Genomic DNA, 116,193 nt, shown 5'->3' on the forward strand with positions numbered 1-116,193 from the left:
TCCCACTCCCCACTACCACCCCCCCACTCTCTCCCCCCTCTCACCCCCTACTCCCCACCATCACCCCCCAATTCTCACCCCCTCCCCCCGCTCTCACACCCCCCCCCCCCCACTCCGCACTATCACCCCCCAATTCTCACCGCCCCCTCCCTCCCCACCTCTCACTCCTCCCTCCCTCCCCACCTCTCACCCCCCCCCACTTCCCCCCCCCCCTCCCCCCACTCCCCCCCACCTCCTTCCCACGGGAGGTGTATGTGTCCCCGAATCTTGTATGAGTTTAAAGTGCGCGGCGCGTCGCGAGGGAGGGAGACAAAGGCGGCCGGGTACAAGCACGGGGAGGGGGGGGGATTAGCGGGGGGCAACACGTGAGACAGAGGAACACACACACACGCAACAAAGACAAAGATCCCCCGCGTAGCCTGAATACACTGTTAGGACAAGTGCTGTTACCTATGAAGGCCGGCACGGCACACGAGGGGGTGGGTGGGCCAGCAACCATGCCCGGCCGCCTTTGTCTCCCCAGTGACGATGCTTACACAGAGCAGCAGGTAGTAAATTAAGGCTGAGTCGACCTACAGGAGGGAGGCCCAGTTCCGGTTTAGATGCGAGCCGATTTAGAATCGAACTCGGCTCTTTGACGGGTTCGCGGAGCAATGCGCTAACCGCGGCGCCACCGCTCCCTGCACTGAATACAGTATTTGATAAAAACATAAACACCCACGCGTATGGCACACACACACAAATCATACTACTGCTGCTACTCCTACACACAAACACTCATAAACACCACACACGAACACATAAACACACACAGCAACAGGTGGCCGTGACGTCACCACAGCGCTTGTGCCAGGCTAGGTGCGCAAAGTCACGGGAGAGACCCAGGTGGTACGGGTTGACTGCTGTGCCAGGCTAGGTACACAAAGTCACGGGATAGACCCAGATGGTACGGGTTGACTGCTGTGCCAGGCTAGGTTCAGGAGGTCACGGGAGAGACCCAGGTGGTACGGGTTGACTGCTGTGCCAGGCTAGGTGCAAGAGGTCACGGGATAGACCCAGGTGGTACGGGTTGACTGCTGTGCCAGGCTAAGTGCAGGAGGTCACGGGACAGACCCAGGTGGTACGAGTTGACTGCTGTGCCAGGCTAGGTGCAGGAGATCACGGGACAGACCCAGGTGGTACGAGTTGACTGCTGTGCCAGGCTAGGTGCAGGAGGTCACGGGAGAGACCCAGGTGGTACGGGTTGACTGCTGTGCCAGGCTAGGTGCAGGAGGTCACGGGAGAGACCCAGGTGGTACGGGTTGACTGCTGTGCCAGGCTAGGTGCAGGAGGTCACGGGATAGACCCAGGTGGTACGAGTTGACTGCTGTGCCAGGCTAGGTGCAGGAGGTCACGGGAGAGACCCAGGTGGTACGGGTTGACGGCTGTGCCAGGCTAGGTGCAGGAGGTCACGGGAGAGACCCAGGTGGTACGGGTTGACGGCTGTGCCAGGCTAGGTGCAGGAGGTCACGGGAGAGACCCAGGTGGTACGGGTTGACTGCTGTGCCAGGCTAGGTACACAAAGTCACGGGATAGACCCAGATGGTACGGGTTGACTGCTGTGCCAGGCTAGGTGCACAAAGTCACGGGAGAGACCCAGGTGGTACGGGTTGACTGCTGTGCCAGGCTAGGTGCACAAAGTCACGGGAGAGACCCAGGTGGTACGGGTTGACTGCTGTGCCAGGCTAGGTACACAAAGTCACGGGAGACCCAGGTGGTACGGGTTGACTGGTATGCCAGGCTAGGTACACAAAGTCACGGGAGAGACCCAGGTGGTACGGGTTGACTGCTGTGCCAGGCTAGGTACACAAAGTCCCGGGAGAGACCCAGGTGGTACGGGTTGACTGCTGTGCCAGGCTAGGTGCACAAAGTCCCGGGAGAGACCCAGGTGGTACGGGTTGACTGCTGTGCCAGGCTAGGTGCAGGAGGTCACGGGAGACCCAGGTGGTACTGGTTGACTGCTGTGCCAGGCTAGGTGCAGGAGGTCACGAGAGAGACCCAGGTAGTACGGGTTGACTGCTGTGCCAGGCTAGGTGCAGGAGGTCACGGGAGAGACCCAGGTGGTACGAGTTGACTGCTGTGCCAGGCTAGGTGCAGGAGGTCACGGGAGAGACCCAGGTGGTACGGGTTGACTGCTGTGCCAGGCTAGGTGCACAAAGTCACGGGAGAGACCCAGGTGGTACGGGTTGACTGCTGTGCCAGGCTAGGTACACAAAGTCACGGGATAGACCCAGATGGTACGGGTTGACTGCTGTGCCAGGCTAGGTGCACAAAGTCACGGGAGAGACCCAGGTGGTACGGGTTGACTGCTGTGCCAGGCTAGGTGCACAAAGTCACGGGAGAGACCCAGGTGGTACGGGTTGACTGCTGTGCCAGGCTAGGTACACAAAGTCACGTGAGACCCAGGTGGTACGGGTTGACTGGTATGCCAGGCTAGGTACACAAAGTCACGGGAGAGACCCAGGTGGTACGGGTTGACTGCTGTGCCAGGCTAGGTACACAAAGTCCCGGGAGAGACCCAGGTGGTACGGGTTGACTGCTGTGCCAGGCTAGGTGCAGGAGGTCACGGGAGAGACCCAGGTGGTACGAGTTGACTGCTGTGCCAGGCTAGGTGCAGGAGGTCACGGGAGACCCAGGTGGTACTGGTTGACTGCTGTGCCAGGCTAGGTGCAGGAGGTCACGAGAGAGACCCAGGTAGTACGGGTTGACTGCTGTGCCAGGCTAGGTGCAGGAGGTCACGGGAGAGACCCAGGTGGTACGAGTTGACTGCTGTGCCAGGCTAGGTGCAGGAGGTCACGGGAGAGACCCAGGTGGTACGGGTTGACTGCTGTGCCAGGCTAGGTGCAGGAGGTCACGGGAGAGACCCAGGTGGTACGGGTTGACTGCTGTGCCAGGCTAGGTGCAGGAGGTCACGGGATAGACCCAGGTGGTACGAGTTGACTGCTGTGCCAGGCTAGGTGCAGGAGGTCACGGGAGAGACCCAGGTGGTACGGGTTGACGGCTGTGCCAGGCTAGGTGCAGGAGGTCACGGGAGAGACCCAGGTGGTACGGGTTGACGGCTGTGCCAGGCTAGGTGCAGGAGGTCACGGGAGAGACCCAGGTGGTACGGGTTGACTGCTGTGCCAGGCTAGGTACACAAAGTCACGGGATAGACCCAGATGGTACGGGTTGACTGCTGTGCCAGGCTAGGTGCACAAAGTCACGGGAGAGACCCAGGTGGTACGGGTTGACTGCTGTGCCAGGCTAGGTGCACAAAGTCACGGGAGAGACCCAGGTGGTACGGGTTGACTGATGTGCCAGGCTAGGTACACAAAGTCACGGGAGACCCAGGTGGTACGGGTTGACTGGTGTGCCAGGCTAGGTACACAAAGTCACGGGAGAGACCCAGGTGGTACGGGTTGACTGCTGTGCCAGGCTAGGTACACAAAGTCCCGGGAGAGACCCAGGTGGTACGGGTTGACTGCTGTGCCAGGCTAGGTGCACAAAGTCCCGGGAGAGACCCAGGTGGTACGGGTTGACTGCTGTGCCAGGCTAGGTGCAGGAGGTCACGGGAGACCCAGGTGGTACTGGTTGACTGCTGTGCCAGGCTAGGTGCAGGAGGTCACGAGAGAGACCCAGGTAGTACGGGTTGACTGCTGTGCCAGGCTAGGTGCAGGAGGTCACGGGAGAGACCCAGGTGGTACGAGTTGACTGCTGTGCCAGGCTAGGTGCAGGAGGTCACGGGAGAGACCCAGGTGGTACGGGTTGACTGCTGTGCCAGGCTAAGTGCACAAAGTCACGGGAGAGACCCAGGTGATACGGGTTGACTGCTGTGCCAGGCTAGGTATACAAAGTCACGGGATAGACCCAGATGGTACGCGTTGACTGCTGTGACCGACAGAGGCACTACCTGTGCCGTCTCTCCCGGCGATCCGCTCGTTGTTACACACGGACACGCACGCACACACACACTGACATATACACACACTCACACGTACACACACGTGTACACACACACTAACATGTACACACACTCACACATACACATAAACACACACGTACACACACGTGTACATACACACTAACATGTACACACACTCACACATACACACGTGTACACACACACTGACATGTACACACACTCACAAATACACCTAAACACACGTACACACACACTAACATGTACACACACTCACACGTACACACACGTGTACACACACACACTAACATGTACACACACTCACACATACACATAAACACACACGTACACACACGTGTACATACACACTAACATGTACACACACTCACACATACACACGTGTACACACACACTGACATGTACACACACTCACAAATACACCTAAACACACGTACACACGCACTAACATGTACACACACTCACATACACACTGACATATACACACACACTGACATATACACACACTCACACACACAGACTGGCATATACACACACACTGACATGTACACACACTCACACCTTCACACACACTAACACGTACACACTTACACACATAAACACACACACTAACATGTACACACACTGACACATACACATGAACACACACACTAACATGTACACACATTCACACACACTAGCATATACACACGTACACACACTCACGCATACACATGAACACACACACACTAACACGTACACGCGTACACACCCCACGTGTACACACAAACAGATACGCGCACGCATAAAACTACACACACACAAAGATCCCCCGTATAGTCTCAACAAGTGCTTATAGCGAGCACCTACGAAGGCCGGCACGGCACGCGAGGCGGCACCACGCCCGGCCGCCTTTGTCTCCCCAGTGGCGTCGTTTACACACCGCATCGTCTACTCGTTTGAGGCTGAGTCGACCTAGGGGAGGCCCAGGACCGGATCAGATAATCGTCATTGGTGTTGGTGGCCGTGAATCGAACTCGGTTCTCCGGATTAATAGCGCAGCCGCTCCACCACCGCTCCACATAAAAGAGGCACACACACGTACACACATTGACAGACACACACACATTGACAGACACACACACATTGACAGACACACACATATTGCCAGAGACACACACATGAAGACACACACACACATTGACAGACACACACACATTGACAGAGACACACACATGAAGACACACACACATTGACAGACACACACACACATTGACAGAGACACACACATGAAAACACACACACACATTGACAGACACACACACATCGACAGACACACACAAAGACAGAGACACACACACACATCGACAGACACACACACATTGCCAGAGAGACACGCAATGGAGAGACAAGGAGACGCAACGCGCATAGAGACAGGAGACAGCGGAGACACAGAGACACTCGGGGAGACACGGAGACACTCACAGAGACACGGATACACTCACGTAGACATCCAAGGAGTAACTGAGACAATCGCGGAGACACTCACAGAGTAAGACACTCACGGAGACACTCACAGAGAGACGGAAACACCGAGACAATCACGGAGACACGCACGGAGACACTCACGGAGACACGGAGCCGTAACCCAGCAAGAGAATGAACGAGAGACACCCAGGAGGTCCCCAGAGAAGAAGACGCGACAACACTGATCAACAAAGATCCCCCGTGTAGCCTTCACAGGCTGTCGGGGCAAGTGCTGTTAGCGAGCGGCACCTGTGAAGGCTACCGGCACTGTGGCACACGAGGGGGTGGGTGGCCAGCACCACGCCCGACCGCCTTTGTCTCCCCAGTGGCGATGTTTACACACCGCACCGGGTTACTCATTTAAGACAGAGCCGATCTAGGCGAGACGCTGCGCCACCGCTCCTCACTGACCAACAGGCACACGGAGACAGTGACACGGATGGAATAACAACACGGAGACACAGAGAAAGAGACATCAAGATTGTACGCGGACTCGTGGAGACGCGGAGACACTCACGATCCCACAGAGATGCTCACGAATACACGGAGAGATACACAGGGAGACACAGATACACACAGGGACACATATAAAGACACGGAGACACTGAGAGACACACAGGGAGACACAGTGAGACGTAGGCAGAGGCAGAAACACACAGGGAAACAGGGAGAGACACACGGAGACACAGAGACACAGGGAGACAGGGAGAGAAACACGGAGACACAGAGAGAGACACAGAGATACACACGGAGACAGAGAGACTGAGAGAGACACGGATACACAGGCAGAGACACACGGAGACAGAGAGGGACTCTTAGAGACACAGAAGGACACGCACGAAGACACAGAGCGACACGGAGACACTGAGATACGCTTAGAGACACAGGGAGAGACAGAGACACGCGGGGGAGAAACTGAGAGAGACACACACACACGAAGACATGACGAAACGCACAGAGGCACACTTGTGTGGAGACAGCAACAGGGAAACGTTCACACGAACGCAGAAAGAGCCTCATGAAGACACGGAGACACACAGAGACACGCATGAAGACACGGAGACACGTGAAGACACGGAGACACACAGAGACACGCACGAAGACACGGAGACACACAGAGACACGCATGAAGACACGGAGACACGTGAAGACACGGAGACACACAGAGACACGCACGAAGACACGGAGACACAGAGGCACTCATGAAGAGACGGAGACACGTGAAGACACGGAGACACACAGAGACACGGACGAAGACACGGAGACACAGAGGCACTCATGAAGACACGGAGATACGTGAAGACACGGAGACACACAGAGACACGCACGAAGACACGGAGACACAGAGGCACTCATGAAGACACGGAGACACACAGAGACACGCACGGAGACACCGAGGCACTCATGAAGACAAATACGGAGACATGGAGTAGAATACGGAGCCTCGTGGAGACAGAGAGAGAGAGAGACACAGGACACACGGACACACAAATATATGGACACACAGAGACACGGAGATACACAGACACACGGAGACACAATGATAGACGGACACACGGATACCCACTGCTACACGGAGACACACAGACAAACGGAAACACACAAGGAGACACACAGCCATACACGGAGACACACAGACACACACGGAGACACACAGACACACACGGAGACACACAGACACACACGGAGACATAAAGATACCCAAAGACATATAAAGACGCGCGGAGATGCCCAGACACACGAAGACACACGGCGACCCACGGAGACACACGGAGACCCACGAAGACACACGAAGACACACGGAGACACACGGAGACCCACGAAGACACACGGAGACCCACGGAATCACACGGAGACAGACGGAGACACACGGAGACACACGGAGACCCACGAAGACAGACGGAGACACACGGAGACCCACGGAGACACACGGAGACGACACGGAGACACACGGAGACCCACGGAGACAGACGGAGACCCACGGAGACCCACGAAGACACACGGAGACACACAGAGACACACGAAGACACACGGAGACACACGAAGACACACAAAGACACACGAAGACACACGGAGACCCACGGAGACACACGGAGACACACGGAGACACACAGATACCCACGGAGACACACGAAGACACACGGAGACCCACGGAGACACACGGATACACACTGAGACACACAGATACCCACGGAGACACACGAAGACACACGGAGACAGACGAAGATCCACGGAGACACACGAAGACACACGGAGACACACGGAGACACACGAAGACACACGGAGACACACGGAGACCCACGAAGACACACGGACCCACGGAGACACACGGAGACACACGAAGACACACGGAGACACACGAAGACCCACAGAGACACACGAAGACACACGGAGACCCACGAAGACACACGAAGACACACGGAGACCCACGGACACCCACGGATACACACAAAGACACACAAAGACACACGGAGACACACGGAGACACACGAAGACCCACAGAGACACACAGACACCCACGGAGACACACGGAGACCCATGGACACCCGCGGATACACACAAAGACACACGGAGACCCACGAAGACAGACGGAGACACACGAAGACACACGGATATGAAGACCCACGGAGACGACAGGGACACACTCACCACTCACTCACACAGGTGTACGACGAGTCACAAGCCCGCCCGCCCCCGTCTCTCCGTTCCCCTTAACTCCACCCCCCCCTCTGCATCCCCTTCAGGTGAGCAAACCCCCACGGTGTCAGCTCTACCCCCCCCCCCCCTTCCAAGCGCCCCCTCTCGATCTCCCCCCCCCTTGCCTCGACACCGACCCCCTCTGCCAACGCTGTGGCCCCCCACGATCGGCTCACCTCGCGAGTGCGTCTGTGGCGAGCGGAGGTGTCGACGCAGAGCGACGCGCAGTCCACGCGGTTCGTGGCGACCTCCTCCAAAAGGGGGGGTCCCCGACGCAGCGCGCGCACGCGCCCGCGCGCGTGCAACACAGATCCCGAGCAGAGCAAAGGGGGTGGCAAGGGGTGGAGAGCGGTGGTGGTGGTGGGGGGGGGGGTCCCTGCTTCCTTGAACAAAGCGAGGAAATGGGGGGGTCCGCGGACGATCCAAGAAAGGTTTACGTGGAGAGAAAGGGGGTCGTGGTGGTGGTGCTGGTTGTGGTGGGTAGACGGATTTGAAACGAGCTGCAGAGAAGGAATGAACGAAGGGGATATCGGTCCCCCCCCCTGGGTTTGTCGAAGAGGGGGCTGGTGAAGGGGGTCCCCGAGCTGATGGAGTTGGAATGATGGGGGGGTGGAAGGGGGGTCCTTGTGTATCGGGGGTCCGGAGAGAGAGAGAGAGGGGAGAGAGGGAATCGCTCGCGAGTGCAGGAGTCGCTGCGTGTCTCTCGCCTCTGCCGAGACGGGCGGGGGGAGGGGCGGGGGAAGGGGGGGAGGGTGGGGGGAGAGAGGGGGGAAGGGGGGGGGCTGATGCTGCTGCTGATGATGATGATGATGTTCGATGCTGATGATGGTTGATGATGGAGATGCTGTTAATTATCAACAATCGTGATGATGGTTGATGTCAGTGCTGCTGATGATGAAGATGATGCTGCTACTGATGATGATGGTTGATGATGGAGATGCTGTTAATTATCAACAATCGTGATGATGGTTGATGTCAGTGCTGCTGATGATGAAGATGCTGCTACTGCTGATGATGGTTGATGATGGAGATGCTGTTAATTATCAACAATCGTGATGATGGTTGATGTCAGTGCTGCTGATGATGAAGATGATGCTGCTACTGATGATGATGGTTGATGATGGAGATGCTGTTAATTATCAACAATCGTGATGATGGTTGATGTCAGTGCTGCTGATGATGAAGATGCTGCTACTGCTGATGATGGTTGATGATGGAGATGCTGTTAATTATCAACAATCGTGATGATGGTTGATGTCAGTGCTGCTGATGATGAAGATGATGCTGCTACTGATGATGATGGTTGATGATGGAGATGCTGTTAATTATCAACAATCGTGATGATGGTTGATGTCAGTGCTGCTGATGATGATGATGATGCTACTGATGATGATGGTTGATGATGATGGAGATGCTGTTAATTATAAACAATTGTGATGATGGTTGATGTCAGTGCTGCTGATGATGAAGATGCTGCTACTGATGATGATGGTTGATGATGGAGATGCTGTTAATTATAAACAATTGTGATGATGGTTGATGTCAGTGCTGCTGATGATGAAGATGCTGCTACTGATGATGATGGTTGATGATGGAGATGCTGTTAATTATAAACAATTGTGATGATGGTTGATGTCAGTGCTGCTGATGATGAAGATGCTGCTACTGATGATGATGGTTGATGATGATGGAGATGCTGTTAATTATCAACAATCGTGATGATGGTTGATGTCAGTGCTGCTGATGATGATGCTGCTACTGCTGATGATGGTTGATGATGGAGATGCTGTTAATTATCAACAATCGTGATGATGGTTGATGTCGGTGCTGCTGATGATGATGATGCTGCTACTGCTGGTGAAGCTAGTGATGATTGATGCTGCTGCTGTTCATGATCGATGCTGTTGCTTATGGAGATGATGGTGATGATGGTTGATGATAGAGATGATGTTGATAAAAACAAATGTGATGATGGTTTATGTTACTGCTGATGATGAAGATGATGATCGTGACGGCTGATCCTGCTGTTGGTAATAATCGACGCTTTTCATGATCATGATGCTCGTGGTTGACATGCCTCCTGTTGATGGTATTGATGATGCTGATAACAATGTCTGTTGTTGCTGATGATTAGTATAATTTATGTTGCTGATGATTTATTCTGCTGATGCTGATGATGCTGCTGCTGATGTTGATAATGCTGATGATGATTCTGCTGATGTTGATAATGCTGATGATGATTCTGTTGATGTTGATAATGCTGATGATGCTGGTTGATGCTGCTGCTGATGGTTCCTGCTGATGATGGTGCCTGCTGTTGCTGATAATTGTCGTTGTTGATGTCGCTAATTATCAACGATGTGGCTGATGATGATGATGGATGCTGCTGATGATGTTCACGATGCAGACCGCTGTTGCTGCGATTGTTACTGATGCAAATATTTATTTTCGCTGCTGCTAACTGCTGATAATGCTGCAGCTATTGCTGCCTGCTGCTCCTGCTGCTGCTGCTGATAATACTACTACTAGTGCTGCTGCTGCTGCTCTTACTCCTGCTGCTACAACTGCTCTTGCTGCTACTGATGTTGCTATCACTGCTTCTGCTAATGCTACCGATGTTGTTACTGCTCCTGCTAGTGATGTTCCAGTGACTGCTGCTGCTCAAGCAACTGATGTTGCTACTGTTGCTACTGATGTTGCTATCATTGCCACTGCTAATGCTACTGATGTTGCTACTGCTGCTACTGATGTTGCTATCATTGCCACTGCTAATGCTACTGATGTTGCTACTGCTGCTACTGATGTTGCTATCACTGCTGCTGCAAATGCAACTGATGTTGCTACTGCTGCTACTGATGTTGCTATCATTGCTGCTGCTAATGCTACTGATGTTGCTACTGCTGCTACTGATGTTGCTATCACCGCTGCTGCTAATGCAACTGATTCTAGATTTGAAGCTTTCGTGACTGCAATAATTCATACTCTTGGGTTTTTTCGGTAAAGTCACGTAGGTAAAATTTAAAATTAATAAAAGTAATAATAGAAATAAATAAAATAATAAAGCACAATTTTTTATATTTTTTTTCTATTATTACTTTTATTATTTTTATTTTTTACCTACGTGACTTTACCGAAAAAAACCTAAGAGAATGCTACTGATGTTGCTACTGCTGCTATTGCTGCTGCTGCTGCTGTTATTAAATCCTGACCCAGATTACAAAACACCCCCTCACACCCCGAACCCCTCGACGTAACCCCCCATTCTACCCCCCTGCATCCCTTACCCCCAGTAGGGGTCTCTCTGGGTAAGATCATTCAGCAACAGCGTGGTGGCCCCCCAAGGAGCGCAGTTGTGTGCGCGTGGGAAACCTCAAACGAGTACCTGGTGCGGTGTGTAGTAAACATCTGCACTGGGGAGACAAAGGCGGTCGGGCGTGGTGTTGGCCACCCACCCCCTCGTGTGCCGTACCGGCCTTCACACAGGGGATCTCTTTGTCTTTGTGAAACAACACAGGGGTTGAATTGAAGATCAGGTCCAATTCAGATCCTCATTAAGAGATCATTAACATGTACAGCCAATGAATGCGTCTCATTGCTACGTACACGTGTCATGTCTACATCTCTGTCTCATCTGCACCCCCCCCCCCTTCTATTTCTCACCTCGCTGCATCTCCCATCTCATCTGCACCACCCCTTCCATCTCCCATCTCGCTCCATCTCTCTCTCTTCTGTCATCTCACTGGGAATGGATCCTATTGGGGTGCCCCCTCTCCAACCCCCACCTGACCCCCCCCCACAGCGTCCACCCCCCACCATCCCACGTCAGGGGTTCGAGTCCACGCGCACGTGTGTACACGTGTGTGTGTGCACGTGTGTGTATACGTGTGTGTACACGTGTGCGTGTGTACACGTATGTGTGTGTACACGTGTGTGTGTGTACATGTGTGTGTACACGTGTGTGTACACGTGTGTGTGTGAACACGTGTGCGCGTGTACACGTGTGTGTACACGTGTGTGTGTGTACACGTGTGTGCGTGTGTACACGTGTGTGTACACGTGTGTGCGTGTGTACACGTGTGCGCGCGTACACGTGTGTGTGAACACGTGTGCGTGTACACGTGTGCCGTGTACACGTGTGCACGTGTGTGCGTGTACACGTGTGCGCGTGTACACGTGTGTGTGTACACGTGTGTGTGTGAACACGTGTGTGTGTGAACACGTGTGTGTGTGAACACGTGCGTGTACACGTGTGTGTGTGTGTGAACACGTGTGTGTACACACACACACGTGTACACACACATACACACACGTGTACACACGCACGCACATGTTAAGGGGAATGTATTCTTGAACGATAATTGATGCTCGTGCTCCGATTTCTGCTCCGACTTTGTTTTTATTTTGGTGGCCCCAGGTCACTCACCCCTGGAAATGTGACTTCGATCCTCCTCGTGTAGACACACACACACCAGAGAAATGACTCATCATTCACCATCTCACTCACGCAGTCACTCACTCACCCACGCATTCACTCACTCACCCACGCACCCACGCATTCATTCACTCACCCACCCACACACTCACTCACCCACCTACTGGCTAATTCACTCACTCACAAACTCGCGCATTTATTCATCAACCCACTCGTTAATTCACTCACCCACACACTCACTCATCCACCCACTCGTGAATTCACTCACCCACCCACACACTCACTCACCCACCCACTCGTTAATTCACTCACTCACCCACAAACTCACGCATTTATTCACCCACACACTCGTGAATTCACTCACCCACCCAATCGTTAATTCACTCACTCACCCACAAACTCGCGCATTTCTTCACCCACCCACTCGTTAATTCACTCACTCACCCACAAACTCACGCATTTATTCACCCACCCACTCGTTAATTCAATCACTCACCCACAAACTCACGCATTTATTCACCCACCCACTCGTTAATTCAATCACTCACCCACAAACTCACGCATTTCTTCACCCACCCACTCGTTAATTCACTCACTCACCCACAAACTCACGCATATCTTCACCCACCCACTCGTTAATTCAATCACTCACCCACCCGTTAATTCACTCACCCACCACTCGTTAATTCAATCACTCACCCACCCACTCACCCACCCACTCGTTAATTCAATCACTCACCCACACAGTCACCCATCCACTCACTCGCCCACTCACTCTTGCCAATGAGTCTTCTTCTACCCCATGTTCTCTCGAGTTCTCACCCAGTTACCCATCGACTCGACTTGATGTGTACTGCACCATGCTCACTCGTTCTATACGCTCGCTACATTCACTGGGGCGAACAGAAGTCATGTATCGACGTGCGTACTTGTGTGCAAGCAGCCTTTATGTCAAATCCACTGCTGGATGATGGCCTCCCTTCGCCGTGTAGGTTGTGGGGGGGGGGGGGGTTTGACCATACTTCACCACGTTGGTCAGAGCAGGCTTGGTGAAGGCGGGGAGCTTAGAAACAGTCCGGAGTCGGCTACACTGCCCACCACGTAGCTGCACTGCGACTGCCTATAGCACCTGTGATGAACGTTAGTCGCCCATCCAAGGCCGCTGTCCAGGCTCAACATCTGCTTAGCTTCCGAGATCCGACAAGATCGGAGTCGCGTTACGGGTGATTTGACGATTCCAGTGAACAGCTGCGGCTGATGTCAATTATAATGATCTATTAATGCGAGATCTGAGTGGCTGATGTCAATCATAATGATCTATTAATGCGAGATCTGAGTGGCTGATGTCAATTCTAATGATCTATTAATGTGAGATCTGAGTGATTGATGTCAATTCTAATGATCTATTAATGTGAGATCTGAGTGATTGATGTCAATTCTAATGATCTATTAATGTGAGATCTGAGTGGCTGATGTCAATTCTAATGATCTATTAATTCGAGATCTGAGTGGCTGATGTCAATTCTAATGATCTATTAATGTGAGATCTGAGTGATTGATGTCAATTCTAATGATCTATTAATGTGAGATCTGAGTGATTGATGTCAATTCTAATGATCTATTAATGTGAGATCTGAGTGATTGATGTCAATTCTAATGATCTATTAATGTGAGATCTGAGTGATTGATGTCAATTCTAATGATCTATTAATGGGAGATCTGAGTGGCTGATGTCAATTCTAATGATCTATTAATGCGAGATCTGAGTGGCTGATGTCAATTCTAATGATCTATTAATGCGAAATTTGAGTGATTGATATCAATCAAAATGATCTATTAATGCGAGATCTGAGTGGCTGATGTCAATTCTAATGATCTATTAATGCGACATCTGAGTGACTGATGTCAATTCTAATGATCTATTAATGTGAGATCTGAGTGATTGATGTCAATTCTAATGATCTATTAATGTGAGATCTGAGTGATTGATGTCAATTCTAATGATCTATTAATGCGGGATCTGAGCGACTGTCAATTCTAATGATCTATTAATGCGAGATCTGAGTGACTGATGTCAATTCTAATGATCTATTAATGTGAGATCTGAGTGATTGATGTCAATTCTAATGATCTATTAATGTGAGATCTGAGTGATTGATGTCAATTCTAATGATCTATTAATGTGAGATCTGAGTGATTGATGTCAATTCTAATGATCTATTAATGCGAGATCTGAGTGATTGATGTCAATTCTAATGATCTATTAATGTGAGATCTGAGTGATTGATGTCAATTCTAATGATCTATTAATGCGAGATCTGAGTGATTGATGTCAATTCTAATGATCTATTAATGCGAGATCTGAGTGGCTGATGTCAATTCTAATGATCTATTAATGCGAGATCTGAGTGATTGATGTCAATTCTAATGATCTATTAATGCGAGATCTGAGTGATTGATGTCAATTCTAATGATCTATTAATGTGAGATCTGAGTGATTGATGTCAATTCTAATGATCTATTAATGCGAGATCTGAGTGATTGATGTCAATTCTAATGATCTATTAATGCGAGATCTGAGTGGCTGATGTCAATTCTAATGATCTATTAATGCGAGATCTGAGTGATTGATGTCAATTCTAATGATCTATTAATGTGAGATCTGAGTGATTGATGTCAATTCTAATGATCTATTAATGCGAGATCTGAGTGGCTGATGTCAATTCTAATGATCTATTAGTGTGAGATCTGAGTGGCTGATGTCAATTCTAATGATCTATTAATGCGAGATCTGAGTGGCTGATGTCAATTCTAATGATCTATTAGTGTGAGATCTGAGTGGCTGATGTCAATTCTAATGATCTATTAATGTGACATCTGAGTGACTGATGTCAATTCTAATGATCTATTAATACGAGATCTGAGTGGCTGATGTCAATTCTAATGATCTATTAATGTGAGATCTGAGTGGCTGATGTCAATTCTAATGATCTATTAATGCGAGATCTGAGTGGCTGATGTCAATTCTAATGATCTATTAATGTGAGATCTGAGTGGCTGATGTCAATTCTAATGATCTATTAATTCGAGATCTGAGTGATTGATGTCAATTCTAATGATCTATTAATGCGAGATCTGAGTGACTGATGTCAATTCTAATGATCTATTAATTCGAGATCTGAGTGGCTGATGTCAATTCTAATGATCTATTAATTCGAGATCTGAGTGATTGATGTCAATTCTAATGATCTATTAATTCGAGATCTGAGTGACTGATGTCAATTCTAATGATCTATTAATTCGAGATCTGAGTGATTGATGTCAATTCTAATGATCTATTAATGCGAGATCTGAGTGACTGATGTCAATTCTAATGATCTATTAATTCGAGATCTGAGTGATTGATGTCAATTCTAATGATCTATTAATGCGAGATCTGAGTGACTGATGTCAACTCTAATGATCTATTAATGCGAGATCTGAGTGACTGATGTCAATTCTAATGATCTATTAATTCGAGATCTGAGTGACTGATGTCAACTCTAATGATCTATTAATGCGAGATCTGAGTGGCCGATGTCAATTCTAATGATCTATTAATGTGAGATCTGAGTGGCTGATGTCAATTCTAATGATCTATTAATGCGAGATCTGAGTGATTGATGTCAATTCTAATGATCTATTAATTCGAGATCTGAGTGATTGATGTCAATTCTAATGATCTATTAATGTGAGATCTGAGCGATTGATGTCAATTCTAATGATCTATTAATGCGAGATCTGAGTGATTGATGTCAATTCTAATGATCTATTAGTGCGAGATCTGAGTGATTGATGTCAACTCTAATGATCTATTAATGTGAGATCTGAGTGATTGATGTCAATTCTAACGATCTATTAATGTGAGATCTGAGTGATTGATGTGAATTCTAATGATCTATTAATGCGAGATCTAAGTGGCTGATGTCAATTCTAATGATCTATTAATTCGGGATCTGAGTGAATGATGTCAATTCTAATGATCTATTAATGTGAGATCTGAGTGATTGATGTGAATTCTAATGATCTATTAATGCGGGATCTGAGCGACTGTCAATTCTAATGATCTATTAATGCGAGATCTGAGTGGCTGATGTAAATTCTAATGATCTATTAATGCGGGATCTGAGCGACTGTCAATTCTAATGATCTATTAATGCGAGATCTGAGTGGCTGATGTAAATTCTAATGATCTATTAATGTGAGATCTGAGTGATTGATGTCAATTCTAACGATCTATTAATGCGAGATCTGAGTGATTGATGTACATTCTAATGATCTATTAATGTGAAATCTGAGTGATTGATGTCAATTCTAATGATCTATTAATGCGGGATCTGAGCGACTGTCAATTCTAATGATCTATTAATGCGAAATCTGAGTGGCTGATGTAAATTCTAATGATCTATTAATGTGAGATCTGAGTGATTGATGTCAATTCTAACGATCTATTAATGCGAGATCTGAGTGATTGATGTACATTCTAATGATCTATGAATGCGAGATTTAATTGATTGATGTAAATTCTAATGATGATCTAGAAGGGATAGAGATCTGAGTGACTGATGTAATTTCTAATGATCTAGACGTTTTGACTAGGAAATGTAAAACCGATTATTAATTATTATTTTATTTCGACTGACATCACTCAGCGGCTGCTCTAAAATGACTCCCTTCTCAATTAATGTCGTAGTTTTTACTGGTAGGAACCTCCTGGGTTACACCAGCCCACGGGGATTATTGTGTCCGTCCGTCGTGCAGGGCGGGGCTGGGTGGGGTGGGAGGGGCTGGGTGGGGAGGGAAGGGGTGGGGAGGGGGTGGGGAGGGAGGGTGGGGCTGGGTGGGGAGGGGCTGGTCACCCCGTGGTGCCCTTCTAAAACTCAACGTTTAACCTACTCACGCCGGCTTGTGCCCGCCCTCACAGTCGGGCATATTTGCGGAATACACCACGCCGCCGTTGACCCTGGCCATTGACCGAGCAACCTAACGTTCCTACCAGCTCCCTCCGCAGGAATGTTTGTTATTTTCTTTGAACCTATCTACGTGACTTTACCGAATGACTCCATCATGTAATTACCTGAGAGCCACGCTCAGCCAAAGGACTCACCTCCAGAACGGCGCTGCAGCTTTGGATTTTAGTTTTTAAGATGTCAATTTATTACAAGGACCAAAAACTACGACCAACATTCGTTGGACGTCACCATCAGAATCTTTATTCGTACCCTCTTGCAGGAATCCGATGAACCACGAAGCTTTTTTTCCAGCAGAGGCATGGGGTCAGCAGGTCGGGTGGAGGAGGGCTTACAGCTCTTAGGGTCACACCGTGTGCAGAGCCCCCGCGCCGTGTGCAGAGCGCCCGCGCCGTGTGCAGAGCCGCATCATCTTTCCCCAAAGCACGAATCCCAACTATTTGCCGTGTTCGCCAAAAAGTTATCGATCGGCCCCGGCCGACGTCAATAGCTTTCGAAGATAAAAAATTTTACTTTATTTTTATTTTTAATTCGCTCAATAATTATCGACGCTCGAACAAACGTGGGCTTTTAAAATTTCGCTGGCTCGGTATGTAAGAGTATTTGTTTCCTGAATAAGCCCTCTCATAGCGGGTGGAGAGCATTTGGTCGTCACATTGGCCATGACCGGGTAATCGAACTCGGGTTGTCGAGCACGTGGCGCAGTGCGCTAACAGCTGCGCCACCGCTCACGTACATGCTTTCCCTCCAACTCCAGTTCTCGCCACCCACCATCACCACCACCACCACGCTCCGTGTTTCCGCCTTCGCCAATCGACTCCTGCCCCATTCAAATCAACTCGTTCCACGCTGCTTCACGCGCCCGATGATTGTTAAAAACGTCCCACGTGACACGCTCGTAAAATGAACGCCGCCTGCGTGAATGGCGCCGATTCAAATTAACATTGAGATCTCCAAGCGCGCGTGCGCACGCACGTGTTCCACGCGCGTGCGCACACACGTGTTCCGCGCGTGTGTGTGCACGCGTGTTCCACGCGGCCGGTGGCGCGTGCGGAGGTCCCCCGCAAATTGCTTCGGCCAGGGGACGAGCAACAGGACGCACCGAGCGATCATTTGATACCACTCCCATCCTCGGGTGATCCACCAACTCTGAGATGCCAGCTAATGAGGGTGGGGGAGCAGGAAGGGAGAGATTGGAGCGGGGGTGGGGGGGAGTCGATTGGTGGCAAAGCCGGAGCGTGGTGGCGATGCGGGGCGGGGGGTTCGCGAGGAGTGGCGTTGTGTGGCAAACCCTCATCTCAACAAAAGGACACCCCCCCCCCCCAAGTGGCAGCTGTCCTTGTGCGGCTAAAGGTGGGCATCAGTTGGCCGGTGGGGGGTGGAGAGGGGGCGGTAAGTGCTGCCGTGTGCGCGATGCCAATGGAGTCGTCTGGGGTGCAATTTCTCAGTTTGGGAAGAGGAGAAAAAATAGTTGCTGCCACGCCGGCACACAAATGGCCTCAGCGCAGCGGACGGCGCCTGCCATCGTCGCGGCGGCTATGACACCGCGCGCTATTAACCAGGGCGGCCGCTGGGTGCGAACCGCGAAGCTCTGCGCCACCGCCCCACGTACAACAGAAAGCGTCGACACGCCTGGCAGCCTTCGTCTCTCCCAACGATGACGTTTACACGCCAAGTGCCGTTAGCGAGCACCTATGAGGGCCAGCACGGCGCACGAAGGGGTGGGTGGCCAACACCACGCACGGCCGCCTTTGTCTTCCCAGTGGCGATGTTTACACACCGCACCAGGTACTCATTTCAGGCCAAATCGACCGAGGGGAAGCCCCAGGACCGGTGAGATAATGGTCACCGGTGTTGGTGGCCGCGAGCGGGAATCGAACTCGGGTCGCGGGGTTCATGAGGCGCACAAAACTCCGCCAAGGCACCGTGTGTCGGGAATCGAACCCGGGTGCCTTTTTTGCTACGGGGGAGCCGCGAGGGTTACCACCGCGCCCGCCACCGCCCTGCCAACCGCACGCGAGCCACCTCGAGTTAGCAGGCCCGCGCTGTGCCAATGCATTGTGTCGTCACGCGCTCAGGGTTTTCACGTGCGACAGGGCTGTGTCGTCACGATGCGTCGTGTCGTCACGCTCGTGCCGACTTCGACAGCGCCGCTACGTCACGCGGTTCACGCGTTGCTGCTGCGCCACGTTTTGTTGTTGTTGCTGCGCTCTTCGGCGAATTGTTTCGCCGTCAGACCGTGTGTCGTCTTCGCTACGGCGTCGCCGCGGTCACACCGTGATGCTCACTCGTCGTCGGCGTCGTCACACCGTGCGGCCTTCCCAGTCTCGTTCTCACCGCGCCCCGTGCTGTCGCTGCGCTCTGTTGTGGCGACACAGACTTGCATTGCCGCACTCGCGTCGTCACCGTTGTGTTGTCACCGTTGTGTTGTCAGCCAGAAGCCGAGTTGTCACATCGCGTTGTCGCTCGGCGCTGCGCCGTCACATCGCGAGCGCGTCTCCCACACCCCACCCCCCCATCTCGCTCGCTACCCCCCCCCATCTCGCACGCTCCTCACTCGGCTCACACGCTCCGCGCTCTCGCCTGCACGCGTCTCTCCCTCCTCCTCCGCTTCTTTATTTCTCGCTTCCATTGTTTACATCGTGCGTGCGCGCGCGCGTCGTGAATCCTCTTAACATGGCGTGGGATCGCGCTCACCAAGAACGGCGCCAACCCCCCCAGCCCCCCCCCCCCCCATCTCCCCTGACCACGGCGTGACAGAAGCGGGGCTGTGGAGCCATTTGCCCGCTCACCCAGTTGCTCGCCCGCCCGCTCGCCCACCCGCTCGCCCACCCGCCCGCGCGTCCAATTGCTCGTTTATCTGTCCGAGAGGGCTGCGGCAGTTCATCTTCAGTGCGGTTATCTCCACGGAGCCCGGCTCCGCGCTGTGTCGCGGGCGACGCCGCGGCCGGGGGACGAGCAACAGGACGCACCGAGCGATCAATTGATACCACTCCCATCCTCGGGTGATCCACCAGCTCTGGGAGCGGGGGGGGGGGGAGCAGGAAGGGAGAGATTGGAGCGGCAGTGGCTGTGTGGGGGGGAGTGAGCGGTGGGCGGGTGGAAGCATGGAGGAAGACAGAAAAGGGGCATTGAGAGCATGGAGTGAGATAAGAAGGCAGTGGCGGTGATGGTGAGGAACGGAAGGGAAGTGTGAGAGAGGGGTGTGTTTGTGCGTGTGTTTGTGTGTTTGTGTGCGTGTGTGTGTGCGTGTGGCTGTGGGGAGCGGTGGAGCAGCGGTTAGCGCGTCGCGCTACGAACCCGGGGACACGAGTTCGATTCCCAGTCACGGCTAACACCGGTGACGATTATCTGAACCGGTCCTGGGCCTCCCCTAGGGTTGACTCGGCCTGAAAAGAGTACCTGGTGCGGTGTGTAAACAACATCAGCAGTGGGGAGACAAAGGCGGTCGGGCGTGGTGCTGGCCACCCACCCCCCTCGTGTGCCGTGTTGGCCTTCATAAGTGCTGCTACTCGCTAGCGACATTTGCCCCAGGATTCTGTTACGGCTATACTTTTCTTAGTGCGTGGCTGTGAATCGTGAGCGGGTTGCAGAAGCGTGACCGACTGTGCGAGCGCACGCACAGTCACGCACAGTCACGCACGGGGGACGCGTGCTGCGTCCTCGCTGCCGAACAGGCGCCCAGGCACCGTGCAGACGCTCAGGCAGCGTGCAGGCATCGTGCGGGCACCCAGGCCCCGCATGGGCGTTCATCAGGTGCCGTGCGGGTGCTCAGGCGCTGTGCATGCGTGCGCCCAGGAGGCTGTTCTCGTGCTGCATGGCGCGCAGGTCGCCCACGATGCGCTCCAGGTTGGACAGCGTCTTCTTGCTCCGCTCCAGCTCCGTCTTCAAGGCGGGAACGCGAGAACAACACGAGCGGAAACGCACGCAAGCGAATACGTGTAAATGTCTTGGGAATAAAAAGGCAAACATAAACATCCCCCTTCTTGGTTCTTTCGGTAAAGTCACGTAGAAGGGAAGTAATAAAATAATAAAAATAAAACATAATAAAACAATTCTCACGACGTTTCGGCTACAACGCAAGCAGCCGTCTTCAGGTGAAGAAACGTCGTGAGAATTGTTTTATTATGTTTTATGTTTTATTTTTATTATTTTATTACTTCCCTTCTACGTGACTTTACCGAAAGAACCAAGAAGATGAATCCCTGCAGTCACGAAAGCTTTAAATCGAAAAATAAACATCCCCCGCGCAGCCTTTAACAGACTGGTGGGGCCAAGTGCTGTTAGCGAGCAGCACCTGGGTGAGACGTCACCGTATCCCTGAGGGGTTGTGGCACTGAGCCAATCACAGCCTCCGAGCAGCAGCTGCAGCAGCGGCGCCCCCTCCTGCATGCCTGGGTGGGGTGCGTGCGTGTTTGCGCGCAAGCGGCGTGCGTGTGCCGAGCAGGGAGAGGGCGTGCAGTGTGTGCGAGCGGTGTGAGCGAGTGAGTTGTGTGTGTGTGAGCTGTGTGTGTGTGAGCGGTGTGTGTGTGTGTGAGCTGTGTGTGTGTGAGCTGTGTGTGTGTGTGAGCGAGTGAGCTGTGTGTGTGAGTGCTATGAGCTGTGTGTGTGTGAGTGAGCTGTGTGTGTGTGAGTGCTATCAGCTGTGTGTGTGTGTGTGAGTGAGCTGTGTGTGTGCGAGCGGTGTGAGCGAGTGGGCTGTGTGTGTGTGAGCTGTGTGTGTGTGTGTGAGAGTAAGCTGTGCGTGAGTGAGCTGTGTGTGTGTGTGTGAGCTGTGTGTGTGTGTGTGAGTGAGTGAGCTGTGTGTGCGAGTGAGTGAGCTGTGTGTGTGCTGTGAGCTGTGTGTGTGCTATGAGCTGTGTGTGTGTGTGAGTGAGCTGTGTGTGTGCTATGAGCTGTGTGTGTGTGTGCTATGAGCTGTGTGTGTGTGAGCTGTGTGTGTGTGTGTGTGAGTGAGCTGTGTGTGTGTGTGTGAGCTGTGTGTGTGTGAGTGCTATGAGCTGTGTGTGAGTGAGCTGTGTGTGCGAGTGAGTGAGCTGTGTGTGTGTGTGTGAGCTGTGTGTGTGTGAGCTGTGTGTGTGTGTGAGAGTAAGCTGTGCGTGAGTGAGCTGTGTGTGTGTGTGTGAGCTGTGTGTGTGTGTGTGAGTGAGTGAGCTGTGTGTGCGAGTGAGTGAGCTGTGTGTGTGTGTGAGCTGTGTGTGTGTGAGCTGTGTGTGTGTGTGAGTGAGCTGTGTGTGTGCTATGAGCTGTGTGTGTGTGTGAGTGAGCTGTGTGTGTGTGAGTGAGCTGTGTGTGTGTGTGCTATGAGCTGTGTGTGTGTGAGTGTGTGTGTGAGTGAGCTGTGTGTGCGAGTGAGTGAGCTGTGTGTGTGTGTGTGAGCTGTGTGTGTGTGAGCTGTGTGTGTGTGTGAGAGTAAGCTGTGCGTGAGTGAGCTGTGTGTGTGTGTGTGTGTGAGCTGTGTGTGTGTGTGTGAGTGAGTGAGCTGTGTGTGCGAGTGAGTGTGTGTGTGTGTGTGAGCTGTGTGTGTGTGAGCTGTGTGTGTGTGTGAGTGAGCTGTGTGTGTGTGAGCTGTGTGTGTGTGTGTGAGTGAGCTGTGTGTGTGTGAGTGAGCTGTGTGTGTGTGTGTGAGCTGTGTGTGTGTGTGTGAGTGAGTGAGCTGTGTGTGCGAGTGAGTGAGCTGTGTGTGTGTGTGAGCTGTGTGTGTGAGTGCTATGAGCTGTGTGTGTGTGTGAGTGAGCTGTGTGTGTGCTATGAGCTGTGTGTGTGAGTGCTATGAGCTGTGTGTGTGTGAGCTGTGTGTGTGTGTGTGTGAGTGAGCTGTGTGTGTGTGTGCTATGAGCTGTGTGTGTGTGAGTGTGTGTGTGAGTGAGCTGTGTGTGCGAGTGAGTGAGCTGTGTGTGTGTGTGAGCTGTGTGTGTGTGAGCTGTGTGTGTGTGTGAGTGAGCTGTGTGTGTGTGAGCTGTGTGTGTGTGTGAGTGAGCTGTGTGTGTGTGAGTGCTATCAGCTGTGTGTGTGTGTGTGAGTGCTATGAGCTGTGTGTGTGTGAGCGGTGTGTGTGTGTGTGAGCTGTGTGTGTGTGAGCTGTGTGTGTGTGTGTGTGAGTGAGCTGTGTGTGTGTGTGCTATGAGCTGTGTGTGTGTGAGTGTGTGTGTGAGTGAGCTGTGTGTGTGTGTGAGTGAGCTGTGTGTGTGTGTGAGTGCTATGAGCTGTGTGCGTGTGAGTGCTATGAGCTGTGTGTGTGTGAGTGAGTGTGTGTGTGTGAGTGAGCTGTGTGTGTGTGAGTGAGCTGTGTGTGTATGTGTGTGAGTGTGAGAGAGCGAGTAAGCGGTGTGTGTGTGAGTGAGCTGTGTGTGTGAGTGCTATGAGCTGTGTGTGTGTGAGTGAGCTGTGTGTGTGTGCGAGTGAGCTGTGTGTGTATGTGTGAATGAGTGAGCTGTGTGTGAGTAAGTGGTGAGTGAGCTGTATGTGTGAGTGAGCTGTGTGTGTGAGTGCTATGAGCTGTGTGTGTGTGTGCTATGAGCTGTGTGTGTGTGTGAGTGAGCTGTGTGCGTGTGAGTGCTATGAGCTGTGTGTGTGTGAGTGAGTGTGTGTGTGTGAGTGAGCTGTGTGTGTGTGTGTGAGTGAGCTGTGTGTGTGTGTGTGAGTGCTATGAGCTGTGTGCGTGTGAGTGCTATGAGCTGTGTGTGTGTGAGTGAGTGTGTGTGTGTGAGTGAGCTGTGTGTGTGTGAGTGAGCTGTGTGTGTATGTGTGTGAGTGTGAGAGAGCGAGTAAGCGGTGTGTGTGTGAGTGAGCTGTGTGTGTGAGTGAGCTGTGTGTGTGTGAGTGAGCTGTGTGTGTGTGCGAGTGAGCTGTGTGTGTATGTGTGAATGAGTGAGCTGTGTGTGAGTAAGTGGTGAGTGAGCTGTATGTGTGAGTGAGCTGTGTGTGTGTGAGTGTGTGTGTGAGCGAGCGAGTAAGCGGTGTGTGTGTGAGCGGTGTGAGTGACATGGACGCACGCCCCCCCCGTGCACGTGTGCAGCCATCACCTGCTCCTCCAGGTCGCGAATCTCCCGCATCACCGCGCCCGTATCCTCGATCGTGTGGATCAGCTGAGCGCAATTCTTCTCACCCACAGCGGAAGCGGGGAGATGGGAGAGACACCACACACACACGGACACACACATGGAAACACGTACATAAGGACACATGGACACACACACGGACACACGTACATAAGGATACACGGACACACACAGACGTACACAATCACACACACAAGATAAAGATCCCCTGTATAGCCTTAACAGACTGTAGGAGCAAGTGCTGTTAGCGAGCACCTATGAAGGCCGGCACGGCACACGAGGAGATGGGTGGCCAACACCGCGCCCGGCCGCCTTTGTCTCCCCAGTGGCGATATTTACATACTGCACCAGGTACTCATTTGAGGCTGAATCGACCTAGGGGAGGGGCCCAGGACCGGTTCAGATAATCGTCACCAGTGTTGGCCGTGAGCAGGAATCGAACCCGGGTCGCCAGGTTTGTGGCACACGGTGAGTGACCTTGCTGAGCTCCAAGTGGCGTGCGCCGGTTTAGTCTAAATTAACCAGGGGACAAACGCCCTTCAACCACGATGAATCAATGCATCTTTACATCCAGTGGGGCGTAGCGCTGGAGTGTGCAGGTGGTGCGACTGCACCACCTGGTTTCACGAGCCGGAGAGGTCCAGGCGCCGTGGAAATTTAACTTAACTGTAAAAAAAAAAACAGTTTTTTTATTTTACCAGGCAAGGCCCACTGCGCTAGATTGTTTAGCTCTTTTTTTTAGAAGCGACCTGACCATCACAAATGATAGCTCAGCGAAGTGGCTTGTCATCACGGCGGAAATGTTTTGCAGCCGATTCTAAACGTGGAGGGGAAAACAGGAAGGAGCCGAAGAAAAATCCAGGCAACCACGGGCAGGACACGCAAACTCCAAACATACAACAGGTGGCAGGCTCCGGATCGAACCCACGACCTCCTGCATACCAGGCGAGGAAGTTAACATCTCGTGGCCATGGCACTTTTCATCACCGCGTCAGTTTCTACCGCGTCAAGCGAGGCGTTGCTGCGTCGAGCGTCGAGCGGGGCGAGCGCGGCCTCACCTCGTGAAGCGCCGCCAGGTGCTTGTAGGCCTTCCGTGCAGTCTCGTCCTTCTTGGCGTCCTGTATGGGAAGCAAGTCACACGCGCGCACAGCCGGGCGGCGGTGAGGCCGACGATGGTGGCGGCGGCGTAGCGGCTGCGAGCGGTAACGCCGAGGCGTTGAGTCTATGGATTCCGTGTGAGTCTATGGGCCGCGTGTGAGTCTATGAGTTCCGTGTGAGTCTTTGGGGCCCGTGTGAGTCTGAGTTCCGTGTGAGTCTATGGGCCCCTTGTGAGTCTATGGGCCCCGTGTGAGTCTATGGATTCCGTGTGAGAGTATGAGTTCCATGTGAGTGTACATGCCCGGCTGCCTTGACTTCCCTGATGTTCACACACCACACCAGGTACAAATTAAACTCGGGCCGCCGGGTTCGCAGTGCAGTGCACCACCATTTCCGACACTTACACACACACACATGGACACACACACGGACACACACACACACATGGACACACACACACGCGTCCCCCCACCCCCCATGACAAACCTTAAACAGCAGCTCATCGGTAACGCTAAATGTGCGCTCCAGTTTTCCAGCCAGCCCATTGATGTCCTTCTGCACCTCACGGGTATCAGCCAGCACCTTGGCACGACAAAGACAAAGACCCCCCGTACAGCCTTCAACGTCCATCGCCCGTCAGCCCTTCGAGCCACGATAAAATGGCCCTCCCGAGTTTGTAGTTCAAGCTGATTTTGTTTCAACCAGAGTGAGAACTCAAAGAGACCAGGGTGACCTGGGCCACGGGTCACGCAGCAGGCGGCGATAATTGGCGTACGGTGGTGGTGAGGGGGGGGCGGGCAAGCGAGGGTTCGTGGATCACAGAAACGTTGTGAAACTTCTCCATTCCGCGGGCGTCGAGGAAGTGCCTGCCCCCACCTGGATGGGGCAGCGTTGCCCCCTCGTTTTCTCCGGGTGCTCCGGCTCCCTCCCCGCATGTGACAAGCGCACTCGTTAATTAGCCGAGAACATCTTAGTAGACGTGGGGCTGCGGAACTGTCGGTGCCCGGTTCACCACGTGGCTGCGGCTGCTGCTGCCTTCCCTCCTCGTCCTCCTCCCGCGGTGTTGCGCTCAAATTTGGCAAATTATTTGCGTCGCGACGCCAGCACGCAAGTGGCCTATTCTCACGAACGATGGCGCCGAGGCCGGGGATTGAACCCGGGCCCTTCTCGCTGCGAGGCATTGGCCACAGCGGCGTAATTGTGAAGCGTCGATCTCGCGGCCGTGCCGCCTCAACCCCGGGTGAACACCAAAGTAACCGCGGCCACGGTTTTCGCCGCAACATCTGCTCCCCACTAAAGTGTAACCGCGCGCACGCGGCAAAACCATCCGGACCCGGGAACCCCCCGCTGGTGGCAAACTGCAGATGGGAGACTCCTCCTTTCAAGTGCCGACCACTCGAATTTCCTCCTCCCTCTTCCTCCAAAATAACTTAATGGGGTCTCGTGGGGGTCGATCCAACGGTTGTCCCAGGCTGACCCCAGAACGCCTCGGTCTGCGCGCAAACCTTTTGCCACCGAGTGCGAAATCTTTTACGGGTCTGTAATGTCTGCACGTATGCAATGCTCGTCTATGAGCAATGTTAGTCTATGGGCAATGTTAGTCTGTGGGTAAAGTTAGTATTTGAGCAATGCAAGTCGATGGGTAATATTAGTCTACAGGCAAAGTAAACAAAACATCTATTCTACAGAAATGAGTTATCAATATAGATGATGATTTAAACGTTCAAAGCTCTCGTGGCTCTCTACGCGAGTCTATGGGTCTCCGTGAGTCGGGGTCGTAGTGCAGCGCGCCCACCGCCACGCACGTACACGGTCACGTGGCTCATCATCGTGTGGGAATTTACAGCAGCCAAATGGCTCTGAACGCGCGATGTCGATTCTGAACGTGGAGAACCCGGAGAAAAATCCACACAACCACGGGGAGAACACGCAAACTCCAAACACACAGCCGGCTTCGGTGTCGGGATTGAAACTCGCAACCTCCTGTATACCAGGTGAGGTAGTTAACATCTCGCCACGGGTAGAGCCGCGAACCACCCCCACCCACAAGACGCGCACGAGACGCCAAGAGTGACGGGGGTGACGGGAGGAAGAGAGGACTCCGAGGCCGTGGGGGAGAGAGGAGGAGGCGTGTCGGAGGGGTCCACCTTGCCGATCTCCTCTTTCTGCCGCTTGATGTTGGCCACGATCTCCAGGATGCGCTGGGTGTAGGCCGCTCGCGCGACGTCCTTCGGCATCGACTCGTAGTCGGAGGCCTGCACGAGGTTCCGCACTTCCCGATTAGCACGGCTGGCCACGTGGAGACGCGAAAGAAGTTCAGCATCGATCCCTCCCCCCCGCCCCTCCCGTTGTGCGCCTTTTGGCGTCATCTGGTCCAACACCAATGGAGACTAGGCTCTAAGGAAAGCTGTCTCGGGTGTGGACCAATCAACTTCAAGGACAGTGCATATCATTACCATTATCAGAGTTGTTTCTTTTTGTTTGCATTTTGACTGCTTGTATTGCGGTTATTGCAAACATGATGCCTTGTATAAAGGTGTCAGTTTTGTACCAGTTTAAAGGGTAAAAACCTACTACCTGAACAGACTGTCGGGGCAAGTGCCGGGCACGGCGCACAAAGGAGGTGGGTGGCCAGCACCACGTGCGGCCGCATTTGTCTTCCCGGTGGCGATGTTTACACATCTCGCCAGGTACTCGTTTGAGAATGAGTCGACCTAGGAGAGGCCCGGAACCAGTACAGATTGATCGTCACCGGTGTTGGCCGTGAGCGGGAATCGAACTCGGGTCGACAGGTTTGTAGAGCGGCGCGCTAACCGCTACACCACTGCACCCATCCACAGATCCACAGAGACCCACAGCCTCGCATAGAGACAAATGTGTGTGCGTACGCACACGAGTACGTGATGTCAGTACGCACGCACGTGTGCACGTACCAGCTGGCGGTGGAGGTCTTCCTTGTTGCGCACCTCCTCGGCCGTGCTCTTCATCTTCACCCTCATCTCGCGGATCTGGGCCACGCGCCGAGACGATGCCTCCTGCAGGAAGATGCGCACGCACACACACGGTCGCACGGTCACATGGTCACACAGACACGCGGTCATACGGATATAAGGTCACACGGACACACGGACACACTGACACACGGTCACACTGTCACACGAACACACAGTCACGCAGCAACACAGACACACAGTTGCACGCGCACGCAGAGATACAAGAGACAAAGATCCACTGTGTAGCCTTTAGCAGGCTGTTGGGGCAAGTGCTGTTCGCGAGGCTGAAACGTCCCGCAATGGGGTGGTAAGGCAAGCACCACGTCCGGCCACCTTGGACTCCAGACTGCTGATGTTTACACACCGTAAAAGGTACTCATTTAAGGCCGAGTCGACCTAGGTGAGGCCCAGGACCGGTTCATATATATTCGCCGCTATTATTGGTCGTGAACGGGAATCGACCTCGGGTCACCGGGTTCGTAGCGTAGCACGCTAACCACTGTGCCACCGCTCCACTCACACCCACAACAACAACAACGCCCGGCGGCACTGCCCACTGAGCGACGGCGCTGTTAAGCGCAGCGCTTGTGCCAGGCTAGGTACACGCTCACGGACTCACCTGGCAGGACAGTCCCAGCTCCTTGAGCTCTCGGAGCTGCTGCACGAGCGGAGAGCGGTGAGACTCCCACTGAGCGGTGAGGGCGAGCACTCTCTTCGCACTGCTCTCCACCACCGCCTACACCACACGCATACAAAAAGACAAAGATCCCCCCCGTACGGCTTGAACAGACTGTCAGGGCAAGTGCGAGGCACACGAAGGGGGGTGGGGAGGCCAGCACCACGCGCAGAGATACACACGCGCACACTTAAGACACGCACAGAGATGCACGCGCAGAAAGAAAAACACGCGTACTTACACAAACACACAGGCGCACACATACACTCAATACAGATAGTCGGCTCCATCACTTGACCCTTGATTGGTTGAGGTGAGAAAGCAGAGGTCAGGGGGTCGGGGGGGCGGGCGGGTGTGGGGGGTGGTAGGGGGTGGTGGGGGGGGGGTCAGGGAGTCACCTGCAACTTGGCAGCATTGTTGTGGGCGTCGGGCAGGAGGTCAAGGGTCGCCTTGCGCACGCGGAAAGATTCTCGGTGCTCGGCCAGGGCCTGCTGACTCGCCCCTAGCTCCTCCTCCACCTGACGGACACGGGGAGATGTTAACTCCCCCACTCTGATAATATATGCACTAATGCATATATTATCAGAGTTATGTTGAGTTATGTTTTTGTGTTTGCATTATGGCTGATAGAAGGGTAAAAAAACAATTATCAGATCTCCGTTCTGCGAGTCTTCCAGCACGTGGAGCCGGGCAGGATGCTGTTGGTCCCGGGTCCGGAGTTAATAGTTACTCGGTAACCAGTGTAGTTAGCCAGGGAGGTCACCGCCCTAGGTTGTTGTCGTGTTAAAGGGGAAGTAGTCTCCCCGTTGTGCTGGAACTAAATAAATGCGCTGCCTCCAAGTCTAAGAGTGCAACTCGGTTGAACCCACTACATGTGCGTGCGTGCACATGTGTGCGTGTGTGCTGTGTACGCGTGTGTACATTTGTGTGTGCATGTACATTTGTGTGTCCATGTGTGTGTGTATATATGCGTGTGTACGTGTGTGCGTGCGTGTACGTGTGCGTGCGTGTACGTGTGTGTCCATGTGTGTGCGTGCATGTACATGTACATGTGTGCGTGTGTGCGTGCGTGTGCGTGTGTGCGTACGTGTGTGCGTGTACGTGTGTGCGTGTACGTGTGCTTGTGTGCGTGTACGTGTGCGTGTGTGCGTGTACGTGTGCGTGTGTGTACGTGTGTACGTGTGTGCGTGTGTGTGTGTGCGTGTACGTGTGTACGTGTGTATACGTGTGTGTGTGTGTGCGTGTACGTGTGTGCGTGTGTGTGTGTGTGCGTGCGTGTACGTGTGTGTATGTACGTGTGTGTGTGTGTGTACGTGTGTATGCGTGTCTGTGTGTGTGCGTGCCCTTGCCTGCGTGAATCCCCCTCGCAGCCGCCGAGCGTCCAGCTCCAGGGCCTCCACCTGTGCCGCCGTGCGCTGCAGCCGCTCCTGCAGCTCCTCCGCCTCCCTCGCTCGCCGGGCCTGCACATCCTGCACGGGCAAACGGGGCGGTGGAGGTGGCGATGATGGCGGCGATGACAACGGTGGCGGTGATGATAACAGCGGCGGTGGTGGTGGCGATCATGTGGACAGTGATGACGATGGTGGTGGTGGTGAAGATGACTGTGGTGGTGATGGCGATGGTGACGGCGGTGGTGGAGGTGATAGTGATGGCAATGCTGATGACGGTCGTGGTAGTCATGGTGATGGTAATGATGGTAATGATGACCACGGCAATGACAGTGGTGATGATGGTGTGTGGTCGGCAGTGGGCTCGATCGTAGTGGTGATAAAGTCGGTAGCGATGACGACGACGACGGTGATTAAGGTCGTGGTGCCGATGATGGCGTTGGTGCTGATGATGATGGCGATGAAGGTAGCGGAAATGGCGATGATGACAACGGTGACGATGATGACGATGGTGGTGGCGCCAACGGCGGAGGTAGCAATGGTAGCGCAAATTTGATGACAACGGTGGCGGCGGACGGCGAAGACAAAAACAAAGACGGCCGTGGCGACGGTGCCGCTGGCGGTGAAGACGGTGCCGCCGCCGCACCTGCTCGGTGTCCTCGCTGACGGCGCGGCGATCGCCGGGAGAAGCCAACAGCTCCGGCTTGTCCTGCTCCTGCAGCAGCCAAGACGGGAACGGGTGTCAAACCACGGGCGCCAGCTAAAGCCCCGCGCGTGGAGTGCGTGCGCGCGTATGGGTACACACGCACACCGCACGCAGGCGTGTGCAACATCGCCGCTCGCGGTGCGGCTGGATCCGCCGGCCGCCCCGGTTATTACTGCGGTTGTAGCCGCGAGAATGCCGCGCGCCACTGAGAGGTGGCCGTTAAAGATCCCGCGACGTCGTTCGGACAGGAGTTCGTCCTTGTCTACCGGCTTAACGGTCCAAAATTTGCCAAATTGAAAAGAATGCCACCGCATACTGCTCTGTTGGAATCCCGACTGTGAAAACTTGGCAATACCCTCTTGGCAATGAGACTTGCCGAGGTTTTCCTGGGTAAACAATACTAATGTTAAAAAGACACCCGCGAACATGCACTCACTCGTGCACGCACAAAAAGACAGGGATGCCCCATATAGCCTCTAACAGATTGTTGGTGCAAGTGCCGTTAGAACGGCACACAAGGCGGTGTGTGACCGGCACAACTCCCCGCCGCCTTTGTCTCTCAAATTCTCATGTTGACACCCCGCACCGGGTACTCGTTTAAGGCTGAGTCGACCTAGTGGAGGCCAAGGACCGGTTCAGATATGCGTCACTGATGTTGGCCATTAGCAACAACAACCGCCATTCGCCACTAAGTGGCAGTGACGTCACCACAACGCTTGTGCCAGGCCATGTGCACCTTGAGGCCATGTGAAGTGTCGAACGCCCGCTGGCAGGAGGTCACGGCGCAGACCCAGGTGCCACAGATCGACTGACCGAGATGACCGAGATGACTGGCTGATGCACCACCTGTGCCCCCTACTGTGCTAACTTGTTGTGCTTTAGCCACCCGGTGCTCCGCTCGTTGTTGTGAGCATCGCTCCTCCGCCCTCTGTTGGTGTTGGAGGGCGACTGCCTCCAACTGCCCAGTAGCGTCCTTCACGAGCCTCCTCCACTGAGGCCGATCTTGACACCGCTGGTACCAGTCATCGGCAAGTCCACTCAGCTCCACGTCCTCCTGTACCACATCACTCCATCTCTTCTCTAGCCCGTGCCGTGCCCGTTTAGCCCCCTCTATCCGGCCGAACAAAAGCTGTTTAGGCATGCGGTGGCTGGGCATGCGGGCTACATTACCCAGCCAACGCAGCCTTGCCTGCCGGAGGAGCACACCGATGGGACTTTGCCCAGATCTTTCAAGGATTTGTAAGCTCCTCACACAATCCAGCCTGGTTAAACCCAGGATGGATCGTAGGCAGGCCAGCCTAAATGTTTCTAACTGACGAAGATGCTCCATTAGGGGGGTCCACGTTTCGCAAGCGTAGAGAAGGGAGGGAATGACCGTGGCCGAGAAGACGTGAAGCTTCGTGCGGAGCGACAGACCAGGGAGCTTCCACGCAGTGTTACGCAACCGATGAAAAGATATGGCCGCTCGACTGATTCGGAGTGAGACCTCTGCTGTTAAACCGGAGTCGGTCATGAACACACTGCCCAGGTATGGGAAACTCTCCACTCTCTCCACAACTGCCCCATCACCGATTGAGAGTTGTGGGGGTGGAGTGTCCGATGGTACAAAATACCCAGGCAGGTGCTTAGTTCTGGTGGGGCTGATGCCTATTAGCGCATGCACACACACACACAAACACCTGCACACACCGACACACATTCGTACGCGCACGCACGAACCTGCGTAAAGATGAGCTTCTCTGTGTGCACGAAGCGGGACCCCTTGACCGCTGCCGTCCCCGCAGGGGCGCCCCCTCCCCCCGGCAGGACCCCCGCCGTGACCCCCAACGCCGAGACGGGGTCGGCGAGCCCTCGTGTCACGGCCTGCCGGAACTGCTCGCGCACCTTCTTGTGCAGGCGCTCGCGCTTGCGCAGACGGTACTCCTGCTCGCGCGCACGCACGCACACACGCACACACGCACAAACGCACACACTCACGCACTCACGCACACACGCACAAACGCACACAGCCACACACGCACGCGTACGCTCGGGTCAGCGAGTGTGCGCAAAGAGACAGTCATGTGGGGACAAGAGGTATGTTCCCTTCACATAGAAACAAACACGCTCACACACACGCTCACTTATCAAACTCACTCACTCACCCACCCTACTCCCTCACTCACTTGCTCACCTCCGGGGTGAGTCGGGACACGAGTACCTGGTTGTTCCACTCGGTGTCCCACTCACCCACCCATGCACACACACACCCACCCACTAACCCACCCACTAACCCACTCACTCACCCACCCACCCACCCACTAACCCACTCACTCACCCACTAACCCACCCACTCACCCACCCACTCACCCACCCACCCGCTCGCTCGCTCACCTCCGGGGTGAGTCAGGACGCGAGCCCATGGTTGTTCCACTCGGCGTCCCACTCACCCACCCGCTCACCCACCCACTCACCCACTGGTTCACTCGCTCGGTCACTCACCCACTTACCCATTCGCTCACCCACTCGCTCACCCCCCCGCTCACCTCCGGGGTGAGTCGGGACGCGAGCCCCTGGTTGTTCCACTCGGCGTCCCACTCACACACCCGCTCACCCACCCACTCACCCACTGGTTCACTCGCTCGGTCACTCACCCACTTACCCATTCGCTCACCCACTCGCTCACCCGCCCGCTCACCTCCGGGGTGAGTCGGGACGCGAGCCCCTGGTTGTTCCACTCGGCGTCCCACTCACCCACCCACTCACCCACTGGTTCACTCGCTCGGTCACTCACCTACTTACCCATTCGCACACCCACTCGCTCACCCCCCCCGCTCACCTTCGGGGTGAGTCGGGACGCGAGCCCCTGGTTGTTCCACTCGGCGTCCCACTCACCCACCCGCTCACCCACCCACTCATCCACTGGTTCACTCGCTCGGTCACTCACCCACTTACCCATTCGCACACCCACTCGCTCACCCACCCCGCTCACCTCCGGGATGAGTCGGGACGCGAGCCCCTGGTTGTTCCACTCGGCGTCCCACTCACACACCCGCTCACCGACCCACTCACCCACTGGTTCACTCGCTCGGTCACTCACCCACTTACCCATTCGCTCACCCACTCGCTTACCCCCCCGCTCACCTCCGGGGTGAGTCGGGACGCGAGCACCTGGTTGTTCCACTCGGCGTCCCACTCACCCACCCACTCACCCACTGGTTCACTCGCTCGGTCACTCACCCACTTACCCATTCGCACACCCACTCGCTCACCCCCCCCGCTCACCTCCGGGGTGAGTCGGGACGCGAGCCCCTGGTTGTTCCACTCGGCGTCCCACTCACCCACCCACTCACCCACTGGTTCACTCGCTCGGTCACTCACCCACTTACCCATTCGCACACCCACTCGCTCACCCCCCCGCTCACCTCCGGGGTGAGTCGGGACGCGAGCCCCTGGTTGTTCCACTCGGCGTCCCACTCCTGAGCGGCGCTCACGCCGGCCGCGTTGTTCTCGAGCACGGCTGCGGCCACGCGCGCGGGGCTCGGACACTGCCCGGACACCGGGGGCAGCACCTCGCTCCAGTACGCCTGCACGCCTGCGGTAGACACACACAAAGACAAAGATCCCCCGTATCGTCTTAACAGACTTTGCTGTTAGCAAACACCTGGTGTGGTCAGAGCCACGTTCGACCACCTTAGTCTCCCTACTGGCAATATTTACTCATTTGAGTCGACCTATGGGAGGCCCAGGAGCGGTTCAAATAATCGTCACTGGCGATGGCCGTGAGCGGGATCGAACCCAAGTTGCCGGGTTCGTAGCGCAGCGCGCTAACCGCGACACCACAAACACACACACATTTGCAGGAACTCAAAAAACACACTGAATACTTTCCCATCACAAGCCGCTCAGCGCACAGCTACGAACTCGCACACACACGCACGTGCACCCTACAACAGGGTCTCATCACGTGGCTAATGAGGCGTCGCCTTTAACGACTTCTCCAAGCCTCCAAAAACCCCTCCCCCACACCCCAAATCCCCCCCACGGCACTAACCCAAGTCTGCGGGCACCACCGCCCACCATCGCCACCACCGCCACAGCCTCGCCTGGGTGACGCCGATAATTGGCTGACGAAACGCTAACAGAAGCGTCCCGGTGGTGGGGGGGGGGGGGGGGGGTGCTCTCCGCGCCATCGCCCCCGCTAATAGCGCAGCTCGTTAGTCCGCTCCGCCGTGGGTGGAAATCGCCTTCCCATTCTCTCCGCTGGGACGCGCGGGCGCGAGGCTGCGCAGTTTAACTTAGCGGAAATCCGCGGAAGCCCTCGCACGGAAATCCGCGGGTGGCGGAAAGAAAGCGGGGAACCTAGGCGGGCCCGGGGGGCAGGAGGCGGGGGGCGCGTTGCGGCCGCCACTTCATTTCGCGCGGTGTCCAGCAGAGGGCGGTGCAGAAGACAATCCACTGTTGTCCTGTACTCATTGCTGTGTGCCCCCACGTCTACGCCTGTAGGTGGAGACCTGAAGGTGGATTTCAGCAGGTGGACACCTCTAGATGGACTCCAGCAGGCGGACACTTAAAACTAAACTATGTTTTATTTTACCAGCTAAGACCCCACTGAGCGATGTAGCTCTTTTTCAGAAGCGACCTGCCCACCAATCATAGCTAGACGAGGTGGCTTACCGTGCCGAAATTGATAGCAGCCACGGATGGCTACGTACGGCGCGAAAGAAGTTCAACACACACACATGTTTCTAAATGTGGAGGAGAAAAGTCAGGAAGACTCGGAAAAAAATCCACGTGGCCACAGGGAGAGAAAGAGACACGCAAACGAAAAATCTACAGCAGCAGGCATCAGGGTCAAGATCGAACCCACGACCTCCTGCACAGCAGGCGAGGGAGTTAACATCTCCTAGCCACTGCACCACTTGCAGGCAGACACTGGTAGGCAGACACCCTTAGGGCGGCACCTGCTGGTGGACACACACTTGTAGAAGGACAGTTGAAGGCCTACACCTGGAGGTGGACAGCTGTAGGTGGACACCAGTAGAGGGACACCAGGAGGTGGACACCAGTAGGTAGACACCAGGAGGTGGACACCAGCCTCACCTTTTGGGATGCGCAAGGTCTTGTCGGTGACGTCGGCGGGGACGGAGAGCGGGACGGAGCGGAATGGCACGGGCCTGCTGGGGTCCTGCGGACACTCAACCACACACACACGGACAAAGATCCCCCGTATAGCCCTCACGGACCTTCACATCCATCGCCTGTCAACCCTTCCGGCCACGATCAAACGGCGCTCCCGAGTTTTAAGTTGAAGCTGATTTTCGTTCAACCAGAGTGAGAACTCAACGAGACCAGGGTGAGTCTCATTTGCCCGCCCAAGAGTGACCTGGGCCACGAGGCAGGCAGGAGGCGACGATAATTGCCGTACGGTGGTGCAACGCCTGCAATCCAGCGCTGTGGAAGAGTGGGTGGATCACAGAAAGTTGCGAAACTTCCCCTCGGGGGGAAAGTGCTGTTCATAGCGCGGCACGCTAACCACTGCGCCACTGCTCCACGCACACACGGTCACACGCGTGTCAGTGCGCTCTAGCGGAGCGGTTAACGATTCCCGCTCACGACCAATAACAGCGGTAAATACCCGAACCGGTCCTGGGCCTCGACGCGGCCTTAAGACGAACACACGGTGCGGTGTGTAAACATCAGCATTAGGAAGACAAAGGCGGCCAGGTGCGGTGTCGACCCCCTTCACGTGCCGTGCCGGCCTTCATAGGTGCTCGCTAACGGCACTTGCCCCAACATTCTGTTGAGGTTAAATGGGGGATCTTCATCACACGGGGGAGGTTACACGGGAGATCGTGCATGCAAATCACGCAGCTTCTGTTCGGCAGGACGCAGGGGGCTAAACGGGTGCGGCAGGGGTTGAAGAAGAGGTGGGTGAAGCAGGAGAAGAGGTGGGTAAGATGCGTCCCTTCCCTGCACCCCCCCATAACGTGCAGCCCGCACCGCCCTGGCCCCTAACTCTAATCACAACCCTCACGGCGAACCCCGAACTTCAACCGCAACTCCCAACAGCGAACCGCCGAACCCCTTGTAACCGCACCGAGCCCGACGCCCGTCCACCGCCACCGCCGCCGCCGCGCGGGGCGGGAGGGCCGCGTGCCGCCGGGCACGCACCGAGAGGAGGAGCGGCGTCCGGCAGAGCGGAGGCACCCAGGGGGTGGCGAGCTCCACGCGGATCTGCTCGGCTATCGCCCTCTGCAGCAGAGCCATCTTCCCTGGCGGCACACAAAGACAAAAGCAAAGGTTTCCCCTCCCCTCCCCCGCCGGGCCGATAGCCTTAACAGACTGTTGGGGCAAGTGCCGTCGGCGATTAGCAATCGGCGAGGGCCGGCACGGCACACGAAGGGGGTGAGTGGGCAGCACGACGGCCAGTGGCGATGTTTACACACCGCACCCGGTACTCATTTGAGGCCGAGTCGACCTAAGAGAGGCGGCTCACGACCAGTTCAGATGATTGTCACTGGAGTTGGTGGCCGCGAGCGGGAATGGAACTCGGGTCGCCGGGTTCGTAGAGTGGTGCGCGAACTGCTGTATTACTGCTCAACAAAGACAAATATCCCCCGTATAGCCTTAACAATGTTAGGGCAAGTGCTGTTAGCAAGCACCTATGAATGGCAGCATGGCACACGAGTGGGTGGGTGGTCAGCACCATGCCAGACCGTCTTTGTCTCTCCAGTGGTGATGTTTTTACACGTCACACCAGGTACTCATTTCAGGCTTAGTAGACCTAGGAGAGGCACAGGACCAGTTCAGATAATCGTCACTGGGTGTTGGCCGTGAGTGGGAATCGGATTCGGGTTGCCGGGTTCGTAGCGCAGTGTGCCAATCTCTACACCACCACTCCCAACACTACCGCTCGACACACACGCACGCACGCACGCAAGCACGCAAGCACGCACGCACGCAAGCACGCACCCATGCACGCATGGGGGAAACCTCTCAGCTCCATGGCTCTATTTTTTGTGCCGCATTGATGCACGACCTTGCCATGCAGAACTTCGCCGTGTGTGGAGTTGTTGTTGGATTGCTCTGTTCATGGTTTATTATCTTTGTTGACACGGGGTAACCAGGTGTCGACGGTGCAACCAAGTCCTCATCGAAAATGAACATTTATTACCCGATGGGTTCTACCTGTGCCAACGCTAAAAACCTAAACCTTAATGATAACCACGACACTTGCATTTGCATCGCGCTCATAACGTAACGAAGCGAGCTGGCGGAACGCGGTTTTCCTTCAGCCTCGGGCCCTCCCCCCACCCCCCGCCCCCCGCTGGCAGCAACGTCTCTGCGTGCGGCAAGAGTGCCAACGCAGCAAGCGGCCGCCTGCAAGCGCGCACTTGGGTGCCGGTCCGTGACGACGTTGAGAGCTGGGACGGTTCACGCCAATTTAGTCGATTGACCGACGGAATATTAAACATCGATCCAGTTCGCTTGCTCAGAATACATTTCTGCGAGATGCTGTGGGTTTGGAGAGTCAACAGTCCGATGGACTAAAATGTATTTTTACGTGGCCACACAGATATGGAGTTCTGCTTATATTTATATGCATTATGTTGAACTTCTTTCGCACCCTACGCAGCCAACCACGCTTATCGGAGGCTTATATATATATATATAGCCCAGGTAAGAGTTCAGGCTGCAGGGATCAAGGGGTCAGGCTCCAGGGGTCAAGGGTCGGGTACCGGCTGGCCGGTCGGCAGAGGTGGCGCTCTCCTTGGGCAGCTTCTCGAGGAGGAAGAGGAAGAGGCGACGGATCTCGGACTCGCTACTGTACAGGAACGTCTGGTAGCCGATCTCACCCGGGTAGCCCAGCTCCTGCAATAGCAGCAGCGGTGGCAACATCAGTAGCAGCAGTGGCAGTATCAGCAGGAGGCAGAGGTCGCAAACGGGGTTTGATTCCTTACCCGTACCCGGCCACACCAGGGTCGCAAACGGGTACCCGTACCCTACCCGATACCCGGCTACCCGTACCCGGCCGGGTACGGGTAGGGTACGGGTACGGGTACCCGATTGCGACGTCTGAGATGAGGCCATGTTGCAGGCGCGGGTGGGTTGATTCTAGGAACTTGAATTGTGAGAAGAGACAAGACGTTGGGAAATGAGTGACAAACGGTTACTCACCAGTGACTCACGGCCTACCCGTACCCGGCCGCACCAGGGTCGCAAATGAGTACCCGTACCCGGCCGGGTACGGGTAGCCGGGTATCGGGTAGGGTACGGGTATCGGGTACCCGGTTGCGACCTCTGGCAGGAGGGGAGCAGTAGCAGCAGTAGTAGCAGCAGCAGTAGTAGAAGAGCTGTAGCAGTAGCAGCAACAGCAGCCGCATAAGTAGCAGCAACAGCAGCAGCACCACGAGTAGCAGCAGCAGTAGGAGAGGAGCAGCAGCAAAAGCAACAGCATCAGTATCAGCATTAGTGGCAGCAGCATCAGTACCAGCAGTATCAGCAGAAACAAGAGCAGCAACAGCAGTAAAAGCACTTGCCATGGGGGACGTGCGTCTCCGTGTGTGCTTGTGTTTGTGTGTCGTGTGTGAGAATGTGATACGTTTCGATTTAAAGCTTTCGTGACTGCAGGGATTCATCTTCTTGGTTCTTTCGGTAAAGTCACGTAGAATGGATATAATAAAATAATAAAAATAAAACATAATGAAATAATTCTCACGACGTTTCGGCCACAACACAAGTAGCCGTCCTCAGGTGGAGAACAGGTCTGTACAGACAGAGTCTGAATGACAAGCCCCAGGCTAGTCGCTCCAAGCCTGGGGCTTGTCATTCAGACTCTGTCTCATTGACAGACCTGTTCTCCACCTGAGGACGGCTACTTGCGTTGTGGCCGAAACGTCGTGAGAATAATTTATTATGTTTTATTTTTATTTTATTATTTCCATTCTACGTGACTTTACCGAAAGAACCAAGAAAATGTGATACGTGCTAATACGCATCAGTGCGAGCGTGCGCGTGGGTCACAGCGGTTAGCGCACTGCGCTACGAACCCGGCGAGAGCCGAGTTCTGATTTCCGCTCACGGCCAACACCAGCGGCGAATTATCTGAATTGGTTATGGGCCTCCGCTAGGTCGACTCAGCCTCAAACGAGTATCTGGTGGGGTGTGTAAACATCACCACTGGGGAGACAAAGGCGGCCGGGCGTAGTGTTGGCCACCCACCCCCCTCGTGCGCCGTGCCGGCCTTCATAAGTGCTACTCGCTAACAGCACTCGCCCCAACAGTCTGTTGAGGCTATAACGGAATAAATCTTTCGTCTCTCTGTTGTGGGGGTCACACAGCCACCCGCACCTGGCAGGCCTGCGCCAGGCTCATCCCCAGCCGGAATCTCGCCGACATTCCCGGTGGGAGCACGTGGCTGAGACCGCCGCCGGCCGCCGGGTTGATGACGCGCAGGCAGAGGACGGCGCCCTCCACGATCAACTCCGTCGTGAACTCCTTGAGCCCCGTCACCTCCTCCGGCACCTCCCTGCAGATGCGTGCGCACGCACACACACGCGCAAATGGGTACCCCCCATCATAGCCTTTAAAGAGACTGTCTAAGGCAAGTGATCTTGCGGTGGCTAGGAGATGTTAACTGCCTCGCCTGGTATACGGGAGGTCGTGGGTTCGAGTCCGACCCCAACGCCTGCTGAATAGTTGAAGTGTGCGTCTCTCTCTCTCCGTGGTCGTGTGGATTTTTCTCCAGGTCCTCCGGTTTTTCCCTCCACATTTATAAACATATACGTTTAGAGTATTCGGCTGCTATAAATTTCCATGTGATAAGCCACTTCGTTGGGCTATCATTTGTGGCCAGGTCACTTCTGACAAAAGAGCTACATAGATCAGTGGGCTTTAACTTGCCTCCGCAGTGCTGACATTTACACTCCGCACTGGGTACTCATTGAAGGCTGAGTTCACCTAGGGGAGAGCCAGGCCTGGCTCAAATGTTTCGCCACAGTTATTGCTCATAGCGCATCGCGCTGACCACTGCGTTACCTCTCCTGCACTCACAAAAACAGTGACGCCTGCACGGTGACGCAGCCCTATGGTTGTGAGTTGGCCGCTTCGTTGCAGTGCTTCACGGTCCGAAAACCTGCGCCCTCCCCCGATGAAAGCGGATGGTCAAGATCCAGTGGCGTAATTGGCAAGCGTGGGCTACTGTGTGCCAGCGTCGTGGTCCAAATTTGCCAAAAATTCGAAAAAGACTGGCAAACCACTCAATTGTGATTACACACAGTGCTCATTGTCCCCTACAAGACATCTGTGAAAATATAGCTTTATCGCTCATCGGATTCCTCCAGGAAATTAAAATTCTGATTCTGATAATGCCCCAGGTCACTCTTTAAAATGAGACTCATCCCGACCTCTTTCGAGTCTCTTACCTGATTAAGCAAAAAATAAAATAACGCACAAAAACAAAGTTCCCACCGTGAAGCCTTGAACTTAAGGTGGTGACATTGTGTGTATGTGTGAACGAGAAGCGGTAATGTAACAGTTGACACATTGCGCTCCGAACCTGACAACACAAGTTTAATAGCCCACTGATGGCCTACATTGACGAATCTCATAACTAGGTCTGGTCAGCCCCTAACCCGACTCAGCCATGAAATGAGTCGCTGGCGAAGTGTGCGTAAACATTGGCACTGGGGAGACAAAGTCAGCCGGGCGTGGTGCTAGCCGCACCACCCTCTCGTGGCCCGTGCCGGCTAACAGCACTTGCCCCAACAGTCCTTCGCTCATGACATAAAGCTACGCATCTGAGAGTTGGTGATTAATGATCGTAGAAATATACACGCTGATGTAGCTCAAGCATAGTAGAACAAACGAGATGGGCATAATGCAGAACAGCTGAGACGAACATTACAAATGAGACGAGAGAAAACTTTTTCTTGAACTGACCGTTGAGTGGTCACAAAAAATAGTCCCACTGTTGTCACAGTGTGGTCACGTAAAGAGTGTGGTCACAGTGTGGTCTCAGTGAGAATATGGTCACAGTGAGAGTGTGTTCATTTTGAGGGTGTGGTCAGTGAGAGTGTGGTCACAGTGACAGTGCGGTCATGTAAAAAGTGTGGTCACAGTGTGGTTACAGTGAGAGTGTGGTCATTTTGAGGGTGTGGTCAGTGAGAGTGTGGTCACAGTGACAGTGCAGTCATGTAAAAAGTGTGGTCACAGTGCGGTTACAGTGAGAGTGTGTTCATTTTGAGGGTGTGGTCAGTGAGAGTGTGGTCACAGTGACAGTGCGGTCATGTAAAAAGTGTGGTCACGGTGTGGTTACAGTGAGGGAGTGGTGAGTGAGAGTGTGGTCACAGTGACAGTGCGGTCATGTAAAAAGTGTGGTCACAGTGCGGTTACAGTGAGAGTGTGGTCATTGTATGTGGTTCAGGAAGAGTGTGGTCAGTGGGCCCAGTTACTCACAGGCCGCACTGCCGGAGGGAATGAAGAATGATGCTGTCCACCTCCTCCATGATGGCACCCTGACCTCCTCAGCCACCGTCTCTCCTCCTCACCAACCTCACGTCTTCAACCTACCGACTCTGCGTTCGAAGATCACAAGGCTCCACACATGTTAATTGCCACCATGACTTACACAGAGGGTGGCTTTAAAAAAAAAAGGCACGTGCCTGGCTGTAATATGTCACGTTTTTACGAGAAGGGGACTTTGAGACAGATTTAAGTAATACCAGACGAGAGCACAGTGAGGGCAGAAGACTCGTATCCACCAGACACCTGGGTCAAATTCCCTGCAGAGCCAGGTCAGCTTAAACACGAACAGGTTGCAGGGTTTACACCATTGAAAAAGCAGACCAGTCTACAAAAAAATTATAAAAGTACGTAAAAATGCACCGTAATTCCATCGCTGGATGATAGCCTCCCCCATGTCATTGCAGATCATGGGGCTATTAAACATACTATTAGACCTCCTTTACCAGTGGAAAAATATAGTAATAGGTTTTACCCTTTCAACTGGTACAAAAACTGACACCTTTATACAAGGCATTTACTATATTTAGCCACTGGTAAAGGAGGTCTCATAGTGTAAATGCTTACCCCGAGCTCTCAATACTCTGATAGTGCGCTGTCTTTGAGTTGTACGCCTTTTGGCGTCATCTGGTCCAACACCAATGGAGACTAGACTCTAAGAAAATCTGCCTCGGGTGTGGACCAATCAACTTCAAGGACAGTTCATATCATTATCATCATCAGAGTTGTTTCTTTTTGTTTGCATTTTGACTGCTTGTGCTGTGGTTATTGCAAACATGATGCCTTGTATAAAGGTGTCAGTTTTTGTACCAGTTGAAAGGGTGAAACCTATTGCTATTGAACATACTTCATCACACTGGCTCGCAAAGGTGGGGAGCTTTGACGTTGTATCGAGCAGTGTTCTTCATTGCAAGACCCGCGGGCCACTGGCGGCCACTGGTTACCTTTACTGCAGGCCCTGACGTGTGGCCCTCGACAATTCCCGAATAGTGAAAACACCCCGACCCATCATCATCGTGATGCTGTTAAACCCCACAAATGATTTCAAATGTGTGGCGGCCCTCACACTGGTGATGTCTTATCAGCGAAAGTGGCCCCGCTGAAAATTAGTGAGGAACACTGGTATGTACAGGGTGCTTATAAAAATGCTAACACTTCTGAGAATTTGCAACAAAACCACAAGAAATGTGCCTCCGGGCTCTGGAGACCACCTGGAGAAGATTCCAGGCCATGTGTTGACAATGATGGCGAACAAGTGGAGACTCTTTGACTTTTTGAAGCTATTAACATTGCATTTGTTATCATGTTACAGTGTATTATCCGTTATTTTTCCATTAAAAACGATAGTCCCATATAAGTGTTAACATTTTTTTAAGCACTCTGCTGTACTCTAGAGTAATAATACATTTTCTGCACTGCCCTTCATTAGAAATACAGCCTCGTAGCAAAAATATATTTTTTGTTTAAAACAAGTGAATGTAAGTGTAAAGAAAATTAAGTCAACTTAAGGCAAAACGAATCTACTAAATTAACAGAATAAATTACAAATATGATGTCTGCTGGCCGTGTCCTCCTTCAAAAGGAGCTTCTTAGCTCAACTGGTTCTACTCGGGAAATATTCATCTGAAACAAACTTCTGAATACCGTTCATATTAACAAATGGGTGGCGTACTGCACTAGGAACCCTGTCCCGAGTTCAATTCCTGGCCCATGGCTAACAACAGTGGCGAGTATTTGTACAGTGTCTCCAATAAGCAGAACAATCAATGGCGACACAAAGTCAACAGAAGCTGTCAATCAAAGTTCACGGATTGACAACCAACGATTTCCGCATTACTTTGCGTTCGAAAAAAGAAAATTTGCAACCAGCCACAGGACAGATGACCTCGCTGTTGCATTAGTTCCTCATTGAAGCGTTCGTTGCACGTCCGGTTAACAGCGTTAAGAAATAAAAACAAAACGCGAGTTGACATGTACCCAGAGCTCAACGTATGCACATCGCAATACATACGTCAACCGTGCATGTCAAATGTGGTTTTCAACCGTGTCCCACGGATGGACTATGGCACCGCTTTAGCAATGTGTAGTTTTCACCGCTGAATCTGGCAGAGCCGTAAACCGTGAAGATCAGAACCAATGCCATCAATGCTCAATGAGAGCAGGAAGTCACCGTGATTTTTTTTTAACAAATCATTTCCTCTTCATAGGAAAGCCTCGCTAAATCTAAAGACTATTTTTTTTCAGGAGGAGCATGCATTGACAAAGTGACCCATTCCACAACTCGTGAACACCGAATATTACCACCAATGGGCCTGATTCACATTGATTCATCGCATCGGAGGGGGGAGGAGTGTTTGCTATATTGGGACGTTTCGCCAATCCATTATTCATGGCTTGGAGTGTCAGAGGAATCCTGAGAAAACCCACCAGGCTTACGAAACTATTGTTGTTCATGTTACCAGATAAGGCCCGCTGAGCTGTATAGCTCTTTTTCAGAAGCAACCTGGTCACAAATGATTGCTCAACGACGTGGCTTATCACGTGAATATTTATAGCAACCAAATACTCGAAACGCCCAATTCTAAACGTGGAGGGAAAAACCGGAGGACCCGGAGAAAATCCACGCGACCACGGGGAGAGAGAGAGACACGCACATTCCAAATATACAGCAGTGGTCAGGGTCGGGATCGAACCCACGGCCTCCTGCATACCAGGCGAGGTAGTCAACATCTCCTAGCCACCATGGTTACCCCATGCGAGAGGGGTTACATTCAAAGCTCCGCACAGATTAATACAAGAATCAAGTTGCTGTGCTACTTGATTTATGGTCCACGCCTTCACCAGCGTATAAATGTCTTCATCCAGCAGTGGATCGACAAGAGGGATATTGCACGTACGTGCGCATGTCTTTCACTGTAAAATTTCTGGAGTTAAATTCAGCTCATCATCGTCCAGGGGCCGATAAATCGGTTACCACCACCCACCACTGCCGCTGCAGTAGTCCCTTGCCCCGTAACACACACATACACGGAATTACCACCACCCGGCCCATTTAACGACTCGACAAAGTCGACGGGAAACACATCACGGCTCAACTCCTCGCCAGTGCTGTTACTGCTTTACTTTACCCGACTTCTCGGAGCCCGAGACTTGGGGGCTACCGAGCTCGGGTCATCCCGCCGAGCACCGGCGCAGCGACTCGGGCTACGATTCAGGCAAGGAGGGCGCCTGGGGTGCGGCCTACCCGATGTTTCCGCTCCTGGAGGCGCGACAGGCGACGGCGTGTCGCTCCCCGGCGGTGGCGGGTTCCCGGCAGGTCCAACCGGGGGTGGCCCGGGTCCCCCCGAGACCCCCGAGACCCCCGAGTTCCTAAAGCCCCCCAAGTCCCGTTCCCTCAAGTCCCCGGTGGAGGATTTCCGCGGGATTCGATGACAGACCGCAGGCGGATTTGCATTTCCCAGCGCGCTTAAGGCTCGAGCTCAAATCCAACCAATCGGATGGCGAGCCGCGCGCGAGACGCGGAGGCGGTGGCCAATGAGAGTGCGAGATTGATGTCTCGGCGCCGTTGTGCGCTGGGAATTGTAACGGCCGCCAGGCGCTCGATCAGCTGACCGCTGACCTCGTGACCAATGGGCGAGGGTCGAATTCTTGGGTTTCAAAACGTTACCTTGAGTTTCTTGGGTTTCTGCACCCACATTGTATAGACAATAGACGACGTTTCGGGCAATAGCCCTTCTTCGTTAGCACATGTGCTTATGAAGAAGGGACATGTATGTGCTACGAAGGGCCATTTATGTCATATGAACGAGGGTCTTTGCTCGAAACGTCGCATATTAATCTTCTTGGTTCTTTCGGCGTTGTGGCCGAAACGTCGTGAGAATTATTTTATTCTGTTATATTTTTATTATTTTATTATTTCCCTTCTAACGTGACTTTACCGAAAGAACCAAGAAGATGAATCCCTGTAGTCACGACAGCTTTAAATCGAAAGTCGCCTATGAATGTTTCCTTTAAAGGCCACACACAGTGATGCACAGCTGTAAGCCCACGTGGTTTACTCGTTTCAATGCGGGCAAAAGCTTTGTGTTCGTTTATTTGTGTTTCTGCCTTGTGATGGGACATTGGAGGATGGACGTTGAGAATTATAAGGGCTCTGGGTGACCAATAAGGTCTGAGTTGGTCTGTAATAAGGTGGGGCACTGATAGGGGTTCACAGGTGTATAGTGTAGTATATAGTAGTGTATAGTGTAGTATATAGTAGTGTATAGTGTATATAGTAGTGTATAGTGTAGTATATAGTAGTGTAGTGTATAGTAGTGTATAGTGTAGTATATAGTAGTGTAGTGGATAGCAGAGGTGGGACAAAGTCATTGTTATGCAAGTCCAAGTCGAGTCTGAAGTCATCAAATTCATGACTCGAGTCTGACTCGAGTCCAAGTCACATGACTCGAGTCCACACCTCTGGTGGATAGTAGTGTATAGTGTAGTATATAGTAGTGTAGTGTATAGTGTAGTGTATAGTAGTGTAGTGTATAGTGTAGTATATAGTAGTGTAGTGTATAGTGTAGTATATAGTAGTGTAGTGTATAGTGTAGTATATAGTAGTGTAGTGTATAGTGTAGTATATAGTAGTGTAGTGTATAGTGTAGTATATAGTAGTGTAGTGTATAGTGTAGTATATAGTAGTGTAGTGTAGTATATAGTAGTGTAGTGTAGTATATAGTAGTGTAGTGTATAGTGTAGTATATTGCAGTGTGGTGGTTAGTAGTGTAGTCGCATACCTGTCAACCCATACGTTGTACCCTGTATTCTGGTACAGGGAAATTGCGTTTTCAGGTCCATACGGCGTATAGCCGTTTCAATTCGGGCAAAACAATTGTGTGTATGTGTTTGTGTCTCTCCCTTGCGATGGGGCTTTGTAGGATTAACTTTGAGATTCATAAGGGTACTTACTGGGTTAGGGGCCGTCCAAAAATGACGTCACGCGATTTTGGACGATTTTGGAACCCCCCCCCCCCCCTTCGTCACACGGCGTCACAAAAAGTCAGACCCCCCCTCAAATATGACGTCACAAAGCTCTGCCCCCCCCCCCCAAAAAAAATAAAACATGCTTCAAATCGCTTTAAACTATTATCATTGTAGTGCGTTTTTAACGTGGCGCTGCACTGTGATGTTGTAGGAGAAACCATTTATTAAAAAGTAAATTTAAGTAGAACGTGTTGTCTATATTTATTTAAAGTTGCGCATTTTGATGTGACGTCACATTTCTCACCCCCCCCCCCCCTCGTCACACATCGTCACAAATGTCTGACCCCCCCCCCCCCCCCAGGTGCGTGACGTCATTTATGGACGTCCCCTTACCAGTGAGGTCTGAATTGGTCTGTAATACTGGTAGAAACCTCCTGGTTCTACCAGCCCACAGGGGATTATTGTGTCCGTCGGCTCCGTCCGTCGTGCATCCAAAAATGGGAGGGGTGGGGCTGGGTGGAGAGGGGAGGGTGGGGAGGGGCTGGGTGGGGAGGGTGGGGAGGGGCTGGGTGGGGAGGGGAGGGTGGGGAGGGGCTGGGTTGGGAGGGTGGGGCTGAGTGGGGAGGGTGGGGAGGGGCTGGGTGGGGAGGGAGGGGTGGGAGGGGAGGGAGGGGCTGGGTGGGGTGGGGAGGGGCTGGGTGGGGAGAGGAGGGTGGGGCTGGGTGGGGAGGGGAGGGTGGGGAGGGGCTGGGTGGGGAGGGTGGGGGTGGGAGGGGTGGGGCTGGGTGGGGAGGGGCTGGTCACCCCGTGGTGCCCTTATAAAACTCAACGTTTAACCTACTCACGCCGGCTTGTGCCCGCCCTCACAGTCGGCCATATTTGCGGAATACACCACGCCGCCGTTGATCCTGGCCATTGACCGAGCAACCGAACATTATACACCAGTGAAGACTAGGCTCTAAGAAAAGCTGTCTCGGGTGTGGACCAATCAATTTAAAGGGCAGTGCATATCATTATCAGAGTTGTTTCTTTTTGTTTTCATTTTGACTGCTTGTGTTGTGGTTATTGCAAACATGATCCCTTGTATAAAGGTGTCAGTTTTGGTGCCAGATAAAGGGGTAAAAACCTATTGCTATATCTTGCTAATGGCAAAGGAGGTCTCATAATATGCAGAGGTTATGCAGTGCCTCGGCACTCTTCAAACCCTCCAGACACAAACCTTCCTATGCCTATAGTTGTGCCAAATCTCATCCTTCTAGCCCTTCTAGAACGCCATTCAAATCTGACACTCATTCACGCCAGCCTATAGTCGGTATCTGAACTGGTCCTGGGGGAACCCACCTCCTTCAGAAATCCACATTAGACCAGAATGGTGAAGAATGGTCCCGCAACCCTCCACGACCTAACCGACACGGTAGCAGAGGTCGCAACCGGGTACCCGATACCCGTACCCTACCCGATACCCGGCTACCCGTACCCGGCCGGGTACGGGTACCCATTTGCGACCCTGGCGCGGCTGGGTACGGGTAGACCGTGAGTCACTGGTGAGTCACCGTTTGTCACTCATTTCCCAACGTCTTGTCTCTTCTCACAATTCAAGTTCCTAGAATCAACCCACCCGCGCCTGCAACATGGCTTCATCCCAGAGGTCGCAATCAGGTACCCGATACCAGTACCCTACCCGGCCGGGTACGGGTAGGGTACGGTAGGGTACGGCCAGGTACGGGTACCCGTTTGCAACCCTGGTGCGACCGGGTACGGGTAAGGAATCAAAACCCGTTTGCGACCTCTGGTGGGTAGGCCTTCATGCAAAAGAGGTAAATCTCTCCCAGTCAACGAGGAACGTTCGTCCCACGTTCACAACCACTCGGTGCCACCATTAGACCAGCGTTCCATCTTCGCTGGGATGCTGCCGTCTGGTGGCAAGCATCTGTAAATCTCTTCTTTAAACTTTCATCTTCTTGGTTCTTTCGGTAAAGTCACGTAGAAGGGAAGCAATAAAATAATAAAAATAAAACATAATAAAATAATTCTCACGACGTTTCGGCCACAACGCAAGCAGCCGTCCTCAGGTGAAACCCAGGTCTGTCGAGGCAGACGCTGTCGCCTCGACAGACCTGGTCTTCACCTGAGGACGCTGTCGCCTCGACAGACATGGTCTTCACCTGAGGACGGCTGCTTGCGTTGTGGCCGAAACGTCGTGGGAATTATTTTATTATGTTTTATTTTTATTATTTTATTACTTCCCTTCTACGTGACTTTACCGAAAGAACCAAGAAGATGAATCTCTGCAGTCACGAAAGCTTTAAATCGAAACTCTTCTTTAAACTCAAGCACTACGATCAGTACCGGTACTTAGATATTTGCATCCTTTTGTTCAATCAACTGCTAGATGAAGGGCCTACCGACACTGTGCCGGTCATGGGAGCTTTTTGGACCATACTTCACCACGCTGGTCATGTGCAGATTGGTGAACAGGACGCCCAGAGCCGCCGGTTCAGATGTCAATCGCCACTGATGTTAGCCGTGACCACGAATCGAAGTCAGGCTTTATAGGGCAGTGCGCTAACCACTGCGCCACCACTCCACCCGCCATGTATGTAAGTGTACATGTACCAATATCTCTGTAAATGTATGTATTTTTCATCCACGTGTATGTTGAACTTCTTTAGCACCGTACGTAGTCAACCGTGATAATTGCAGGTGCGGGAGAAGGACAACAAACTAAACACAACTCCAAAGCAGTTAAAAATAAATGAGTTTTCATGTCATCTTCTCGTGTTTCAAGTTTATTTTGTTTCAACGAAAAAATTGTGAGATCTCAAAGAGACACCAGGCTGAGTCTTTATTTGCACAAGAGGCCTGGGGCATCAGTCTGCCAGGAGAGTGGCGATGATTGCTGCTGCTGCTGCTGTGTGATCCAAATCGAGTCATTTGCGATGTACTGGGGCTACACCGGTGCAGCATAACACATCGGTCCTCACCATTGGAACCTCACTTGCCAGTAAAATATATGATAATTGGTTTTTTACCCTTCTATCTGGCAACAAAACTAACACCTTTTTTACAAGGAGTCATGTTTGCATAGACCACAATACCTGCAGTCATAATGCAAACAAAAAACATAACTCTGATAATGTGTACTGTCATTGAAGTTGATTGGTCCACACCCGAGACAGCTTTCTTTAGAGCCTAGTCTCACATGGGTTGGACCAGATGACGCCAAAAGGCGCACAACTCAAAGACAATGCACACAATTACACACAATTAACGCATAGCCTGGTTGATTACGATATTCCAAAAATTGCTAAATTAGAAGTTAAGTGTGAAATTTGAAAGACACAAACACAAAGATCGATCCGTTGGACTCACTACACTTGTGCACTACAGTACTGCCATCGCAGTCCCTTCACATTGTCTCACTGCTGTTATTATTTATTTAATATTGTTCATTCATAACTATTTTATGTGAGTTGCCATCAAAGTACCCCCCCCCCTCACCACCACCCCCGCCCCCTTCACAGGGGGTCACGCGCTCGCTCCCACGAGACAGAGGGAGACACACGGAGACACAACGAGTCACACGGCGACACGCGGAGACCTGACGAGACAGACACGTGGAGACACGACGAGAGGGACACGTGGAGACACGCGCAGACTCAACGAGACAGACACGTGGAGACACGACGAGAGGGACACGTGGAGACACGCGCAGACTCAACGAGACAGACACTTAGAGACACGACGAGAGGGACACGTGGAGACACGACCAGAGGGACACGTGGAGACACGCGGAGACTTGACGAGACAGACACGTGGAGACACGACGAGAGGGACACGTGGAAGCACGCAGAGACTCAACGAGACAGACACTTAGAGACACGACGAGAGGGACACGTGGAGACTCAACGAGAGGAACACGTGGAGACACGCGGAGACACGACGAGAGGGACACGTGGAGACACGACCAGAGGGACACGTGGAGACACGCGGAGACTTGACGAGACAGACACTTGGAGACACGACGAGAGGGACACGTGGAGACACGACGAGAGGGACACGTGGATACACGCAGAGACTCACAGGTGAAGACACGCGGAGACTTGAGACCCCTAGAGACTCAACGAGACAGACACGTGGAGATTCAAACGGGGCTCACGGAGCACAGACACACCGAGAGACGCTTGGACACGCTCACAAAAGAGAGACATACTGAGACAGGTACAAGCCGAGACACAGACGCACGGGAGACACCACCGAGACATCCCCGCTTATACACATTTAGACACGTAGGGACAGACACACGTAGGGACAGACACGAAGACAAGGAGTCGCAAAAAAGTTCTGGATACTGACACGTACAGAGACACAGGCAGACGGGCAGACGTAGACATATCGAGATATCTACAGAAAAGGAGACATAAAACAATGGCACACATAGAGTGATACGTAAGAGACCCAAGCAGACAGACACGCGGAGACACACTGAGACATATTGAGACTCACAGAGGCAGAGAGAGACACACACAATCAGCCACGCTGAAATGACCACGGGCAGACACGCCAAGAGACAGTGAGACACACTGAGACAGGCGCAGAGACGGGGAGTTCACACAGAGACACGGCGGGAGGGACACACAGAGACTCAACGAGACGCTGAGACAGAGAAAAAGGAGTTCACGCAGAGACACGGCGGGAGGGACACACATAGACTCAACGAGACGCTGAGACAGAGAGACACGTGCAGACACGCGGAGTTCACGCAGAGACACGGCGGGAGGGACACACAGAGACTGAACGAGACGCTGAGACAGAGAGACACGCGCAGACACGCGGAGTTCACGCAGAGACACGGCGGGAGGGACACACAGAGACTGAACGAGACGCTGAGACAGAGAGACACGCGCAGACACGGGGAGTTCACGCAGAGACACGGCGGGAGGGACACACAGAGACTCAACGAGACGCTGAGACAGAGAGACACGTGCAGACACGCGGAGTTCACGCAGAGACACGGCGGGAGAGACACACAGAGACTCAACGAGACGCTGAGACAGAGAGACACGTGCAAACACGCGGAGACACGCCGAGACACGCGGAGACACGATGCCGGGTGTCCCAGGAAGAGTCGGAGACCGCCAGCACCCTGCGCTAAAGCTTCCCTCCGTCAGCAGCCCTCCCTCGGTGAGTACCTGGGATCAGGAACCTGGCATCTGGGACCAGGAGCCTGGGACCAGGAACTTGACACCTGGGACCAGGAACCTGAGATCAGGAACCAGGGATCTGAGACCAGGGATCTGAGACCAAGAACCTGGGACCAGGGATCTGAGACCAGGGATCTGAGACCAGGAACCTGGGACCAGGGACCTGAGATCAGGAACCAGGGACCTGGGACCAGGGATCTGAAACCACGGATCTGGGACCCGGAACCAGAGACCTGAGACCAGGGACCTGGAACCATGAACCAGGGCCCTAGGATCATAGATTTAGCCGTGCAAATGTATTGGCAACTGTGCTGCGCTGTGCATCTGTGTGTATACTTGTGTGTGTGTATCGGTTCGCGCGTGAAGTGGGGAGCGGTAGTGTAGCGGTTAGCGCGCTGCGCTACGAACCTGGCCACCGATTTCCGCTCATCGCCACTTCGCCACTTCGGAGACAAAGGCGGCCGGGCGTGGTGCTGGCCACACACCTCCTTGTGTGCCGTGCCGGCCTTCATAGGTGCTCGCTAACAGCACTTGCCCCTACAGTCTGTTAAGGCTATACGAGGGATATTTATCTTTGTGTGTGCCTGTGTGACCATCGTGAGAGGAGCGGTGGTGCAGCGGTTGTTAGCGGGGACTGCGCTACGAAGGCGGCGTCCCGAGTTCGATTCCCGTTCACGGCCACCAACACCAATCACGATTATTTAAAATTGCTATGTTATGTAAATAAAAAATAAAAACAATTTTCTAAATCTTGGCCACAATATCAGGACTTGTCTTCATATAAATCAAAGCATAGATTTCTGTTCATATGATTGTGGTTATGGTTGTAATTTATTAATCCCTAATCTCTGCCATTACATACAATGAAACAAGAAATGGTAAAAAAAAGTAAAAGCAGAACAATGTAATACAATACACTATTAGACATTATTGGAAAACATAAATAAAAAGTCCATCCCATGTATTAGTGAATTTTTTTTATATTTTAGGCAGGAAATTCGTTTTCAAATGTAGATATTTTTCTGGGTTGGGACCCCCAGACACCCTGGAAGATTTGGTCCTCCCTAATGTTGACTCCATGGCTACGGCCTTGCCTGTGTATATATACTTGTGCTTGTACCTTCGTGGCTGGGAATGCGGGCTACATGACCCAGCCATCGCATACCCAAGCAGCTTCTGTTTGGCCGGATAGAGGGGAGCTTAACGGGCGCGGGACGGGCTAGAGAAGAGATGGAGTGATGTGGTACAGGAGGATGTGGAGCTGAGTGGACTTGCCGATGACTGGTACCAGCGGTGTCAAGATCGGCCTCTGTGGAGGAGGCTCGTGAAGGACGCTGCTACTGGGCAGTTAGAGGCAGTCGCCCTCCAGCAACAACGGAGGGTGGAGGAGCGACGCTCACAACAACGAGCGGAGCGCCGGGTGGCTAAAACGCAGCGATTTGGCACAGTAGAGTACACGGCTGGTGCATCTGCCAGTCAGCCAACCTACGGCACCTGGGCCTGTCCCGTGACCCTCCTGCCAGCGAATCTTAGACACCTCACGTGGCGTCAAAGTGCACCTAGCCTGGTACCGGCGCCGTGGTAACGTCACCACCGCTTAATGGCGAACAGCGCCGGCTGTTGTTGTAACCGTGTGGTGGCACAGTGAGATTCTCACTCGCGGCTAACACCGGCGACGATTATCTCAACCGGTCCTGGGCCTCCTCCCGTAGGTCGACTCAGCCTCAAACGAGTACCTGGTGCGGTGTGTAAACATCGCCACTGGGGAGACAAAGGCGACCGGGCGTGGTGTTGGCCACCCACCCCCTCGTGTGCCGTGCCGGCCTTTATAGGTGCTCGCTAACAGCACTTGCCCCAACAGTCTGTCACAGGCTACACGTGTAGGGGTGTTACGGAGGGGCTGTTATACAATGGGATCACACGGGAAAGAAACACAGTGGGCGTGGCTATGTCGGTGCACGGGAAGGTGCTCCCAGCGACGTCCGCATCGGGCAGCCTGGGGGGCTGACTCGGAGCTGGGATCCCCCGGGGCCCCACCCCTCAGCGGGGGTTTTGGTATAAAAGGGGATGAGCTGGAGGGCTCAAGGAGAGATGTTGAAGCTAACCAGTGAAGACAGAAGATCGTCTAGATAGAGCCGTGGACTCCCCTGGATCGCCGCCCTTATCAGGGCCGGACAGGATCGAGCCAGCGGCGTGGTCCCGAGAGCCAGAGCCGGTGCTCTTGTAAGAGCTGGTCTGGGACTCCGGGTACCGTGAGCCCGACTTACCAGTGTCGGGCTAGCTAGCCTCCCCTAGCCCGTTAGTGGAGGACCAAGAGGTAGGCTAGGCGTAGCTAGAGGGTGTATTCCCAGTTAGACGGGTGAGGGGGCCGATACCCCCTCCAGTGTTGTATGTCCAGTGTTGTGCTGTACCCGACACGGAATAAATACGTGTGCCTCCAACCCCGGCGTCCAAGTCTCCTGGAACATTATTACATCTGGTATTAGAAGTGATCTGCTACGAACATGGACACGCGACGGACGGCTCGTGCCAGGGAACCGGGGGCGGAGGACACCGCTGTCGAAGTTGAGCCCGAGATGGCTGAAGGCGACGCCGAGCAGCCGGGGCCGGGTCCATCCACACCGCAGCGTCTGGATGGAGGGGAGCCGTCAGCAGATGGACTGCGGCAGGCTCACGCGAGACTGGCGGAGCTACTTTACGCTGCTGCTGCCACGCTTGACCAAATTACGCGGCTGGGGGCTGGTGGACCGCCACGGAGCGATGACAGGCGACGGGCAGCACGGGTTCCCGCCACTTTCACGGAGCCGGATTTTGAATTTCCCGCCATCGCAGCAGCGACTGCTGAGGGTGTGGCCGGGCTGAGCCTCGCGTCCGACGTCGGGCGTACAGTGGCTGCTACGTCATCAGGAGCGGCCAGGGCGTCACCAGTGGTGCGACCGGCGATGCCACTCGTCGTTCACGCCGAAGCCGAGCCGAGTGATGGGAGCAACGGGGGGCGACCTTCGACTGCGGCCGCTGCGTTGCACCAACGTTTACCTCCCCTCAAGGAGTTCGTGGGCGAAGATGGTGACTGGGGCGGCTTTCAGCGGCGCTTCCTCGCACACCAGGAGATGGCGCAGTGGACAGATACCGAGGCTCTCCGCGCGCTGCCGGCGATGCTCGACAGCGATGCCCTCGCCACTCTCACCTCGGCGCCGAAAGCCAAGCGCGCCACGCTGCAGATGGCGCTTCAGCTGCTGGCTGCAGTCTACGGACCACCTTCTGACTGCAGACAGCTATTCTACGATCGTCAGCGGGGTGCCAAGGAGTCGCCCCTGGCGTATCGCACAGCTCTCCTGGCACTGGCAAGAATGGCTTTCCCGCGAATGGATGACGAAGGAGTGGATGCCATGGTGACGGAGAAGATCCTCTTGCTGGCTGACGAATTGGACATTGTCGTCGTGGCGCAGGACGACGCTGAGATGTCTTCCCTCCGGGCCGCACGACACCTCCACGCCAACTTACTCTCGCAGCGACGAAAGGCCAGCAAGGCAGCGACCGGCCGTGCCGTGGCTGCAGCCACCCTCCCGGCGGAGGAAATTTGCGCCGTCGACCGTCAGCTGGAGTGGAGAGCGGGAGTACGGCCGGCTCGGGACGGACCGAGCCGCCTCGACCAGCCAAAGTCATCGGGAGCGCTCCCGCGCTGCTACAATTGCGGCCTCCGGGGTCATGTGGCCTCGGGATGCCGGTCTCCTCGGCAGCGCGGGGCGACGCCTCGACAGGACGCCGCGCCTCTTCCCAAGCTCCAACAACATAACCCGGCGAGTCGCGGCACCCCACATGGTTGGCCTATACACACACCCATCACACACTCACGCACCGCAACGAACTCGGGTCTGAAATTGCACACCGTCGCGCCAACACGTACCACTGTGGGGACTAATATCCAACCCAGCCAGTGGTCTGTGTTGGCCCATCGCGTTGTGGCCGCGTCGTCGGGGTCGTCAGTCGTTGTGGGGCACATTGATGGGGTTGAGGCGCGCATCCTGGTCGATACGGGAGCATCGGCGACCATTATTTCGGAATTAATTTACAACATTCTTCCTGTTCAGAGCCGTCCTTTGCTGCCCGTTGATGTTCCGTTCTATGCTGCTAACGGGGGCTCACTTTGCATCATTGGACAAATTCGAGTGCAAATTTGTATCGGGGATATCAAATTTTCTGGCCCAATTTTTGTCTCCTCCTCGCTGGCGGTTCCGTGCCTGCTGGGGACGGACTTCCTGGCCAAAATGCCGATCCGTATCTTAGTCGACCAGGGCTGTATTGAGCTCCCGTCGGGCCAATGTATGTCATTTCTGCCGTCTCCCTCTGCGGGTCGGACGGCGTTCGCGACGGTACCGGCGCTCGTCGATAGAACGGTACGCGTACCGCCGGGGGCCCAGATGGTGGTGCCTCTTAAACTACATCGGCCTTTCGCTAAGGGGATTGGGGACCAGGGGGTTCTGCTGGGACCGTCTAGGGTCGGGGTTAGCGGACCTCACTTAATTCCGGCCCAGACCATCGTTAAAGGGGACGGGGACCCTTTCATTGCGGTCCTCAATGTGGGATCGCGGACGGTGGTGGTTCCACAGGGGGCCGTGCTTGCGCATGCAACATCGGTGCTCTGTGAGGAGCCCGTCGTAAATCACGTGAGCGCTGCCCCTCTGCCGCGACCACATGCGGACAGTGATGAGGGGTGGCTCGAGGCGCTTTGTGCGGGATCGACGGACCTGTCAGACTTACAGCGTCAAAAGCTTAAAACACTGCTGCATGAATTTTCCGACGTTTTCAGTCGGAACAAATACGATCTGGGCTGTACTCATCTGCTGCGTCACCATATTGATACGGGTGACAGCGCGCCAATATGCCAGAATCCTTTTCGGTTAAGTCCCGCCGAAAAGGACCATGTCAAATCGGCCGTTGATGACATGTTTGCCGCCGACATCATTTCTCCTTCTACCAGCCCTTGGGGAGCGCCGATTGTCTTAGTAAAAAATCATGACGGCTCATTGCGGTTTTGCGTCGATTTTCGTCGCCTCAACAAAATTTCTGTTGCCGACGCATACCCGCTCCCACGGATGGACGAATCGCTTGACGCCTTGGCGGGAGCGCGATTCTTCTCCACATTGGATTTGCTTTCGGGATTCTGGCAGCTTCCTCTGGACGATGATTCGAAACCCAAAACTGCATTCTGTACACCGCACGGCCTGTTCCAATTCAACCGGTTGCCGATGGGACTCCACTCAGCGCCGGCAACTTTCCAGCGATTGATGGAATTGGTCTTGGCTGGGTTACAATGGGACTCGTGCTTGATTTATTTGGATGACGTTATCATCTTTAGCAAAACAATCGACGAACATCTCCAGAGTTTGCGGGCGGTTTTCCTCAAAATGCGGGCTGATAATTTGAAATTTAAACCCCAGAAGTGTCATTTGTTACGCGAATCTGTGCGTTATTTGGGACATATCGTCGGACGCTCAGGTATTGCTACCGATCCCGCCAAAACGCAGTGTGTCAGCTCCTGGCCAACTCCCACCTCTGTGGGAGAGGTCAGGAGTTTTGTTGGATTCGCGTCGTATTACCGACGGTTTGTCGCGGATTTTGCAACGATTGCAAAGCCCTTACATGCTTTGACATCGAAGGGGGTCCGGTTTCACTGGGGACAGGAGGAGGAGGCTGCTTTCCGATCCCTCCGGGACGCTCTGGTAAAGGCTCCTCCTTTGGTTTACCCTGATTTTTCCAAACCCTTTTTGCTCGACACGGACGCGAGCAACACGGGAATTGGGGGCGTGCTTTCGCAGGTGGTTGATGGCGTGGAACGGGTAGTAGCGTACAGTAGTCGGGTGTTGTCTCCAGCGGAGCAAAGATATTGTGTCACCCGTCGGGAACTGTTGGTAATTAACTTTATCCAACAGTATCGCCCATATCTGTACGGTCGGCATTTCACCGTCCGCACAGATCATGCGGCACTACAGTACGCCCTGCGAGTTCAACAACCATCGGGACAATTGTCTCGATGGTTGGAGATTCTCCAGGACTTCGATTTCGAAACTACGTACCGTAAGGGCGTTCGCCACACCAATGCGGACGCTCTGTCACGGCTGCCAACCACCTCCGAATGCGCATGTCTCCTGGGGTCGGGGCGTTGCAGGCCTCCGAGTGACATGTCCGTTCCGGTCCTGGCGGCCACCGCTGACGCAACGTCGATGACGGGTTCGATTGCACAACAGGGAAAAGATTCCTTGCTGGGGTTGCCTGTTGCTGAATGGGGGCGCCTCCAGATGGAGGACACCTCCCTCCTCGCGTTGCGTCGTCGCGTCGGAAGTGCTGGGCGGGAGAGGGGTGATGTCGACTCATGGGAGATGGTCCAGGGTCTGTTAATGCATTGGGACGGGAGATCCCATCGACACCGGCTAGTGGTCCCTTCTGTTTTGCGGGGTAAGGTGGTGTGGGCCGCGCATGAGCGTCTCCTCCACCTGGGGACTCAAAAGACCCTCGCCATGCTCCAGCTGGATTTTTTTGGCCGGGCATGACAAGGGATGTCGGAGATCTGTTGGGGTCATGTCCTCGGTGTGCGCAACGTAAACCACCAGCACGGGAGTCTAATCCGCCTTTGCAATCCATCAGAGTTTCCAGGGTCAACGAGCTTGTCGCGCTTGATATTCTGGGCCCATTCCCCGCTACCCCCAGGGGCAACAGATACCTGTTGACCGGGGTGGAATATTTTACGCGCTGGCCTATGGCATGGCCCCTTGCCAACCAGTCGGCAGCAGCCATCGCGGAGGCCTTTTTCCAGGGATACGTCCTGGACAAAGGTGCTCCGGAGTGGCTGCTGACCGACCAGTGCAAACATTTTTCTGGTAAACTTCTCCAAGAGGTCTGTGAGCTCCTGGGAACGAAAAAAATTCGTACCTCCCCATATCATCCGCAAACTGACGGGATGGTGGAGCGTCTGCATCGAACCATCACGTCAATGCTGTCCCAACAGGTCTCGGACTCACAGACCGATTGGGACCTTCAAATTCAAGGGGTGTTGGCAGCATATAGAATGGCTTCCCATGCGGCGACGGGATTTTCCCCCTTCTTCTTGATGTACGGCCGCGAACCTGACCCGCCTGTTCAGACCCAGCTGCAGGTCTCCACGCCGCGGGGTAAATCTAAATTGGCCGCGCATGTGAAATTCAATATTGCTAAATTAACAGAGGCACGGGAGGCTGCTATGCAAAATTCCGACCTCCGCCAGAAGGCTAACGAGAGGCTCAGGCTGGGTCGGGCGCACGTGCTGCAGTGGAAACCAGGTGACAGGGCATGGTTACACTGTCCCCAAGTACCACTTGCAACCTCCTCTAAACTGGTGCGGCCGTGGCGGGGTCCTGTGGAGGTGGTTCAGGTTTTGCGGCCTCAGTGTGTACGTATCAAATGGGGGAAGCGGCGGTGGTTTGTGCACCCCTCCAGATTGAAACCGTTCGTTGCGGTCCGAGTTCCCACTTCACACACGCGTGGCCAAACATGTGGGGGGTCCGCCGACTCCCAGGGTCCGCCTCCGCTGCTCTCACCTAACGTGCTGCCGGCTGTCCCGCCCCCAGGTGCACCGGGAGTGACGGGCTCACGCCCGCCAACCCCTCCTGGGGATGCCGAGGGTCACGCGGCAACAGAAAGTGACTCACTCAGACACGGACGGTTGCCACCCAACAATCCGCCATCCGGGGTTGCCCCTGTGACGGGCCTGCTGCAAGAACGTGCGCGAAAATGCGCAGACTTTGTGATGCCCGGAGGATTGTATATATGTTGTGTTCACTGTGTGTTGTGTGTGTGGTGTATTTTCCTGCTAATTGTATATATGGTGCTCTTACGGAATTTGTATTTATTCGGGGGGGGGGGGGTGCGTCGGGTTATTTTCTCTTCTTGCTGTTGTTGTTCTTGTTGTTGTTCTTGTTGTCGTTATTGTTGAAAAAATTGTGAGGCACACGCGGGTTCAAGGGGTAAATACACTTTAATGTTGTTTTGTTGCAGCCGGGACGGCTGCCAGCTGTACAGGGGGGGGGGGGGTGGTGATGTAGGGGTGTTACGGAGGGGCTGTTATACAATGGGATCACACGGGAAAGAAACACAGTGGGCGTGGCTATGTCGGTGCACGGGAAGGTGCTCCCAGCGACGTCCGCATCGGGCAGCCTGGGGGGCTGACTCGGAGCTGGGATCCCCCGGGGCCCCACCCCTCAGCGGGGGTTTTGATATAAAAGGGGATGAGCCATGAGCCGGAGGGCTCAAGGAGAGATGTTGAAGCTAACCAGTGAAGACAGAAGATCGTCTAGATAGAGCCGTGGACTCCCCTGGATCGCTACCCTTATCAGGGCCGAACAGGATCGAGCCAGCGGCGTGGTCCCGAGAGCCAGAGCCGGTGCTCTTGTAAGAGCTGGTCTGGGACTCCGGGTACCGTGAGCCCGACTTACCAGTGTCGGGCTAGCTAGCCTCCCCTAGCCCGTTAGTGGAGGACCAAGAGGTAGGCTAGGCGTAGCTAGAGGGTGTATTCCCAGTTAGACGGGTGAGGGGGCCGATACCCCCTCCAGTGTTGTATGTCCAGTGTTGTGCTGTACCCGACACGGAATAAATACGTGTGCCTCCAACCCCGGCGTCCAAGTCTCCTGGAACATTATTACACACGGGGGATCTTTGTCTTTGCGCCCAGGTCACCCCCTCGTCCACGCTCGCCTACTCCATCCTGGACTCGCCTCCATGGCCTCTCTGCGTGCTCCTTGGCCTACAGGTGCGACTACGCAGCACCTCCTCATCCACCTCCTCATGGTTCCAGCCACATCCTCATGGCTCCAGCCATCTTTATCATAACTGCAACCATCACCTCATCCACCTCTTCATGGCCCAGCCATCTTTACCATAACTACAACCATCACCTCATCCACCTCTTCATGGCCCAGCCTTCTTCATCATAACTGCAACCATCACCTTATCCACTTCCTCATGGCACCAGTGCCCAACCTCCCTCAAGGTTAAACACTACCCCTTATCACCAAATATCATCATCAGCGGCGGCAGCAAAAGCCATGATCAATCCACTGCTGGATGAAGGTCCCCCAACCCCCAAGCTGTCGCCATCTCTCCTGGGCACACGATGGAGTGATCCACCCTCGGCCTACACACAGGCTCCATGTCCGCTGCGGACGTCTCCTCGGGCACGTTCACCGCCGATTAGCAAAAATTACACAAATAACCGGAACCCACAAGTCTAAATCTAGCACCAATGTTAACCCTGACCCGAACCCCCTATCACTGGCAATAACCTTCGAACCCTGACCCCTAACCCTACCCAAGCTATTATCAAATATTTAGCCTTCAGATTTTACCATTCAATATTCAGGGTTTGAAATCCACTGCTATTTAATATTTCTAACCCAGATGTAGATTAGTCAAAATTTGCTGTACTGCCTTCTGGCAGAGCGAGGCACCCGCGGTAAGAAGGGAGTTTCACAACACCAGCTGTGTGTGATCCGCCAACCCTTGCTGCTGCCTCCACAGCGCTAGGTCACTGCAGGCGGCCACGTGCAGCGGCGTAGACACGAACATCGCTGTCACCACCATCACCGTCACTACCGCCACCGTCACCACCGCCATCACCAACACCACCGCCACCGCCACCATTGTCACCACTACCATCACCACCACTGCCACCATCACCGTGACCACCACTACCACCGCTACCAATGCCACCACCACCATGGTCACTGCCACCACCACCGTCACCACCGCCATCACCAACACAACCGCCACCATTGTCACCACTACCATCACCACCACTGCCACCATCACCGTCACCACCACTACTACCACCGCTACCAACGTCACCACCACCATCGTCACCACCGCCACCACCGCCACCATTGTGACCACCGCCACCACCACTACTACCACCGCCATCACCGCCACCATTGTCACCACTACCATCACCACTGCTGCCACCATCACCACCACTACCACCGCTACCAACGCCACCACCACCATCGTCACCACCGCCACCACCGCCACCATTGTGACCACCGCCACCACCACCACTACTAACACCGCCATCACCGCCACCATTGTCACCACCGCCACAACTACCACCCCCATCGCCACCGCCCGGCAAAATTCTACCAAACCCCTAACTGTGACTCTGCCCCCCCCGCCCGCCCCTCCCCACGCCGCCATCACGTGACGGGGGGCAGCATTGCGTGACGGCCATGGGGGGCCTCGTGGCCATCCCGCTGCTGCTGTCGCGGTTCCTCTGCGTCCCGCCCGGGCAGCCGGGCGACGAGGTGCGCAGCCACCTCGTCAGCCCCATCCTCTTCGTGTCCGGGATGTGCACTCTGCGGCAGGCCACCGGCGGGATCAGGTGAGGAGAGGGGGGGGGGTGGCGAGGGCGGTGCGGGGGGGGGGGTAAAGGTCAGGTGAGGGGTTGAGGGTCAAGTTAGGAGGTGGGTGTCAGGTCAGGGGGTCAGGGGTCAGGTGAGTGGGTGCGGGTGGGTGTCGGGTGAGAGGGTGATATTCAGTTTAGGGGGTGAGGGTCAGGTGAGAGTCAGGTACGGGGGTGAGCGTCAGATGAGGTGGGTGTCAGGTGAGGGTAAGGTAGATGCGGTTTCACATGGTATGACCGTTAGAGATGGCGATGATTTGGGGAGGCCTTCATCGAGACGTGGATAGATCCTGGCTTATACCTTTTTAAAGACTTTTTACTCACCGCAGAGAACTGTAGTGATGCAACCACACTCTATCATAGCTGGCGCCAAACTGTGCCACACGCCCTCCCGCATGGCCTTGTGGGAGCCTTGGTACTGGTAAAGTAATTTTATTAAAATTTTCTGGCTTCGTTTCGATGATGTACACGTACGTCATCAGAACTGAATCGGAAGAAAAACTGATGACGTAAAACTGCAATGATTTTAAATTAGACGTTGAGAAATACATTCGCTTGTTATGTACGTGCGTGCGTTAAACTTTCTTTAGCGCGTATGTAGCCAACCGTGCTAATCGGAGGTGCGGGGGCAGAACGACAAACTAAGCACAGGTGGATGTGAGAGGTGGGTTTGAGGGACGAAGGTCGGTGGTGGATTCGAGAGAGGCGTTTGTTTATGGCGATGGATGCGATGGACGCGATGGACGCGATGGACATGATGGATGCGATGGATGCGATGGATGTGATGGACTGGTGGACCAGAGTGATGGTGGCCGGCAATCAGATGGTCGTGAGTCCTGGTTGGTGGAGGAGGGGTTGACTCAACCCATCATCCCTGCCACCAGGGTCGAAAGAATAGACACCACCTTGTGGAGAAGATCCGCCATAGGAATGTCGAATTGTAATCACTGGCTGCAGGGATGTAAACGGAAAACGAGCACCCCGTCACCGCTCGTTTGAGATGTTTGATTGGACGGTTGTGATGGATGAGAGGGATAGATAGATGAGAGGGATGAGCAGGTGTTCGTGATGGAAGAGAGGGATGAATGGATGGTCGTGATGGATGCGTGGGATGAGTAGATGGTAGTGATGGATGGATGGTGGTGATGGATGAGTGGATGGTAGTGATGGATGGATGGTGGTGATGGATGAGTAGATGGTAGTGATGGATGGATGGTGGTGATGGATGAGTGGATAGTAGTGATGGATGCGAGGGATGAATGGATGGTAGTGATAGATACGCGGGATGAGTGGATGGTCGTGATGGATAGATGGTGGTGATGGATGAGTGGATGGTAGTGATGGATGGATGGTGGTGATGGATGAATGGATGGTAGTGATAGATACGCGGGATGAGTAGATGGTCGTGATGGATGGATGGTGGTGATGGATGAGTGGATGGTAGTGATGGATGGATGGTGGTGATGGATGAGTGGATGGTAGTGATGGATGCGTGTGATGAGTAGATGGTACGGGTCGATCCACCCCATGCCGTGCCGGGCGTCAGCTAGCGAGGGGGTGGGATCGTCTCGTGTCTCTCCCCCGCACCCCACACGCTCCCTTTGACGGCGCTCCAACCGCATCTCTAAACGCGGTTCCTCGTGCAGCGGTGCCCCATGGCGGTGCCAAATCCGGTGCTGCGGTCTCGCGTCCTCCTCCTCCGCCCCCCCCCACTCTTTATTGCTTTGGAACGTGGACAATGACACGCAGGCCCTGCCCTATGCTTACGCCGGGAAGCCTCAGCGGGCCTCAAGGACATCGCTCTGTTGCGGGCAGGAGGGGCGTGGCTACGTCGGTTCCTTCAGTCACGAATTCTATCCATGAGCCGGCACCAAATCCTCACGCCTGTTCCCGCCCCACCCCATCCCAAGCTCTGCTGTCCTGTGTATATGACGGTAGTTTTCATCGAAATAATAACGAGTTTTTACGTGAAGGATGAAACCAGAGCGACCCAGAGGAAAGCCAGAGAGGCAAACACCGTTTCCCGTGCAGATGGAACAGATGGGAGTCCACACTGTGCTGCACTGCCCTCTCCTGGCGAGCCAGGGGGTATGGCTCCGAATAAAAAAAAACTCATTCCGGGGTTAGGACTTGAACCACCGATCCGCTCGGTCAACAGGCGGGATGACGCGCTGCCGATGATGCCACGAAGGCCGCTAGAAGGTTCTCACCTGCTGAGAACATGGTGGCGTAATGGAACGCGACGCTCCCAAGGTGGATTCAGAAGCTGGGCGGCAGATGGTGCACCGCAATAATTGCACACGCGGGGCAGGGACGGTGGCGTTGTTTTACGTCCGTCGGTACGTGTGTGCACAGACAGATGTTGATGGCGCTTTGGGTGGCCGATTCACACCAGGGGCGCCCGCCCCAAAAATAAATCAATGGACTTGACTCGACAGCATGGTGGAATACAGCTGGCTTCGTCCGCAATCAGGCAGCGGAGAGGTCCCAGCCCGCGATCGTGACCATGACATTGAAGAAGCGTAGCGGAAGGCCGATGACACACACGTGGCCGCGTCACGAGAGACTGCGGCCGAGTTATTCGCGAATCCACCGCGGGGCTTCTGCGGTTAACGCGTTCCTGCAGCAGTGCCCGTACACAGAGACATAATCAACGCCACCATCGTGAATAATAATAATAATAACGCCAGCGTCACCCCAGAAATTATCGGGCGTGTCGGGCTAGGTCAGGTCACGTCCCTGACTTCACAGCATTCAGAAGGACACGCACAAGTCAGTCATTCTCGTGATTTTAGCTTATATTTGTAACTTTTATTTTTAACTTTTATTCCCGCAAATTATAATCGAGTTTGGGATGCTTTCCCGGTAGTGTGAGTCTACATTGGTGTCAATGTAAGTCTACGGGTCTCTCTGTAATTCTGTGGGTCTCTATATAAGTCCATGAGTCGCAATGTAAGTCTACCGGTCTCCCGATGCGAGCTTATGGCTCGCTATGCCTATGGGTCTCTATACCTATAGGTTTTTACGCCTATAGGTTTCTATGCCTATGGGTCTCTATACCTATAGGTTTTTACGCCTATAGGTTTCTATGCCTTTGGGTCTCTATGCCTATAGGTTTCTATTCCTATGGGTCTCTATACCTATATGTTTTTATGCCTATAGGTTTCTATGCCTATGGGTCTCTCTGCCTATAGGTTTATATGCCTATGGCTCTCTATGCCTATAGGTTTCTATGCCTATGGGTCTCTATACCTATAGGTTTTTACGCCTATAGGTTTCTATTCCTATGGGTCTCTATGTCTATAGGTTTCTATGCCTATGGCTCTCTATGCCTATAGGTTTCTATGCCTATAGCTTTCTATGCCTATGGGTCTCTATGCCTATGGGTCTCTCTGATTATAGGTTTATATGTCTATAGGTTTCTATGCCTATGGGTCTCTCTGCTTATAGGTTTCTATGCCGATGGGTCTCTATGCCTATGGGTCTCTATGCCTATGGGTCTCTATGCCTATGGGTCTCTATGGCTATGGGTCTCTATGCCTATGGGTCTCTATGCCTATGGGTCTCTATGCCTATGGGTCTCTATGTCTATGGGTCTCTATGTCTATGGGTCTCTATGTCTATGGCTTGCTATGTCTATGGGTCTCTATGTCTATGGGTCTCTATGTCTATAAGTCTCTATGTAAGGTACCCATGACAAGGCTGAGCCACCAACTCAGTGAACGAGCGTGTAATCGTGTGGGCGGCTGCTAAAACTCGGACTGGAGCCCCCAAGAGCCCAGCGGTGCAGGATCCGTGTCCGGGTCTCCTCCACCTTTGTACTCAGGCCATAATTATATCCTCTTTACATACCCTGAAACGACACGGCCATTATGGACCTCTTTGGCTATGCTAACCCTCCCCCTCCTGTTGATCCCATGCCTAGGGGCCCATGAATGGCTCCTCTGTGCAGCAGGGGTCTCAGCCATTGCCGGGGGGGGGGGGGGGGGGAGATTAAGACCCCACGTGATGATGGGGGGGGATCTGGGGTACATGGCCATGGGAGTTGAATCATCTGTAGCTGTAGGATTATTGTCAACAGTGTGTGTATGTGTGTATGTGTGTGGGGGAGCGGTAGTGTAGCGTTTAGAGCGCTGCGCTACGAACCTGGTGACCCGAGTTCGATTCGCGCTCATGGCCAACACCGGTGACGATGATTTGAACCGGTCCTGGTCCACCCCTAGGTCGACTCAGCCTCAAATGAGTACCTGGTGCGGTGTGTAAAATATTCTAAGGAATCTCAGAAGTTGTTCTGTGATATCCTCTTCAGCGCGCCAATTCAGTAACATCTGGGGGTGTTGTGGGGAGGGGGGGTGGTACCGATCGCACAACCACGATTAATTTGTGGAGTATTAAAAAAATCTTTATTGTAATAATAAGACGTTTTGATACGTAATATAAATTACGTAAATTACGTATCAAAACGTCTCCGAGCACAGTTTGTTAGCCCGGGGGCAAAGCAAAATAACAAGCAGAGCCATTTTTTTAAAAGATCGAATTTCGGAAAAAAAAATAAAACGACCCTCACGATCTCAGGAGCCACAATGCGTCGTGGTGACGACGCGTCGTGGTAACGACGAGACGGCGGTCCGTGATGAAGGACGTCGTGAAGCGGGGCCTTCATCACGGACCGCCGTCTCGTGGTCACCACGAGGCGGCGGTCCTTGATGAAGGACGTCGTGACGCGGGGCCTTCATCACGGACCGCCGTCTCGTGGTCACCACGAGGCGGCGGTCCGTGATGAAGGACGTCGTGACGCGGGGCCTTCATCACGGACCGCCGTCTCGTGGTCACCACGAGATGGCGGTCCGTGATGAAGGACGTCGTGAAGCGGGGCCTTCATCACGGACCGCCGTGTCGTCGTCACCACGAGATGGCGATCCGTGATGAAGGACGTCGTGAAGCGGGGCCTTCATCACGGACCGCCGTCTCGTCGTCACCACGAGATGGCGATCCGTGATGAAGGACGTCGTGAAGCGGGGCCTTCATCACGGACCGCCGTCTCGTCGTCACCACGAGATGGCGATCCGTGAGGAAGGACGTCGTGACGCGGGGCCTTCATCACGGACCGCCGTGTCGTCGTCACCACGGGTCGGCGGTCCGTGATGAAGGACGTCGTGACGCGGGGCCTTCATCACGGACCGCCGTCTCGTCGTCACCACGGGTCGGCGGTCCGTGATGAAGGACGTCGTGACGCGGGGCCTTCATCACGGACCGCCGTCTCGTGGTCACCACGAGGCGGCGGTCCTTGATGAAGGACGTCGTGACGCGGGGCCTTCATCACGGACCGCCGTCTCGTCGTCACCACGAGATGGTGATCCGTGATGAAGGACGTCGTGAAGCGGGGCCTTCATCACGGACCGCCGTGTCGTCGTCACCACGGGTCGGCGGTCCGTGATGAAGGACGTCGTGACGCGGGGCCTTCATCACGGACCGCCGTCTCGTGGTCACCACGAGGCGGCGGTCCTTGATGAAGGACGTCGTGACGCGGGGCCTTCATCACGGACCGCCGTCTCGTCGTCACCACGAGTTGGCGATCCGTGATGAAGGACGTCGTGACGCGGGGCCTTCATCACGGACCGCCGTGTCGTCGTCACCACGGGTCGGCGGTCCGTGATGAAGGACGTCGTGAAGCGGGGCCTTCATCACGGACCGCCGTGTCGTCGTCACCACGGGTCGGCGGTCCGTGATGAAGGACGTCGTGACGCGGGGCCTTCATCACGGACCGCCGTCTCGTGGTCACCACGAGGCGGCGGTCCTTGATGAAGGACGTCGTGACGCGGGGCCTTCATCACGGACCGCCGTCTCGTCGTCACCACGAGTTGGCGATCCGTGATGAAGGACGTCGTGACGCGGGGCCTTCATCACGGACCGCCGTGTCGTCGTCACCACGGGTCGGCGGTCCGTGATGAAGGACGTCGTGACGCGGGGCCTTCATCACGGACCGCCGTCTCGTCGTCACCATGGGTCGGCGGTCCGTGATGAAGGACGTCGTGACGCGGGGCCTTCATCACGGACCGCCGTCTCGTGGTCACCACGAGGCGGCGGTCCTTGATGAAGGACGTCGTGAAGCGGGGCCTTCATCACGGACCGCCGTCTCGTGGTCACCACGAGGCGGCGGTCCTTGATGAAGGACGTCGTGAAGCGGGGCCTTCATCACGGACCGCCGTCTCATGGTCACCACGAGGCGGCGGTCCTTGATGAAGGACGTCGTGAAGCGGGGCCTTCATCACGGACCGCCGTCTCGTGGTCACCACGAGGCGGCGGTCCTTGATGAAGGACGTCGTGAAGCGGGGCCTTCATCACGGACCGCCGTCTCGTGGTCACCACGAGGCGGCGGTCCGTGATGAAGGACGTCGTGACGCGGGGCCTTCATCACGGACCGCCGTGTCGTGGTCACCACGAGGCGGCGGTCCTTGATGAAGGACGTCGTGAAGCGGGGCCTTCATCACGGACCGCCGTCTCGTCGTCACCACGAGGCGGGGGTTCGTCATGAAGGCCCGCTTTGTCCTCACCACGATGAAGGACGTCGTGAAGCAGGGCCCTCCAAGAGCAGCCGCGTGTGGTGTGCGCTAACGGAGGGGCAGCAGCTTGCCGAGCCCTGGCCCAGGGGACCTACGAACGGCAGCTTGTCCCTCTGTGGAAATCGTCTGGCCGCGGTCGGCGAACGTTGGTGAGCGTTAGCTCAATGTTGGGGAACGTTGGGGAACGCTGGTGAACGTTGGGGAACGTTAGCTCAACGTTAGCTCAACGTTGGTGAACGTTAGCTCAACATTGGCGAACGTTAGCTCAACGTTGGCGAACGTTAGCTCAACGTTGGTGAACGTTGGCTGAACGTTGGCGAACGCTGGTGAACGTTGGTGAACGTTGGTGAACGTTGGCGAATGTTGGCGAACGTTAGCTCAACGTTGGTGAACGTTAGTAATCGTTGGTGAACATTGGCGAACGTTAGCTCAACGTTGGTGAACGTTGGTAATCGTTGCTGAACGTTGGGGAACGTTGGCTCAACGTTGGTAATCGTTGCCAAACGTTGGCGAACGTTACTGAACGTTGGCTGAACGTTCGCAAAAGTCTATAAACGTTGCCGATCGGCAGCTAACGTCGCGTGATGCCCTCCTCCGCTGCCCCCCACCCCCCCACCTTGTGCAGGCTGCCCATCGTGCAGGGTGGCACCTTCACGTTCCTGGTGCCCAGCGTCGCGCTGCTCTCCCTGCCCGAGTGGCGCTGCGAGGAGGCGGGGGCCGAGGGGGGGGCGGCCCCCCCACCGGGTGGAGGGGGGTGGCCCCCCCCGGGACTCAACCACACGGCGGCGTCCGCCACCGCCATCTCCTGGCAGGCTCGAATCTGCGAGGTTGGTGAACGTCATCGTCGTGATCGGATCGTCATCGCTGCCGTGATCGCTGTCGTGGTGGTTTCACGGCCGTTGCCATGATCGTCATCGTCGTTGTAATCCTCTCATGATCGTTACCATCATCATCATCTTCATCGTCGTCGTCATAATCATCTCATGATCGTTACCATCATCATCGTCGTCGTCATAATCATCTCATGATCGTTACCATCATCATCGTCGTCGTCATAATCATCTCATGATCGTTACCATCATCATCGTCGTCGTCATAATCATCTCATGATCGTTACCATCATCATCGTCGTCGTCATAATCATCTCATGATCGTTACCATCATCATCGTCGTCGTCATAATCATCTCATGATCGTTACCATCATCATCGTCGTCGTCATAATCATCTCATGATCGTTATCATCATCATCGTCGTCGTCATAATCATCTCATGATCGTTGCCATCATCATCGTCGTCGTCATAATCATCTCATGATCGTTAACCATGATCGTCTAGATCATCATAGGAAGTGTATCGCTCTGCCTCTTTCCTCATCCTCACCATCTGCCATCCACTCACCTCTATCACTCTCTCCCTTCCCACGAATCTATCATTCCCTCTCCCACTCTCTCCCTCTCTCCTCACCATGACTTGCCACCCTCTACTCCCCTGTCTCCCTCCATTGCTCACTCTGCCCCTCTCCCCCCTCTCTGCCCTGTCTCACCCTCTCCTCAATCTCCCTATCCACTCACCTCTCACCTGCCTCACCCCTACAGCTGCAGGGCGCCATCATGGTGGCCTCGTGCTTCCAAATGCTGCTGGGCTGCTCGGGCGCGATGGGCTGGCTGCTGCGCCTGGTGGGGCCGCTCTCCATCGCGCCCACCGTGGCGCTCATCGGCCTCTCGCTCGTGCGCTCGGCCGCTACCAGCGCCGGCCACCACTGGGGCGTGGCCTGCATGTGAGTGCGCGGGTCATCGGGTCGCGAGGAGGTCGCGGTAGGTTCGCCGACGTAGCCGCGGAGCCAAACTGCAGTTCTAGATTCGAAGCTTTCGTGACTGCAAGGATTCATATGCTTAGGTTTTTTTCGGTAAAGTCACGTAGGTAAAAAATTTAAAATTAATATTTTACGTTTGGTATTCATATTCTTATGTTTTTTCGGTAAAGTCACGTAGGTAAAAATATTTAAATTAATAAAAGTTAAATATTAATTTAAATTTTTTACCTACGTGACTTTACCAAAAAAAACTAAGAATATGAATACCAAACTGCAGTGCCCGCGATCCATCGCACCGGCGCTCCACCTCTTGGGGGCTTCGTTGGGTTAAAACAAAAATCAATTCACTTTTAGAATCTGTCTGGTGATGACACCAGACCTTTGTCCGCGTCCGAGCGGCCGGTCGCGTTGGGGTGGATCGCAGATCGTAGCGGCCGGTCGCGCACTCGCAGCCACGACGGGCGACGAGCCGGGCGAGGGGCGCAGACCACGAATTGCCGGGACGATCGTCGCCCGCGCACGGCGAGGGAGTCGAGCCCGTCACGGCGCCTGCTCGCAACCGGTTGCTGAGACTTTCGTAAGCAACTCGCCGGTTGCAGGCGAAAACCGAGTTGCGCGACTGCCGCACCGGGAAGATCAAATCGAATTGGCGATCGTAGGTTGGGTGCGGTAGTCGTTGTGTTACGATTCAACTATTTTTATTTGACCAGATAAGCACCACTGAGTTTTGTAGATCACTTTCAGAAGCGACTTGACCACGAGTGATAGCTCAACTAAATAGCTTATCATGTGGAAAGTAATAGCAGCCAAATAGTCCAAACGCACGTTGATTCTTAATGTGGAGGGAAAAACTGGAGGACCCGGAGAAAAATCCACAACCTCCAGTATACTAGGCGAGGTAGTGAACATCTCGCCACCATGGCGCCCGCCAGCTGCGCCCCCAGTTACCCACGCGACTCACACGGCCGTGAATCGGCCTACGTGGACCACCTTGATAAATAATGATGATGATTATGTCTCTATGTTCAACTTCTTTCGCACCGTATGTAGCCAACCGTGCTAATCAGAGGTGCAGGGGAAGGACAACAAACTACACACACACAAAAAATGTTTCTAAAGAAAAAAGTGCATTGCTCCAGTGGCTTCCTAATATCAGAAGAGCGTTCCAGACAGCCGCAGAAGCGCATCTGAAAGTGACCGTCTTTGTTCCACGGCGAGCCAAAAGCTGCTGCGAGGATGACCGGAGTTCGCGTGATGGTTTATGCTCCTTCACGAGATCAGCGAGGTATTGTGGTTCATTTGTGGCAAGCACTTTGTGTGTAATGAGTGCGACCTTACAACGCATTCGTTCAGCAACCGGAAGCCAATTCAGCTCGGCGAGCACTGGACGGACACGGTCGGATCTTGCAGTACCCCGTCACGACACGTGGCATTGTAGCACACGTGGTATTGGCGCTATCGTGTTGACGGCGCAGAGCGATCATCGTCGCAAAGGAACGAAGGCGCCGCTGTGTTTCACAGATGGGTATCGTGTCACTCATCCACTCACCAACCCAGCTCATCGCTCACTCACTCGATCGCTCACTTACCAACCCACTCTTTAATTCACACGCCACCACTGGGCCGTTGTCTTATCTCTCTATCTGCCCCCCCTCATTCCCCGTGCGTGCTCCCCCCACCAGGACGATCGCTCTCATCGTGCTGTTCTCCCAGTACCTGCGCGACCTCCACGTGCCGCTGCTGCCCGCGTGGCGGGGCGGACCGCGCCTCAAGCCCTTGCCGATCTTCAAGCTCTTCCCGGTACCTCGCGCCCACTCGGAGCGATCGCCGCCAACGCCGTTGCACAACGAGTGAACAGGGCATAGCCGGGGAGGCAGCAGAGGAGACAGCAGAGGCGGACCGAGGGACAATTCTGGGCGAGTGGTAATGCTAGCATCTGGTTGGCTAGATGGGTAGGGCTCGTGTGAGTGTGTGTGGCTGGCTAGACGAGTAGGGCTCGTGTGAGTGTGTGTGGCTGGCTAGACGAGTAGGGCTCGTGTGAGTGTGTGTGGCTGGCTAGACGAGTAGGGCTAGTGTGAGTGTGTGGCTGGCTAGACGGGTGGGGCTCGGGTTTGACTGCACTCTCTATTTGCGAGCGCTGTCCGTGGGTCTGAACTGTCATCGGCAGGCACCGTGACTGGATCACCACGATTTGGTGCCGAAAATAATATAAAAAAAAAAATCTTCCGATAGTGTTGTTGGTCTGTCTTGAATGGCTCACAGGGTTATACTTAATAAATGAACTTGAACTTGATTGTCTCATTGGCAACATGTTTCTGTTTTGTCGGAATCGTTCGCGCCGCGCCGCCTGCACCGTCCGTCTCATTCATTGTCTCGGGAGCACCGCCTTTGCTCATTTGTTCCATCTCGTTTGCGTTGTTGTATGCGTTGTTGTATGCGTTGTTGTACGCGCTGTTGTACGCGCTGTTGTACGCATTGTTGTACGCGTTTTTGTATGCTTTGTTGTATGCGTTGTTGTACGCGTTGTTGTACGCGTTGTTGTACGCGTTGTTGTACGAGTTGTTGTACGCGTTGTTGTACGCGTTGTTGTATGCGTTGTTGTATGCGTTGTTCAGTCTCTATTTGGGTTGTTTCGTTTGTTCCGGTCCCATTCATCTTAACGGAGAGAAAATGTGCTTAACATTATAACTCAGGATCGCATGCATTTAACGTTAATGCAAGAATCAATGTTCACCAACGACTCCTTCCGTGCATGCGTCCACCGGAGGGCGCTGTCTGGAGTACTGACCTCCCTCCGCTGTCCACACCTCTGCTTAGTACGGTGCGAAAGAAGTTCAACATACATACAAGGACGTACTGCCAATGCGTGTCTGTGCGTGTGTATGCGCGGCAGTGGGGAGCGGAGGCACTATGAATCTGGCAAAACCAATTTGGATTCCCAATCGTAGCGGCGAATATTTGAACCGGTCCTGGGCGTCTCCGAAGTCGACTCAGCCTCAAATGAGCACGTTTGGCTAAGTACGGTGCGAAATAACTTCAACGTACATACAAACGGGTACCTGGCGCGGTGAGTAGTAAACATCGCCACTCGAGAGAGTGGTGAGTCGACTGTGCCACTCGCTAACTGCACTTGCCCCAAAAAGTAAATTAAGGCTATCCGGAAGGATCTTTGTCCCGTGTGTGTGTGTGCACACCCCCCAGGTGCTGTTGGGGATGGGGCTGGCCTGGCTCGTGTGCCACCTGCTCACCGTGTGTGGGGGCCTGCCACACCAACCCGACGCCTACGGCTACCTGGCCCGCACCGACCTCAAGGCCGAGGCGATGGGCAGCGCTCCCTGGATTTACCTGCCCTACCCAGGTAGAGTGCGCAAGGAAGCACGGAGAGAATCAAGGTCGGGAAGACGATCAGAAAGAGACAGACACGGGTCCGGGACAACATCGCATTGGTCCTCATCCAGCAGTGGAAAGAACACGGTGACGATGACGTGTGGAGATACGCACGCTTGGAATTACACTGAGAGACAGAAAGAGGAGCACGTGGATTAGAGAAGACACTCAAAGTGGAGACGACAAATTGATTGTTAAGAAATGGAGTGGGCTCCCGGGTTGTATGCTATTTGCGAGATGTTAACTACCTCGCCTGGTATGAAGGAGGTCGTGGGTTCGATCCAGACCCTGACGCCTGCTGCTGTATATTTGAGTTTGCGTGTCTCTCTCATCATCACCATCATTACGGTGGCTAGATGTTAACTACCTCGCCTGGTGTGCAGGAGGTCGTGGGTTCGATCCAGACCCTGACACCTGCTGCTGTTTATTTGGAGTTTGCGTGTCTCTCTCATCATCACCATCGTTACGGTGGCTAGGAGATGTTAACTACCTCGCTTTGTATGCAGGAGGTCGTGGGTTCGATCCAGACCTTGACGCCTGCTGCTGTATATTTGGAGTTTGCGTGTTTCTCTCATCATCACCATCATCACGGTGGCTAGATGTTAACTACTTTGCCTGTTATGCAGGAGGTCGTGGGTTCGATCCAGACCCTGACGCCTGCTGCTGTATATTTGAAGTTTGCGTGTTCTCCCTGTGGTCACGTGGATTTTTCCTCTGGGTCAACAGGGGGGCAGACTTCATCCAACTGTGAATAGATCATGGTTGATAATGACGACATATAAAGTCACTGTATTCTATTGCATCTATCGGGCAGTGCAGCAGACACTACATGCTTCACGTATGTATATTGAACTTCTTTCACACTCTACGTAGCCAACCGTGCTATTCCGAGGTACACAACGCCATTCTCGGTGCAATAGAAATGTACATCCCAACCATCGCTCAGCTCTGCGTTATTCTGGCATTGCACGTCGAGTTGGACGGCGATCATATCGACAAAGATTCCCCATATAGCCTCATCCAGACTGTTGGGGCAAGTGCCGTTAGTGAATGAATACCGGCACGGCGCAGCAGGGAGGGTGAAGGGGGTGGGGTGTGGCTAGCACCACGCCCAGCCACCTTTGTCTCCCCATCGCTGAAGTTTGCACCAGATCCTAATTTTTTTAAGGCCGAGCCGACCTAGGAGAGGGTTTCGTGGCGCTGGGCGCTTTCCGCTGCGCCACCACGATGGCGACGGTGACACCGCCGCTCGCTGCACGTGTGCCATTAAAGAGCTTCACAGCTCGTCGGATTTCTCCAGGATAAAGAATTATTCTGATTCTCAGCACTCACTCCGCTCGCCTCGTGCGCCCTCCCCTACCCACTACCCCCCACCTTTCCCCCCCGCCCCCCCCCCACTCCCCCCCACCAACTTCCCTCCACCCACCACCACCCCAACCCACCACCCCCCTGCACCGTTCCCCCACCTCCCACCCGCCCGCCCCCCCACCCACCCACCCACCACCCCCCCACCCACCTACCCACCAAAACCCCCACCCACCCCCACCCCGCGCCCACCACCCCCCCACCCACTGCTCCCCCCACCCACCCACCACCCCCCCACCCACCGCTCTCCCCACCCACCCACCTACCCACCAAAACCCCCACCCACCCCCACCCCGCGCCCACCACCCCCCCACCCACCGCTCCCCCCACCCACCCACCACCCCCCCACCACCCCCCCACCCACCGCTCCCCCCACCCACCCACCCACCACCCCCCCACCCACCCACCACCCCCCCACCCACCCACCACCCCCCCACCCACCACCCCCCCACCCACCGCTCCCCCCACCCACCCACCACCCCCACCCCACGCCCCCCCCCCCACCCGCCCCCCCACCGCGGCAGGCCAGTGGGGCGTCCCGAGCGTGAGCGCTGCGGGCGCGGTGGGGATGCTGGCCGGCGTGGTGTCGTCCGTGGTGGAGTCGGTGGGCGACTACCACGCTTGCGCCCGCCTCTCAGGGGCGCCGCCGCCCCCACGCCACGCCGTCAACCGCGGAATCGCCCTCGAGGGCCTCGGCTGCCTCCTCGCTGGCGCCTGGGGCACCGGCAACGGCACCACCTCCTACAGCGAGAACGTCGCCGCCATCGGCATCACCAAGGTGACGGAGGGCGAGGAGGAGGATGAGGAGGGGTTGCTAAGGAGTAGGGGTTGCTAAGGAGTAGGGGTTGCTAAGGAGTAGGGGTTGCTAAGGAGTAGGGGTTGCTAAGGAGTAAGGGTTGCTAAGGAGTAGGGGATGCTAAGGAGTAGGGGTTTCTAAGGAGGAGTAAGGGTTGCTAAGGAGGAGTAGGGGTTGCTAAGGAGTAGGGGTTGCTAAGGAGTAGGGGTTGCTAAGGATGAGTAGGGGTTGCTAAGGAGTAGGGGTTGCTAAGGAGTAGGGGTTGCTAAGGAGTAGGGGGTTGCTAAGGAGGAGTAGGGGTTGCTAAGGAGTAGGGGTTGCTAAGGAGGAGTAGGGGTTGCTAAGGAGTAGGGGTTGCTAAGGATGAGTAGGGGTTGCTAAGGATGAGTAGGGGTTGTTCAGGAGTAGGGGTTGCTAAGGATGAGTAGGGGTTGCTAAGGAGTAGGGGTTGCTAAGGATGAGTAGGGGTTAAGGAGTAGGGGTTGTTCAGGAGTAGGGGTTGTTAAGGGTGAATAGGGGTTGCTAAGGAGTAAGGGTTGCTAAGGAGTAGGGGTTGCTAAGGAGTAGGGGTTGCTAAGGAGTAGGGGTTGCTAAGGAGTAGGGGTTGCTAAGGAGTAGGGGTTGTTTTGGAGTAGGGGTTGCTAAGGAGGAGTAGGGGTTGCTAAGGAGTAGGGGTTGCTAAGGAGGAGTAGGGGTTGCTAAGGAGTAAGGGTTGCTAAGGAGTAAGGGTTGCTAAGGAGTAGGGGTTGCTAAGGAGTAGGGGTTGCTAAGGAGTAGGGGTTGCTAAGGAGTAGGGGTTGCTAAGGAGTAGGGGTTGTTTTGGAGTAGGGGTTGCTAAGGAGGAGTAGGGGTTGCTAAGGAGTAGGGGTTGCTAAGGAGTAGGGGTTGCTAAGGAGTAGGGGTTTCTAAGGAGTAGAGGTTGCTAAGGAGGAGTAGGGGTTGCTAAGGAGTAGGGGTTGCTAAGGAGTAGGGGTTGCTAAGGAGGAGTAGGGGTTGCTAAGGAGTAGGGGTTGCTAAGGAGTAGGGGTTGCTAAGGAGTAGGGGTTGCTAAGGAGGAGTAGGGGTTGCTAAGGAGTAAGGGTTGCTAAGGAGTAAGGGTTGATAAGGAGTAGGGGTTGTTCAGGAGTAGGGGTTGCTAAGGAGTAGGGGTTGCTAAGGATGAGTAGGGGTTGCTAAGGAGTAGGGGTTGCTAAGGAGGAGTAGGGGTTGCTAAGGAGTAGGGGTTGCTAAGTGTATGGGTTGCCAGGAGTAGGGGTTGCTAAGGAGTAAGGGTTGCTAAGGAGTAGGGGTTGCTAAGGAGTAAGGGTTGCTAAGGAGTAGGGGTTGCTAAGGAGTAGGGGTTGTTAAGGAGTGGGGGTTGCTAAGGAGTAGGGGTTGCTAAGGAGTAGGGGGTTGCTAAGGATGACTAGGGGTTGCTAAGGAAGTGTATGGGTTGCCAGGAGTATGGGTTCCTTGGAGGGGATGTAGCCCCATGCCTAAAATTATCCTGTGCTCTGTCCCCGTGTCTCTAACTCCCCGTATCTCCTCCGTGTCCCCCACGCCTCCCCCCCCCCCGTGGCCCAGGTGGGAAGCCGCTCGGTGGTGCTCTCTGCGGGGCTCTGGCTGCTGCTGCTCGGCGTGTTTGGCAAGGCCGGCGCGCTGCTCGCCTGCATCCCCGAGCCCGTCATCGGCGGCATGCTCATCGTCATGTTCGGCGTCATCACCGCCGTCGGGATCTCCAGCCTCCAGGTGAGCGGGGATTTGTGGAATCGCCACGGCGACGGAGGGGATGGGGTCGGCACGGTGACGGTGGAGTTTCCACGGCGATGGCGGTGGTCTCCTACTCACACTCCGTGCCGTCACCGTCCCGCACGGATAAGCGAGCTCAAACAACCTGGCGTGGGGCGCCTTTAATCTAGCAGTGGATTGATGGAGGCCTGTAAACATTACCCCCACCATTTTTCGATTTAAAGCTTTCGTGACTGCAGGGATTCATCTTCTTGGTTCTTTCGGTAAAGTCACGTAGAAGGGAAGTAATAAAATAATAAAAACAAAACAATAAAATAATTCTCACGACGTTTCGGCCACAACGCAAGCAGCCGTCCTCAGGTGAAGACCAGGTCTGTCGGGGAGACAGCATCTGAATGACCCCCACGCCTCCGTGTCCCCGACTTCCCTTCTACGTGACTTTACCAAAAGAACCAAGAAGATTACCCCACCAGTACTGCTGTCGGGATCCCTGGGTTTAGTGAGTTCTTGGCCACGTCCGCCACCTCCCCTCTCCGCCCCCACAGTTTGCCGACATGAACTCCCCCCGCAACATCTTCATCGCCGGCTTCTCTCTCTTCGTTGGGCTCGCCGTGCCCGCCTGGCTCGAGCAGAACCCCGAGTCCATCGCCACCGGTGAGACCGCATCGCTCACAAACACAAAGATGCCCCGTGCAGCCTTCACAGGCCGTTGGGGCGAGTGCTGTTAGTGAGTAGCACCTGTGAAGGCCAGCATAGGTGGGTGGCATATCACGACGCCCGGCCGCCTCTGTTTCCCGACTGGCGATTTTTCACACCTCTCCAGGTACTCATTTGAGGCTGAGTCGACCTAGGGGAGGCCCAGGACCGGTTCAGATAATCGTCACTGACGTTGACCACGAGCGGTAATCGAACCCGGATCGGCGGGATCATAGTGCAGCGCGCTAACCGCTACACCACCGCTCCCACACACGCACAGGTTGTTGGGGTCAGGGGTCGGGGGTTCGGTCAGCTCGGGTAACCACCTGTCCCAGCCTCACATACACACAGACACGTCCGTCCTTACCGGCACTCCCCCCCCACCACCACCCCCACCACTCCCCACCCCGCCCATCCCTCCCACACAGGTGTGCCAGGGCTGGACCAGGTGATACAGGTGTTGCTCACCACCAGCACCTTCGTGGGTGGAGCCCTGGGCTTCATCCTGGACAACACGGTGCCCGGTGCGTGAGCGCGGAGGGGTCGGGGTGGACCGTGACGGAGTCGAGCTGATCTCTCTCTCTCTCTATGTCTCTGTTGGTCAGCGGGGAGCGGCGGGACGGGTTAGCGCGCCACGCTACGAAGCCGGCCACCCGAGTTCGATTCCCGCTCAGGGCCAAAAACGGTGCCGAATATCGCAACTGGTTCTGGACCCTCCCCTAGGTCGACTCAGCCTCAAATAATGACCTGGTGGGGTGTGTAAACGTCAGTACTGGGGAGACAAAGGTGGTCGGGCGTGGCGCTGGTCACCCACCCCCTCGTGTGCCATGCCGGCCTGCATAGGTGCTCGCTAACAGCACTTGCCCCAACAGTCTGTGTAAGGCTACACGGGGATCTTTAGCTCACGCCTGTGTCCCGATTTGTACACAGCCTCGGCCGTGTATCGCTCAGCTGCCGTGTTGATTTACGATTCCTATCTACGCAACCCTCGCCCATAGCACAGAGACATGGGCAGAGACAACCCATGCCACCATGCGCCCTCAAGCCACTGGGGCGATCCAACCCTCGTGTATCTCCACCACGGCCCCACGGTCGATGTCTCTCCCCCCGTGTCCGCCTGGTGTCTCGCAGGCTCGTCGGAGGAGCGCGGTCTGGAGGCGTGGAGACGAGCACACGGAGAGACCGACGGCTCGGACTCCTCCTCCTACTCCCCCGAACTCCAGAACTGCTACGACCTCCCCCTGGATCTGTCCAGGCTGCCCCGCCTGGCTGCGCTTTGTCGCGTGCTGCCCTGCTGCCCCAGCCCTGCCCTCCCGCCGCCACTACCCCCGGTGGACAAGGATATTCCGTGTGACGTGTGATTGTGTCACTTAGACACACACCACCCCCCCCAAGTCCTCGAGCCGTCTCTCGATACCCTGAGAGGGATTGGGTGAGGGACACATTTGTTGGGGAGCAAGTGGCAAGCGAAGAAAAATTAAAGTGCCGCCCGTTTGGTTGTAGCGAGGACCTCTCTCTAAGGGTGTGAGAGAGGGAGGGTCCCGAGTTGGCAGATGTCTTCCGCTGTTTTTTGTGTTTACCGCTACACTACCACTCCCCCCACTCTCTCGCCTACACAACCACTGACACACACACACACACTCATTCACTTGTTCATCCACCAATTCACTCACCCACTAATGAATTTCCTCACCCCCCTGCCAACTCTTCTACCCACTAACTCACACACTAACTCACACAAATGCACTTGCTCACCCACTGACTCATTCACCCACCCATATACTCATGCACATGCTCAGTCACCCACTCACCCACCTGCCTACTCTTACACCCACAAAGACACAAACACCCACTCACTCACTCACTCGTTCTCATTCACCCATCCACTCACTTTTTTCGAACGGCTTTTCGTGTTTAGTTTGATGTCCCTCCCCCGTACCTCCGGTCAGCACGCTTGGCTACGTATGGTACGAAAGAAGTTCAAAGTACACACACACGTACGTACATTCCCCATGAAGTCGCACCCTCTCTGTGGCTCCCGGGAAGAGGCTATGGCTCCGTGGGCTTTGTGGTTTAGGATTATTATTTTTTTAAACAGTGCACAGAAATGTGTTCTCAACGTAGTAAACACGCGCATTAAAAAGGATCAGTTTCATAGTTTTTTTGTAAGTGTGTGGTCCTGGCTCGAACCGTAGCCAAGTCCAGCATGAGGATAAACCGTAACCCTGACCCACTTTCTCTGCCGCAGTGTTCTTCATTGCAAAGCCCCATGGCCACTTGGCGGCCCCTAACGTGCAGCCCCCGACAATACACAAAGAGTGAGAACACCACCCCATCATCATCGTCATCATGCTGCTGTAAAACTCCAATGGTTTATCGAATGTCTGGCGGCCCTCACACTGATGATGTCTTATCAGCAAAAGAGCCCCCCCCCACCCCCTCTGAAAATCTGTGAAGAACACTGCTCTAACCCTAACCCAGCAAATGAGGCTAAACCGTGGCCCCAATCTGAACTATGACCCTAACCCTGCCCCGTACTCTAACCGTAACCTAGCAAGGAATGAGCCGAGACCAGGGGTCGGCAAACCTGGAGCTCCAGAGCCGCATGCGCCTCTAAGGACTGCTTCCTGACGGTATTTATTTTATGACCATCGTGCCATATTCACCTGCAGTTATTTACCGAATTAAAAAAATGGTTCTCATTAGTTTGGTTGCGGGCCCCTGCACTAAACAATCGCCCCTGACCTCGACTCCAACCCTAACCCAGCCCAACACTGGGGTCAACCGCAGCCCGAAACCTGAACCCTAACCCAGCCGGTTCGATACATCGAGTTTCACTAGGACGACGGATCCATGCAACCACTTTTATTCCACGCTCACCAGCGACCGCTCCCCGCACGCAACTGTCGGTGGGAACACACGGGGCGCTCGCCCTCACCCGCTCCACCCCAGGCGTGCGCAGGAGGTCGAGCGGAGCGGCGTGGGTGACGCCGCAGGAGGTCGAGCGGAGGCGGCGGCGTTTGCCGCGAGGTGCAACCCAATAGGAACAACGGAGCGGCTCTCGTGCGCGTCATCAGGCGACAAAGCGTGCCGTGCCGGGCGCTGCTCCGGTGACGTCGCCGCGGTGACGTCACCGGGGGCGCTATGACGGCGCGTTCGGCTGCACGCGCCAATCGGAGTCCCCTCTGTAACGGGCGTCAAGAGAGTCTGGGACGCGCGCGGGGCTTAGGTAGTCGGCACACGACGACGCATCGACTCGTATCGATCCAAATCGGCAAGAAGGTTATTTACAATTTATACAAGTTACGTGGAAATTGCAGGCTAATGTTAGATCTCGGCTAGCGGCGAGGAGATCTGTGCAAATGGGATAGGATGATGGTAATAAAAAAGGCAAACAACAGTAGAAACGAGACGGTTAAAAAAAACACGGGGGGGCCATGAAAGCGAATGGATTCCCGAATCCGTCTGGGGACGTTTTTCGCGGCTGTGCCACAAGCGGTTAGGACCCGAATTCAATCAAATTCAATTCGCCCGAGGAAGCCCCCAGCAGGTGGAGCGGAACGTCGGACATCGCGTCGATCGACGCTCGGCGGGCACCCCGCTCCCCCCAGCCGCTCCGCCCGCGAGCTTCATACCGGAGAGCAGAGTTCGCAACCGGGTACCCGATACCCGTACCCTACCCGATACCCGTACCCTACCCGATACCCGGCTAGCCGTACCTGGCCGGGTACAGGTATCCGTTTGCGGCCCTGGTGCGGCTGGGTACGGGTAGACCGTGAGTCACTGGTGAGTCACCGTTTGTCACTCATTTCCCAACGTCTTGTCTCTTCTCACAATTCAAGTTCCTAGAATCAACCCACCCGCGCCTGCAACATGGCTTCATCCCAGAGGTCGCAATCAGGTACCCGATACCCGTACCCTACCTGATACCCGGCTACCCGTACCCGGCCGGGTATCCGTTTGCGACCCTGGTGCGGCCGGGTACGGGTAGGCCGTGAGTCACCGGTGAGTAACCGCTTGTCACTCATTTCGGGTGGGGTACGGGTAGCGTATGGGTACCCATACCCGGCCGGGTACGAGTACCTGTTTGCGACCCTTGTGCGGCCGGGTACGGGTACGGGTAAGGAATCAAAACCCGTTTGCGACCTCTGCCGGAGAGGGAGCGACGGCCGCCTCGGGCCTCCACCGCGGGTCGCGACAACGGGTCGCCTCCTGAGCCACGCGGCCACCAGGCAGACGCCGGCGGTACGAGAGCTGCGACTTACTGGGTTACACCCTCGCGCGCCTCCGGCCGTCGCTTCGCTCCACCCACACCTGGCCCCGTGTCTCCCTCTCTCTTCCCTTGGGGATAGTGGCGGGGGGGGGGAGCAGGAGTGCGGGGCGGGGAAGGTCTCCTCCTTGAGGGTTGGTTGAGGCAGCACTTGGCCGATGGAGCAAGTCGGGCGACAACAACAACAACAATAATAATACTATGAACACACACGTGCAAACACGCGGACACAAAACAACCTTCACTGTCAACGCACCACAGAAGGAGGCAGTGTAGATCACACCGCAACAATCGAAACAATCAGCACCATCCTCAAACGGACGTCAACGCCATCCCTCCAACCACTGAAACCCCGAGACCTCGCTCGAACTCTCCCACCTACGTGACTTTACCGAAAGAACCAAAGAGTATGGATCCTTGCAGTCACGAAAACTTCAAATCTCGAACTCTCCCACCAACTTTAAGCCCTTATCCCCTCCCCCACGCCCCCCCAAAGTCCGGACCATCGGTAGCGGTTGGTTCGGCAGCCACCCAGCGGCGAAGACGGACGTGCGGACGGTGGCACCGTCGCGTGCGCGCGTTTGGCCACGTGGGCCAAAGCCGTTTGGTGGAAGCACTCTCTGATCCACGCGGTTGACAACCCACGACCGTGGGTGCTCCGGTCCACACTCCGGGGTCCGTATTTCTGGCCAGTGCTGCAGTCCACACTTCACACTCCGGTCCAAACTTCTGCCACTCCGGACCACGCTCCGGTCGGCTCCTGCCGTCCACCCTTAGGAGTTAACACGCTCCGGCAGACACTTGTACACTCCCGTCCTCACTCCGGTCCGGGCCGTCAGACGCCTTCATAATGCTACGGAGAAACGCGGACGAGAAGGGCGGTGCAGTGGGTGCGTGCGTGGCGGTGGCTGACTGTCAAGTGCCGCCACCCCCCACCGCCACCGCCGCGGTTGTGCTGGACGTTCCATGGTGCGTGCAGCGTTGCCCCCAACCCGGCCCCAACAACGACACGGTCGCGCTGGCTGCTGCCGTCCCTTCTTGCCACACGATGCTACCGAGCGACGCGTTTTTTTTCCGGCCCTCCCACAAGGCTGTGTCAGGGCCCGTGCCCCCCCCACCCTCCACCCCCAAGTCTCTCCGCCCACGTCCTGGCGTTGGGTGCTGCCGTGCCCCCCGCGCTGGCCCCACCGATACGGTGGGCACGGTGTCAAACGGGAGGTCGGCCCTACCACACGACGGTGGCGGTGTCGGGCGGCCGGCTTGAGGAGTGTCGAGCGGCACGCTGGCTCCACCGCGCCGTAGTGGCAGTGATGTTTCGTCGCACTCGGCCGCGCTCGCCAACACAACGGCGGTGGTGGTGGCGGCAGCGGTACTGGACAGCGGGGCATCGGCCACGCCACGCGCCCACGGTGGTGGCGCCCGGTACCAGGCCGGCCCTACCACACGGTGGTGTTGGGCGAGAGCCAGGTGAAGCCGCTGTACGCGGCAGGGTGGAGCGGCGTCTTGGGCGAGGGCAGGTAGAGCGCCAGCTCGTCGGCGTGCAGGCCGGCGCGCGCCACCGACGGCTCCGACGTGCTGCGGTGGATCTTGGGCAGCGAGTGCGCCAGCTTCTCTATCGACGCCAGGATCTGCGTCGGTGGGTGGGGAGGGGGGAGCAAGGGGGAGGGGCACCGCATTACCCGACACATTTACAACCGAGGCACGCTGATCGCCCAAGCAAGGGGCTCGGCGATGGAACCTCGCGCGGTGGCGGCAGAGGTCGCAACCGGGCACCCGATACCCGTACCGTACCCAATACCCGGCTACCCGTACCCGGCTGGGTACGGGTACCCGTTTGCGACCCTGGTGCGGCCGGGTACGGGTAGGCCGTGAGTCACTGGTGAGTAACCGTTTGTCACTCATTTCCCAACGTCTTGTCTCTTCTCACAATTCAAGTTCCTAGAATCAACCCACCCGCACCTTCAACATGGCTTCATCCCAGAGGTCGCAATCAGGTACCCGATACCCGTCCCCTACCCGTACCCGGCCGGGTATGGGTAGGGTACGGGTATGGCTGGGTACGGGTACGGGTAGGGTACGGGTACGGGTAGGGTACGGATACGGGTAGGGTACGGGTAGGGTACGGGTAGGGTACGGGTACGGGTAGGGTACGGGTACGGGTAGGGTACGGGTACGGGTAGGGTACGGGTATGGGTAGGGTACGGGTAGGGTACGGGTACGGCTGGGTACGGGTACGGGTAGGGTACGGGTACGGCTGGGTACGGGTATGGGTAGGGTACGGGTACGGGTGCCCATTTGCGCCCCTGGTGCGGCCGGGTACGGGTACCCGTAAGGAATCAAAACCCGTTGCGACCTCTGGCTGGCGGCTATCGCTGCTGCACGTGGCCGCCTGTGGCGATCCAGCACTGTGGAGGCAGCAGCACCAACGGGCGGATCACGGCCACGAATGTTGTGACACTCTCCTTCCTGTGGGTGTGGAGGAGCCGTCGTACCCTGGCTCGCCAGGTGCGGCAAATGGGACTGAATGCCAATGGGTTCCATCTGTACGGGGAGAGTTGCCCCCTCGGGAAGCTCTGCTCTCCTCCAACTTGTATAATGAACGCTCAGTCGTTGGCTGAGGGCATCTTCAAATAAAAGCCCCAATGCAGGAGCCTTCTGAAAAATCTCCTACAACTCGGTCTGCCTTTCCTGTAAGTGACAGTGTAAAATAAAAAAAGGCAGGAATACCAAATGCACCGATTACATTACATGAGCCAGGTTATCACACACGGCCCGGTGAAGACACAGTGGACGTGACATGGTGACGCTAAAACACGCTTAATGACGATTGCGGCAGAAATGTAAGATTACTACGGTACACATCAACACGTAGGTTACTAACTTACCAAAGACAAAGATCCCCCTATATAGCTTTAAACAGACTTGGAGCAAGTGCTGTTAGCGAGTACCTATGAAGGCCGGCACGACATGACGGACCAGCACCACTCCCGACCACCTTTGTCTCCCTGGTGGCGATGTTTACGCACCGCACTCAGTACTCAATCTGAGGCTGAGTCCACCTAGGGGCGGCCCGGGACCGGCTTAGACAATCATCACTGGGCGATCGATGGCCATGAGCGGGAATCGAACTCGGGCGGTAGGGATTCGCAGCGCAGCGCGCTAACCGCCGCACCAACTCTCCGCGCAAACCAACTTGCCACACTCGCACGTAGACACACACACACACGCTCTCTCTCGTACCGACTAGCTGCAGTGGTCGACACACACGCACAGCTGGTACCTGCGGGAAGAGCAGCCGGTCGGTGTGCTGTGCTTTGAGGCAGTCGGCCATGAGGCGCCTCATGTCCCTCGGGCAGTTTCTGCGGACTTTGGTGAGGTCAGGACTCAAGTAGCCTCGGCCCACCATGAAGATGATCTGTCGGCCAACCGCAGAGATTCCGTCGTCACTGGAGCTTTAAGCCACACCGCACAGCGCAGGAAGCCTACAAACTTGGTGACACTTTGATTTCAATTTAAAGCTTTCGTGACTGCAGGGATTCATCTTCTTGGTTCTTTCGGTAAAGTCACGTAGAATGCAAATAATAAAATAATAAAAATAAAACATAATAAAATAATTCTCACGACGTTTCGGCCACAACGCAAGCAGCCGCCCTCAGGTGAAGAACAGACGCTGTCTTTCTGACAGACCTGTTCTTCACATGAGGTGCTGTTAGCGAGGTGCTGTTAACAGTGTCTGAATGAACACAGACAGACCTGTTCTTCACCTGAGGACGGCTGCTTGCGTTGTGGCCGAAATGTCGTGAGAATGATTTTATGTTTAATTTTTATTATTTTGTTATTTCCATTCTACGTGACTTTACCGAAAGAATTAAGAACACTTTGATTTGTCAACTTCACCACCCGTGTACGCGTGCCGCACGACACACGATGGAGCAGGTAACACCGAGCAGTGGCTGGGCGGCTCAGGAGGTCACAGCGCTGAGACGTCACCTCTAAGGCAGAGGTCGCAATCGGGTACCCGATACCCGTACCCTACCCGATACCCGGCTACCCGTACCCGGCCGGGTACGGGTACCCGTTTGCGACCCTGGTGCGGCCGGGTACGGGTACAGGTAGGCCGTGAGTCACTGGTGAGTCACCGTTTGTCACTCATTCCCAACGTCTTGTCTCTACTCGCAATTCAAGTTCCTAGAATCAACCCACCCGCGCCTGCAACATGGCTTCATCCCAGAGGTCGCAATCAGGTACCCGATACCCGTACCCTACCCAATACCCGGCTACCTGTACCCGGCCAGGTATCGGGTACCAGTACCCTACCCGGCCGGGTACGGGTACCCGTTTGCGACCCTGGTGCGACCGGGTACGGGTAAGGAATCAAAACCCGTTTGCGACCTCTGCTCTAAGGTGCTGCTGGTTTGGAGCCCGCGTTTCAGCCGCCCGTGACGACACCGGGCTCTTATGCGTCGTGAGTTTACGGCCGCAGTTTGGTCACCAACGACTGCACTGAAACACTGGAAATGGTATAATTTCCACTCTGGAATTATAAATAATATCAGTGTCATGTGATCACAATTTTCTCTACAGCAGGACCGTTGGGCAAATGCAGCATCCCAGAGTGCGTAGACAATACAGCTGCTTCTGCTGCTGCTGCTACTTGAGTTGACGCTGCAACTGCTGATGGTGTCAGTGCTGTCGGTGGTGCTACTGTTGTTGGTGGCAGTGGTGATGGTGTCAACTTGGGTGTCAAGTGTTGGTGGTGGTGCTACTGCTGTTGGTGATGGTGTCAACTTGGGTGTCAAGTGTTGGTGGTGGTGCTACTGCTGTTGGTGACGGTGTCAGCTTGGGTGTAAAGTGTTGGTGGTGGTGCTAAGGCTGTTGTTGCTGCTGTTTGTGCTGTTTGTGCTGTTGGTGGAGGTGGTGTTGCTAATGGTCGTGCCGTTGGCAATGAGTGTTAACATTTGTGCTGCTGCTGCCACAACTATTGGTGTCAAGTGCCGCTGCTGCTGGTCCCGCTGGTGTCGGTACGGGTGCTATTGCTACTCCTACTGGAGGTGCAGCTGCTGCTGCCGCCACCGCACCTGGTCGCGGTTGTTGATGTGGCAGTACGGCAGCTGGCCGGACATGAGCTCGAAGAGCACGACCCCAAACGCGTAGACGTCCGACTCGAACGTGTACGGGTTCTCGTCCTCCATGCGGATCACCTCCGGGGCCTGCGTACAGCACAAAGAACCACCGCCACTCTCTATAGCCTGACGTAGGCTTGTCGTTTTCGCACCTCCCCATTCGCACGGTTGGTTACGTACGGTGCGAAAGAAGTTCAACATATATACATTGTTGGGGCAAGTGCTGTTAGCGAGCACCTACCAAGGCCCGCACGGCACACGGGGGGTGACGGGGCCAGAACTATGCCCCGGCCGCCTTTGTCTCCCCAGTGTCGGTGTTTACACATCTGCAGCAGGTACCACCTCTGATGAGCATGTTTGGCTACGTACGATGTGAACTAAGATTATTTGAGACCAAGTAGACAAAAATTGAGGCACAGGACCAGTTCAGATAATCGTCACTGGTGTTGACCGTGAGAGGGAATCGAACTCGGGTCGCCGTGTTCGTAGCGCAGCGTGCTAAATGCTACTACACTACCGCTCCCCCCCCCCCCCCATGCTACCGTGTAGGCTACATGATAGATCTTTGCGCGACGGAACAGGGAACCGGTGAGCAAGCGAGTTTGCGAGCGAGTTCACTCACCATCCACAGGATGGATCCGGATGGCTGTGTGAGTTGGTGGGAGCCGCTCCACCGAGTCTTCACCGTGGCCAAACCGAAGTCTCCGACCTTCACCGTGAGGTCATCGTGGAGAAAGATGTCTGCAGAATGTGGTCAAGGAGACAAGGGGCATGCATGCAACAAAGATCTCCCGTGTAGCCTTAACAGACTGTTGGGGCAAGTGCTGTTAGCGAGCAGCACCTATGAAGGCCGGCACGGCACACGAGGCGGTGGGTGGCCAACACCACGCCCGGCCGCCTTTGTCTCCCCAGCGACGATATTTACACATCGCACCAGGATTTGAGGCTGAGTTGACCTAAGGGAGATCCAAGACCGGTTCAGATAATCGTCACTGGTGTTGACCGTGAGCGGGAATCGAACCCGAGTCGCCAGGTTCACATACACAACACAGACATGTGCATAGACACACAAAAATGCAGAGACACACAAAAATTCAGAGACATATAAACAAAGACACAAATGCAAATATACATAAAACACACAATATACATAACGTACGCAGACGTATACACAACACTCAAATACCTCACACACACAGAGAAGACACGAACGCACATGCACCAAACCAACAGCCGGACGCTACACCCTAAGAATACTATCAACACGAAATGGATCCCTCACTCATGACACCCTGACACTCTAGAAACGCAACAATGACTGTGTGAGACAACAGGGCTGTGCACGCAAGGATACTGTTGGACTTGAGGTCTCTGTGGATGATGGACTTGGCGTGCAGGTAGCTGCAGAAAGAGGCACAAAGCGGCGTCAACGCAGCTCAGACGCTCAAACAAAAACAAACATTTTATTATTTGACCAGGAGCTGCTATGTAGCGACCTGGCCAACACAAATGACAGCGGGAGGAAGTGGCTTCATCATTTCGATTTAAAGCTTTCGTGACTGCAGGGATTCATTTTCTTGATTCTTTAGGTAAAGTCACGTAGAATGGAAATAATAAAGTAATAAAAAATACAACATAATAATATAATAAATATAATTTTCTTATATATATTTTTTTATTTCCATTCTACGTGACTTTACCGAAAGAACCAAGAAGATGGCTTCATCATCTTCAGAAGCGACCTGCCCACCTAACGGTTGACTACGTGCGATAGAAATTTCAACGACACGCATGTGTAATAAAGGTCGTTGAGGCGACTTCTGGAATCCGGTCTGTTATTCAACTTGCATTACAGCTCTCCTTCAGGCTGCTGACAGGCAGCGTGAGAGGGACAGATAGAGAGAGACGCACTGCCACGTGGCAACCCGGAGCCCGGCTCCCGCGTGGCCCCTTCCTCCGTTCGTTCCCGTTCTGACCACGTCTCCACCCCTATTTAATACCCGGGTCACGTGGTACGTTTCCACCAATCGTGGTTAGCCTCCATGGAATATTCCAGGCTCCCTCGTAGGCTCCCGGGACCACGCCCCTGACTCATCTCCCCATTGGCTGTGGCCAAAGCCAGCAGAACCAATCCTCTACTTGCAGCTGTCACCTTTCCATTACGTCAGGGCCACGGCCCTAGGCTTCCCCCCATTGGCTATAAACCAGGACCGGCAGAGCCAGTCATCGTGACGAGTTGTGATACGTCAGTGAGCCGGATATATTATCACATTACACATGCGTACACACTCATCCTATCCACACAGCAACACGGACCCTAGCGCCCACCCCCCCCCCCCCCCAAGTCGCCCCACTCACTCCATGCCCTGCGCGGTCTGACGCGCGATGTCTATGAGCTGCAGCACGGGCAGCCTGGTGTCCAGTACGTGCAGGTGGCGGTAGAGGCTGGAGCCCTCGCACCACTGCGTGACGATGGCGAGGCGCGGCTGCATCGTGTAGCCCATGAACAGCAGGATGTTCACGTGCCGAGTCTTCCTGCACGCGAGCAACGACAAACGAGGATTCGCCACCCCGGCCCGCCCGCCCCGTTCCCGATAGCCTTCAACAAACTGTTGGGGGGACAAAGTTCTGTTTGGCGAGTTGGCAGCGCCTATGAAGGCTGGCACGACACGCGAGGGTTGTGCGCGGTTGTTGCTGTGTGACTCGCTGTGTGTGTGTGGTTGAGTGGTTGTTGCTGTGTGACTCGCTGTGTGTGTGTGGGTGAGTGGTTGTTGCTGTGTTACTCGCTGTGTGTGTGTGGTTGTTGCTGTGTGACTCGCTGTGTGTGTGGGTGAGTGGTTGTTGTTGTGTTACTCGCTGTGTTTGTGCGGTTGTTGCTGTGTGACTCGCTGTGGGTGTGTGGGTGAGTGGTTGTTGTTGTGTCACTCGCTGTGTGTGCGTGATTGTTGTTGTGTCACTCGCTGTGTGTATGTGGTTGTTGCTGTGACTCACTGTGAGTATATGTGTGTGTGGTTGTTGCTGTTTCACTCTCTCTGGGTGTGTGTGTGTGTGTGTGGTTGTTGTTGTATCACTCACTGTGTGGGTGTGTGTGGTTGTTGCTGTATCACTTGCTCTGGGTGTGTGTGTGTGGTTGTTGCTGTATCACTTGCTCTGGGTGTGCGGTTGGTACTGTATCATGCGCTCTGCGTGCTGCAGCTGTAGTGCTGCCCCCCCTCTGGGTGCTCTATCCGTCACTGGGGGTGATGGGCGCTGCTACGGTACTCACCTCAGCACCCCGACCTCGTTCTTGAACGCCTGCAGCTGCTGCGGCGTTGGATCGGTCACGTTCAGCACCTTCACAGCAACGTCTCCTGCACGCCGGCGACACGACCAGTCAAGTGTGAGTTTACGCACGAGCAACACTGCGGTGACAACGCACTCCGCGGGGGCAATGGTAGTTGCCGCTACGGCATGCGTGGTGCGTGCACGGTGGCTAGTAGATGTTAACTACCTCGCCTGGTGTGCAGGAGGTCGTGGGTTCGATCCAGACCATGACGCCTGCTGCTGTATATTTGGAGTTTGCGTGTCCCTCTCATCATCATCACCATCATCATCACGGTGGCTAGGAGATGTTAACTACCTCGCCTGTTATACAGGAGGTCGTGGGTTCGATCCCAACCCTGACACCTGCTGCTGTATATTTGGAGTTTGCCTTTCTCCCTCCCCGTGGTCGCGTGGATTTCTCTCCGGGTCCTCCGGTTTTTCCCTCCGCATTTAGAAAAACAAACGCGTTCAGAGTATTGGCTGCTATAAATGTCCACGTGATAAGCCACTTCTCGTTGGGCTATCGTTTGTGGCCAGGTCGCTTCTGAAAAAGAGCTGCATAGCTCAGTCTTCCTTACCTGGTCAAAAACATGTTTTTCAATCATACAGACAACCGGTCACATCGGCAGATCGAGGCGCTCACGAACCCCACGCCCCTTGCCGCTCACCACGCTCTGCACGCGCGCCGCTCACTCTCGCCGCTCACCACTCACCGTGCCACTTGCCCTTGTAGACGGTTCCGAAAGAGCCTGAGCCAATCCGCTGCCCGAATGCGATCTGCCCCTCCGGGATCTCCCAGTCATCACACGAGTCCCTCCTCTTCAGCGGACGCTGCACACACACGTGTACGCACACGTACACACACATGGATACATGCACACACACACATGTACCAACACACACTCGGGTACACACACACGTACAGAGAGACGCACACACGAGCACACACAAATACACGACGCACATACACAAGGGCGCACGGGTAACGCACACGCACGCGGGCACATGCACACACACACACGGGCACACACACATACAAAGACTCATCTTCTTGGTTCTTTCGGTAAAGTCACGTAGAAGGGAAGTAATAAAATAATAAAAATAAAACATAATAAAATAAAATAATTCTCACGACGTTTCGGCTACAACGCAAGCAGCCGTCTTCAGGTGAAGAATGAGACACTGCCAAGCTAGGAGCTTATATATAAGCTGCGTTGGAGGTGGAAGAAGAGCGCCTTAACACCTCCAACGCAGCTTATATATACGCTCCTAGCTTGGCAGTGTCTCATTCTTCACCTGAAGACGGCTGCTTGCGTTGTAGCCGAAACGTCGTGAGAATTATTTTATTTTATTATGTTTTATTTTTATTATTTTATTACTTCCCTGCTACGTGACTTTACCGAAAGAACCAAGAAGATGAATCCCTGCAGTCACGAAAGCTTTAAATCGAAACATACAAAGACATTAGATTTCACACATTTATGTATTCAAGGCTACGTTCACTCACACACACAAAATCACCTCACTCACTCACATTCAATTACACTCACAACCATTGTGTCTACACCCACGAACATTTACACTCACTCAATGAGAACTCACTCGAACTAATGCTTACACTCGCTTCCACGCAACTCTCTCACACAATAATTTACCAACACGCTCACTCACTCTTTATTTTTTATGTTAAAATTTTACGAGTTAAGGCCCGCTGAGCTCCATAGCTCGTTTTCAAAAGCCACCTGAGCCGCAAATGTTAGCTCAGCGAAGTGGCTTATCACGTGGAAATGTATAGCAGCCAAATACTCTGAACGCCCGTTGATTACACTGGTCAACAAAAAAAATTTTTTTTTCTGGCCTGGACTTTTGCAGCTGTTCTAGACTAATTTCAGGGTGCTGATTCCAAATCTGATCTAAGATTTGCTCTATCACATCTCATTTTTAAATCCTTTATATTAAGTTTGCATGCTTGCTTGCTTGCTTACGACCGTGCAAACCTTTCGGTCGTTTTTTAACCCACTTCCCGTGATCCAATCGAGCTGACATTTTGCACACAGACTCGTTGTGCGAGACAATTAATGTTCGTGAAAAAAATCTCCCAAATTTTACACTGTTTAGGGAATTTTTTTAAATATTTAATTACCAATTGCTTAATGGTGGCAGACAATCATCTGACCCATAGGTGGCAGCCATCTCAAGCCAGAGGACGATAGGACTCTAGTCGCCCCGATGCCACGCATATAAAGGATTTATAGTGAAAAACTTTGTTTTTACGGGTTAATTTTTATGCTATCGGCATACCCCATTTTCATTGATTTTACCCGAAATTAACTCTGTCACTTATGATTGCAAGTTGTTGCGAGTCAGTGACTGCTTTAGTGTTAAAATATGGTGCTGTATTTTTAGGATAGTGTGTTTATAATATCATTTTATGTAGATATTCACATTTATTTAATCTTTTCTTCTGCAGTTTTTATTGAAAATGCAATATTTAATATCTCAAAAATCTGATGTGATAGACAAAAACTTATGCCAGATTTGGAATCAACACCCCAAAATTACCTTAAAACCATTGGAATACCTTATGCCAGAAAAAGTGTGTTGACCAGTGTTATAAATGTGGAGGGAAAAACCAGAGGACCCGGAAAAAAATGCAGGCAACAATGGGTAGAACATACAAACTCCAAACATAAACCCATCAGAGTCGGGATCGAACCCACTAACCTTCTGCATAGCAGGCGAGGGAAATAAGCATCTTACCACCACTGGGGAGACAAAGGCGGCCGGGCGTGGTGTTGGACTATCACTCCCTCGTGTGGCGTGCCGGCATTCATCGGCGCTCGCTCACAGCACTTGACCGATCAAACAGCCTGTTAAAATCTATCCGGGGGATCTTTGTCTTCGTACCATGTGTATGATGCGATCGTCTGTGAGCGAGGCTGGACGGGAGGGCCCGGGAGAAGCGTTGCGAGCCCCCGGGAGGTCCATGGGGAAGGTGGCCGTCAGACCCACACTCGTGCCTGCATGCAGCACAGGAGTTGCTCACTCAGTCGCGTGTGAATGTCCATGCGTGTGTGTGCGTGTGCGTGCATGTGTGTGCGTGTGGGGAGCGGTAGTGTAGCGGTTAGCACGCTGCGCTATGAACCTGGCGACCCGGGTTCGATTCTCGCTCACGGTCAACACCAGTGACGATTATCTGAACCGGTCCTGGGCCTCCCCTATGTCGACTCAGCCTCAAATGAGTACCTGGTGTGATGTGTAAAAGGCGGCCGGGCGTGGTGTTGGCCACAGCACCCCCTCGTGTGCCGTGCCGGCCTTTATAGTACATGTGTGCGTGTGTGTGTGCGTGCGGTGATTATAAATGCGCGAGAGCCCGCTGAGATTAAGAGCCTCCTTCAGGGACTCAATCAAGCAACTCCTGACGCCCTCAAATGGATTACTAAACTCAACATTAAACTAAAAAAAAATGTATGTTCCAAGGTAAGGCCCACTTAGCTATATATAGCTTTCTTAAGAAGCGATCTGGCCACTAATGATAGCACAACAAAGTGACTTATCACGTGTAAATCTCGAGACGCAAAATACTCTAAACGCATGGAGGGAAAATCCGGAGGGCCCGGATAAAAGCCATGTGACCACGGGGAGAGAGAGCACGCAAACTCCAAGTACACAGGCATCAGGGTCGGGGTCGAACCCACAACCTCCTGCATACCAGCCGAGGTAGTTCATATCTCGTCACCACTGCGCCCCTATTGTTATAACATTATTGTCCATTGTTGTTTTTTGGGTTAGGCAACATGGTGGTAGTTTTATGCCAAAGTCATATTAGCATCCACCACCCAGGGGAAACCACATGAACACAGGGAGAACATAAACACTCCAAATAAGACAAAGGATTCCCATATAGCCTTAACAGACTGTTGGGGCAAGTGCTGTTAGCAAGCACCTATGAAGGCCAAAACGGTACACGAGGGGGTGGTTGGCCAGCACTACGCCCGACCGCCTTTGCCTCCCCAGTGGCGATGTTTACACACCGCACCAGGTACTCATTTGAGTCAACCTAGGGGAGGCCCGGGACCGGCTCAGATAATCGTCACTGGTGATGGCCGTGAGCGGGAATTGAACCCGGGTCGCTGGGTTCGCAGCGCAGCGCACTGACCGCTACACTATCGATCCTCACACAAACTCCACACACTCACGCTCTGCAGAACAGGAGGGGAACATACAAACTCCACACGGAAAGGGTGCCTAAAGTTGGGAATCAACCCAGGTCCTCGTTGCTGTGTGGCACAAATCTTATCATTGCATCGCACCCTACCACCAGAGGTCACAAACGGGTTTTGATTCCTTACCCGTACCCGTACCTGGCTGCACCAGGGTCGCAAATGGGTACCCGTACCCGTACCCGGCCGGGTACGGGTAGCCGGGTATCGGGTAGGGTACGGGTATCGGGTGCCCGGTTGCGACCTCTGCCTACCACCCAACCGACGACCGATGCACCGTTACAACCCGAATGCCTAATCACCAATACCCGACAGTTAGTCCCGGATTGCTAATAACTCCACGAACTGCAACGCATCAGAGGCCCATTTACCTTCATGATGCCTGCAGTCGCGCATCATGTCCTGTGGAACACACACGCACACACACACACACGGGGATGCGATCACAATGCAGGCAACGATCGGATGTCAACAAAGCTGGCTAGGCCAGTCCACCAAGGGAGCCTCCAGCTGTGTCAGAGCAGCCCAATCAGCACCAATATCATCCATAATAGGCATTATTTTGGTGGGTTACATCGCGTAAATATATAAACGTGTCGTTAAACCCGCGACCACCCGACACAGCCAATTAACCGTGAATAACCCAACTAATAGTCGATATCCATTGTAACAAATACGACGATATTAACCTCTCACTCTGGTCTTCGCACCTAGGAAGAGGGATTCTTCACAACTATGGCTGTCGCCTGATGATGCCGGTTGTAATCACTGGCGTAACGTCGTACTCGAATTGTAAATGCGGTGAGTTTACTCTCCAACACACAACCGGTGTGCTGAACTCGTGACTAATTGGCACGTTTTGTTTCCGTGACAAACCTTACTCATTGGCCGTGTCGGGTGGTGGCGGGTTTAACGACACGTTTATATTTCGATTTAAAGCTTTCGTGACTGCAGGGATTGATCTTCTTGATTCTTTCGGTAAAGTCACGTAGAATGGAAATAATAAAATAATAAAAATAAAACATAATAAAATAATTCTCACGACGTTTCGGCCACAACGCAAGCAGTACCTGAGGACGGCTGCTTGCGTTGTGGCCGAAACGTTGTGAGAATTATTTTATTATGTTTTATTTTTATTATTTTATTATTTCCATTCTACGTGACTTTACCGAAAGAACCAAGAAGACACGTTTATATTTACGCGAACTAACCCAACGACAACAACAAAAAACCCGCCTCCATTATGGATTAGAGCATCCTTTTGTCAACTCGCGTCTTCGTAAAAACCTCTCGCACGCGTTCCTCCGCCCACGGTCCACATTTTTTCTCGACGGGTCCGCCGATGCATCCTGGGGCCACGAGAGGCCCGGCACTTTTGAAATGGCGCGCAATCGATTTTATCCGTCGCTGCGAGTGTCTTTGCCGCGCTAATTGGGTACAAGAGGGGAACGCTTTCGACCTGGCAACAACACCGCGTGTATAATTTTAGCGCCGCGCTGCGTGTACGTGTGTGTGTGTCTGTGTAGTGTAGCGGTTAGCGCGCTTCGCTATGAACCCGGCAACCCGAGTTCGATTTCCTCTCACAGCCACCACTACTGGTGACGATAATCTGAAACGGTTCTGTGCCTCCCCTAGGTCGACGTAGCCTCAAACATCGGCGTTGTGCTGGCCACCCACCTCTTCGTGTGCGGTGACGGCCTTCATTATTTTTCGATTTAAAGCTTTCGTGACTGCAGGGATTCATCTTCTTGGTTTTTTCGGTAAAGTCACGTAGAATGGAAATAATAAAATAATAAAAATAAAACATAATAAAATAATTCTCACGACGTTTCAGCCACAACGCAAGTAGCCACATTCGGTAAAGTCTACTTGCGTTGTGGCCGAAACGTCGTGAGAATTATTTTATTATGTTTTATTTTATTTATTTTATTATTTCCATTCTACGTGACTTTACCGAAAGAACCAAGAAGATGGGGCCTTCGTTATTTTGCTGCTATAAATTTCCGCATAAGCCAATTTGTTGGGCCATCATTAGTGGCCAGGTCGCTTCTGAAAAAGACGCAAAGTTTGGTTGAGACTGGGATCTACCACCCTAAGCATGGCCTCGCCACCTTCAAATTATTTCCACTTTGAACTAAACAACACAAAAAAAGTGTCACGTTGACAAAAGACAAATAGTTCACTGTCTTTTGTCAACGTGACACTTGTTTTACTGATTGGTCGTGTCGGGTGGTGGAGGGTTACGACACATTTATAAATAACGCGATCTAATCCCAAAAACGTTGATTATGAATAATATTGGTCGCGAAAGTCTCACACGTGTTAAACTACACAACACAAATTCTCTCTCCTGAAGCCCTCTCGTCATGGCCAGCAGCAGACCCCCTCGACAACGCCGCCATTCTATCTTCTGGTTTCTTTTGGTAAAGTCACGTAGAAGGGAAATAATAAAATAATAAAAATAAAACATAATAAAATAATTCTCACGACGTTTCGGCCACAACGCAAGCAGCCGTCCTCAGGTGAAGAACAGGTCTGTCGGAAAGACAGCGTCTGAATGAACACCACCAGGCTTGGCTAAACCACCACGTAAAAAACTAAAATATAAACTACATCAGTATCTTTTCGATTTAAAGCTTTCGTGACTGCAGGGATTCATCTTCTTGGCTCTTTCGGTAAAGTCACGTAGAAGGGAAGTAATAAAATAATAAAAATAAAACATAATAAAACAATTCTCACGACGTTTCGGCCACAACGCAAGCAGCCGTCCTGTCGAGGCGACATACCTGGTTTTCACCTGAGGACGGCTGCTTGCGTTGTGGCCGAAACGTCGTGAAAATTTTTCATTATGTTTTATTTTTATTATTTTATTACTTCCCTTCTACGTGACTTTACCGAAAGAACCAAGAAGAAAGATACATCAGTATCATCAACATTCTAGCCGCCGCTCAATCACAACGTTGCCACCGACGCCATCACCATCACGCGCAGGAATGGGAAAACAGCGCGCAAGGGGGGAGCGGCGTTGACGAGAGAAAGAGACAGACAAACGCACCTGCACAAGGTTGGCCGTCACTGGCCCCACGACGCCCGTGTGCACGTTGGGAGCGGACGTGGATCGCGGCCGGGGGGGGTGAACCGACGCCCGGCGGGGGGTCGAGCTGTCCGCCTCCGAGTGGTGCGTCCGGGTCGAAGGTCGCGCGGGCAACGGTGGTTGCCACCACGGGCTGTGTCGTGCACGCACGCACAGAGACACGCAGATACGATGCCGAGGTGTTAACCACCTCGCCTGGTACACAGGAGATCGTGGTCTTCTTGGTTCTTTCAGTAAAGTCACGTAGAAGGGAAGTAATAAAATAACAAAAATAAAACATAATAAAATAATTCTCCCTTCTACGTGACTTTACCGAAAGAACCAAGAAGATGAATCCCTGCAGTCACGAAAGCTTTAAATCGAAATTTAGGTCATGGGTTCGATCCCGACACTGACGCCTGCTGTATATTTGGAGTTTACGTGTTCTCCCCGTGGTAGCGTGGATTTTTCTCCGGTTTTTCCCTCCGCATTTAGAAATGTGCGTTTAAGAGTATTTGGCTGCTATACAATTCCACGCGGTAAGCCACTTCGTTGGGCTATCATTTGTGATGGCCAGGGGTCGCTTCTGAAAAAGAGCTACGTAGCTCAGCCAAGGCCTTACCTGGTGAAATAAAAAAAATTGTTTGTAGTTTTGATTTCTGGGAGGCTAGGCACGGCGGGGTATTTTTTGTCAAACGACGCCCGATAACCCTCATCCAGCAGTGGATTGACAAGCGGTGCTGTAAGCAGTACATTGTATAGCACAGTAGTAATAACTGTAGTAGTAATAATAAAAACATTTACACCGCAACTTACTCAGTTGCGTGTATGTCGAACCTATTTCGCGCCGTGCGTAGCCAACCAAACTCATCGGACGTTAAAGCTGGGACGATTCGTGTCAATTTAGTCGATTGACTGACAGAACACTCAAGGTCGATTGCGTTCCATTGCTCAGAACAAATTGCCGCAAGATACTATTGGTCTGCAAAGTCAACAGACCAATGGATTTTTTTGACGTGGCCACACAGAATGGAGTTCTGCTCATATTTACACGTGTGCTCAACATCTTCCGCAAACGTACGAAGCAAACCGAGCTAACCGTAGTTGCAAAACGTCGTGAGCATCGCCCCCTACTGGCAGGCTAATGCCCCCAGGTCACTCGTGCAAATGAGACTGAATCCCGGTATTTAGTCGAGATCTCAGCCGGTGCAGCGAAACATTAAAGTTTAAACATAAAGCTTAAACAACGCAACATGCGGCTCGGTGGGTGAGAGGGGGTGGGGGGGTCTGTGGCGTAACCGGATATGTGAAGAGGTCAGATGTGAATGTGCACATAAAATTACAGTTTGACACCATCGTGCAACGATAGATAACTTGACAAAAATAAGCGGGCACTGAGAGAGTTACACGTGTGAGCCACCGCTGCTCCACTGTGCAAGAGAGGGAAGTGAACAAAGATCCCCCGTATAGTCTTAACAGACTGTAGGGGCAAGTGCTGTTAGCGAGCACCTATGAAGGCCGGCACGGCACACAAGGGGGTGGGTGGCCAACACCACGCCCGGCCGCCTTTGTCTCCCTAGTGGCGATGTTTACACATCGCACCAGGGACTCATTTGAGGCTGAGTCGACCTAGGGGAGGCCCAGGACCGGTTCAGATAATCGTCACTGATGTTGGCCGTGAGCGGGAATCGAACCCGGGTCACCAGGTTTGTAGCGCAGCGCGCTAACCGCTACACTACCGCTCCCCACACACACACACACGGAAGGTTCAGCACGAAAAGGTCCCATTTGTGAACATCTTTTAAAAGTTAATTTTGATTTGTCACGTTTGCTGTGTGACTCAACAGATTATTTGTTGCTGCTGCTGCTGCTGCCGAGATGGCAGTGATGCACACGCACACGCTGCACAACAAAAAAAACGACTCAATGCGTTCATCAATAACAACACGGTGTGTGGGCCTTAAAAGAAAAAATATACAACAGGCGACGTTTTGGGCTATAAAGAAGGGCCTTTTCCCGAAACGACGCCTGTTTATATTTTTTTTCTTTTAAGTTCACACACACACATGCAGTGGTGTTAATGACGAATGTATTGAGACTGTTGAAGTTATTTTCGCTTGTGCATTACTGCCATCCGCAGTATCTTCACATTCTCTCCACTGTTATTATTTTTTAATCATTATTTTACGTGAGCTGCCATCAGACTCCCACCCTCGCCCCCTTCACACGGGATCATGCGCTCCCTCCCACGAGACAGAGGGAGACAGAGGGAGACAAACGGAGTCACATGACGACACGCAGAAATCCGGACAAGACAGACGCATGGAGACACACGGAGACACACGGAGACACGCAGAGACACGCAGAGACACACAGAGACACGCAGAGACACGCAGAGACACGCAGAAACACGCAGAAACACGCAGAAACACGCGGAGACACGCAGAGACACGCGGAGACATGCAGAGATACACGCAGAGATACACGGAGACACGCAGAGACACGCAGAGACACGCGGAGACACGCAGAGACACACGCAGAGACACGCAGAGACACACGTAGACACGCAGAGACACCCAGAGTACCGAGCAAGATAAACACGCGGAGACATGCGGAGACCTGGACAAGATAGACACATGGAGACACACGGAGACTTGACGAGACAGACACGGAGTTACTTTTTACTTCGACTTCCAATTAATACTGCAATTGTATTGGAGGTGGGGCCGGAGAGGGGGGGGGGTTAGGGGAAACTACTCACTTGATTCCGTCTAAGCTGATACAAATCATGGGCACGTCGGTGCTGCAACGCTGGTGGAATCGCATGCCGCACTCCTGGCAACGGAATCCCTGGAACAGGAGCTTGCGGCAAATGTCGCAGAACGCCAGCATCAGGTCTGTCCGGCGGACCTGTCGGCGTGGAGATAGACAAAGACAAAGATCCCCCGTCTAGCCTCGACAGACCGTGAAGGCAAGTGCTGTTAGCGAGCACCTATGAAGGCCGGCACGGTACACGAGGAGGTGGGTGGCCAGCACCACCCTGACCACCTTTGTCTAATCGGTGGCGATGTTTACACACCGCACCAGGTGCTCGTTTGAGGCCGAGTGGATCGGCGAAGTTACAACAGCAGCGGGGGTGGCACGGGAGAGCGGTCGCGCACCTATCCGCTCGTCGCGGGGGTTCGCGGTTTAACGGCGGCGGCGGCCATCCCGGTGAATGCCGCGGGTGTTTTATTGACCGTGAATGCCACACGTTTTCGTGGTGGGCCATGCAGGATTACTGTGACGATACTCGAAAAAGACTAAGCGACAGTCCAAGCAAAAATAAAACCACAGAAATATAACTGTAATTTTGAGATCGAATCGGCGACCAGCATGCTGACCATTTACACCACGGGCAGTACATTTAGGGAAGACTCAAATTTAACGTTACGGGTTTTAATCTTGATTTGAAGTTTTCGTGACTGCAGGAATCCATACTCTTTGGTTCTTTCAGTAAAGTCACGTAGTTAGAAATAAAATAAAAAGTTTAAATCGCAACGTGACAACCGCTTGTGTTGCGATCGAAACGTCGTGATTTGTTTTATTTTATTATATTTCTAACCACGTGACTTTACCGAAAGAACCAAAGAGTTACGTTTTTTTTGTGCCGTCATTGGGAGACATCAACTCGCTATGCTGCACAGAACCGCATTTAATCGTGGGAAACCGGAAAAAAAACCGGGTTCGAACACGGGCCCTGGGCTTGGAACACAGGCCCTGGGCTTGTGACGTGACGGACGTACAAAGTTGTGTGTGGAGAGCGGCAGGTACTTGAGGACCTCCACGGACAGCTCCTCGCCTGACAGCCAGGCCATGTCCGTGCTCCAGTCCACCGCCGACTTTTGGCTGCACACAACGACAAAAACACCTCCATTGGAGCACCATCTTTATGACAGCAATCGTGCCCCACCGCCCACCCCCCCCCGGTTTAGACAGACGGAGAGATAATGCATTAATGGTACCTTTAATTAAGGTTTGTTTTTAGGTTAGATCACGTGAATATGAATCTGGTTGTTGTAACTGCCAACAAAACATCACGGTTCTAAACATTTTTAATGTTGTGGGTTTACTCTCCAACACACCGGTGTGCTGAACTTGTAACTAATTGGCACGTGTTGTCTACGTGACGAACCTCACGAATTGGCCGTGTCGTGGTAAGCTAAATGGCACCTGGCTCAGGTGAAAAACGTAAAAAAAAACCAGGTCAAACACCCGATCCACAAGACACAAAAAAAAAACCAAGAAAAATAAAATTGGCACAAGTCCACGGCACACACGCTGTTGCAACCGGTGTCGCAGGGTGGTTGGCACGGGCACTTGTCCAACGAATGTCCACATGTCCTTCCTCTTCATAGTCCCCGCGGCTGGGGTCCCCGGGCTACGGGAACCCCCCTCGCCCCCCGGCACCCCCCCCCCCCCCCGTGCAATTGCACGCACCCCCTCTGCGCACGCGACAGCCGAGTCACTGGTTCTGACCGTCCACGGGTTCTATAGCCGGAAGTAAAAAAAATTAACCCGTAAAGACAAAGTTTTTCACTATAAATCCTTTATATGCGTGGCGGCTAGAGTCCTCTCGTCCTCTGGCTTGAGATGGCTGCCACCTATGGGTCAGATGAATGCCTGCCACCATTAAGCAATTGGTAATTAAATATAATTAATCTTTTCCTAAAAAGTGAAAAAATTTTGAAACATTTTTTTCACGAAAATACATTGTCACGCACTACGAGTCTGTGTGCAAAATGTCAGCTCGATTGGATCACGGGAAGTGGGTTAAAAAACGACCGAAAGATTTGCACGGTCGTAAGCAAGCAAGCAAGCAAGTGAACTTAATATAAAGGATTTAAAAAGAGCGGGTCACACTTCTCCACAAAAGAGAAAGATCCGACGACGCACACAAAGACGCCCCGCGTAGCCTCCACAGACTGTTGGGGCAAGTGCTGTTAGGGAGCGCCTGTTTGGGCTAACGTGACACGCCAAGAGGTGTGTGGCTATCACCGTGCCCGGTCACCTTTGTCTCCCCTGTGCTGATGTTTCCACACCGCACCAGGGAAGCGTTAACGGAGGCCCAGTGCTGGTAAATATCAATCGCCACCGATGTACGCCATGGCCGGGAATCAAACCCACGTCGTGGGAGTTCGAAGTGCGGTGTGCGAAACCACTATTCTACCACTCACTCAGCGCACCCGACAACAACAGCTGCCATTCGCCAACAAGTGGCGGTGATGTCACCACAGCGCTTGTCCCGAGCTAGGTGCAATTAGAGGCCACCACGTGAAGCGTCGAAAGCATCGCTGGCAGGAGGTCACGGGACAAACCGAGGTGTTATGGGTTAACCGAGTCACATGCGCAGACGCGTACCCGTCTTGAAGGCGGAAGACGGCACAACACTTCGGCAAGAGGCCACGGATGTGCAGCGCTTTGGCCAGGCAATCCTTGACAGTCATCCCAGCCCTTGCTGTGACCTGCATGCAACCACAGACACATCCAGTTAGGCAGAGGTCCTGTGTGTGTGTGTGTGTCTACGTGGTGTGTCACATGATGCAGAGAGCGCCGATTCATGACAGAGGAAAATATTGACAACTTTTTAGTGTTCGATAACTCGAACCTCTTAATTGTATACTATTTTATTTTACCAGATTTTTTCAAAAGCGACCTGACCACAAATGATAGCTCAACGAAGTGGCTTATCACGTGAAAATTTATAGCAGCCAAATACTCTAAACGCATTTTTCTCGATGTGTCGGGAAAAATCAAGAAGACCCGTGGAAAATCCACTCGACAACGGGGAGAACGTGCAAACTGTAAATATACAGCAGCCGTCATTTTCGTGATCCAAGCCACGACCTCCTGTATAACCGGCGAGGTAGAAAACATCGTCACAATGGCTTCATGGTATAAACGGCGGCCGCCCCCAAGCCTGCCTCCCGAAAGCGAGATACTCCCAAAATGCACCACTTCAAAAGCGACGCTGCTGCTAATGTCACCAAGCCCGGCCACCTTGTACCTCCCATCCGGCGGTACGCGCGCTACAAACAAGAGACATCGTCCCGACTATTATCGCGTTATCCGATCTGCCGACCGAGAATCCACCGGCCGCGTGGCCGCCGCTCACCACGGTGCGCTGCTTGTTGGGCAGGTGCACGCGCACCGTGCGGCTCAGCGGCGACTGCGGCGTTGTCGCCTCTGCCGATGCCTGCTCCCCCGGCGCCACCTCGGCCGCCGACCCAGCCGGGGAGAAGGCGGCGCCCCAACCGCCGCCGCCGCCGCCGCAATGAGCGCTGTCGGCAAACACCGGCGATCGGCAGCGCTGCTTGTCGCTCGAGGGGCACGGCGGGCAGGGGCAGGGCGCGACGTGGACGGGGGGTCCCGGCGTAGCCGCGGGGGGCTTGCGCGACGGTTGCCGGGGATGCGAGGGCGGCGCCGGCGCCGACCCCTTGCCGAGGGCGCTCAGAAGTTCCTGCTCGCGAGCCTGCAGGGCGTCCAGCTTGTGCGTGTACTCCTCGTACGCCTGCGAGACACACGGGTTTGGGAGGTGGTGGGGGTTTGATGAAGAAATAAGCGCGTGACTCAGAGGCCAGAGTGCTGAGATCCTGCGCTTGAATCCCGGGTTCAGCCGCCGAACCGTGACCAAAACCAGCTTCTCAGGCAATGGTGTCAGTCCGATCACCAGTGACTAACATAGATGCACACAGAGACCCATAAAATCACAAAGAGACCTACAGATCCGCACAACCGATTAGCACGGTTGGCTACGTACAGTGCGACAGAAGTTCAAAATACATTTACAAAGAGCTGCGATTGAACCGGCTTGTCGAGTCTAAAGCTTCAATTGCATCAGCCCCTTTCACAAATGGCTACTCAAAACACCATCCCTTCATACGGAATTCTGCACTTAATTTGGCTAAATTCCAGCTCTGAGAATTAAAAACTATTGGCTTGAGATCTATTCTCATATTGGGTTGAGAGTCTTCAGATGAGAATTGCTCGATGTGACAGGGCAGGTGGGGAGCAAAGTGATTCTCTGTACCGTGTGGATCTAAGAAGTGAATCTTGACTTAAAGCTTTCGTGACTGCAGGAATTCATATTCTTTGGGTCTTTCGGTAAAGTCACGTAGATAGGTTCAAAGAAAATAACACAAAACTACGACGTTTCGATCGCAACACAAGCGGTCATAGTTTTTTGTTATTATCTTTGAACCTATCTACACGACTTTTCCCGAAAGACCCAAAGATTATATCTAAGAAGTAGTTGAGTGATGTCCGCTTCCGCGGGCCGCTCTGTGACAACACAAAGGGGGTTGACACCGCTCGTTCACCTCCAGGTAGATGGAGGGAGGGTTGTGTTCGCCTCCGAAACGTTCCAGTAGCGCCGTCAGGTGTTCCTGCGTCAACTTGATCATCTGCTGCAGGTTCCACACCTGTTGGGGTGGAAGAGTTGAGGGGGGGGGTTGGCAGCGAGCAGAATTCCAGATAACATCAGCCTCCCTGGTGCCACGAAGCCCGAACCGGATGCTGACTTCGACCACAAATGTTTCTTTCATTTTATTTAAATCACATTTGCATTCACTTCTTTCGCACCGTGCATAGCCAACCGTGCTAATCGGAGGTGCCGGGGAAGGATAACAAACTAAAGACAAAATATCAGTTCTAAAGATATCTAGATTTAAAAGCTCACAGATCCAGTGGCTTCCTAATATCGGAAGAGCATTCCAGACGTCCACAGAAAGGCGCATCTGAAAGCACGTGACGCAGTGACCGTCTTTGTTCGATGACTAGTAGTAACATCACGGACATCGCACTTGCGCAGTATTAATCAGGGCGGCCGCTGGATTTGAACCGTGAACCCTTTGCAACAAGCGGGGCAAGCACTACCGCAAGGCCACGTCACCGCCCTGGTCGACACAGACTTGGTCCGTAATGGCTGTGACCAATCATTTGGTCCATAATTGGGCTGGGACTGTCCTGTTCTAAGTTTGTCTTCATTTGATGGCGAGTCAAAAGCTGCTACGAGGATGAGCGGAATTTGCATGATGGTTTATGCTCCTTGACGGGATCAGCGAGGTATCGTGTTTAATTTGTGGCAAGCACCTTGTGTGCGCGTAATGAGCGTAACCGTACAACGTATTCGTTTGGCAACCGGAAATCAATGCAGCTCAGCAAGCACTGGACGGAAAATAATAGGCACAGGCCCAAAAGGGGTAAACAAAAAAACTTCAACGTGTAATATAAAACTATTTTAATGTGCTACTTAAATTGAGGTGACTAGAGGTGCTGTAAGGGAACATTATTTACTCGCAATGCAAGTAAAGCACAGAGCAGAGGTCGCAACCAGGTACCCGATACCCGTACCCTACCCGGCCGGGTACGGGTAGCCGGGTACCCGTTTGCGACCCTGGTGCGGCCGGGTACGGGTACGGGTAGGCCGTGAGTCACTGGTGAGTAACCGTTTGTCACTCATTTCCCAACGTCTCGTCTCTTCTCACAATTCAAGTTCCTAGAATCAACCCACCCGCGCCTACAACATGGCTTCATCCCAGAGGTAGCAATCAGGTACCCGATACCCGTACCCTACCCGATACCCGGCCGGGTACGGGTAGGGTACGGGTACGGCCGGGTACGGGTACCCGTTTGCGACCCTGGTGCGGCCGGGTACGGGTACGGGTAAGGAATCAAAACCCGTTTGCGACCTCGGGCACAGAGAGAGAAAAAACACGTGACCCTAAATCTGACCCCGAAAGCCAAATCTGCAACCTGTGCCTATCAACCACAGGACCCTCCCCCTCCAGGTCACAATCAGAATCTTTCTTTAGACTGGAGGAGGAATCCGATGAGCTATGAAGCTGTTGTTCACAGATGTCCAGTATGGGCGGGTGAGCAATTTACAACTGCAAACAATACAAAAAACGATGGGATTGCAAATTGGAGATAAAAAGGTATGCAGGTCACGACATATAAATGAAAAATAAGCAATTAAATCTAGAATTTAAGCTTTCGTGACTGCAGAAATTATACTCATTGTTTTTTTTTCCGGTAAAGTCACGTATGTAGAAATAAAATAAAATTTTAATAAATAAAAAGCAGTTTGCCGTTCTCTATGTGCTATGTACGTGATGTACCCGTGTGTTCCCTCGCTATGTGTTTTACCCCATTTCCACCTGATGATGAGCGCTTGTGTTGCGTTCGAAACGTCGTGATTAATTTTAATTTAATTTATTTTAAAAAAAATGCATTTCTACATACGTCACTTTACCGAAAAAAAAACAATGAGAATAAGCAATTTATTTATATAAGTCCAGTTGATCAAGCTTGGGCAAGGCAGCAGCAGCAAAAACAACAACAGAGTCCCAAACCACACCAAGATAACCCCACACAGCGGCAGTGCCTCAATAAAATGGCACATTAACACTGCACTGTCGAAACTGCACGGATCAAAGCTACAAATCCCATTCGCAAATGTGACTGCTGTAACCAGCACCACTAACCTTCTGCTTCATGAGAATGTGTTTTTTTAAAGGAAGATTTACGATCTTCATTTGCCAGTAAAAAATGAGGTTCCAATGGTATAAATGCTTACCCCGAGCTCTCATACTCTGATGGTGCATTGTCTTTGAGTTGTGCGCCTTTTGGCATCATCTGGTCCAACACCATGTGAGACTAGGCTCTAAGGAAAGCTGTCTCGTGTGTGGACCAATCAACTTCAAGGACAGTGCATACATTATCAGTTATGTTTTTTGTTTGCATTCCGACTGCAGGTATTGTGGTCTATGCAAACATGACTCCTTGTAAAAAAGGTGTCAGTTTTGTTGCCAGATAAAAGATTTACGATGTCCAGGGAGTGAAAAACAAGGATGTTCCAAAACATTGCAGCGATGCACCTCTCAATCCCAAAAGCAATTCGGATTAACGGTCCCGATTCAGCGATCTGATTCAACTGAAAACACCCAAAAAAAATCGTCACTTTAGCCACCGTGTGATAACCATTTCTCTGTCGTAGGGTGTGCGTGTGGTAAATTGTGGCACCCTCAAAGTGTGCGGATAAAAAAAAGTCACTTCAAAAGGATCTTCAGAAGCAGTTCTGTATCGTGGGGCGTCTCTTATCACACGGGCGAGAGATACGAATGGGCACTGTGTCGTAGGACGTGAAATTATGAAAAGACAAAGTAGGGCGGCAGTTACATTTTGGCCGCTTTATATTCCTTTATGTTGAAAACAAAATTACAAATTGCAGTAATTGGTGATCCCCTGTGTGATCAGTTATGCAGAGTGTACACCTCCCAATACCATATGGTAATCGCAGCAGTGTTTGTTTAACAAGTCTGACTGATGATGAGATCTTGAAGATCAAAGCCGGTAGAGTTCACTTGCTTAAACAAAAAGCTGGTGGTGGATAACATTAGTCTGGAAACCAAACATATTTTATTTTTCTTTCATGATAGGCAACGTTCTGCGTTCATATCAAAGCTTGCGAAGCAGTTGAGGCTACGGGAGTGATGTTGAGAATGCCTTAGATGTTGCCAGCGAATGACCAAAGCATGGGACATTGCTGTACGATGTGTTCCCACATTTGGCTTTGATACGCCACAGACGCATTGCGCGGATGGGCTGCTTCTCGTATTTTTGATGCGATGTTCAGATGCAGCTCAATGTGTAGGCACAGAATTGAGTTCTGCTTAACAGCCTGGCGGGTGGTGGCACACGTACGCAACGTATGTATGTTGAACTTCCTTCGCACCGTACGGAGTCAACCGTGCAAATCAGAGAAGTACAACAAACTAAACACAAAAAGCAGTTCTAAAGAAATGAGGTTTCAATCGAGATTTAAAGAGCGTTCCAGATGGCTTCAGATGTTCAACTGAAAGCGCGCCACGGAGTAGCCGTCTTTGCTCGCGTTGCTAGCAGCCAATGGCCACTGCTGCGAGAATGACCGGAGTTTGCGGGATGCCTGATGCACTGTGTGGATGAGGGCTGGCGAATGGCACAAATGTTGTTCAACTCCCTCCCCGTGGGTGTCGAGGTGCCATTCCCGGGCTCGCCAGGAGACGGCAGTACAGCAAGTGGACTAATCGCCATCTGTTCCGATCTGCACGGCGACAGTATGGCATCCCCCAACACGCGTTGGTTTTCTCCGGCCGCTCCGGTTTCCTCCCATACATGTAAACACCCATCAATTGGATGAAAAGATACCGAAATAAAAACCCATTGCTGCAGCCTCCTGAACGAGAGCCCTTCGACTCATCAAGGCTTTCCGGGAAACACAAATAAATTGTTTATAATTATTATATTTGCTTTTTACCCGTGCAATGAGGCAACTGGGATGGGATTGGGTCCACATTGAGAAGCAGCTGAGAGGGCATTAAAGGCCTATCTGAGATGTCTTTGGGGAATGGGAATGCAATGACGCATCCATTGATGGATTAAAGTGGATTTTTTTTTTGGCCAGTGCGTGCGATGAGAGCGGTAGCGCAATGGGTAGCACGCAGCACTACGAACCTGGCGACCCGAGTTCGATTCCCGCTCATGGTCAGTACCAGTGCCGATTATCTAAACCGGTCCTGGGCTGCCCCTAGGTCGACTCAGCCTCAAATGAGTACAGTACCTTATCGTGGTGTGTAAACGTCACGTACTGGGAAGACAAAGGCGGTCGGGCGTGGTGCTGGCCACCCACCCCCTTGTGGGCCGTGCCTGCCTTCATAGGTAGTCGCTAACAGAACTTGCCCCAACAGCCTGCTCAGGCAATACGGGAATCTTTGTCTTTTGGGGGGAGAAATAATTGATTTTACTTTCAATTAATGGAAATATTATTACATTTTTTCCCCTCTGGCTAATGGGTGTAAAACAATGACAATATCCCTCTCCCCCCCTATCCCCTCTCTCTACCCCCCCCCCCCCATTCCTCAACTCTCTCTACCCCCCCTATCCCTCTCTACCCCCCCCTCCCTCTCTACCCCCTATCCCCTCTCTACCCCCCCCCCCATTCCTCAACTCTCTCTACCCCCCCTATCCCTCTCTACCCCCCCTCCCTCTCTACCCCCCCCCTATCCCTCTCTACCCCCTATCCCGTCTCTACCCCCCTATCCCCTCTCTACTCCCCCCCTATCCCTCTCTACCCCCCCATCCATGACTCTCTACCCCCCCATCCCTCTCTACCCCCTATCCCCTCTCTATCCCCTCTCTACCCCTATCCCCTCTCTACCCCTATCCCCTCTCTACCCCTCTCCCCTCTACCCCATCTCTACCCTCTACCCCCTCTCTACCCTCTACCCCCTCTCTATCCCCTCTCTAACCCCTCTCTATCCCATCTCTACCCCTATCCCCTCTCTACCCCCTATCCCCTCTCTATCCCCTCTCTACCCCCCTATCCCCTCTCTACCCCCCCTATCCCCTCTCTACCCCCTACCCCCTCTCTACCCCCTACCCCCTCTCTACCCCCTACCCCCTCTCTACCCTCTACCCCCTCTCTACCCTCTACCCCCTCTCTATCCCCTCTCTAACCCCTCTCTATCCCCCTCTCTACCCCTATCCCCTCTCTACCCCCTATCCCCTCTCTACCCCTCTCTATCCCCTCTCTACTCCCCTATCCCCTCTCTACCCCCCTATCCCCTCTCTACCCCCTACCCCCTCTCTACCCCCTATCCCCTACCCCCTCTCTACCCCATATCCCCTCTCTACCCCCTACCCCCTCTCTACCCCCTATCCCTCTCTACCCCCTACCCCCTCTCTACCCCCTATCCCTCTCGACCCCCTCTCTACCCCCTCGATGTCTCTCCCCGAGCCGTTTCCAGAGGCCTCCCTCTCTGCGGCCTAACCCCGACTCGAAGCCTGCCTCCTTGCCTGGCGGGCCTGGCGGGCGTGGCGGTTGCGACTGCGCCGATTACCTCCTCGTTGGCCCGGGGGTCCCCGAGGCGCGGCCCGGCCTCGCTCCTCGCTTCGTCTCGGCCGCCGGTGCCGTGCCCCGGGATCACCGCCGCCATGGCGTCGCGGACAAAGAATAAACAACAACAACAACAACAACAGCAGCAACAAACAACTCTTGACGATCAAAACAACAGCAACAAAAGCCGCCGCTTGCTAACGGCGGCCGTCAACAACAGCGGCAGCAGCAGCAGCGCCACTCGCTCCCAGCGGCCGCTGCAGCCGCCAAATCACGTCACTACCGGCGTCATTGCGTTCTTCACACACAACTACACACACGCACAAACAACAACAACAACACAACAACAATAATCTCGTCGTTGTGTGTTGTGTGTGTGTGGTGGTGGTGCACAGGTGGTGCCATCGCCATCGTCGTCGTCTCAGTCAGTCGACCCGTGGCACCTGCTGGGTCTGCCCCGTGACCGGCTTCACGTGGCCTCAACGTGCACCTAGCCTGGCACAGGCGCCGTGGTGGCCTCACCGCGGTTGTTGTTGTGATGGGGGGGAGGGGATAGCGGTGAGCGCGCTGCGCTACGAACTTGGCGAGCCGAGTTCGAATCACGGCCAACGCAAGTAAAGGGATTATCTGGGCCTCCCCTAAGTCGACTCAGCCTCAAATGAGTACCTGGCGCGGTGCGTCAAAACAATTGCCACTAGGGAGACAAAGGCGGCCGGGCGTGGTGCTGGCCACCCACCCCCTCGTGCACCGTACCCAGCCTTAATATGTGCTCGCTAACAGCACTTGCCCCAACAGTCTGTTAAGGCTATACGGGGTGGGGGGGGGGGGTCTTTATCTCTTGTGTGTGTGGCCTTAACACATTCCTCCTGCGGAGGGAGCTGGTAGGAACGTCGGGTTGCTCGGTCAATGGCCTGCAGGGTCAACGGCGGCGTGGTGTATTCCGCAAATATGCCCGACTGTGAGGGCGGGCACAAGCCGGCGTGAGTAGGTTAAACGTTGAGTTTTATAAGGGCACCACGGGGTGACCAGCCCCTCCCCACCCAGTCCCACCTCTCCCACCCCCCACCCAACCCCACCCTCCCCACCCAGCCCCTCCCCACCCTCCCCACCCAGCCCCTCCCCACCCAGCCCCACCCTGCCCCTCCCCACGCTCCCCTCCCCACCCAGCCCCTCCCTACCCAGCCCCACCCTCCCCACCCAGCCCCTCCCCACCCAGCCCCACCCTGCCCCTCCCCACGCTCCCCTCCCCACCCAGCCCCTCCCTACCCAGCCCCACCCTCCCCACCCAGCCCCACCCCTCCCACCCCCCACCCAGCCCCACCCTCCCCACCCAGCCCCTCCCCACCCTCCCCACCCAGCCCCTCCCCACCCAGCCCCACCCAGCCCCTCCCCACCCAGCCCCACCCAGCCCCTCCCTCCCCACCCAGCCCCTCCCTGCACGACGGACACAATAATCCCATGTGGGCCGGTGTTCCTAACAGTAAAAGTTGGCACAGTAGGGGGCACAGTTGGTGCATCTGCCAGCCAACCCATGGCACCACCTGGGTCTGTCCCCATATCGAAACGTCGACACTTCACGGGATAGGGGCCGTCCATAAATGACGTCACGCGATTTTGGACGATTTTTTATCCCCCTCCCCCCCCTTCGTCACAAAAAGTCAGACCCCCCCCCTCAAATATGACATCACAAAGCTCTGCCACCCCCCCCCCCCCAAAAAAAAAACATGCTTCAAACTATTGTCATTGAAGTGCGTATTTAATGTGGCGCTGCACTCTGATGTTGTAGGAGAAAACATTTATTAAAAAGTCTATTTAATTAAGTAGAACGTGTTGATGTGACGTCACATTTTTCAACCCCCCCCCCCCCTCGTTACACATCGTCACAAATGTCTGACCCTCCCCCCATAGGTGCGTGACGTCATTTATGGGCGGCTCCTATGTACTGTACGTTGAACTTCCTTTGCACCGCACGTAGCCAAACCGTGCTCATCGGAGGCGCGGGGGGGGGGAGAAAAAAAGTTGTAAACAAATGAGTTTCTTAATCGAGATGATTTAAAAGTGCAAAGTGGCTTCCTAATATCGGAAGAGTCCCAACAGAGATCCAGAGCCTCGTACAGAACCACAGAGAACCCAACAGATAACACAATAAGGGGCCGTCCATAAATGACGTCACGCACCTGGGGGGGGGATGTGTGACGAGGGGGGGGGGGGTCAGATTTTTGTGACGATGTGTGACGAGGGGGGGGGGTGAGAAATGTGACGTCACATCAAAATGCGCAACTTTAAATAAATATAGAATTGTTATAAAAACACTAATTGTTATATTTCGATTTAAAGCTTTCGTGACTGCAGGGATTCATTTTCTTAGTTCTTTCGGTAAAGTCACGTAGAAGGGAAGTAATAAAATAATAAAAATATTATGTTTTATTTTTATTATTTTATTACTTCCCTTCTACGTGACTTTACCGAAAGAACTAAGAAAACGAATTGTTATAACAACACTCCTACGACATCAGAGTGCAGCGCCACATTAAATACGCACTACAATGACAATAGTTTAAAGCGATTTGAAGCATGTTTTATTTTGGGGGGGCAGAGCTTTGTGACGTCATATTTGAGGGTGGGTCTGACTTTTTTGTAACGTCGTGTGACGAAGGAGAGGGGTCAAAAATCGTCCAAAATCTCGTGACGTCATTTATGGACGGCCCCTAAGATGTTCAAACACCACATATATACCTTTTGAAAGGAATAAAGTCAGAAAGGGTAACAAAAACTAAAACTATTCTTATTTTCAATGAAAATAAAGCGATTTGAAGCGCGTTTTATTTTATTTTTTTGGGGGGGGGGGGGCAGAGCTTTGTGACGTCATATTTGAGGGGAGGGGGGTGTCTGACTTTTTGTGACGTCATGTAACGAAGGGGGGGGTGGGTGTAAAAAATCGTCCCAAATTGCGTGACGTCATAATTGAGGGGGGGTGTCTGACTTTTTGTGACGTCATGTAACGAAGGGGGGGTGGGTGTAAAAAATCGTCCCAAATCGCGTGACGTCATATTTGAGAGGGGGGGTGTCTGACCTTTTGTGACGTCATGTGACGAAGGGGGGGGGGGGTGAGGGTCAAAAAATCGTCCAAATTCGCGTGACGTCATTTATGGACGGCCCCTGACAGCGAATCAACCTCCCTCCATGTTCGGTGGGGATGGGAGACCCCAGTGCAGCCACACGGCCGTGCAGCAGCAGCAGCGAACCAATCGCCCGCCATATTATGTGGGGTAGGTGGTGGTGGTAGGAGACAGCGGTGTGGTGTTTAGTCATCAAAGC

General features: G+C 53.7%; 3 protein-coding genes across 4 annotated transcripts; 1 reads left to right on the forward strand and 2 right to left on the reverse strand.

The window, feature by feature from the left end:
- Positions 1-20,230: 20,230 nt before the first annotated feature.
- On the reverse strand, positions 20,231-46,489 carry LOC133356829 (coiled-coil domain-containing protein 22-like). Its single transcript, XM_061574545.1, has 18 exons — positions 46,271-46,489; positions 42,961-43,079; positions 40,855-41,032; positions 39,243-39,375; positions 37,675-37,775; positions 36,604-36,688; positions 34,926-35,095; positions 33,241-33,444; positions 31,462-31,530; positions 30,777-30,896; positions 29,826-29,945; positions 29,371-29,487; positions 28,692-28,793; positions 27,906-28,013; positions 26,245-26,340; positions 25,719-25,778; positions 24,625-24,699; positions 20,231-21,484 (listed from the first exon to the last, which is right to left on the reverse strand). The coding sequence occupies exons 2-18, from the start codon at positions 43,008-43,010 to the stop codon at positions 21,371-21,373; spliced, it is 1,902 nt and encodes a 633-aa protein (XP_061430529.1). The 5' UTR covers positions 43,011-43,079; positions 46,271-46,489; the 3' UTR covers positions 20,231-21,370.
- A 6,217-nt stretch (positions 46,490-52,706) lies between these two features.
- Positions 52,707-82,067, forward strand: LOC133356835 (solute carrier family 23 member 1-like). The gene is made up of 12 exons (XM_061574551.1): positions 52,707-53,178; positions 61,903-61,980; positions 63,434-63,600; positions 70,810-71,011; positions 71,781-71,962; positions 73,681-73,798; positions 75,200-75,356; positions 77,275-77,528; positions 79,110-79,274; positions 79,820-79,928; positions 80,399-80,494; positions 81,102-82,067. Exons 1-12 carry the CDS (start codon positions 53,101-53,103, stop codon positions 81,329-81,331), a joined length of 1,836 nt encoding a protein of 611 aa, XP_061430535.1. The 5' UTR covers positions 52,707-53,100; the 3' UTR covers positions 81,332-82,067.
- A 753-nt stretch (positions 82,068-82,820) lies between these two features.
- On the reverse strand, positions 82,821-113,372 carry LOC133356826 (serine/threonine-protein kinase B-raf-like). Of its 2 annotated transcripts, none has more exons than XM_061574539.1 (17): positions 112,880-113,372; positions 107,321-107,422; positions 106,117-106,512; positions 105,363-105,466; positions 103,748-103,850; positions 102,724-102,872; positions 99,945-100,116; positions 97,261-97,291; positions 95,574-95,686; positions 93,380-93,497; positions 92,629-92,713; positions 91,722-91,898; positions 90,718-90,764; positions 89,986-90,104; positions 89,319-89,450; positions 87,521-87,655; positions 82,821-85,868 (listed from the first exon to the last, which is right to left on the reverse strand). In XM_061574539.1, the coding sequence occupies exons 1-17, from the start codon at positions 112,973-112,975 to the stop codon at positions 85,677-85,679; spliced, it is 2,271 nt and encodes a 756-aa protein (XP_061430523.1). In that variant the 5' UTR covers positions 112,976-113,372; the 3' UTR covers positions 82,821-85,676. The 2 variants fall into 2 exon arrangements, with proteins under 2 accessions (XP_061430523.1, XP_061430524.1); XM_061574540.1 differs by having other exon boundaries at positions 99,990-100,116; positions 112,880-113,371.
- Positions 113,373-116,193: the final 2,821 nt, after the last annotated feature.

The sequence above is a fragment of the Lethenteron reissneri genome, chromosome 55, assembly GCF_015708825.2.
Source record: "Lethenteron reissneri isolate LAM-NWPU_2019-01 chromosome 55, ASM1570882v1, whole genome shotgun sequence".
Lineage (NCBI taxonomy): Eukaryota > Metazoa > Chordata > Hyperoartia > Petromyzontiformes > Petromyzontidae > Lethenteron > Lethenteron reissneri.

Coding starts and splice junctions, on each gene's coding strand:
- LOC133356826 (XM_061574539.1), bottom strand. CDS start 112,975: ATGGCGGCGGTGATCCCGGGGCACGGCACCGGCGGCCGAGACGAAGCG. Junction 92,714..93,379: donor CTACAAGGGCAAGTGGCACG/GTGAGTGGTGAG, acceptor GCCGGCGTGCAG/GAGACGTTGCTGTGAAGGTG. Junction 90,105..90,717: donor CAGAGACCTCAAGTCCAACA/GTATCCTTGCGT, acceptor CACATTCTGCAG/ACATCTTTCTCCACGATGAC.
- LOC133356835 (XM_061574551.1), top strand. CDS start 53,101: ATGCCGGGTGTCCCAGGAAGAGTCGGAGACCGCCAGCACCCTGCGCTA. Junction 53,179..61,902: donor CCGTCAGCAGCCCTCCCTCG/GTGAGTACCTGG, acceptor CTTTGCGCCCAG/GTCACCCCCTCGTCCACGCT. Junction 79,929..80,398: donor CCCCGAGTCCATCGCCACCG/GTGAGACCGCAT, acceptor CCTCCCACACAG/GTGTGCCAGGGCTGGACCAG.
- LOC133356829 (XM_061574545.1), bottom strand. CDS start 43,010: ATGGAGGAGGTGGACAGCATCATTCTTCATTCCCTCCGGCAGTGCGGC. Junction 41,033..42,960: donor TCCCTCCGGCAGTGCGGCCT/GTGAGTAACTGG, acceptor ACGCATCTGCAG/GGAGGTGCCGGAGGAGGTGA. Junction 37,776..39,242: donor CTCTGCCGACCGGCCAGCCG/GTACCCGACCCT, acceptor GTGTGCCGCCAG/GGAAGATGGCTCTGCTGCAG.